This window comes from Lethenteron reissneri, chromosome 36 (assembly GCF_015708825.2).
Source record: "Lethenteron reissneri isolate LAM-NWPU_2019-01 chromosome 36, ASM1570882v1, whole genome shotgun sequence".
NCBI classification, from domain to species: Eukaryota; Metazoa; Chordata; class Hyperoartia; order Petromyzontiformes; family Petromyzontidae; genus Lethenteron; species Lethenteron reissneri.
In genome coordinates, this window is record NC_083814.1 from 6,451,737 (window position 1) to 6,580,712 (window position 128,976).

The following is a 128,976-nucleotide window of genomic DNA, read 5'->3' on the forward strand; positions in this document are numbered from 1 at the left end:
CTCATCGGATTCCTCCAGTACAAGTTCATATTCTGATATTAACTTAGCTTTCAAGATTTGATGAGATTGACGAACATTATGGGTTATTTAGTCATAGCTTGGCCAGTGAAATGTACCGTGTGCATGATTCTGAAGTGTTCATGTCAGTAGAGAAAAAAATAACTTTGTGTAATAACTTAGTTTTAAACCATGACAATTCATGTACTGCATCACTACAGCTCAGTTTAATGAGATACATCTCATTAGTTGACATGTAGGCATAAATTCAGACATACTATCTCTGTTATGTCACATTGTGGAGCAAAGTGAGTCATACGAAGTCAGTCAGTTAATAATTAGGTGATGTCTTTTGTAAAAGGTTAATCATTACTTGCTGTTTAACTAAACGCTCATTCTATACAGTTTAAAAGTCTTTGAAAATCATTGTAAATTACATGCAAAACTATATACACAAACACATCGTGCTCGTTCAAGACACTTAGGTGTTCACATTCTTGGTCAACAATTATTGCGTCCATTGTACAAAGTATCAAACAAGATCAAAAGCATCTTCTTGGTTCTTTCGGTAAAGTCACGTAGAAGGGAAATAATTAAATAATAAATAATAAAACATTATAAAATACAATTCTCACGACGTTTGGGCCACAACGCAAGCAGCCGTCCTCATGTGAAAAAAAGGGCTGTCGGAAAGACAGCGTCCGAATCAAAAAAGATCAACTTCATAAACTATTTTTTTTATTTTACCAGGTAAGGCCCACCGAGCTACGTTGCTGTTTTCAGAAGGGACCTGGCCACAAGTGATTATAGCTCAACAAAGGGGCTTATCACGTAGACATTTATAGCGGCCAGATATATTCTAAACGCGTGTTTCTAAACGAGGACTCGGAGAAAAATCCACGCGACCACAGGAAGAGCACGCAAACTCCAAATATGCAGGCGTCAGGGTCGAGATCGAATCCAGAACCCACGACATCCTGTACACCAGGTGAGGTAGTTAATATCTCCAAACCGTGGCACCCTACACGTAGCATTTAAACACTAAACGTTACGCAGTACCTGAGCCGTACTTGAATAGCACAGTTTTAAAGTTTCAAGTTTCAATTATTTGGTATAGCCCTGTGAGCCATGCGTATCTTGAGTCGGGTTCAACCGCAACAAACTAAATATGAACAGAGAACATCTTAACAAGCAACGACGCGCAACAGAAATTTCCTGGATAAACCAGCAAATCTTCCAGAAAGAAAAAAGTTACGTGATGCAGTGATCAAACTGCCTTGACATGACAATTTCATCTGAATATTGTTGATGATATAGGAGTGCATGTCCTGGTGTTTGAACTTTTAATACGGTACGGTAATTGTAAATTTGCGTAATGTACAATTCTGATAAGCAACGAAGGTATGGATGTCTTTCTTTCAAGCGTCTCATTAAGGCTGTCCACACCAAGGGGTTGATGTCAGGGTCAGAGCACCATTGGACAACCCAGCCTCAGCCGTCTTCGTCTCCCCAGGGCTGATGCTGACCACTCCACATCGGGGCATCATTTTAGGCCGAGTCAACCTATGGGAGGCTCCAAATTTCCAATGTGCCGTGCATAGCCCGTTTGATCTATGCACGTTGACATGTATAACCGCACTTCTACACACGCGTATATAGGCAACGCTGTAGATTTACAGTACTCTATAGCCCTTTTATTATTCCACTGCTGGATGACAGCCCCCCCACCCCGACGCCCAGGGAGTATTTGACCATACTTCACCACGATTGGTTCAGTACAGGTTGGTGACAGCGGGGAGCGTAGACGCAGGAGCGAAGTATATTACAACGATGGGACGTTGCTGACCTACGGGGCCGTCCATAAATGACGTCACGCGATTTTAGACGATTTTTGACCCCATCGTCACACAACGTCACAAAAAGTCAGACCCCCCCCTCAAATATGCCCCCCCCCCCAAAAATAAAACATGCTTTAAATCGCTTTAAACTATTGTCATTGTAGTGCGTATTTAATGTGCCGCAGCACTCTGATGTTGTAAGAGTAAACATTTATTAAAAAGTATATTTAATTAAGTGGAACGTGTTGTCTGTATTTATTTAATGTTGCGCATTTTGATGTGACGTCACATTTCTCAAACCCCTCGTCACACATCGTCACAAATGTCTGACCCCCCCCCCCCCCTAGGTGCGTGACGTCATTTATGGACGGCCCCTTCTCTCTGCTCACGAAAATGGCTTGATATGGCACGGCTTGATATATTAAATGCTTAAATTCAGACTGCTACAGGAAAAAATAAATAAATTATATTTTAAAATAAATTAGCAAAGCACAGAATGGTTCAACCACGACACACATCAGCACATTCTACACTGGACACGGTGATCCAGATGTCTTGTGAGCCCCAATATAATGCTCTAAACCGTAATATTTTATTTAAAACAAAAATTAATGTGCCAAGGAAAAAACATTTTAGGGGTCAATTCATTGGGTGTCACAAGACATCTGGACCAAACCCTGTAGAGTGTATAATACTATTGCATATAGTATATAACATATATGATGTTTACCTGTGCGTGTATACACATCTGTGCTACACATTATACGTGGTAATCTACACGAGCAGCAAATATTACGCCTATGGAATCGCACAATGACAGCTTTAAGGGTTCTAGGCAGACAAAACCACGTGTGTATGTTATTCTGTGCAAGTGTGGGGAGCGGTGGCGCAGTGGTTAGCGAATCGTACCCGGCCACCCGAGTTCGATTCCCGCTCACGACCGAGTTAAGTAGCGAATATCTGAACCGGTTACGGAGACTCACCTTGGGTTGAGTCAGCCTTAACCAAGTCCGTGGTGCTGCTTTGTAAACATCCGTACTGGGTGGGGAGACAAAGGCGGACGGGTTTGGTTTTTCGGGCCATCCGGCCTGCTAAGGTGCTCGCTATCAGCACTTGCCACAACAGTCTGTTAAGGCTAGTTATTAGCTTTCTTTCTACTTGATGAAGACCGCTTGTGTTGCTATCGAAACGTCGTGGGTTTCTTGCTTTTATTATTTTCAATTTATTTGTAATTTTATTTTACTATTTTTTTTATTGTGGGTTTTTTGCTTTTAATCTTTTCAACTTATTATTTGGATAAAAATTGTGTTTTTATTATTATTATATATTTTTTTATTGTATTATTTTTATTGTATATTTTGGTTTTGGTTTTCTATTTACGTGACTTTACCGAGAAAAGCAAGAATATACTATTTATTAGGGTTATTTGTCTTTGCTATACACACGCACACACACATTGTAGATTGTGTATGTATATGCTGGAGTTAATTAGAATTCCTGTATACAACACAAAAGATCATAGTATGCCTGAGTCCAGTAATAATTCGGTCTGTGGGCTACTACAATGAGTTGGTCACGATACAAGTGCAGTGTTAGACAGGCAGTCGGATCTCGGACACAACTCATTGCGTAGCTACTTAAGACACGGCATTGTTAGACACGGTATAGTGTGTGTACGTGTACATTTATAATACGTACAACAGCTACATCGCAGTACATGATTACATAGCTTATAACTGCAAACACAATTACTACCGTGTACACAGCACATCGTACGTACAGGCGTATTGCTTAGCGGATCGCCCTATACGATAACGCGTACATTCATGAACGCTTCCTTACACAATCAACGTATTTAATACCCCTTGTACGTAACGCCACACCACCATCATCATTGTTCTTATTAAACACGAGCTTGTACGATGTAGCCGTCGCTGTTGTTAAAGTTTAAACTCCCCGTACCTGGACGACTCACCTGGGACTCACAAAGAGGCGATGCGCTCCGCTGCCAGGTCACGTGGTGGTGGTGGGGGGGCGGGCGTGAGATCGACGCTCACGTACGTGGGTGGGGACCTGTCACTCACAAAGCCACGCGGCACGCAGCTGCCTAACCAGCTGCCTGACCCCCCTCTCCTCCCATCGTGGGTGCCTTAACCCCCCCTCCCCTAGCCTGGGTGCTTTGCCCCCCACACCCCCCCCCCTTCGCGTGGGTGCCAAAACCCCCCTTCCCCTCCCATCGTGGGTGCCTAAACCCCCCCCTCCCTTCCCATCGTGGGTGCCTAAACCCCCCCCCCCCCATCGTGGGTGCCTAAACCCCCCCCTCCCTTCCCATCGTGGGTGCCTAAACCCCCCCTCCCCTACCATCGTGGGTGCCTAACCCCCCCCTCCCCTACCATCGTGGGTGCCTAAACCCCCCCTCCCCTACCATCGTGGGTGCCTAAACCCCCACTCCCCTACCATCGTGGGTGCCTAAACCCCCCCTCCCTTCCCATCGTGGGTGCCTAAACCCCCCCCCTACCATCGTGGGTGCCTAAACCCCCCCCTCCCTTCCCATCGTGGGTGCCTAAACCCCCCCTCCCCTACCATCGTGGGTGCCTAAACCCCCCCTCCCCTACCATCGTGGGTGCCTAAACCCCCACTCCCCTACCATCGTGGGTGCCTAAACCCCCCCTCCCTTCCCATCGTGGGTGCCTAAACCCCCCCCCCTACCATCGTGGGGCCTAACACCCCCCCTCCCTTCCCATCGTGGGTGCCTAAACCCCCCCCCCCCTACCATCGTGGGTGCCTAAACCCCCCCTCCCCTACCATCGTGGGTGCCTAAACCCCCCCCTCCCTTCCCATCGTGGGTGCCTAAACCCCCCCCCCCCTACCATCGTGGGTGCCTAAACCCCCACTCCCCTACCATATCGTGGGTGCCTAAACCCCCCCCTCCCTTCCCATCGTGGGTGCCTAAACCCCCTTCCCCCTACCATCGTGGGTGCCTAAACCCCCACTCCCCTCCCATCGTGGGTGCCTAAACCCCCCCCTCCCTTCCCATCGTGGGTGCCTAAACCCCCCCCCCCCTCCCATCGTGGGTGCCTAAACCCCCCCCTCCCATCGTGGGTGCCTAAACCCCCCCCCCCTCCCATCGTGGGTGCCTTGACCCCCCCCTTCCCTCCCATCGTGGGTGCCTTGACCCCCCCTTCCCTCCCATCGTGGGTGCCTTGATTCCCATCCCCTCCCATCGTGGGTGCCTTGACCCCCCTCCCCTCCCATCGTGGGTGCCTTGCCACCCACTAGCGTGAGTGCCTTGGCTCGCCCTGGTGGCCAAAGCTACGAGTTGGGGCCCCCTTAACAACCACCACGTGAGATAAGTTTTTAAAAGCAGTGTCAAAGCACAAAACACGTATTGATTTTTTTTTCCGGTAAAGTCACGTAGGTTAAAAAAAGAAACCAAATAAATAAAATTAAATGTATTTAAATTAAATTAAATGTATTTTTTACCTACGTGACTTTACCGAAAAAAACAAAGAGTATGATTCCTTGCAGTCACGAAAGCTTCAAATCTAGAACGTATTGATTTGTATGAAAATGCTTTCATTTAGTAGTGACTGCGTTTTGCGAAGACGGAGCGCCCCCTACAGCGTTAAATGTTCGAGACCGTGAGCGTGATGACGTGATGAGGCAAGAGCAGCGACAAATAAGCCTTGGTGCGACCGTGCGAGACAAATCAAGTATTGGGGTCCCAGCTGACCGACTACTGTACCCCCTAACGTAGTTACGCCACTGCAAGCAGGCGTCGAGCCTGGATAAGTCAACTGAAACTAAACTATTTTTAATTTTATCATGTAATGCCCACTGAGCTATATAGCTTTTTTCAGAAGCGACCTGGCCACAAATGATAGCTCAACCATGTAGCTTATTATGTGGAAATGTATAGCAGCCAAATACTCGACACGCGTGTTTCTAAATGTGGAGAGAAAAACCGGAGGAGCCGGAGAAAATTTCACGCGACCACCGCGGAGAGAACTTCCAAACTTCCAATGTACAGGCGTCGGGATCGAAATCACGACCTCCTGTACACCAGGCGAGGGAGAGAACGTCTCGCCTTAGTGGCACCCTGTTATTATTGTGGATTTTGGCCCAAAACGTCACCCCCCTTTTTCCTGATGACGACCGCTTGCGTAGCGATCAAAACATCGTGGTTTTTGTTTTTATTTATTTTTATTATTTGAAAATTCTATTCACTTTATTTTTTATTCAATCTTAACTTAAAGCTTTCGTGAATGCAGGAAAACATATTATTTGGGTCTTTCGGTAAAGCCACGTAGTCGAAAACAACTGCTACAATGTTAGCAGTTACAATGTTAGCAGTTATTTTCGACTCTCTGAGTGACATGCACTAACACAGCCACTGTTCGCTGTGTTAGTAAATGGCAGTTTGCCATCCTTTTCTACCTCCATGTGGCGATGGCTCTCTCCGAGCTCTTTCCGAGCTTACATTTACAAGCAAATGTCTAACATTGACATGCTAATCTCTCTTACATTGACATGCTAATCTTTCTTACATTGACATGCTAATCTCTCTTACATTGACATGCTAATCTCTCTTACATTGACATGCTAATCTCTCTTACATTGACATTCTAATCTCTCACAATACAATGGCCACCCTCACAGCTTCGTTTGTCAAGATTTATCCGATCTTACATTGACATGCAAGTCTCATCTCTAGCCCTGCCCACTGACCCTTGGGCTACACCCATCTCAAACCTTTATAACACCCTGCCTTAGCAGCGCTCCGCTATATTTTTCATCTGATGACGATTGCTTGTGTTGATTGCTTGTGTTGTGATCGAAACGTCGTGATATTGTTATTATTTTTATTTATTGTTCTATCTACGTGGCTTTACCGAAAAACCCAAAGAATATATATTTTTTCTGTCTAAGTGACTTTACCGAAAGAACCAAAGGAATGTGTCGATCGTTTTGTTTCACCAACTGTGCTTGTGCATCCCTGCCAATGCATTTGACCGACTAGCATGGCTCTGTCTGTAAAAGGACTGCGCGTGAGACGTGCACTTCGTAAAAACTCGCCTTTGCAGTTGCACCGCCTGCGCTCTCGATAAACTCCGCCACTGGCTCGTGTTAGGGTCTGGTGACCCCTTTAAAAAAATACGCAAACAAATTGTAAGAAAAGAAGATAATAATCGAAAAACCTCACTCCTGCATGTTTCACTTCTCGATTTTCAGTTTTTGTTCCATATATATAGGTTTAACGACCGCGTCTTTTTTAAAATCCATGTCAGAGGAGGGCAGCCCACTGACGTAGTAGTTGGTCACGATGTATATCTTAAATCTTGATTTAAAGCTTTCGTGACTGCAGGGATTCATATTCTTGGTTCTTTCGGTAAAGTCACATAGAAGGGAAATAATAAAATAATAAAAATATAAAATTAAAATTCTCACGACGTTTCGACTGCAACACAAGCAATCATCATCAGGCGTGAAATCGATATCTTGTTTAAATTGTTACCGTATTTGCAGACAAAGATTCCCTGTACATCCTTAACAGTCTGTTGGGGCAAGTGCTGTTAAGCGAGCAGCACCGATGAAGGCCGGAACGGGACACGACGGGGCCAGCACCACGCCTGGCCGCCTTTGCCTCCTCCCCAGTGGCGATGTTTACACACCGCGCCAGGCTACATACATACTCGTAGGCTTTTTTCGGTAAAGTCACGTAGGTAAAAAATAAAAATAAAATAGAAGCAATAATAGAAATAAAATAATAAAATAATGTTTTTTCTTTATTAAGAGAAGTAATAATAGAAATAAAATAATATTTTTTTATATTCTTGCCTCTATTAATTTAAATTTTTATTTAATAGAAGTAATAATAGAAATAAAAAAATAATTATTTTTTTTTTACTTGAATTAATTTTATTTGAATTTTTTACCTACGTGACTTTACCGAAAAAAGCCTAAGAGTACGAATCCTTGCAGTCACGAAAGCTTCAAATCTAGAATTAGGCTACATACAAGCTACACTTAGCGCTCCCCACTCCAACGTCTGACATTTAAATGACCGCGTTTCATAGGAGAGCAAGCCCACTGACGTCGTAGTTGGCCACAAATGTTCAGCTTATTTAAACTGTTACCGCATTTGCAGGCCTCACACACGGACACACAATTAAATTATAATAACGAATTCACGATGTAATCTTGTGAATTGTCGTTTCACGAATGCCTTAGTAATTGACATCAGAGGGCATTTCCCTTCTTGAGGACACCAACCCCAATTTATTGGACCGGTGTAACGGCGTCTGGGGGAGGGGGAGATAATGTGATGCTAACTGAACTAAGGTATTCTTTGGGCCTTTCGGTAAAGTCACGTAGATAGGTTCAAAGAAAATAACAAAAAAATAACAAAAAAAACTACGACGTTCCGATCACAACACAAGCGATCGTCATCAGGAGGAAAAATGAGGGGAAAAGCTGCTGAAACAGACTGTTTACATCTTGGTTCTTTCGGTAAAGTCACGTAGAATGGAAATAATAAAACAATAAAAATACAACAATAAAATAATAAAGTAATATAATAAACTAATATAATAATATAATAACATAATAATATAATTTTATTATTTCCATTCTACGTGTCTTTACCGAAAGAACCAAGGAAATGAATCCCTGCAGTCACGAAAGCTTTAAGTCAAGATTGATCGGTAGGTCTCGATTTAAAGCTTTCGTAACTGCAGGGATTTGGTTCTTTCGGTAAAGTCACGTAGAAGGGAAATAATAAAATAATAAAAATAATAAAATAATAAAAATAAAACATAATAAAATACAATTCTCACGACGTTTCGGCCACAACGAGAGGACGGCTGCTTGCGTTGTGGCCGAAACGTCGTGATAATTGTATTTTAATATGTTTTATTTTTATTATTTTATTATTTCCCTTCTACGTGACTTTACCGAAAGAACCAAGAAGATGATCGAAGGTCGTTTTCGCGTTTTCGTGCCAATGACAACCACCGACTTAACCCATCAACCAAGAACCATCAACCTCGACAATGTCACCTCTCCCCGCCGACTCGGTAACAGTGAATTACCTGGACCCTGTACTTCACAAAGACAACGACGACAAACACCCCCGTGTAGCCTTAACAGAACGCCTATGTCAGTGGGTGACCAAGCACCACGCCCGGCCGCCTTTGTCTCCCTAGTGGCGATGTCGAACTACACACCGCACCGGGCACTAAGCGGGTCTCACTACCGCTCCCGCACATCAACTACGTCAGCAGAGGGCATTCGTATTCCTTTTACTGAATAAGCCTTTTATTTGCCAATAGGTATACACTGTGATACAAAAAAAACCCAATGTGGTGATGCCGCTGATGTTGCTGCGTTGGCACCAGCGCATAAATAACAAAGGGCCGTCCATAAATGACGTCACGCGATTTTGGACGATTTTTGACCCCTCCTCGTCACACGGCGTCACAAAAAGTCAGACCCCCCCCCCCCTCAAATGACGTCACAAAGCCCCCCCCCAAACCATATTTCCATTTAAAAAATAAAACATGCTTCAAATCGCTTTAAACTATTGTCATTGTAGCGCGTATTTAATGTGGCGCTGCACTCCGATGTTGTAGGAGTGTTGTTATAACAATTCTATATTTATTTAAAGTTGCGCATTTTGATGTGACGTCACATTTCTCAAACCCCCACCCCCCCTCGTCACACATTGTCATAAACGTCTGACTCCCCCCCCCCCCTAGGTGCGTGACGTCATTTATGGACGGCCCCAAAGCTCACATTCGTCTCCAACACTGTGGGCCTTTGAATGTCAAGCACAATAGAAGACGTCTTGGGCAATTGTGCCTTCTTCATTGCACATAATTAAAACCTCTCCCGTGTGCGACCGTGGTCACCCAGAACATACCGTACAACATACTGTACGACGACGCAACAACTCACATAGGGGCCGTCCATAAATGACGTCACGCACCTGGGGGGGGTCAGACATTTGTGACGATGTGTGACGAGGGGGAGGGGTTGAGAAATGTGACGTCACATCAAATTTAATAGACTTTTAATAAATGTTTTCTCCTACAACATCAGAGTGCAGCGCCACATTAAATACGCACTACAATGACAATAGTTTAAAGCGATTTGAAGCATGTTTTATTTTCAAAATGGAAATATGGTTTTTTGGGGAGGGGGGGCAGAGCTTTGTGACGTCATATTTGAGGGGCGGTCTGACTTTTTGTGACGCCGTGTGACGAGGGGGGGGGGGTCAAAAATCGTCCAAAATCGCGTGACGTCATTTATGGTCGGTCCCATATGACACTCCTAACGCGGGTTCGTCCGGCACGACACACGCGAATGTGAAATCGTCGTTGTCGCACTGCATCTACACCAGCCATGCTAAAGAAGAAGATTGCACATCATTTACAGACCTTTTTTTCTTCTTGGTTTTTTCGGTAAAGTCACGTAGAAGGGAAGTAATAAAGTAATAAAAATAAAACATACCGAAAAAACCAAGAAGATGAATCCCTGCAGTCACGAAACCTTTAAATTGAAATTAGACCTTTTTTTTTTCGTGCGCTGCCGGAAGAATAACTCCGCCTTAAAGTGTAGGACATTGTGTGCGTGTGTGGGGGGGAGTGTTCAGATATCACGCGCCACTGATGTCAGCCGTGACCGAGCATGGAACTCGGGTCAACCGGGATTCACGCTTCGTCATGCAATGAGATAAGAACCATCGTGTCATCCCCCCCCCCCCACCAAACTCTCAAACCGCGAGCGCATTTCTAATGCATTTTGCTCGGTAAACATAAAAAATCACAGCTCCATATGCAAGCCTTGCCATCTGAAACAATACCGTACTGTGTACCTCCAGCTTCCGCAAAAGGAAATTATCAGATAGCAGTCGTCTATCCATTGCTACAACCATCAATCTCAACCATGACATTGTTCAATCGCTCCATCTCATCGGCGTCGTCTCCTTTGGCTGCTATGACGTTGCCAGGATCGTCCATCGACCATCAACATCATATCGAGCCACGTGTCCGAACCAAGCCCAGTCACTTCTCTTGTCAACAGCGCCGCAGTGGCGAGGTGTTAACTACCTCGCCTGGTATACAGGAGGTCGTGGGTTCAATTACGACCCTGACGCCTGTTGTATATTTGGAGTTTGCGTGTCTCTTCCACGTGGTCGCGTGGATTTTTCTCTGGTTTCCCCTCCACATTTAGAATGAACGTGCGTTTTAGAGTAATTGGCCGCTATAAATGTCCACATAAGCCACTTTGTTGAGCCATCATTTTTGGCCTGGTCGCTTCTGAATAAGAGCTATATAGCTTAGTGGACCTTGGCTAAATAAAAACACGTTTATAGCCAAATGGCCTCCATGGCACAACTATTGACTGCGCGGAAATCTCACCATATGGTGATTGTTTACCGATGCCTAAAGGGTTATGGGGCGAGTGAACCACGAGGGGATTAATTGAAAAGTCAGGGCCACATCGTTCAAACAAACAATAATTATGAATGAAGTGCTTTACTTTCGTTAACGACTGTACAAAACCTTACAGCAATATTTGAATTCCGTAATTTTGTTAATTGTTCAAATTCATTGTCGGTTTGTTCACGAAAAATATTGGAGACAATTTTTGTATTGTTGTTAATCTACAAGCCTGGCGAAAACCCCACACAACTCATCATCCCTCACTTGTAGTGACATTCATGTGTGTGTGCGGTGAACCGGATCACTCGTACGGTAAGCAATCAACCCTCTTAGTGGCACCGTGTTTTCATGATCAAAGGTTGTTGGGATAGATCGCGTCAGAGCCGGCCCAGCCACTAAGCGACCCTTGCAATTGCAAAGGGCCCCGTGGCCAGCAGAGGGCCCCCTAGAGTCACTGCTAGCTAGTGGGTGAAAAAAAATCGTACATCAAAGGGGCCTCCAACCAAATTTTGCTTAAGGCCCCCAAAGGTCTAGGGCCGGTTCTGGATCGCGTAAATATAAATGTGTCGTTAACCCACCACCACCCGACATCCAATTAGCAACGTTTGTAACGTGAACAAAACGTGCTAATTAACCATTACTTCAGCACATCGGTGTGACGGCGAGTAATCCCACAACACATTCAAACCCAGTTCCATCGGGCTATTTTGGCCAAAATGAACGACGCATTTATATTTACGCGATCCAACCCAAAAAACCTTTATGATGAATATTGGTCGCGGAAGCATACGTGTTGAATTGACAATGGCGTGCACTGTCATTTCAGGATGTAGAGAACCCAAGTTCTCGGGGGCCGTCCATAAGTGACGTCACGCGATTTTGGACGATTTTTTGACCCCTCCCCCACTCGTCACACGGCGTCACAAAAAGTCAGGCCACCCTCAAATATGATGTCACAAAGCTCTGCCCCCCCCCCCCCAAATAAAACATCCTTCAGATCGCTTTAAACTATTGTCATTGTAATGCGTATTTAATGTGGCGCTGCACTCTGATGTTGTAGGAAAAAACATTTATTAAAAAGTCTATTTAATTAAGTAGAACGTGTTGTCTATATTTATTTAAAGTTGCGCATTTTGATGTGACGTCACATTTCTCAACCCCCCCTCGTCACACATCGTCACAAATGTCTGACCGCCCCCCCCTAGGTGCGTGACGTCATTTATGGACGGCTCCCAGGAGGCAATTGAAGCCTTGAATGTGTAGAGGTGTTACGGAGGGGGTGTTGTAGAGTTGTTACGGATGGCAAACAAACACACTGGGCGTGGCTATGTCTGTACGCGAGGAGGTGCTTACAGCGACGTCCGCACCGTTCAGCCTGGGGGGCTGACACGGAGCTGGGATCCCCCGCGGCCCCACCCCTCAGTGGGGGAGTTGATATATAAGGCGGTGAGCCGGAGGGCTCGGGGCAGTGTGTGTTCAGCTTTAACTAGTGAAAAAAGAAGATCTACTAGATAGGCCCTCGGACTCCCCTGGATCGCTGTCCTCAGGGCCGACCAGGGCGAGCCAGTGGCGTGGCCCCGAGAGCCCAGAGCCGATGCTCTTGTTAGAGCCGGTCTGGGGACTCAGGGTGCTGTAATCCCAGCTTAACCAGGGCGGGCTGGGTTAGCTAGCCTCCCCTAGCCCGGTAGTGGAGGACCTAGGAGTAGGCTAGCTGTGACCTAGAGAGTTGACCTCCCAGTTAGACGGGTGAAGGGGCCGATACCCCTTCCAGTGTTGTACATCCCGGCCTGTTCTGTACTTGGTACTTAATAAATAAGTGTGCCTCCAACTACGTTGTCCAAGTCTCCTTGAACCACACTACAAATGATTGATGTGGCAAGCAGACCAAGGAGGATAAAGCATGAGCTTTTCACCTCGATCACTCATTTCATATCGGGCCACTGAATTCTTATAACGCCCCTTTTGTAAGGCCGTGATTATGTACGTAGAACACCTTACGGAGCCAATAAACACTTTTCCACTTTACATGTTCGAATGTCTGCCTGTTTGTTATTGCCTCGCCGTGTTTAGTAAACTTAGCTCCGACTGCAATTGTTCCTTTTCGTTTATTTACACGTACATGCCTCGAGTCAATCCACTGCTGGATGAGGGCCACCAGAAGCTGTAGGGGTGTCAGGTGTGTGTGTTTTAACCCTGCTTTATCAAGCTGCTGCTCAGTGTGGTTTGAAGGAAGTTAGCACAGCTGTTGACGTATAGTACAGTACAACAATGGACTTTGCCGCACTACGCTCTGCTAACAATGTAGTCCAGGGCAGTGGCCTAACACATTCCTGCAGAGGGAGCTGGTAGGAACGTTGGGTTGCTTGGTCAATGGCCAGGGTCAACGGCGGCGTGGTGTATTCCGCAAATATGCCCGACTGAGGGTGGGCACAAGCCGGCGTGAGTATGTTAAACGTTGAGTTTTATAAGGACACCACGGGGTGACCAGCCCCTCCCCACCCAAACCCTCCCCACCCAGCCCCTCCCCTCTCCACCCAGCCCCCACCCCTCACATTCTTTGATGCACGACTGACGGACACAATAATCCCCTGTGGGCTGGTGTAACAAGGAGGTTCCTACCAGTATAACTCGTGTTATGCATGGTTGTTAGATTGTTGCTGATGAGATTGGGCGCTTTCCACGTGATGTGATCATGAACACCCTTTAATGGATAAATGGTTGCAAAAATTATACTTTTAAGTTGTGTGGTTTTTATAAAATCGTAATACCGAATGACAATGCATGTCTTTGAAAACATTAAATAACTTCACAAAAAAATGGTAAAGCACACGTCCTTTGGGACGTGACCGTCTGTCTGTTCCTCCTTCCAGCCAGCAAAACGTTGTGTAAAGTATGAAAACCACAAATGAACGTGTTCTTAAAACAACTTTTTAAAAAAAACCTCAAAACATAAGGACACTGTTAGAAAACAATAGTAGACTTAACTCATTTCTTTATCGAACTTATACATCTTACAAACCATTAAGGGTACACTTAAACACTACAGCATTTAAAACTCAACATGTTTCGTATATAATTATAAAACGTTGTACACGTGGCACACCACCGTAAGGGCAGTACCGTCAAGTATATAATGAATGGGGAAATATAAAAAGTAACGGGAAGGGATGCTGGGATATAAATTCCCAAGACGGACAAAGAGGGCACAGAGCTCAAGAGGTGCAGCATACAAATGTTGTTTAACCAGGTAAGGCCCGCTGAACTCTATTGCTCTTTTTTCAGAATCGACATGGCCACAAATGATATCTCAATGCAGTGGCTCATCACGTGGAAATGTAAAGCAGCCAAATACTGTAAACGCATGTTTCTAAATGTGGAGGGGAAAAACCAGAGGACCCGGAGAAAAATTCACACGACCACGGGGAAGAGACACAATATACAGCACGCGTAATGCTCGCACCCAAAACTTCCTGTATACCAGGCGAGGTAGTTAACATCTCGCCAACGTGACACCAACGAAAGAGGGATGGCCGGGCAGGAAGAGGGGGAGATAAGGAATGACCGGGCCAGGAAACAGGTGGATGGGAGGGGGATGGGAGGGAGATGAGAGGGGAGAGAGGGAGGAGAGAAAGAAGGAGCGAGGAGGGAGCTGCACGAAGAGGGGGAGAGGGGATGGATTTCGAGTTGGCGGCGGGGGGGGGGGGCACACAGAAGTCACGTGGTTTACAGGAGGCTTGAGCCGATTTATATTTCAGAGATTAATTGAACATTGAGGGGGTTCGTTGTCTGTTCGACACATTTCCGGTCTATGCCACTGTTGAGCTTTTCATTAGACGCGCCTACGCCTGTCACCAATAACGCCAGTTAAGCTGTTCACCATGTTCACACAGTATTCTTCATGCGATATATACAGCATACAACACAATTCCATAATTATATACTGTATACATTTTCTGATTAAATGTGTGCATTACATCATAAAATTATGGTAAAAAACACGATTTAGCTTTTGTTTCTCTATTTTTACTAAAGGGCACTTGGCCAGTAAACATGGAATGTTGGTCCAATGTTTCCAACCACGTGGCCCAACCACCTTTGAGTCTTTACCGAGCCTTTCCCATGCACATTTTATACAAATGCATGAACCATAATCTCTCACCATCAGTAAAGCTCTCGTTCTTGGTCACAGATCCATATTGTACCTGTTTACACGGTTGTATGTTGCATGACACCCCAAAGACAAAGATCCCCCATACAGCCTTAACAGACTGTAGGAACAAGTGCTGTTAAGCGAGCACCAATGAAGGCCGGGTACGGCACACAAAGGGGTGGGTGGCCAGCACCATGCCCGGCTACCTTTGTCTCCCCAGTGGAGATGACTACACACCACACCAGGTACTCATTCGAGGCCAAGTCGACCTAGAGAAGGCCCAGGACCGGTTCAGATAATTGTCACTGGTATTGGTCATGTGCAGGTTTGTAGCGCAGTGTGCTAACTGCTGCGCCACCGCTCTCCATTCATGGCACCCCGCGCACAATGCAACACACATTTCATTGTCGATGTTCTATTTGCTGTTGATTTCATGCTCCCATTGCTTCCTTAAGAGATCTTCAATAACTTTTTGGTCGCATTCTCTGATTTTCTTTCTGTGACACGAGGATCGTGAACATGAACAGTGCCATCGGAAATTTAACAGAAGATGCCAAGTGAACTAAAACGCATGAAGAGGTGCATGCTGGGAATTACACTGTACGTATGCATATTTTAAATAACAATAAAAATAAAAGCATACTCATGCACTTTAAACATTGCTGCTGTTGCAAGACGGAAAGAGGAGCTTGTGAATTAGGGAACATACCATAATTTACAGACATCAAATTTACCTGTTAATCGAGTAAGTTGGCTTGGCCAGGTCATGTCGTTCGAAGGTATGACGGACTGGCGGTCGAGACTAATGACAGAGTGCCAGTCAAACTATGAAACACACTCATGTGGTTGTCCGTTGTGGAGATGGAGTGATGAAATCCACTCGTGTCCAGGCGCTCGATGCATTATTTTCTTCGCAATGCCATGATTGATGGCAATGGGTTAAGGGAGGCCTTCACGGCCTGACGATAATTCATCGATTTAGTGAATGCTGTGGTGATGGTGGTGGCTGGTAGAGTTCTGGGCGGTAGCTATTCCTCTCCCAGTGTTTGTGGGGACATTGTAATTATTGACACCCCCATGAATTTTGTTCGTTGTACCACATGAGGGGTTGCCACAACTCTAGGCCAGAGCCTCTTCAACCACCACTTACAGACCATACGTGTCCCCACTGTTGCTCAAGACGTTGACAGTGGGGGGTGATGGATTCTAGCTGAAAACAACCGTGTCGGTATAGTGGCATCAATACCGTTAGCCACAACGACCTCTTGCCCATGATCTATTCCGAGGAATGCCCCTTGCAAAGACTTCAGAAATTACGGAGATCCAGCTTGCTTCTTTCCAGGTCCTCAACATCAAATAACCCCCCCCCCCCACCCATTCGTCCATTCGTCATTCATGTTGACCCGGCCATCTCCGTGGCGGCCTTCTGCATGCGCTGAGCGACGCACATGAGTCGGTATCTCTCCTTGAGGTTTCTTGCGCGCACGTGGGTGTTTTTGATCTCCTCCACGCATCCGGCCGGAAACCAGCCCTTCTCACCGTCGGACAAGCGCTCGCCCTCCATCCAGTCTGCAGCACGCCAAGCATCGGGCACGCACACCACGCACAGGACAAACGGACGGACAAGGTTCCTCAAGTATTTTTCGGTAAAGTAACGTAGGTAAATGGCCTACCTTGGCTCCTCCCACCGTCAACCAGTATATATACAAAGACTGTTTTCTTGGAATTTCTCTCACTTGATACAGCTATCGTGCTGTGATGGTTCCACTTGAAGACGGAAGCTTGTGTTGCCTCCGTAACGTCGTGATTTTTATTTTACTTTTAGTAAATATTTGTTTTAATTTTTTTATTTTTTACCTACGTGACTTTACCGAAAAAAAAACTAAGAATATGAATCCTTGCAGTCACGAAAGCTTCAAATCTAGAATTAAGGTTCCTCAATTAGGGATGTTGTGTTCCCGATTTGCGGATCTGACAAATTCCAAGAGTAGTTGGGTCGAGATACGAAAAGAAAAAAACTTTGGGTCGACACCAAACTGATGTCACAAGAAGTAACGGCGGCGCGTTAATGACTTCACGTCATTCATGACGTCCTGCCAAAAGTGGTGTCATGTGACGTCGGGTGATATCACTACTCTCAGCACAAAGATATGCTATATTGCAAAATGATGGCAATGATTTTGAAATCCGATAAAGTTTGCATTAAAAATTAGATTTTTTAAAAATCCAAAACCAATTCCCCTATCCACCATGAATATACTGCTCAGGATGGGGCCTATTAGTGAGCACCTATTAAGGGTGGCATGACAACCACGGGGGCAGCGAGTGACCAGCACCATGCCAAACTACCTCCCATCTCCCAGTGCTGATGTTTACACAATGCACCATGTACTCGGTATGAGGCCAAAGTCGACAGAGGGGAGGCCCACGACCGGTTAGCCACTGATGCTCGCCAGGGCCTGGAATAAAACTTAGGCCACCAGGATCGCAATGTGGCGTGCTCACCACTATGCCACCATTTCCCACAATGGCGCACACACGCATCTGCATTACGAAAGACCGTCACATCTTGCATTGATCACACCGGGACAGGTGGGAGTTCAGCTGTGGCTTGGATTATAGCCCTGTATGGGTAGGCCTGGTGATGATAGTGGTTGTATTTTGTTGAGTGAAGGTGGAGTGGATCTGCATTACCGTCAGCCGTCTTTTTGAGGACGTTGATGACATCGGCCTCCTGCAGGCTCAGTTCATCCAACTGGGAAGCCTTGTACTCACAGATGCACTGCACCTGGGGACAGTCTGGAAGACAAACGGTTGCTCAGTCTTACGCACTACGAGTATATAGCTCTGCGGGATGTTTCGGGCCGTAGCGTGTGTTGTCTGCCACGATGTCTAGCATCACCGAAGGTTCCAGTACGTGGAGCAAAACGTCGGACATCGTGCCAAACAACCCTGATACGCATCTCAGAGCTGTAGAGCAAAACCGCGAAAAGATACGGAGGGGATTGTGTTGTATATATGATTTACAAACAAAACGATACAAATCTTACCTCCACATCTTACTTCCAAAATAGCACGGCTTTGAGAACACAATTTACAGTGGATTCACTTTACATCAGACAAATACTTTATGCTACCAAACGTCTCAGTTTGCCTGGGATAGTCCCAATTTCAGAAAGGTTGTCCCAATGTCGACGCTTTGTGACTTTTTTTTTTTTACCAGGTGAGGCCCACTGAGCTCTATAGCTCTTTTTTCAGAAGCGACCTGGTCACAAATGATCAAAACGAAGTGACTTGTCACGTTAAATTTGATATCAGCCAAATACCCTAAACGCATGTTTCTAATTGTGGAGGAGGAAACCGGAGGACCCGGAGAAAAATCCACGCAAACACGGGGAGAACAAGCAAACTCCAAATATACAGGCGTCAGGATCGGGATCGAACCCATGTCCTCCTGTATACCAGGCGAGGTAGTTAACATCTCGCCAATGTGGATTGAATTGGAGGGGCAAATTATTGAGTGGGTGAGGCTATTCCAAAATGGGTGCGGCTGACAGTGGCAGGAGCTTCCATCTCACCACGCACATCCCAGTTGGGCCTCCCAGACATTTGGTAGCCATTAAAAAAAACTAAATTTACGTGGAACACAGGTTTAATGGACTCACTCCAGTCCTCGTAAATCTGCTCGCTGCTGTCGGTTTCCTTCTTGGGTGGGCAGATGGCATCAGCCCAGCGCTCCATGTCACTCCTACAGACGCAGCAGACTTAGTGCACAAAGCTAAGACTCGAAAAACGATCTTGATTTTAAGCTTTTGTGACTGCAGGAATCCATACTCTTTGGTTCTTTCGGTAAAGTTACGTAGTTAGAAATAAAATAAAACAAATTACGTTTCGATGACGACCGCTTGTGTTGCGATCGAAACGTCGTAATTTGTTTGATTCTATTTCTAACTACGTGACGTTACCGAAAGAACCAAAGAGTTCCAATAACAATGCTAGGATGTGTCGAATTATATTTAAGAAGAGAATTGAGAAGAAGGTTTTAAAAGGTGCATAGTGAAAGTTCATACAGCTGGCGTGAAACCATGAACCATAAGCATTATGTCTGACACACTGTGGCATTGCCAGTCAACACTTCGTTCCGGTCTTATTCTTCTTCTTTCGTATGGCTGATGTAGAAACAGAGCAACAACTGAAATTTCACATTCAGGTGGTCAAGCCCAAATAACCACGTTAGGAGCAGCGGGGGCGTGCATCGCTGTGTCATTTCCTTCGTATTTGTGGATCGGGAATTGCGTCGTTATATGTTGTATTCTGGATGACAACGGTCGCACACTGGAGGGTTTTTTTCATATCGTTTTTAATTATTTCCTGTGATGGCAATTGACTTATCAGACAAGCGAGATATTGACAAAACAAGACCTTTGTGCGGTCTCGTTGAAACTGGGTCAGCCAGAGAAATGAGATTTTCCTATCACCCAATTGGAGTGCTCTGGGCTAAGAGCTACGGGACTAGGCCACAGCTTGAAGGACATACCTAGAAGAGGCCCTGACAATATCTCAGCCAAGGCTCCATAGTCAAAGCCTAGATCTACATTAAGACCTCATGGAGAAGCGTCATGGTGACAATAATGCAGGTGCTTCCAGGAGTGCTTATTTACTGCCACTAGCAGGCATAACAACCTGAGGTAATACACAGATAGTACAATATTATGAAGGGGACCATGTAACTGAAAATTGTATTTTCCTAGTGAACAGAGTAAGTAGGCCCATTTTTATTATTTTATTATTTCCCTTCTACGTGACTTTAGCAAAAGAAGCAAGAAGATGAATCCCTGCAGTCACAAAAGCTCTAAATCGAAAAATCACCCTTTTCACACACCACCGCAATCATCTGAGAATAGGTTGAGTAGGACATTTTATCCAGCACTGCATTTGTGCGAGGGATCCACGTGTATTAAGTGGCCCGGCGTGCATGCGTGGACGTGTGAGGGGACTTACGGGGAGGACACCTGGAGAAGCTTCTCCGTGTGTTTGCCCGCATGGTTCTCCAGCAGGACGAGGAAGAAGGAGTTCTTGTTGGCGACCTCCGTGTCCGAGTTGGGTTTCACCTGGAGCATGGCTCGGTGCACGTGATCAACGACGACGAATTTACTGCGGCACACGGATACAGGGGCACGCGGTGGCCGGGTGGTCGTGAGTCACGACAGCGGCGACGAGAGCGGCAACGACCGGGCTTTAAACATTTGTAACGATGTCATAAAAAATATAACAAATGTGTTAAACGTGTGTGAAAATGTCGCGGGAGAGTTCCGTTTTCTTCAAAAAGTCAGATTTCTATTCTAGGAGGCCCTGTTATACCATCGTGTAACTTTACAGTCATTCAATCACGACCATCTATATTTAAATTTCGATTTAAAGATTTCGTGATTCTTTCGGTAAAGTCACGTAGAAGGCAAGTAATAAAATAATAAAAATTAAACATAATAAAATAATTCTCACGACGTTTCGGCCACAACGCAAGCAGCCGTCCTCAGGTGAAGAATGAGGACGGCTGCTTGCGTTGTGGCCGAAACGTCGTGAGAATTATTTTATTATGTTTAATTTTTATTATTTTATTACTTCCCTTCTACGTGACTTTACCGAAAGAACCAAGAAGACGAATCTATATTTACTGTATTAACAGTAATATGCAAAACAGTAATAATATTCCCAAAATGTATTTTCAACCGTATACCCCAACGCAGTTTATCTGGGGAAAATGGATATTTTAAACCAGGGTATCCCATCCCCCCAGAGTCCCAATCGGGGATTCACTCATTTATCCAGAGGACATGATCACAGAAATCCCCAGATAATTTGAAGTATTTTCTAAATAACTCCATTTAACCATGGTCTGGACCCCGGATATTTGGATGGCCACACCTGCTGGATATTTGGAAGAAGAGAGAACCAGGTTTTGCCAGCTCGGAAAAGGCAAATGCCCAAATAATCGAGTCATAAATTAACATAATTTAACTCTATACATATCACTGCTCATCATAAGCAGTGACCTGGCAGTCCTGCAATTTCCGTCTTCATGGCACTGCGGGGAAAAGCGCCTCCCACTAAAGGGAGGGTATTTGGCCTACTCATCCATGCTGGCCAGACACCTCTGAACAGTTTGGGAGCACACAGACACCTTGAACCCCACCGTAAGTGACCTGCCAATCTTCTGCGGTGCACAGGCCACAAGGGGGGGGGGGGGACGTTACGAATCTCGCACCGTTGTTTCTACTGCCGCTCTGAAGAGATCTAATGAAATGGGGGACCGCTGGATTGCAAGTCCGGTGTAATATCATTACACCAGGGCAGTGTGAAAACTAATTTATTTAGAATTGCTTCTTGTCGTCCTTCCCCCGCACCTCTAATTTGCACGGTTGGCAAAGTACGATGCGAAAAAAAGTTCAACGTTCAAAGTGTGTGTGCATGACACAATTATTACACAACAGAGCACAGTATAAACATGATCAACGTACTCCCTCTTCTTTGAGCACAGCAGAAGCATATCGTTGAAGAGAAACATGTGGATGGGAGTCGCCTTGTGTCGCGATATGATCATCGTCCCCCTCTGTGTCAGCTCCATCACCTCACCCTGTTTCACCAGCCAGCGGTTCTTCGATACGAGCCCGATGGTCTGCAGGGGAAAGACACGTGTACCCACCATTTCTTATTAAATCCTTTATATTAAGTTCGCTTGCTTGCTTGCGTGCTTGCTTGCTTGCTTACGACCGTGCAAATCTTTCGGTCGCTTTTTAACCCACTTCCCGTGATCCAATCGAGCTGACATTTTGCACACAGACTCGTTGTGCGAGACAATAAATTTTCGTGAAAATTTTTTTCCAAAATTTTACACTGTTTAGGAAAAACAAATTAAATATTTAATTACCAATTGCTTAATACTGGCAGACAATCATCTGACCCATAGGTGGCAGCCATCTCAAGGCAGAGGACGAGAGGACTCTAGCCGCCACGCATATAAAGGATTTATAGTGAAAAACTTTGTTTTTACGGGTTTACTTGTTTGAGGATACAACAGACGAAGTGAGTTAAATAAAAGCGTGTAAAAAAGGGGCTTCAGCACACTTCAACGGAGGGAATTACAAATGTCTACAATTCACAATATCTGGCCTCGCTTATTGGCACAGAAAGTATAAACACGTGCGACTCGCGTGATACATTTTGTCCACATGTTAAGCTCATGGTGCACACCTTCTGAGGGGTGTCTTTGTTTGCTAATATTGCCACAGCTCAGCGAGGGTCAACGGTTGTCAGTGCTGGAGAGAGGTCAAAATGCCCTCGGGTAAAATTTCTCTCACCTTTACATTCTCAAACACAATCTGTTGACAGATGTTGATCATCTCTTCCACTTGCTGCATTTTACGAACACTTTCATTCGACTCCTTTATCACCTGCGTTCGTGAGAGGCAATTAGAGAAAAAACGCACAGAAACATTACATTAAAAAACACAGGGCTGAGAAATCGCCACTGCCATTGTTGTCGATGCCACCACACCCCGCCACCATCACGTCTTTCCTCCTGCGAAACTTCAGATCCGTTGCAAAGTTAACCCCTTTCGCATGATGACGATGTACATGTACAAAACGGAATCTGAAGAAAAACTCGAATAAAATTACTTTATCGGTACCAAAGCTCCGACAAGACCAAACGGGAGGGGGGCATCTGGCAGTTTGGTACAAGCTATCAGAGTGCGGTTTGTGTTCCTACAGTTCTCTGCAGTGAGTACAATGTCCTTTAAAAACAACGGCGGGCACAAGCCGGCGTGAGTAGGTTAAACGTTGAGTTTTATCAGGGCACCACGGAGTGACCAGCCCCTCCCCACCCAGCCCCTCCCCACCCTCCCCACCCAGCCCCTCCCCACCCAGCCCCTCCCCACCCTCCCCCTCCCTGCACGACAGACGGACACAATAATCCCCTGTGGGCTGGTGTAACCAGGAGGTTCCTACCAGTATAAACAGTGACTCTGTTGATGAGAAGATGATTGTCGAAACCGGTCCAGAGTTTGCTCGTTAAACCAGAAGGCGGCGTGGCTGATGGGAAGTGTTAAAAAAAAGTTTATTTTTAATGTGGATATGGGAAGGCGTTTTAGTCTGCTTAGTTATTTTGAAGAAGAATGATTAGGATGTCACGTGAAGATGTCGCATGACGCATGGATAAGATAAAACCAAGAGCCTCGATTAGAATGAATGCGTCAACGCTGCAGATTAACAGGGTTGTGGTAACTCACGCGGTGCCAACAAGACTGGCGACCCACATTCGCCGCTTGTGGCAGAGGTTCATGGTACAAATCCAGCGGCCACCCTAATTATAACTGCAGTGTGTAATACCCCTAAAATACACAAAGTCTGCTCACAGTGCATGTTATAGATACCCTGACGTCATTCGCAAAAGTGGACCATTGTATGCCGGGCATCAGAGTCCACATTCGGCAAATTCTAAATTTACTCAAACCAAAATTATACGTAGGAATCATTGCCCCCTCTACTGGCAGACAAAATGTCCATTTTGCAGGCCAGGTGCAGAGTCGCCTTGTGCCACACAGAGACAGCTGCCACTGAGGGTGCCCTTTCAAACGTGCGAGATGTAGTGTAGAGCGCTCCGAGACGCGCCGGCGTATATCAAGAACGAATCGCGACGATTACCTTATCAAGCGCGTCAACGGCATTCACAGCAGCAGCCTCCTCTGGGGATCCTGCCTCCCTTCCTTTCAAGATGTTCTATGCAAACACAAGACACCAAGATGACTTCAGTAAATCGTACGGTTGAAAGTAAAACGCTGGTGCCTTCGAGGGTAAGGAGCCCAATATTTGAATTCGTAGACAATGTTACGGATGTTTAATCAGTCCAGAGTCAATAGTGGAAATTCAACATTACTATGGATGGAGAAAGTCCATGTAAAGGAATGGCAACGGTTACATTCCCAGCATGCAGTACTTATATCACCTAGATTTGAAGCTTTCGTGACTGCAAGGATTCATACTGTTAGGTTTTTTCGGTAAAGTCATGTAGGTAAAAATAAATAATATTAATAATAGAAATGATAATAGCAATAAAATAATAAATCACTTATTTTATTTTTATTATTTATATTATTTTTATTATTTATTTTTACCTACGTGAATTTACCGAAAAAACCTAAGAGTATTATATCACCTATTCTATGAGAACGATCATGTTTACAAACAACACGGGATGCTCACATGAGTCGACTTAGTGGAGGCCCACGACCAGCTCTGATATCACTTGCCACTGGAATTGGCCGTCGCCAGAAATCAAACCCAAGTGACTTATTCATAGCGCGGTGCACTAACCACCAAGTGCTCCCGCTCCTCACCAGAACTACCCGGTCTCGGTACCACAGGCGGTGTTGGACATGGCAAGACATTAAATTCCGAACAAACGGAGCCTAAGCGTGCAGCAAGGTTGCGGCGGCGGATTGATGAATACGTTCATAAAGTAAAAATGTCAAAATGTTTCCCCCGTTTCAGCGCATTCGTTTAAAAGAATCAAGCAATGCGAAACATTTAAGTGTGTTCACAGACCTCTTACGTAATTGTGCGGTGTCATCCCACGCACCATTCGGGAGATCCAGAGCGTGGCTGGCTGACTGTGAATTTTACACACATATACACACTACCCACCCCGCTACGGGCACTTGCCTCTGGTTCTTTCCGGAAAGAAAGCAGGTGGGGGTTCAAATTCTCACTCCCACCACGGCGTTCCGTGTCGTTCCGGCCCATTATCCACCCGTGACCCCCGGGGGTCATTATTGACGAGTCCACACCGAAATAAAGTCCACTCACCTCCAGCAGCAGCCTGAGCCGCGTGATTCGTTGCAGGGGCAGGTGCAGGAAGGAGGTGAACGGCAAGCGTCCGCACTGGGGCATCTCCTGCAACCGCTGCACCACTGCACTGAACTGGGAGTTCGACTCCCTGCAGGGGAGGCAGGGAGGGAGGCAGGAGGGAGGGACACGATGTCAAGTGGGCAGCCCTTCTCACCCCCTAAGGAGGAAGAAGTGTGATAAACGTCCAAGCAGGATTTTTTTAAAGAGGTACACAAAACTCACCGTGATTCTCAATTGATATTTCTCAGTATCTTATATATGTGTAGTGTTTTTATTTCACGTGGACAACTTTTTTTCTACTGCATCACTTTTTATTGAACACCCTCGAGTTCGACACCCCCGTGACTCCGTCGTGATTTTCCCGCTTGCTCTGCTCACCTGCTTCGCTCGCTCTGCTCCCACTCTCCTAGCCTCTCCACTGCTAGCCTGTTCTCTCTCTCCCACTCTCCTAGCCTCTCCACTGCTAGCCTGTTCTCTCTCCCACTCTCCTAGGCTCTCCACTGCTAGCCTGTTCTCTCTCCCACTCTCCTAGCCTCTCCACTGCTAGCCTGTCTGCCACGCTCCGCTCGCTTCGCTCTCTCCGCTGCTAGCCTCGTACTATACACTCTGCTAGCTTCTCCACTGCTAGCCTTCCGCTATACACTCTGCTAACTTCTCTACTGCTAGCCTTTCTACCCTCGCCCCTCCGACCTCGACCATGACTCCAGTGGGGTTAAGCCATCACTGCTGGAGAGGGCGAGATGTGGAGAGAGGGGAGACTTGGACGTCTCTCGTCTTTCCTCGTGTCTTCACTCCGACCAACTCCACCCCTCTCTCTCTCTCACGCTCCCGTATATATCCCCCTCCTCATTAACTCCTCATTAATTAAGCTGGCGACCTCCCGTCGCCTCACGCCCCGTGGCTTCTGCCGCTATCGCCTCAATCTCCCGTCAACCTGGCGCCTGTTCCGCGCCTGCATCTGCAGCCAGCCAATCACCGCTATGCATCTTGATTGGCCGCCTGCATCTGCAGCCAGCCAATCACCGCTATGCATCTTGATTGGCCGCCTGCATCTGCAGCCAGCCAATCACCGCTATGCATCTTGATTGGCCGCCTGCATTTGCAGCCAGCCAATCACCGCTATGCATCTTGATTGGCCGCCTGCATCTGCAGCCAGCCAATCACCGCTATGCATATTGATTGGCCGCCTGCATCTGCAGCCAGCCAATCACTGCTATGCATCTTGATTGGCCGCCTGCATCTGCAGCCAGCCAATCACCGCTATGTATCTTGATTGGCCGCCTGCATCTGCAGCCAGCCAATCACCGCTATGCATCTTGATTGGCCGCCTGCATCTGCAGCCAGCCAATCACCGCTATGCATATTGATTGGCCGCCTGCATCTGCAGCCAGCCAATCACCGCTATGCATCTTGATTGGCCGCCTGAATCTGCAGCCAGCCAATCACCGCTATGCATCTTGATTGGCCGCCTGCATCTGCAGCCAGCCAATCACTGCTATGCATCTTGATTGGCCGCCTGCATCTGCAGCCAGCCAATCACCGCTATGCATCTTGATTGGCCGCCTGCATCTGCAGCCAGCCAATCACCGCTATGTATCTTGATTGGCCGCCTGCATCTGCAGCCAGCCAATCACCGCTATGTATCTTGATTGGCCGCCTGCATCTGCAGCCAGCCAATCACCGCTATGCATCTTGATTGGCCGCCTGCATCTGCAGCCAGCCAATCACCGCTATGCATCTTGATTGGCCGCCTGCATCTGCAGCCAGCCAATCACTGCTATGCATCTTGATTGGCCGCCTGCATTTGCAGCCAGCCAATAACCGCTATGCATCTTGATTGGCCGCCTGCATCTGCAGCCAGCCAATCACCGCTATGCATCTTGATTGGCCGCCTGCATCTGCAGCCAGCCAATCACCGCTATGCATCTTGATTGGCCGCCTGCATCTGCAGCCAGCCAATCACCGCTATGCATCTTGATTGGCCGCCTGCATCTGCAGCCAGCCAATCACCGCTATGCATCTTGATTGGCCGCCTGCATCTGCAGCCAGCCAATCACCGCTATGTATCTTGATTGGCCGCCTGCATCTGCAGCCAGCCAATCACCGCTATGCATCTTGATTGGCCGCCTGCATCTGCAGCCAGCCAATCACCGCTATGTATCTTGATTGGCCGCCTGCATCTGCAGCCAGCCAATCACCGCTATGTATCTTGATTGGCCGCCTGCATCTGCAGCCAGCCAATCACCGCTATGCATCTTGATTGGCCGCCTGCATCTGCAGCCAGCCAATCACCGCTATGCATCTTGATTGGTCGCCTGCATCTGCAGCCAGCCAATCACTGCTATGCATCTTGATTGGCCGCCTGCATTTGCAGCCAGCCAATAACCGCTATGCATCTTGATTGGCCGCCTGCATCTGCAGCCAGCCAATCACCGCTATGCATCTTGATTGGCCGCCTGCATCTGCAGCCAGCCAATCACCGCTATGCATCTTGATTGGCCGCCTGCATCTGCAGCCAGCCAATCACCGCTATGCATCTTGATTGGCCGCCTGCATCTGCAGCCAGCCAATCACCGCTATGCATCTTGATTGGCCGCCTGCATCTGCAGCCAGCCAATCACCGCTATGTATCTTGATTGGCCGCCTGCATCTGCAGCCAGCCAATCACCGCTATGCATCTTGATTGGCCGCCTGCATCTGCAGCCAGCCAATCACCGCTATGTATCTTGATTGGCCGCCTGCATTTGCAGCCAGCCAATCACCGCTATGCATCTTGATTGGCCGCCTGCATCTGCAGCCAGCCAATCACCGCTATGCATCTTGATTGGCCGCCTGCATCTGCAGCCAGCCAATAACCGCTATGCATCTTGATTGGCCGCCTGCATCTGCAGCCAGCCAATCACCGCTATGCATCTTGATTGGCCGCCTGCATTTGCAGCCAGCCAATCACCGCTATGCATCTTGATTGGCCGCCTGCATCTGCAGCCAGCCAATCACCGCTATGCATCTTGATTGGCCGCCTGCATCTGCAGCCAGCCAATCACCGCTATGCATCTTTATTGGCCGCCTGCATTTGCAGCCAGCCAATCACTGCTATGCATCTTGAATGGCCGCCTGCATCTGCAGCCAGCCAATCACTGCTATGCATCTTGATTGGCCGCCTGCATTTGCAGCCAGCCAATCACCGCTATGCATCTTGATTGGCCGCCTGCATTTGCAGCCAGCCAATCACTGCTATGCATCTTGATTGGCCGCCTGCATTTGCAGCCAGCCAATCACCGCTATGCATCTTGATTGGCCGCCTGCATCTGCAGCCAGCCAATCACTGCGATGCATCTCCGTTGCTCCCTCTCGCCGCACCAGGTCGTCTCGATGCGACCTCACTGTCCGTAACTCGCACATGCGTGCACACCGCTTGCAAACCCCCGCGCGTTATTCCACTACATATGTGTACGTAGCGCCTTGATTCAAGGCGCTTTACAATAATTGCAAAATTGGACGTAAGATTATTGCGGTTGAAATTAAGAATGGGGTTATCAAAAGTGGTGGTGTAGTTATGGTGGCAAGAGAACAGGCGGGAGTGGTTAAGGAGAGTTTGTGGAAGTGATAGGGGTATGGAGTAGTGGTAGTGTGATAGGGGTAGTGGTAGTGTGATAGGGGTAGTGGTAGTGTGATAGGGGTAGTGGTAGTGTGATAGGGGTAGTGGTAGTGTGATAGGGGTAGTGGTAGTGTGATAGGGGTAGTGGTAGTGTGATAGGCGTAGTGGTAGTGATGGGTTGGGGTAGTGATAGGGGTAGTGATAGGTGTAGGGGTAGTGATAGGTGTAGTATGATAGGGGTAGTGATGGGTTGGGGTAGTGATAGGGGCATTGATAGGTGTAGGGGTAGGCCTGGTCATGGTTGGGAGAGACCACAATAAACCAACGAAATTTAGAAAGAAGATTACATTTGTACACACTTTTATGGAACTTGCCGTGTTGTCTGTTTATATTCTTTGGAATCTTTGATGCTTAATATCTTCGAATCTACAAAGCTTAACGAGCTGAAATTTTCTACAAAGACTCGCCTTGCATGACAATTCAAGATTCCATAAAACAAAACCAGTCCAGGTCCTACCCATTGTGGTCCTATTTGTGTTTTTAACAAAAAATAATAATTATTAATTGTACATTTTACCCTCCCCTTTTTTCTATCACGAATAGTCGCGCCCACCTACGATGGCAAACGTCTCGTCCAATCACAGCGGCTGTTGCCGGCCAGCCTACAACCAATGAAAGGGGAGGGCTTCTATCGCCATCAGTCATGTCACCTGAGCAGCCACTTCATGCAACAAGTGCACAAAAAATATGTAATAAATAAGTATAACCCGTAAAAACAAAGTTTTTCACTCTAAATCCTTTATATGCGTGGCGGCTCGAGTCCTCTCGTCCTCTGGCTTGAGATGGCTGCCACCTATGGGTTAGATGATTGTCTGCAGTATTAAACAATTGGTAATTAAATATTTAATTTGTTTTCCCTAAACAGTGTAAAATTTTGGAAAAAAAATTTCACGAACATTAATTGTCTCGCACAACGAGTCTGTGTGCAAAATGTCAGCTCGATTGGATCACGGGAAGTGGGTTAAAAAACGACCGCAAGATTTGCACGGTCATAAGCAAGCAAGCAAGCACGCAAGCGAACTTAATATAAATGATTTAAAAAAAGCACACTTTTATTGGACTCAAGTAGACGATACATTCATTTCATCCTGGCATTAATCAAATTTGCCGTGCTCAATAAAAGTGGGTGGCTTCATTTAAATGTGTTTTCATTTTCTTCGTGCAAGCCATCCCACTTTGATTGAGCACATCAAACTTGATTAATTCTGGGGTGAAAAGATTTTCTTCTACTTTTGAGTGCAAACAAAAGTGTGTGCATTGAAAAGCTTTTTTTTTTAACCTATTTTTTTAGCTTTTAGATTACATCACACCCTATTAGCCCTCAGGTACAATCCAATCGCTAATGTAGCAATTAGATTGCATTTCATTGCCGAATTTAGTTGGGAGAACCGTTGCTCAACTTACTGGTGAGCGGAATCAATAAGAATTGGTGCATCACACTTGACTATTCATTTGTTTGGCTGTGGTCACGTGGTGGAGGGGTCTTCGTGACACAAGTTTGGGCAGATCATTTTGTGACCCAAACCAAAACTCAACCGTGAATCATCATATCGGCTGGGAAAACATTTGCATTACGTTAACTCATTATGCATTGCCGTAAGACACTTATGGGTAAATGAAGCACAAATAAGCAGAACTCGGTGATGTGTCTTCACACATATATGCAAGTGACACATGTTTAGCCCATCAGCCCATTGCCTTTACAGACTAATACTATTAAGGGCTTAACGAGGGTTCCATATTTTATATTGCGTACTCTTGCCAGTAACATCTGGCAATCCAGCCACATTTGCTTAACAGTTCTGGTTCTGCTGTATGAGACTATGAAGGGTGAAACTGGTCCGGTGTTTGCCTTAAACAAACACTGCTGGATAAAAATGGCATGTAAAAGGAAAATAGGCTGATAGGCTGAAATAAATATTAGTTGTATGTAGAGCTACAGAATGGAGTTCTACTTGTATGTATATGCTCCTTGTAAAAGTGTATACAGGACGTCCATAAAGATACCATTCATTGTTAAACAACTTCATTAGATAGCAGTGAACTGTATGGTGCGAAGCATTGCCAATATATTATTAATATACCCAAGTTATTTAAACCGCAAAGCACGGGTGATTGTCAACAGCGCATGACAGAAGCATGTGAAAAGCAAGACCGAAACTTTGGCAGACACTTCTCCAATCTTTCACTCGATGCGCATTATGCAAACTACGTCTGTTGACACGAGTGAGACATGCCGCTAACTGGGTCACGGCAAATTTGCACATGCGGAAACGCGAGCAGCCATTTTCAACGACATCGAATCCACTCTGAACCAAGACCTAAAACACCCCATGGGGGGGGGGGGGGGGATATTTCCAGAAATGGAGGCTCAAGCCAAATCCCCATAAAATAAAGTCACTGCATTCAATCTTGATAATAGGAGCGCCAGGCACACTGTGAAAGTGACCTTCTGCGGCAGCACTGTGCAACACGACCCCACTCCAACCTCTCTCGGAGTGAAGCTGGACACTTTACGCGAAGCTTCCATGACCATCTGAAAGAGGTAGCCGCCAAGACCAAAAACAAGGGGTCAACCCGGTGCAGAAATTGGCAAGCACAAGCCTGGGAGCATCAGCACCCAGTGCTACGGACATCAACGAAGGTCCTTGTGGACTCTATAGCCGAGTACTCGGCACCAGTCTGGACCAGAAGTAGTCACACTCGACTTGTTGATGTTCAACTGAACATGTCACTGGAACCCTCGAGTCGACCCCAACGCCCCAGCTGCCCGTGCTGCGTCACAAATCTCTCCCCCCAACCCATCCGCGGCAACGCTGAAACCCTCCGGGAAGGAGTTAGAAACGATGAGAACAGTCGCCTTTCCAATAGTAAGGACATCAGTAACATGCCACGTCATTGCATGAAGACACGCAAGCACTTATGGATTCATGCGCTAAACCTCGGAGAATTCAACCCCGATGAAGCTTGGAAAACTAAATGGAGTTCAAAGACCTCACAAGAAAACACCTTGTGAAATACCCAATGCAGAATATCCCTGGGTTTGATCTTCCACAAAGCTCCTGGTCCACCCTAAACCGCATCCAAACAAACTATGGCAGACCAGGATACCTGATGCACAAATTAAATTATTAAAAACTCTCCAGTAGTGTGCGACTGTGGTCATCCAGAACAGACCGTACAACGTATAACGACACAATGCCTGATCCACGAACACGCAGAAGATATTACTCCACCGATTCTGACGTAGTTATCTGGCTTGACCACCTGAATGTGAAATTGTAGTTGTTACTCTGCATCTACATCAACCATATTGAAGACGAAGAAGAAAATAAAAACCAGTTTCCACCTGCACAACCCAATCACGGCTCTCTCACACAAACACAAACGAAAAAAGCACGTGCACATTTTGAATCGTGACAAAAGCCACGCCACCGCTCACGTGCGAGACGACCACTAAACACTAGAGACTTGCGCAATAACATCACACCTTGATTATCGCAAATAGTGGAATTTGGCCAGAGTTGTTTGGGCTGTCACAGGCACCGACTATTTGCGCAAAGTCGCCGACTGCTACCAGCCAGATGGCTCGGTGGCAGAGCGAGCGGCTCGTAATTGGAAGGTTGAGAGTTCAGATCCTGGTTAGGGGGGCGGGGGGGGGGGGGGGTTTGACTCGGCCCATCATCCCTTCCGCGGGTCACTAAAATGGAGGACAACACAGTGGGAAGTCAGCAGCTGTTGTCCTATGGGTGGACTTGCCCCTGCCATAGGAAATGGGGAATTTCCACCACTGTCTCAGGGCCGTGAACGGTGTGCGAGCACTGCCTTGAGGAAATCTTTCTTTAATTACAAATTGTAATCCGCCGTTTACTCAGTTTAACAAGTGAAAGAGACATCCATTCAAACTTTCAGAGTATTGCGCCACTGTGTCAGAGAAGGCCGTCGCAGAACGATTAGTGTGGTTGGCCAAGTACGGTGTGAAAGAAGTTCAACATACATACAATTGAGAGATTCCCTGGACTGGTATCAATACTAGGGGTGCTGCAACTTCTCCCATGCACCTGCTGCAAATGATGTGTGTGGCGTGGCACTCCAGAATTATTAGATTTTACATTTTAATTCTCAGAGCTCGAATTTTTCGAATTTAAGTTTACGATGTTGTTTTGTGCACACTTTGGTGACCAGGCTGAGATCCTTCACTCACCATACTTGAGAAACCGTCTTAAATCATGGGCATCTGTAACCTGGACTTGAACCTCGAATCTCAATGGTTACCAGCTCGATGCTCAGGCTGCTGCGTCACATGGCCAGTTCACTCGCTGCTCGCTGTTGCTTTTAATGTACGGTTAGCGGCTGTTACCTACCGGAGCTCGATGAACTTTTTCTCCTGATAGCGGTTGTTGGTGAGGTATGGGATGTACACTTTGAAGTCGTCCGTGGCGTATTTGTAGACAATGTCACAGATGTCCGAGATGAGGATATCCGAATCAATTCTGTCTCCCAGTTCTGCGATGAAGCTGCAATACAAAACACAGAGGGCACACCGTTACTGCGCGTTCACATGCAGAAGCAAATCACGCTCAGAATCAGAATGTTCATTTACACTAGGAGGAATCCAATGAGCTACAAATCTCTCTTTCACAAATGTCCAGTAGTTCACTACCAGTTCACGGGACATTAGCACAAAAACAAATCTTCTCTACTGCGTGTTGCAATACAATACAAGTTACATTTACATGGCACCTTAGTGCGATCGGATCTGCAGATGCTTCACTTGAAAAAAAGAAAAATGATCTCCATGCACATGAAGACAAACGGGGGTTTTAAGTCTTGGCCCGAACAAGGGCAGCAGAGCCTTAATCGTACAAATTTCAAGAGGAAGGGAATTCCAGACAGCGGGAGCAGAAGCCGACGAGCAGCGATCACCCATGGAGGTTGCAGTGATAGGAGGAACAAGAGGATTAGACTTCCCACGGAGGTTCCAACATCCCGCGGAAGTTGCAACAATAAGCAACTGAATTTTGGAACAGCTTCTTCTTGGTTCTTTCGGTAAAGTCACGTAGAAGGGAAATAATAAAATAATACAAATAAAACATAATAAAATACAATTCTCACGACATTTCGCATACAACGCAAGCAGCCGTCAGACAGACCTGTTCTTCACCTGAGGATGGCTGCTTGCGTTGTGTCCGAAACGTCGTGAGAATTATTTTATTATGTTTTATTTTTATTATTTCATTACTTCCCTTCTACGTGACTTTACCGAAAGAACCAAGAAGATGAATCCCTGCAGTCACGAAAGCTTTAAATCGAAATTTGGGTCGAGCTTCTTTAGCCATTCGACAGCGCCGGCTGTTAGCTGATGAATGCGCCCTGCCTACTACTGATCGATGTTCCTGACGTAGCAGGCAGCGGAGTTGACTGTATGCGCCGTCGGTCGTTTGTTGCGCTTCACAAGTCCGCGGGGTGGAACCGTCGTTCGTCTTCCACCGGTGCAGGAGACGAGCGCATCGGCCGCGTGACGTCCCAATGCGAAGGTTCGCCGCAGTTCCAACAACGCAATCGCGTTACTAACAGTCTCACTACCTGGGGGTTATCTAATACAACCGCTCAAGCAACCGTCTGCAAAATTAGGATTATATAGCAGAAACTGGATACAAGCAGCACAGTTCTGATATATGCAACACATCCCGATATTACACTGGTGAGGGGGAAGGTGCATGTTAACTTCTGATACAGGGACACCGCTTTGTATAAGCACAGCTGGCCTCGCTGCCAAGGGGATGTGCTTATATCCAGCTTCTAGCAGTTGAACTATTGGGTAAGAGAGGCGATGCAGTGGCTAGCATGCTGCGCTATGAAGCTGGCGATCTGAAGGGTGGGGCATGAAGACGCTAGTCACATTTAATATGCTTTTCTGATTGAACACAGCTTAATCGCAGATTAAAAAAGAGAAGATTAGTTATTCAAATCACCTGCATGGGCTGCATTTCCCAGATCGGCAAATTTGGTTTTCTCATTGCCAAATGGGGTCCAGTGCGGTTGATGACAGGAGAACTACATTGTGTTGCGGTCAACGCCGTTGCCAAGGTCACCGCGCCACAATGCGTGGAGAAGGTTAATGGTTCGACCACTGACACTGCCTGCAATAATGCAAAACCCGAGAGACACGATTTGCAGCAAGAGGAATTGGCTATGCACAATGCACAAACAACTCGCTCACACGTTAGCAGAACTCTTTTTTTTCGCTGAACATATATTGTGTAAGGGGTGGAGTGGTGGCACAGTGGTTAGCACACTGCGCTCCGAACCTGGGCGACATCTGTGAAAAAATAACTTCGTAGCTCATCAAATCCTTCCAGTGTAAATATATATTCCGATTCGGACATCGGTTTGAAACCTTGGCAAGTGATATTATCCCACCAGGTGCTGGGCATCCCGCCCCCTCATTTGATGCTATCGCCAAATAAAAAATATATCACGGGAACAGTAACCATGGTAGTAGTAGCGATTGAAGAGTTGTAAAAAAAGTGAGTGCCTGCTGGTGAACGAGTGACTGGAGTGAAGAAGCGAGCTAAATGTTTTACTTAATTGTACGTGTGTGTGTTGAAACTTCTTTCGAAACGTATCTAGCCAACCGTGCTAATCGGAGGTGCTGGGAAGGATAACAAACAAAAACTGTATGGATGTGCCCGTTTCTCTAGACATCATGATGACCAATGCGGTATTTTTGTCAGATGCCCATCCTCACTAATGCCGGTACCTTTCCGTGACTTTCTTGACATCGGCGATGCTGGAGTAGAGCGCTTTCTTCGATTCCATGTTCAGGGTTTGGTTGAGCTCTTCGGATGTCATGAAGACATCCGTGACGATGCTGATGCTCTTCAGGTAAGAGGCTTCTGATGTCAGCACCTCGAACATGGCCTGCACAAAACCGGGAGAGCGAGCGAGATAATATACACCGCCCACTGACCGCATCTCCCTACACAATCCGTACTACACAATCATCACATCCTCACACCACAACTCAGATTACATCTCAACACACTACCCACAATACATCACACCCCACAATCTATATATATATAAAAAGTAAAAAAATGTCTGTTTGTCGGTTTGTCTCAGTGTGTTCGCGCGCTTGAAGGATTTGGGCTCTCCAACGTTGGGGTTTATGTTAAATAAAAATAGCCAGGTACCACGCCGTAAGCCCCGCCGTGAGCAAGCACTATTCCTTTTTCACATCCGTCAACTTTTATTAAGTTAAATTAGCGATTTAGTGCGATTTTTGCGCGCTCTCTTTATTTATGTATTTATGACGCGTGCATGACCATACCAACTCACGCGCCTTTGGTGGGGGTGACGGCCCATGCCAAGTCTCACGCCTTCGGTGGGAGTGAGGGGGACATTTTATTTCACGTTAAAAATGCTTTAAAAATACACTAAATGCTGAGCTTAAATCTTCACTGTGTGATGTCCCCCCCCCCCCACCCCTATGCGTGCAGTTACTAATATATACAGTCACTAGATGCTACCACAATAGGCCGTAGATATTACTGCAGAGCGGCCGGGGAGATCGTGGCTTGGAGGGGGGGTCAGGGGTAGCAGCCCAGCCCCAGCCTGCCAAGGTGCCACCTCGGCCGGCTGGACAATCTAGGCAAGGCCGGAGGCTCTGTACGGGACTAGGCCTCACCACACCACTGTCAGGTGAGTACATTGTAGAGAGTCGATAAATACTGCTATAGAGTCAGCATGTACTACTGTAGTGATACGCAGGTACTACCAGTCAGTACATTCTGCTGTTAGATTTTTAAGAGTAGTTTTGAAATATTTTTTGGGCCCGGGCAACGCCGGGTATATAAGCTAGTCCATAATACAATGACAACGCATAATTCACGTCAGACTTCACACCACAATTCATGATACATGCCATGTCACGATTCGCAACACTGCAGTAGCACATGACACACCACAATTCACATCACAATGCTCAGCATGGTCGCTTCATGCCTGAGACAAATGCACCGTTATCAATGTCGTATTGGTCATGGAGGTTGATTGACCATACTTCACCACACTGGTTCGTGCGGGTTGGTGAAGGTGTTGAGGGAAAGGTGTAAGACCGGTACAGATAACTGTCACTGGTGTTGGCCGGGTTCGTGGTGCAGCGTGCCAACCGCTGTACTTCCACTCCCCACATGTTTAGCACTCACATTCACACAAGCAGTGAGTCACTATCCTGCTCACGGGAAATGTTTGCATTTGGCCACACCCTCAAGGCAAGCACCCACAATGAAATACCAATGCCCTCGGAGCCTACCCAGAGAGCACGTGTACACCAAAGCCTGTGCAAGCCACTCTGGGGTTCTCAACAAGGCCGCGTGTGGCGGGATCAAATTAACTATTTATTTAAACTTTTTGTATTTTACCAGGTAAGGCCCACAGAGCTATATAGCTCTTTGTCAGAAGCGACCTGACCACAAACGATAGCGCAACGAAGTGGCGGCTCATCACGCGGAAATTTATAGCAGCCAAATACTCTAAACGCACGGCGATTCTAAATGTGGAGGGAAAAACCGGAGAACCCGGAGAAAAATCCACGCGACCACGGGGAGAACACGCAAACTTCAAATATACAGCAGCAGGCGTCATGGTCAGCATCGAACCCACAACCCTCCTGCACAGAAGGCGAGGTCGTTAACATTTCACCACCGTGACGCCTACCTCCTGTTGCTTCTTGACGTCGCCGCTCAGCGACGCGAGGACACCGCTGGCGATCACGTGCGGGAGGTGCTGCCACAGCATGCGCTGCTGTTGCTGTTGCTGCTGCAGCTGTAGCAGCGCAACGCTCTCGCGGCGTTCCTCGTCCCTCCCCCGCGACTCCCCTGCCCCGAGCTCCAGCTCGGGGAACTCGTACTCGTCGTCGCTGTCAAACTCGTCCTCGGACTCGCTGATCGTCCCCGACGAGGAGGGCAGCCGCCGCTGGTGGTTGATTTTGCGGTTCAGCGTCATGCGGTGGTAGTCCTGGTACAGCGGTGCTGCATGCCACGATCAGTGCCACCCCGTTAAGCCGGCGCCGTCGCTATACCCCCAACCATTGCTATCGGCATCGTCACCAGACTATCGCTGCGATTACAGTATCACCCATCGCTGTGCAATTTCCATCGTTACACCGTGGCCACCTGTTATAATCGCCATCGTTACACCATCATCATTGTACCATGGCCACCATTATGCCATCGCCATCATTAAACCCCCACCATTTCTATCGGCATCATCACCAGACTATCGCTGCGATTACAGCAGCACCCATCGCTGTGCAATTTCCATCATTACACCGTCGCCACATGTTATAATCGCCATCGTTACACCATCATCATCATCATCATTGTACCATGGCCACCATTATTCCATCGCCATCATTAAACCCCCACCATTGCTATCGGCATCGTCACCGTCCTATCGCTGCGATTACAGCAGCACCCATCGCTGTACAAGCGCCATCATCACGCCGTCACCACATGTAACTCTCTCACCGTCATTGTATAATCGTCATTATACTATCACCATCACTCTACCATGGCCATCATTATACTTACACGACCATTACTGCTATTATACCCATCATCATTGTGCAATCGCGATCATTATACGATCACCATCACTAAACCATCCCCATAATTTTCTCCTATGTGCACCATAAACAGCCTTCATTTTACACTGCTGGATGAGGGACACTCTGTGTCTCCACGTAACTCTGCGTAACTCTGCTTATAACTCTCGGTAACTGCAATTTCCTACGACTGCCACCACTCGGAATGAGAAACTTTATTTAGGCTGGAGGAGAAACCCGATGAGCTATGAAGTTATTTTTTACAGGCGTCCACAGTATGGGTGGGTCAGCAAGTTACAACAGCAAACAATTCACAAAAACAACGATAGGAGAGCAAAATAGAGGTAAATGGTAAGTCACCAAATATGAAGAAAAAAAATACATTTTTTTTATACAAGTCCGAATTTAAATTTCGATTTAAAGCTTTCGTGACTGCAGGGATTTATCTTCTTGGTTCTTTCGGTAAAGTCACGTAGAAGGGAAATAATAAAATAAAAACATAATAAAATAATTCTCACGACGTTTCGGCCACAACGCAAGCAGCCGTCCTCAGGTGAAGAACAGGTCTGTCGGAAAGACAGCGTCTGAAGTCCGAATTATCAAGCTTGGGCAAGGCAAAAAACAGTCCCAGGCCACACCAAGACAACACTACGCAATAGCAGTCCGTCAATAAAATGGCACATTAACGTTGAGTTATTGATACACGGGGTGTAAAGGTCAAAGTTGGAGTCTTGGGCCATGGTTGTCTTTGGAATAGAGCGGCTTGATGGCCTTCCCCAGCTGAAATAGAGTCGAGTCTGGGCACATGCGTCACGATATTGCCTTCCTAAAATTATCCTCCTTATGAGGGTGTTTACACATTTACAACTTGACCTTTGAAGGGTCATTTAAATTAAAAAAGAGGGTTCTGCCTTCCACAGGAAAGGCTGTGTAATAATTAATTTTTGTTACATCCTCTTCACGTAGCTTTGAAAATGGATCACTCTGGGGTTCCATACCGTAGCACACCTGGTGTGCAAATGATTACCCACAATCCTGGCAACTGCCCCACCGACATCTGCCCGTTGTTTTCGTGGTGAGAGCTTTGTTCTACATCACAGATTCCTACGACATCATCCAAAACAGATGTTCAAGTTCCTCTCAATTCAGAATAAGCCATTGTACCCAAGTGGAAAATTGACCGATAACTCTTGAAACTCAGTGGACAAAGTATTGAATCAAGTGCATAAGGAGTGTAACCACGTGTTGAAATAAAGGAACTTTTGTAATAATACCAACCATTAAAGGGTTGCTTGTGGAACTTAAGCATATTCTGCTTTTTTTTATGCTGAATTGTGAGCCAAAAGATTTACTTGGAATGTTTTTTTTATTTTATGTTCTTTTTAAAAACAGCGGCCGAGCACAGCCCCAATGGCCCAAAAACTTCGAGCGGCCAGCAACGAACAGCATTGCTTGAATCAAGGTAATAAGAGGCTGGAGAGGGACTTGCAAAGCCGAGCTGCGTGATGGAAGAAGCAGTGGGGGTAGAGTGTGTTGACCTGCAGTGGTGTGGTGGTTGAAACAGCGTGGATGAAGCCGGTTCGTATCTGTGTGTGCATTATTGGGAACAGCTACTCCGAGTATTCTCCGAGGACATGAGTGGTTCTCACACTCGGCCTTCTAAGCACCTCCGATTTAGCACGGTGAGCTACGTGCGGTGCGAAAGAAGTTCAACATTCATGCACAATTCAAACTTTCGACATAGATTAAGCGTTGCTACTCAATTCAGCCCCGCACCAACGAGAGACGGTGTGGTTTGTTACGTGTTTCAAACGAAGCTATCTGGTGTGTTAATTACACACTGTATGTCGACTAAAAAGTGAGCCAATGATCAGTGTTAAAATGACATACCAATGGTATGTCTGGGGGATTAGTGGTGCAGTCATTAGCACACAGTACTAACCACTGCACCACTGCTCTCATGTAACAACTAGTTGGTGCTCTATTACGGACTTATACAATATACACAGTAGACAGAACACCTACGATAAGGCAATGTAAATTGACAATATACAATTTTATGGGTTTTGATTGTATTAAGTTGATTCCAATGTTTACAAAAGTTATTGTAAATCACGGCCATTTGTAAATTGACTGCTGTATAAAGGCCTGTTCATGCCGTGCTGGTCATGGGGATTGGTGAGTGTCGGTTGGTGAAGATGGTGAGCTCCAGGACTGGCTCAGCTACCACTCGCCACTGACGACAGCCATGCCACGGAACCAAACTCACATTAGCCAGGTTCATAGCACAGTGCGCTCACCACTGCGCCAACCGCTCCCTGCATTCAGAGTATACTCCCCTCGTGCCTAATCAAGACTTGAAGAAGCACTCATCTCACTAACGATGACAGCCGTGATAAAAAACTTCATAGCTCATCGGATTCATCCAGTCTAAATAAGGATTCTGATTCTGAAATGTAACATTTCCATGGTGGGACACAGTCTTTTTCCGTTGAGTAACCGCTGATGACTTCCTCCCACCCAAAAAATGTGCACATCCTATAGAACTTAAAATAAACTCGGATTACTTCTGCAACATCTGGATGGTCGGGCTCCAGCAAGATCACGCACGCACACGCGCGAACACTCATAGGCAAACGTTGAATTCCCCATTCGTCGCTTAGAATAAGCCCAAGACATTCTCTCTGTCCAACAGCTAGAAAGTCGAGCTCCAAGAGCAGGGCGAAATTAAACTGAAATTTCTGCTCTAATAATAATAATTTAATCATTTACATTTCTTTGTAAGGCGCCTTCCACTAACGTCTCAAGGCGCCTTGCAAGAATAAGGAGAGGCCGAGAGAGACGGAGAAGACGTGGTTTTAAGGCGAGACTTGAGAGTATCCACATTGTCGGAGAAACGAATTTCCAATGGTGGTGAATTCCACAACCTTGGCGCAGTCACAGCAAACGCCCGCTCACCCCAGGAACGCAGCTGGAATCGAGGTATGCACAGAAGGGCGAATTCTGCAGATCTTAGTTGACTTGGCTTTGTAATCTCATACCAACCCAACCATCGTCTCATTAGTATTATTATCACTTTTCTTACAAGTGCTACTCTGCCAATGTATCCAGGAAGGCCTCATCAATTCTCAAGAAGAGCCCTGTTAATGTTTTTCCGCAATCAAGAGCGCAATTGAACAATTTTGCGGGGCATTTCTGTTGGCATTTGGATGTTTGGCCAATTCTCGTTAGAATCTATATTTTTGTTTAGCTATGTGAAAACACTGGGGAACCCAGAGGGAACCCTTTGGACAACAGGGGGGAGAACATAAAGACTTCCGCACAGAAAGGCACCCGGGTCAGGAGTCGAACCCATACATCTTCTTGCTGCGGGACGCGTGTTACCACCAACAAAACAAGAGTTGTTTTACGCTCGTGTGGTCTGCAAGCCATTCACCGTGCACCGCACCAGCCGTAAAACCTGGCGCTGTGGGCTTAGAGGATCACCCACCCAGCGGCAACACAATGCTCGACAGTTCTACATTTTGGACATCTCACGATGTGCGGCCAACATCATCACTCTAACAAAATTGGGAAAAGATATTTCTCCAACTATCACACACTCACTCTCTCTGGCATCTCTCTCTCTCTCTGTTATAAACAGAGACCATTTCCCGGAACAGCGTATTATATATAGCTTGCCCTTGTCGGGAATTTTCATTGACAAATGCATGGATTTTTTTTAGCAATCTTGTGCTTTCAAACCACAGCTTCACAAATCACTTATTTTCTACTGAAATACCACCGAACAACCTATGCTTTGTAATGAAGCTAAGTGTAAAAAAAAAATAGACCATAGAGAAAAAAAACCTTCAAGACTGATTAACGTTAAGGCACATCCAGGCTGAATCTACAACCTTAAACAGATTAAGTTTCATATTCTTGGTTCTTTCGGTAAAGTCACGTAGAAGGGAAATAATAAAATAATAAAAATATAACAATAAAATTCTCACGACGTTTCGATTGCAACACAAGCAATCATCATCAGGTGTTGCAATCGAAACGTCGTGAGAATTTTATAATTTATTTTTATTATTTCCCTTCTACGTGACTTTAACGAAAGAACCAAGAATATGAATCCCTGCAGTCACGAAAGCTTTAAATCGAAATTCAGATTAAGTTTGTTGATATGTTACATGGACGGCGGTCCTGTTTAGCCAGTCGCCCAGACTATTTTACAAGGGTCATTTACAAGGGAGACCCGTGGCACGTGAGCACAACAGCAAACAAAAGCAAAACATAAACATCTGGATTGCAGAGGACGGGTACAGGGTCCTTAAGCAATATTGCACAAGTAACAAAGGAGGCATTTGTTGGCCGTAAACGACCATCAAATACAGTCGATGTTTAGTGGCGTGACAGCTGTATTTGGCATCCAGGAAGCTGTGTTTGTAAAGATAACAGGGGTTTGTAACGTGGAGCACTCTTCTAATGCCCACAGAGATGTCACAGCCTTTGAAAAGCACTCCATTCACGCTGAAAGTCAAATGAGAGTTGTAATTGTCATTAATGCAGTTATCAGAGACGCCAGGATGTGCAGCTTAGGGTAAATGGTTACAAGTTATATTGTAACTTGTTTTTTTTGGGGGGGTTGCATCTTTCTTTAAGACGTAACTAAACATTCGCAAAGTACTGGAAATCCAAGTTGACAAAAGTTGACGTTTGTCACTAACCGTACAAATTTACCTGGTACTAGAAGGAAAACAAATATCTGAAATCTTTTAAAGCTTCCGTACGATGTAAACAAATAACTTACATTCGTTTGCGTGGATTGGGGCACGAGAGTGCATGCGAGGCATAGCAATAGGAGACATCATTTAAACTATTTAGAAGAGTGTCAAAGAAGAGAAAATATAGAAGCCCCAGTGGGCACAATCAAATATTGCACTGCGCCATGAACCCAGCAACCTTTGATGGATTCCCGGCCAGTGCTAACATCGGTTGACGAGTCATCTCTTTCTTCATCGTCCCTGGGCCAACCCCACTCCACCACCAAACCAGCACTTACCAATTTGGTGAAGTATGGTCAGTATGGTCAAAAAAAAAGCACTCCATTGGGCCCGTTTTTTCCTAGATTTTTCTGTTTGCGCGTCGTCACTTTAAGATGTTTCTTGTTCATGTTTTTGTTTGTTACGGTTGCACCCGATTCAAGAGCCGAATGGCTCACAGGGCTATACCAAATAAATGAAACTGAAACTGAACTAAACAGTCGACCCCCTCCCCCCGCCACGAGTGAGACAAGAGTGGGGAGGCATTCATCAAGCAGCGACTTGACTAACAGCTGTAATTCATTATGGTTGTTGATTTAAAGTAATGGCATTCCATACAGTTTATGAGCAACAGCTCACAAACTAACCTGTTTGAAGATAATTCTTCTTTCCTCTCGTTGGAGTTGGGCTCCTGGAGAGAAGTGAATGGATGATTTAATCAAGACCACAGCGCAACTTTAAAGTGTCACACAGAGCACAGGGAATTACGTGAATATGCAAGGCCAACACACCTGTTACATGGTCTAAAGTTTTCCTTACCTGGATCTCCTTGGTGAGCCTGGAAATGGGGAAAAAAACAACAACATTGCGTTGAATGGATGTCCAATCCGTAGCACAGTGAGCAGTCATTTCCAATATTATGATCATTATGCTCGGTATTATTTTATTTTTATTTTAAACATCCTATGGGAACGATTAACACAGTCACAATCAGGATTATGCAATTTAACACGTTTCACCAGTCAGGTAAGAGTGACGTTTGGGGTTTCGTGAGGACAGGAGTTAAGAAATGCTAATATAGCGTACCTAAGCTGAACTTAAGATGAAATATATCACGGGGGTTGTGCCGACTAAGTAACAATATGAATAAGCAGACAATCTGCCTCCTCCTTATTAAGGCCGTGTGACCGATGTAAAAAAATAATTAGAGATTTTTCTTTTTTACGTGGAAAGATGGATATGTTAAAATAAAATAGCGATAAAAAATGTACGTGATGGCTCATTCCAATGCGGACAGACCTGGTTTGTATTGCATCTGTGGCAGGGCAGGGCACTCGAGAGTGGAGGACGACTGAGAATGTGAAGGCTCATCTGTCCAATTCTCAGTCGAGTCGCTGGGCATGATGTCGTAATACCACTCTACAAAACGACAGGGCAACGGGCATGTCAAAAGATGTACAAAACACCCAATTAGTAAATACATAAATGAACACCCTACAACCTTTTCGTCAATCCTCCGCTGGATGAAGAGGCCTTCCCCCATGCCTTATCAGTCATAGGGACAGATGCTTGTGCATGTTGATTCAACACGACTGGCGCAAAATAATAAGGAAAAGCAAACAATTAAAAGTTCTAGATTTGATTCTAGATTTGAAGCTTTCGTGACTGCAAGGATTCATACTCTTAGGTTTTTTCGGTAAATTAAAAGTTCTCCAATTTAACGGAGTGTTCGCAATGCGTAGCACAGTTGGAATGGGCCTGGTAACAAATCATTAATTGGGCCCTCCCGCACCATCATAATTTCTTCACCCTCCTCTTCATAGCCTTGCACCTGGGCCCTTGCAGTTGCAGAGCCTGAACACCCGATCGCTCTGCCATCGACCGCGACCTGTTAAAAATGACGCGAGGGCCTACCAGACTGGCTTTTTCGATCCGAAACCTGAAGGCCCGGTAGGGAAAACCTCCTGCTGTCACTCCGTGGGATCTGCAAGGAGGGCTCCTCGCTCTTGGCAGGCGTGGGCACGGGCGGCTTGGTTCCTGCCGACGTGTGGACACCACAGCAGAGTGCGCGACAGACTTCAAATAACTATCGATAACATTGGATTTCAAAATCAAACACATTCTAAAAATAGAGTTGCCAATCTGACACCTGGTCCTTCCCAGTAACATCTCGCCACGGTGACGAGATGTTAATTACCTCGCCTGGTATACAGAGGGTCGTGGGTTCGATCCCGACCCTGACGCCTGTATATTTGGAGACTGCGTGTTCTCCCCTTGGTCGCGTGGATTTTTCTCCGGGTCCTCTGGTTATTCTCTCCACATTTATAAACATGCATTTCGAGTATTTGGATGCTATAAATGTCCATGTGATCAGCCACTTCGTTGAGCTATCATTTGTGATAGCCAGGTCACTTCTGAAAAAGAGCTACATAGCTCAGTGGACCTTACCTGGTAAAATAAAAATAGTTTAATTAAATAGTAAGTTTGGTCCCACCACACACACGTGCTATGGGTAAGGCTACGAGGGCATTGGTATTTCATTGTGGGTGCTTGGCTTGATAGTGTGGCCAAATGCAAACATTTCCCATGAATAGGAAAGTGTCTCGGAGTGTCGCAGCTCGTGTGAATGCGAGTGCTAAAAATGTGGGGAGTGGCAGTGGTGAAATAACAAAAAATCGTTTCAGGAGATCATCCCCTCTTTTTGACGTATCAGTCCTGCGAATCCGAATGTCTTCCTGGGACTTTCACCGTTTCCCGTTCCAAGACGTCTGCAAGTTGCAGTGTGTGGGGTTGTCCCGTTTACCGCTGAATCTCGCAGATTGTTTTGTTCTCTTACACACCCAGTCCAGCGAAAGTCCGCCTTACAGTTTAGCTGGTAGGAGCTGAACGTACTTCCAGTCGACAAAAACACAGGCGTGTCTTCTTGTTTTTTCGGTAAAGTTACGTAGAAGGGAAATAATAAAATAATAAAAATAAAACATCATAAAATAATTCTCACGACGTTTCGGCCACAACGCAAGCATCCATCCTCAGATGAAGAGCAGGTCTGTCGGGAAGAACAGGTCTGTCGGGAAGACCTGTTCTTCACCTGAGGACGGCTGCTTGCGTTGTGGCCGAAACGTCGTGAGAATTATTTTATTATGTTTTATTTTTATTATTTTACTATTTCCCTTCTACGTGACTTTACCGAAAGAACCAAGAAGATGAATCCCTGCAGTCACGAAAGCTTTAAATCGAAATTTCACAGGCGTGTCGTCTAAACGTTTCCCGTTCCACAAATTGCACGTGCACATTTGTGCAAAAGGCGAATCATAATTTCATTTTATATCGCGTCATTCATGCAATTGCATCCCGCGACGCTGCAATGCGCAAATGAAGAAAACTGAAACAATTTAAGAACTCGGATGCAAGCGTTGACACGGAATGTGTTGGACGATGTGAGGGCCCCCACCAGATTGGCCAATTTCCTGTGGGAATTGAAGGCCTGGCAAGGAAAGCCTCCTCGCGTCACCTGGCGGGATTTTCAACGAGGGCTCGTCGCCTCCCTTCGCAGAAATCGGCACGGGCAGCTTTGCTCCTGCTGACGTCAGGGCACACAGATGAGTGAGGCAGACTTGATTTGACTCACGGTAACATTGGCTGTCAAAAATCAACACATCCTGCTCGGAGGGTCGCCATCTGTCCACGATTCCCCAATACATTCCTTCAATCGAGTATAGCCGACTAGCGTAATAAGCGTGAACAAAGATTGGCAAGGGTCAATTAAACGTGTTTTTACTACATTACAGCAGGCTCAGCGATACCAAGGCAACCTTGGGATGGTATAAAAACAAATATCTCCCTTTCTATCCTTGACAGACCGTTGGGGCGAGTGCTGTTAGCGAGCACCTATGAAGGCCAGCATGGTACAGGAGGGTGCGAGTGGCCAACACCACGCCCGACCGCCTTTATCTCCCTGGTGGCGATGTTTACACACCGCGCCAGGTACTCATTTGAGGCAGTCTACTTAGAAGAGGCCCAGGAACAGTTCAGATAATCGTCACTGGTGATGGTCGTGAGCGGGAATTGAAATCGGGTCGCTGGGTTCGTAGCACAGCGCGCTAACCGCTACACTACCGCTCCACACACACAAAAGACAAAGATCCCCCGTATAGCCTTAGCAGACTGAAGGAGCAAGTGCTGTTAGCGAGCACCTATGAAGGCCGGAATGGTCAGCACCACGCCCGACCGCCTTTGTCTCCCCAGTGGCGATATTTATACACTGCACCAGGTACTCATTAGAGGCCGAGTCGACCTAGGGGAGGCCCAGGACCGGTTCAGATAATCGTCACTGGTGGTGTTGGCCGCGAGCGGGAATCGAACCCGGGGCGCTGGGTTCATAGTGCAGCGCGCTAACCGCTACACTATCGCTCCCACTACCGCTCCACACACACAACTGCTCCACACAAAGATAAAGATCTCCCGTATAGCCTTAACAAACTTGTAGGGGCAAGTGCTGTTAGCGAGCACACACACAGTATCACATGCACATTTGCATACACCAACTAATGGTTGCCATGTGTCCTTGTTTTCCCAGGACAGTCCTCTTGTCACCGTAGCTGCTGTAAATCTTCACGGGACATTGCAAGTCACGGTTTTCTTAAGCTGCCAAACATTCACCACTCAAGACAATACATTTACAAGACATTCTTGAAGGCTGACAGGTCTCACTTCAGGGCGAGCTTATAGTTCTACGTGACTTTAGGTCTTGTGATAAACACGTATAAATGTACAATCCCTCCATAAGTTAACAAGGAAACTTATTTACTCTCGAGTATGACGCTAAAGTCAACAAAGTGAGACGAGGCTACGAACAGAACACGCACATGTCATCAGAAGACGGGTACATGCATATATCCAGAGAGGTGATGCTGAATTTGGCAAGTACCCTCTCTAAAACCAATGTTCCGCTGAGACCACCATCCCGACAAAGGAGATGAAAAAAAGAACCGCTTTGCTTTGTGGGGTGACTACGGTAGTGTGCAGGCACTGCTACTGCACAGGGCCTCACAGGAAGGAGCGGCCCAGGTGCCATAGAAATGTGTAATTTCCGCCACTAGCTTACGACTACGGAACAGACCAAGCACCGTTCAATAGCACAGAGAGCGGAGATTATGTAGGAGGACTGCAACACGGCTGCCCTATGCTCAGGGTCACGATGTTTCGTGTGGTGGTAGCGGTTATTGGTCAGTAGGCCAGACAACCCACCTTTTTTGGGTGGCAACGCAGGGCATCGGACAAGTATTCTATGAACCTCCTGCGTAGGAAGCTCTGGTGGGTTGTGCTGATCATCCTCGCTGTAGTCACTGGCAAGCTGAAGCTCTGCAGGGAAATACAAACGCACACACAGAGCTGCGGCGCAATCCACACACGCACAGCTGCGGTGCTAGCTACACACACGCACACACAGCTGTGGTGCTAGCTACACACACACACAGCTGTGGTGCTAGCTACACACACACACAGCTGTGGTGCTAGCTACACACACACACAGCTGTGGTGCTAGCTACACACACACACAGCTGTGGTGCTAGCTACACACACACACAGCTGTGGTGCTAGCTACACACACACACAGCTGTGGTGCTAGCTACACACACACACAGCTGTGGTGCTAGCTACACACATGCAGAGCTGCGGGGCTTAGCTACGCACACGCACAGCTGCGGTGCTAGCAACACACACGCACAGTTGCGGTGCTAGCTACACACACGCAGAGCTGTGGTGCTAGCAACACACACGCACAGTTGCGGTGCTAGCTACACACACGCAGAGCTGTGGTGCTAGCAACACACACGCACAGTTGCGGTGCTAGCTACACACACGCAGAGCTGCGGCGTGTAAATATAAATTAAACCCGCCACCGTCCGACACAGCAAAATTAGTAATGTCGCAATTTTCAGTCCATTCATTGAGTTCAAGCAACCGATCGACTTGGCTCCACTTATCCAACCGACTTGATTGACAGACTGTCCCAGACGTGACAGACTGTCCCAGACGTGACAGACGGTCCCAGACGTGACAGAACGCACCCTCGCTGTCGCGGTCATCGTCGGGCGTGGCGGTTCGAACGTCCTCGTAGTCGTCGCTCTCCTCTTCGTCGGCACCCTCGGACGCCTCCTCCGGCTCTTCGTGCGTCTGCCCCCGTCCCGCCGTCTCGAGATCACGACCCTGGGCCGCGTTGCCGTTGGACGGGACTCTGTCCCTCCCGCCGGCTGGCGGCGGCGGCGGCAGCGGCGGTAGCGGGGAAAGCGCCCGAGGGTGGAGATCGGCGTGGAGGTGCTGGTGAGCTCGCGGCGAGTCGACGGGGGCGTCTGCCACGTCTTGCGCGGCGGGCTCTGTCCGCGTGCTCTGCTCCAGTTCTGACGGGTTGACCTGAGACTTGCGCCGGATCTGGCCTTGTCCTGAGTTTTAAATGGTCCGTACCAAAGACACACCACACACACACACGAACATCGATTTGTTCATGATAAGCCATTATTTTTTTAGGAAAAAAATCTGGCTTAGTCTGAAGATAATTGCACGAGGGAGCTGCAATGAGATGTTATGGAAATTCCATCTTAAAGAAATTTAAATAATTAATGTCCCAAAAAAGTATCATTGAGTTTAGATAATTTACTTATTTTAGGAGGAATCCCCCATTAAGGTATTCGGCCAATTCCTTCTTAACATCATTTTTTTGTTCTAATGTATATTGAGGAAAGCATCAATGAGTGAGGAGGAAAATTAAGAGGAGGAAGAGAATCGGGTCTTACTATTCCTGCGGATTTGACTCATATTGGGTTTAGGTTTGATGCTTGGTTTCCTCCGAGCGGGGATGGGCACCGGTTGTTGCTGCTGCTGCTGCTGTTGTTGCTGTTGTTCATTTCTCCCCGGGAAATTATTCTCGACGCTGTTCATCGCCTCGAAGCGAGCTCTCAGCTTTCTCACAGCCATGTTGTTGGACTCCAGGGTGCTTCCGCTCATCCCGGAGAACTCCTAAAACAACAACAGCAATAAGTGCAAATCACGTACAATTGAAGTAGTCATCAGCAGCAGCAGTATCATCAGTTTGTATTTCAAGACTTGGAAACATATCTTCCGATAACGTCCCTGTGAAGTGGAGCGCCGTGATGTTAACTACCTCGCCTGGTACACAGGAGGTCGTGAGTTTCATCCCGACCCCACCGCCTGCTGTATATTTGAAGTTTGCATGTTCTTCATGTGGTCGCGTGGATTTTTCTCTGGGTCCTCTGATTTTTTTCCCCTCCACATTTAAAAACATGTATTTGATTGCTATAAATTTCCACACGATAAGCCACTTCGTTGATCTATCGTTTGTGGCCAGGTCACTTCTGAAAAAGAGCCACATCTAGCTCACTGGGCCTCAAATGGTAAAATAAGATATGGTTTAGTTTAAAATTGCCTTGGAGAGAGTGTAACTGCATGCCCAACTTCTGATTGATGTTGTACAATTAAGTGCATTAAAAATGTGAGTTTAGTTTGTTGTCCTTCCCCTACACCTCCAATAAGCACGATTGGCTACGTATGGTGAGAAAAAAGTTCACAGTCTGCGGTTCATCACAGTTTGGCCAGTTGTGCAGGAGACTCAATCCAGAAACGTTCTGTAAAGCTTAAAAATCGTACACATAGCACCTTCATATGATAGCCTTCGTCCCGTAAGATCGGCACGACAACCAAATGCAACGATTGTTATTTACATCGCAATTTAAAGGACACTTTGTAGACAGGATACCGTCGACTTAAACGCAGAGAGAAAAAAATCTGACTTGAACATGTTGAGTCGATGATGAAAAACAAGCACCCCGGTATAAATGGACGCATACGGTATTGTGAAGTAAAAAAAAGCGTAAATTACGTACAACTTACAAAGAGTAAAATTGCATGCCTACAGTGTGACAATAAAATGTCATCATTCGCCATGATCAAGCCACTGCTGGATGCAGAGCTCCCCAAAGGCGTCACGTGGAATGACATTTCACTCGGTCTTTATTCATACAGCGCACTTAACACCCGAGGGAAATCTACATCAAATAAACATGCATGCAGTATTAACACCCAACAAATAAAAAAAATATGGATTACAAGCCATTTGGTTTTAAAAAGCAAAATAGCCACGATTAAATGTGTTTTTTTTAATCGGCAGGATAGATAATGATGCAATTGAGTTGGAGAAACTGCCATGCCAGGTCAGTGGTTGCTTACGAAGCTCCCTCAAACACATTTTCCATTCACGATCGCAAACTAAACATTACATTTGTGAAATTTACTCTGACCGTGCTGGCAACGGTGCCAAACAAAATGCATTTCCTCTATGAGAGTTCATTCGTGGGTGTCCAAGCATAACTTGTGTAATATCCCTTCATAAAAAAAAACTTTACTTACCGTGTGTGGCCGTCCAAGTTGAAACATGAAGAGAACTCTGTCTTTTTAACGGAATGGCAGCACAGCACGGCTTAAATACCCCATCACGGGGAGAAGGGGGGGCGGGGGGGGAGGCCCATTTCTTTCCTGACTCGTAAACGCAATTTCAGCGAACCACTGCTTCTCTTTCGTTTGTTGTCCTTCGCCCTCCACTCTGGTTGGTTACGAAAGAAGTTCAACATACACAGACCCCCCCCCCCCACTGCCCCCTGTATCGTCTTAACAAACTGGGGCAAGTGCTGTTAGCGAAGCACCGATTAAGGCCGGCACGGTGGCACACGAGTGGGTGGTGGGTGGCCAGAACCACGCCCGGCCGCCTTTGTCTCCCTCGCGGCGATGTTTACACACCGCGCTGGGTACTCATTTGAGGCTGAGTGGACCTAGAGGAGGCCCAAGACCGGTTCAGATAATCGTCACTGGTGTTGGCCGTGAGCGGGGAGCGAACTCGGGTCGTCGGGTTCGTAGCGCGGCTTGCTAAGCGCTACGCTACCGTTCAACATACATACAATGAGCCTTCAAAACGTGCTCAAACAATTAAACAGAATTGCCTTAGCAATAGAAATACTACACGCAGCAGACTGGCGGACGGGAGAGTATCAGTGTTTCAAACTCAAGTTGCTTCATAGATGTGGCTGCAATAAATGATGACGAATATCTAAACGACGTAAATCGAAGGTATTGAACAGGGCAGTCGTAGTAGGTGGTGGAGGCGGCGAAGGCCGAGAGGCGACGGGTTCGAGAGAGGACGACGCGAGCGTGAGTTTGAGGTTACGCAATTCGCGGTGGGGCGTCATCACTAAAGTGACCACGTGCTTGCTGCCAAACGACGTCACAAGGGGGGAGATGTCAACCATGAGCAGGGAAACAAATCCATTGGTTTTTGAGATGTGGTCAAGGTGCACAGAAAACTGATTGAACTGGTTATGGTTCAATCTTGACTTAAAGCTTTCGTGACTGCAGGAATGGGTGTAGCCCAAAGGTCATAAACGTAGTGGGCGGGGCTAGTGATGTTAATGTGAGAAATTAGCATGTCAATGTAAGATCGGAGAGTGGCCTCCACAACAAGGGCACGGAGGTGGCTATGTTAATATTAACACGCATTTTAAACCTTTAAAACAGTCTGGCCTCAGCAGCTTTCTCCCTCTTTTTTTTCCTCCTGATGATGATCGCTTGTGTTGTGATCGAAACGTCGTAGTTTTTATTTATTTTATTTTCATTAATTTGAACTTATCTACATGACTTTATCGAAAGACCCAAAGATAACCGTGATAGTTCAATGGGCTATGGTTCAATCGGTTCACAATTGTTTTAATGGTTTTCTTCCGATTAACCATTTGCAGGAACCGGTTTTAACCGGTTTAAATTTCCTCTATTTTGCAAAATAAAGACCCCCCCCCAACCCGTGCAGCCGACATTCCAGCGTAGGTTTACACGGGAGGAGGCATTTTCTCTGGCTATTTTTTCCCCATTGCTTAGCAAATATGCCGCGTGTATTGCAACACAGAGCAACGTGCGCTCGAATCGCTTCAAGCACGCGGCGTCTCTCTGTGTGTGCTGCAAGCTTGGAAGAAATGGTGAGACGGAGATACAATGGACAAAGGGCGATGCAAATGCAAGGCGAGATGCACAGAGGGAGATGCAGTGGCAAAAGAGAAACTGGCACGTCTGTTTAAGGATATACGGGGGATCTTTATCTTTGTATGTTTGTGTGTGTGGCGGAGTGTTGGTGTGACCCTCTCACCCCCAGCGCTTGTGCTGCCTGTGTGTACACCCGTGTAGACCCGTGTGGCTCTGTGTAAATGAAACCGTTGCCGAGTGATTGCGGGACAACGGTAAAGGTGCGTCCTGGAGCCCCATGGGAGATCGCAGCTTTTACTGTACAAAGCTGCCATCACAATATTTATTTCGTTAGTTCATTTCTCAATACGCTTGTCCTGGTGAGGGTCGTGATGAGGCCCTCAATATTCATTTATTAATCAGTTTTTATAGGGAGGGGGGAGTCGAGGGTGGGAATTTTTCATTCCAGAACAAAAACATTTGGTTAAATTTTCGCGGTGAAAACCAGTCTTTTGCTCCAGATGTAGGTTCAGTTCAATGACCTGTAGTATCGGGTACAATAATCCAGGATTATGAGAGGTAGGTGTAGCTTGTACTTCAGTGGTAGTGCCTTATGCCGATAATCTCCGCTCCAAGGCAGCTTAGCAGCGTTTCGGAAAACATCAAGAAGCCATGGTCTATCTGCTGCTGGATGAAGGCCTCTACGTCGACTACACCCTACATGGTTCTGCGACGCAACGATCCATCTCACTAAACTAAACTATTTTTATTTTACCAGGTATGGCCCACTCTCCACCCATTGCATCGTATTCTCTCCTTTGCCCGCTACTCTTGTCAACAGTCTTACCCAATGGGCAACTTCCCTTCTCACGATGGTGTCCTACTCAATCGCGCCCACCTTCCCACCCTCCTTGCAGTCAATGTTCACGGTGAACATGCACGACCCCTTTTTGTCAGTCCACTACAGGACGAAGGCAGCCGCCCCCTCGTCGTGCAACTCATGGGGGGGGGGGGGTATTTCACCGTAACTTCCATGAAGTTGGTGAGCAGAAATACGAGATCAGGTTCTCCTTAATAGACGTGTTTGTTTTGGGTTAGATCGCGTGAAAACAAATGTGTCGTTAAACTCCACCACCACCCGACCCAGCTAATAAGTAAGGTTTGGCACGTGAACAAAGTGCCAATTCGTTACTAGTTCAGCACACCCGGTGTGTTGGAGAGTGAACCCACAATATTTACAATTAGATTACGACGTTTCACCAGTAATGACAACCAGCATCATCAGACGACAGCCAGGTCTTTGTGGAAAAGTATCCTCCCCATTGCAGTTAGTCAGTATAACACGGAGGCTTTCACGACCAATATTATCCAGCCACGGCTAATATCAGTGTGGAGTGACATCGAAACTGACCACGAGCCTCCCCACCTCCTCACGATTGTAAAAAGAAGGGGGGAGATGTCAATCATGCGCATGATTGACATAATGAAACTATTTTCATTCTAGATTTGAAGCTTTCGTGACTGCAAGGATTCATACTCTTTGGTTTTTTCGGTAAAGTCACGTAGGCAAAAAATAAATAATATATATAAAAATAGAAATAAAATAATAAATCACGAAGGAAAAATAAATAACAAAAATAAATAATTAAAATTGTTGAAAAATAGTTACAATATTAAAATAATAAATCACAAGGTAGAAAATAAATTATAATAAATAATCATAAAAAAAATAAAAAAATACTAGAAATACAATATTAAATCACTGGACGAAAAATAAATAATATATATTTTTTATTTCTATTTCTTTTATATTTTTTATTATTATTATTTTATTTTATTACCTATTTTTTACCTACGTGACTTTACCGGAAAAAACCTAAGAGTAAAACTATTTTCATTTTACCAGGTAAGGCCCACTGAGCGCTGTATAGTTATTTTTTAGAAGCCACCTGGCCACAGGCGTGGAATGAAACAGTGACTGCACAGCGCACTGTGAGTACGGTTGTAGGTTCCTGCAAACCAAAAATCGCAACCATTGAACTTCCAACTCCAAGTGTGGACAATACCCCATTGTGAGATTTCAGCGTCTAACACTTCACCTGGTCATGACCTTTCCACAATGAAAAACAAAACGTATTGCCATCCTGTATGTTGGAAGAATGAGTTTCACAAGCGCACGCACAAACAAATGTACCAAGGACAAAGACAAGGATCCCCCCCCATATAGCCTTCACAGGCTGTTGGGGCAAGTGCTGGTAGTGAGCACTTATGAAGAGCGGCATAGCACACGAGGGGGTGGGCGGCCAGCACCACGCCCGGCCGCCGTTGTCTCCCCAGTGGCAATGTTCACACACTGCACCAGATACTCATTTGAGGCTAAGTCGACCTAGGGGAGGCCCAGGACCGGTTCAGATAATCGTCACCGGTCTTGGCCACGAGCGCACGTAAACACCCACACACACGTGCACGCACACGCTCCACAGATACACAAACACTTGTGCAGCCCCAGTCAAACACACCCACACAAATATTTCATGGCAGTGCTGCAGCCACCGAAGAATAAACCCCACTTCACTGGGTCGGGGATGCGACAGAAATTCTCAACATTTTTTTAAACATTCCATCGCTAACAGTTGCTGTCGGCACAACACCTGAGAAGCAACTCCTACTGCTGTGCAAGTTCTTGTCCCGTTGTGCCACGCGGCTCTCCAATGTGTTGTCGTTCGGCTTGTGGCGACAGAGCGGCTCCTGAAGAAACTCTCGTCACGTGGACCGAAACGTCGGACACCGCGCCGAACACCGCACGCTACAACCCGACTTCATAAAAACACACCGAGCAACCCTCCCCCTTGCCGCTGGGACGCGAGAGCCAACGGGTCCCTGTGAGTTAGCTATCTTTGGCCAACTCGTTAAACACATTCGGACATTGGTGCAGTCGGTTCTCCTACCACGCGCTTTCATAACGATAGTTGGACATAATGCGATGAATATTGAGTGCACGGAACTATGTCGCGCGTGTAGGAATAAGCGTTTGTACGGCTGCCTCGGTGTAGTAGCACACGAGGCGGGATGCTGCTGGATGCTTCTCGATGCTACCCACACGCCTCAGTCTTTGTTCAGTCTGCATATGCATTGCGGACTGCGCTTTACCCTATATCATATATTACACTGGTCACCACACTTTTTCTGGCATAAGGTATTCCAACGGTTTCAAGGTAATTTTGGGGTGCTGATTCCAAATCTGGCATCAGTTTTTGTCTATCACATCAGGTTTTTGAGATATCAAATATTGCATTTTCAATCAAAACTGCGGAAGAAAAATATTAAATAAATGTGGATATCTACATACAATGATATTATAAACGCACTATCCTAAAAATACAGCACCATATTTTAACACTAAAGCAGTCACTGACTCGCAACAACTTGCAACCATAAGTGACAGAGTTAATTTCGGGTAAAATCAATGAAAATGGGGTATGCCGATAGCATAAAATGAGATGTGATAGAGGAAATCTGAGATCAGATTTGGAATCAGCACCCTGAAATTAGTCTAAAACAGCTGCAAAAGTCCAGGCCAGAAAAAAAATTCTTTTTTTGTTGACCAGTGTTATTTATCGTAACACGATTTTACCACAAGGCGGTGTTCTTCAGGAACGCAACTACCGTGTTATAAGAGACCGGACTGTATTATATTGCGTGAATGGTGTGCTGTGTATTTGTGGGAATACGACATCTCACTGCAACGTATGCATGTAGAACTTCTTTCGCACCGTACGTAGCCAACCGTGCTAAATCGGAGGTGTGCGCCGACAGCGCAATCAAAGGAGGAATTTAATTTCAGCTGGGCAAGGCAGTCAAAAATACCCCAGAATTTTCCCTTATTATTTGCATCACCACGCATAATGTTGGCAAATGCGAGACGGTGGATTTCCCCCCCCCCCCTATTATTTGTATTTCCAAGCGAAAATGAATAAATATCGATGCAAATAATGAGGGGAAAACCCACCATCTTGCCCTCACCTCATGCACTCTGAAAACATTTGGAAGGCAAACTGTCATTTGATCATCATCATGCGTGAATTTGTAGAATGTCAATTTAAAGCTTTCGTGACTGCAGGGATCCATCTTCTTGGTTCTTTCGGTAAAGTCACGTAGAACGTGACTTTACCGAAAGAACCAAGAAGTTGTAGAATGTCATTTATTCAAAGCAATACCTGTCATTTTTTTCAGGAGGGGACCTTCATTGGGGGTGTTGGGCCAATTCCTGTTATGAGCTGTAAACTATAGCTTTTGCGTTACACGAGCAATGTGCTGTCATACGACCAGATCGCCCAGCACGCGTCAGATCTAGTCAGACCTCGGAAGCCAAGCAACTCTGAGCCTAAATATTGATTCTGAGAAGCAACTGGGCCCTCCGGCATGCGCAAACTCAACGGAATCGTCAATAACATCGCCTTAATGATGAAAAAAATACATCAAATCCGATGTTTCAGGCAATGGCCCTTCTTTCAAAGCCATTAATGGTCACCGCGTGCACGGACACGTCATAACCGGGCTGTGTGGCCACGCAGTTGGCAGCAGGGGGAAGTGCAGCAAATCCCATTGTTGTTCTAGATTTGAAGCTTTCGTGACTGCAAGGATTCATATTCTTAGGTTTTTTCGGTAAAGTCAGGTAGGTAAAAAATTGAAATTAATAAAAGTAAAATAAAATACAAATATTTTTATTTTACTTTTATTAATTAAAATGTTTCCCCCATTGTTGTGCTGTACTATGCGCCAACATTTAAGCTTCCCACCTTCGCAATCCGCACCGACCAGCAATGATGAAGTATGGTTAAACAATACCCATGATGCACACGGTGTTGGGTGAGTCCCTCATCCAGCAGTGGATTCAAAAATGTATTCCCGACGCTCGGCCGTCGATATTTCATGCCCAAGCTCACACTCACGTTTTCTGAACGATTTGAATGTTATCTCAATCCATCGTATGTTTTTGAATGCACGAGTTACACTATGCAAAAGGCAAACATTTCGAATTTTTTTTTTAATGTCCAATGGGGGTTGAATGACCGCGGGCGCTGCCAGTACGTCACGCGCTGGACAGTGAACGACTTTCATGAAAGCAAATAAGTAAAATGGTAAAACTATTAATAACGTGCAAATTTTCACGAAAAGTCAAGGCGACAATTTCCAGTCGTGATTCAGAAGGCGCAGAGCCCTGCTCAGGGTTCCTCGTGCGATCGATGAAACGAATGAAGAGCCTGCAACTGTCGCTTCAAAGTGATGGCGGATTTGATGCTCCTTCCTGCTCGTTGCGTACGTGGAAGCAATTCTAAACTAAAACTAAACTTTTTTTATTTTACCAGGTGAGGCTCACCAAGCTATATACAGCTCTTTTTCAGAAGCGACCCAGCCACAAATGATAGCTCAACGAAGTGGCTTTTCACGTGGAAATGTATAGCAGCCAAATAACTCTAAACGCATGTTTCTAAAATGTGGAGGGAAAAACCGGACCACGGGAAAAGAGACACGCAAATTCCAAATATGCAGGCATGAAGGGTCGGGATCGAACCCACGACCACAAAACGAATGGAGCAGCCATAGAGAAAGGGCAATCTGCCAGGACAGTCTTGGGTCCCCGAGGGGCCAGCGAGCGAGTTGAGGGATGAGGTCATTAGTGCCCTGGGGTAGGGGCAGGAGGACCTCGGGCTCTGATTTACAGGAGACGGCCAGGTAAAGTGGAAGGCCATGGTTTGGAGCACGATCACAAAGAACGGCGGATCGTGAAACTGAATCCGTACACCGATAGGGAGCCAGTGTAGTCATTTGTGGTGCGGCGGATTGTTTTGTACAACCTTGGCCAATACCCAAGATGGCGCGTGACAGATTGTTTTGGAGTTCATATTTCACTTTTTTTTGGCCGATCCCGGCACGAGAGTGGAGTTACTACAGTGGTCGAGCCAATGGCTGATAACCCTGCAAGCCGCGGTGTTTGCCATGGCTGGAGTCGGCAATGGACGCAGCATGTGCCAGAAGGCCCTAAAGATTGTTGTTATTACACGGCTTGATTAAGCGGAGTACGTGATCATTCCATTGCTAAAGTGGGATCGACTGTGACACCATCAATTTTGAGGTGGAGGTAACACATAGTAAATTATTATTTGCTCAATATTACAGTTTTTTCGATTAGATTAAAAAGACTATCTTATAAATATATACACGTACTGTATATTTAAATGTATATGATTAATACAAATAAGGCAATGGCTCTTCATGGTTTAATGTGCTATGAAGAATGGCCATTGCCATAAGTGTCATCGACTAAATATATTATTTTAAGGCAGTGTTCTTGACAAGTGTGTTGGATTTTCTGTTGTTAAGTGTGCAACCACTGCAAACACAGCACCACCAGATAATGTTCAATGGCAAAATAGTGAAAGTAATATACAGCAATTTGGTTGCAAACCTATGTTTGTCAAACTGTACGTAGTTTGAGTTGTTGCACATGCACAGCCCTTTATCCATCCACTACCGGATGCGGGAATCCGCATGCCGTGTGGCCATGGTGGCAATTTGACCATACTACTTCCACACACTGCTCAACTTGGGTTGGTGAAGACGGGGAGCACGGACGTGGAAGCATGGAAGTACGATAGAACGACGTGTTTTGCTTCACTGCCAACTGATGAACACCACGAAACGCTGCACAACATGTGCCCATGTAATCCCAATTGTAATCCCAATTCTATTCACAATTATAATCCCAATGACTCAAATGTGAATATACATCACAATCAACGCTCCCCACTGGAGGGGAAGGTGACAGCCTCCACAAGGCCCACGATGGTGAGATGTGTACTCCCTCGCCTGGTATACAGGAGGTCATGGGTACGATCCCGACCCTGACGCCTGCTGTATATTTGGAGTTTGCACGTTCTCCCTGTGTTTGCGTGGATTTTTTTTCGGGTCCTCCAGTTTTTCCCTCCATATTAATAAAAAACATGCGTTTAGAGTATTTGGATGCTGTAAATTTCCACACGATAAGCCACTTCGTTGTGGTTATCATTTGTGGCCAGTTCGCTTCTGAAAAAGTGCTACATTGCTCAGTGGGCCTTACCTGGTAAAATAAAAAGTTGAGTAATTTTTAGTTTCGTTTTAAGTGAGAATTCACGATGAATGACATCGATCAACGATGTCCTGGGTCTCCAAAGCAACAACTCAATTGCCCCCTGCTGGCAGACTTATTCCTCAGGTCACTCTTATAAACGAGCCTCTCCTGAGCTCATGAGTTCTCAGCTGATTAAACAAAGTAAACTTGAACTTTATACAAGCAAACACTACCTAGGCCCAACCCTGCTTTGTTTATGAGATCGGTTGAGAATGGGGCAAATTCCGGGTGATTTGGTTGTCGGCTAACACACGTACACATTCCCGAAGCACTCTACGTGGGGTGTGTATGTATGTCTCAGCAAAGGTTATTATCAACAGACACTGGGTGAGAAGTGTTATAACAGATTAAGAAAATCACATTCTGTTACAATGAATCATCACTTCGACGATTGAAATTTGAAAATATGAGATCATCAACCTAGAGTCAGGGCTTGGTTATGTTTCAACCATAAAAGACACCTGTAAAAAGGTAAGGCAATAATAAAATGCAACTTCTCAAGCAAATAACTCAGCAGGCTGCATTTGAACTTGGCCAGTCAGCACAAATATGACGGTGCTGTAGATGTAAACGGACATGAATGGCTGACTATTAAACATGACTAACAAAGTCCAGATGTAGCGTCAATAAACAACATTCTGCCACATCACAGCAGGTGCAGCTATACCAACACGACCTCGGATTGGTCGACACAAGCTCCCAACTACAACAGCCACCATTTGTCCCAGGGGGGGGGGGGGGGGGGCTCATGTCTGGTTCAGATGTTCGTCACCAATATTAACCGTGAGCGTGAATCGAACGCGTGTCGCTGGATTCGTTTCGTAGCGCAGCACGCTAACCACTACACTACTGCTCCGGATACGTGGACACAGACACACACACGGGCGTTTCTAGTTTATTATATTTGTATGTTAGTAGACCTTCTTTCGCACCATATGTAACCAACCGTGCTAATCGGAGGTAGAAGGATGCCAGATGTGGGGCTATTTTACAAGATAAATCTGTGCTGTGTGAGCACAGACAAACAAACATTCTGTATTACAGAGAACAGGTGCATGGTCCTTAAGGAATATTGCACATCGAACAAAGACGGTCACTGCACCGCACGCTTTCAGATGCACTTCTGCGGCCGTCTGGAATGCTCTTCCTTCCGAAATTAGGAACCCACTTTTGAATAATCTAGATTGAAAACTCTTTTCTTTAGAACTGCTGTGTGTTGAATTTGTTCTCCTTTCCCCTCATCTCCGCTTAATATGGTTGGCTACAACATACAGTACATACATACAACAACTCAGATGTTTATTGATCGCCTTAAGCGATGTTAACACTCGTGCCAAATCACACATGGGAAATAGCGGTGCTAGGCAAACTGGCTAAAACTTTAACGCGGCTTTATCTAGGCAAACATCACCCAAACATGACCGTCTGGAGGATATGTAAAGACAGCACATGGAATCGTTGGACCAATATACCAACCATGGCCTAGCTTTGTATGTATGTTTACTGGGTAGGCACCCCATCTGCACCAACCTGCAAATGACCAATGTGGTAAAGTATGGTCAAACATGACTGATGCAGTCAGTCACGGTGGAATCACTTTTGCAGAATTTATAGGCGATGTTGGAATTCCACAAAAAATTCTGAAAACTACGTAAATCGGGCCCCCCTCATTACAAAAATAATATTTCCCCAATAAGACGAGTTCACCGAAAGGTTGAGATCTTCCATTTCTCTCAGTGATGCTACAAAAATACGTATTTATTCTAGATTTGAAGCTTTCGTGACTGCAAGGATTCATACTCTTAGTTCTTTCGGTAAAGTCACGTCGGTAAAAAATGAAATTAAAATTAATAAAAAAACAAAATCACGTTTCGGAGGCAACACAAGTCTCCGTCATCAGGTGGGACCGTCACAGCCAGATTTGCTGCATCAAGTGAAATTTTATTTATTTTTTCTTATCATTACGAAGCTTTGTTTATCCAACAAAGCCTCACCCCACGTCTCAAGACTTTTTCAGGAGTGTTCTGCCAGGTTTTCACAGCAGAGGGCAATGTTGCTGCCTGTAATCCCAATTTATTAATGTGCAAGCATTTTGTCCTTTGCATGGGGATATTTGGCCAATATCATTTACATAATATGTTTATTTATCTCATGGAGGAAACCCATATAGAAGGGGAAACGTACAAAAAGGTGCCACGTGCTTAAGGAAAAATTATATTTACTTGACACACAATAAACACCCCAGATCGGTATTGAACCTACACGATTGTTGCTGCGAGGCGCGAGTGTTACCACTGTATTCATATTCTTAGGTTTTTTCGGTAAAGTCACGTAGGTAAAAAATTTAAATTAATAAAAGTAAAATAAAAATAAAATTAAAATCACGACGTTTCGGCGGCAACACAAGCTTCCGTCTTCAGGTGGAACCGTCACAGCACGATAGCTGTATCAAGTGAGAGAAATTCCAAGAAAACCGTCCTTGTATATTTTGGTTGAGGGTGGGTCGTGATTTTTATTTTATTTGTATTTTATTAATTAAAATTTTAATTTTTTACCTACATGACTTTACCGGAAAAAACCTAAGAATATGAATCCTTGCAGTCACGAAAGCTTCAAATCTAGAATTAAGTGTTACCACTGTGCCACCCCTGACTGCCCAACGCCGAACAAGATAAACCGCATTCTACATTGTAATGGACAAATGCTTAACCTGTCACAGCAGTAGCCACCATTGTGATGACGGGTAGACTCTTCACAAGATCCCCACAGTTAAACTGTCAATCAAAGAATCTTGGGGTTTTTTTCTTTCATAAATGTAAAACAGTAATTTATTTCAAAGGCAAAAACTTTCAGGCTCGTTTGTCCAGTTTGTGTGAAATTAAATATTTTGCGTTGCCCACAAACTATACGACAGTAATGTCAGTCGGATGATTGCAGAACGCTGTTTCGTAAATGATCTCTACTCGCCAGAAATACAAATCGCCTTATTTTGTCACGATAATTTAGAAACTTGTCCGTACAATGCTAGGAATATATGCAAAAAGGATAGCATTGTTACAGATACCCCGTACTACGTACTCTACTGCATTGTTTGTATTGTGCTAATAGTCCCGACTCCAAGCCAGCCTGGCAGCATTCCATAAAACAGAGCGAAAAAGTCAAGCCCTATTCTAAGGTTTTTTCGGTAAAGTCACGTAGGTAAAAAAATTAAAATTAATGAAAGTAAAATAATTATAAAAATAAAAATCACGACGTTTCGGAGGCAACACAAGCTTCCGTCTTCAGGTGGAACCGTCACAGCCACGACAGCTGTATCAAGTAAATGAGAGATTACAAGAGATACCACTCCGTATATATATAATGGTTGAGGGGGGGGGGGAAGTCAAGCCCTCACTCACGTCAAGTTACATGTATTTGCATTACAACGAGATGCTGTGTGGTTTGTGCTGGGGAAGGGCGGTTGTTGGCAACCATCGGTGGCAAGTGATAGCTGAACCTGTGTTTGCGGCCTCTTATTTTACGAACCTGAACTGACCACCAGTGGCACTGAAGTGTGGTCAGACAAACCCTCATCAACAATATGGCATGGCGAGGCTTTCATCCGGAAGTGGATTAACTAAGGGCTGTAAAAATAATCATGATTTTGATTACAAGTGTATCGCTGCATGGCTGCAAACGAAATAATGCATCTTGACACTTGAAAATCAATGCAAGAAAAACGTTGGCTACCAATCAGATGTGTCGTTCAAGTGTGCAGAGCTTACGGTAACCAATGCAGTACAGTAGATGTGTTGCACAATTATGTGGTCTATTTTTTTTACTATTTCTGAAATCTGGCCCAGATTCAAAATTCACCAATGCGTTTTCTCGCCCCCCCCCCCCCCATGTACTCCACTGAAATGTTGAAGAACCCACCGAGGCAAAAATGTATTAATATATCAACAAAAAATACTGCATTACAGTTAATTGTCATTAAACAATAATAATAAAATTGATTATGATGGCTCAACGAATTGGCGGCTTATAATGTAGAGATTGAGAGCTGCCGCATACTCCAAATGCATGTTGTTGATTCTCCACGTGGAGGGGAAAATGTCGTGAAGATGGCCGGACGTGGTTGGTGACCACCCACCTCCTCGTGTGTGCCGTGGCCGCCTCCCTCCCCACCCAGCCCCTCCCCACCCAGCCCCATCCAGCCCCTCCCCACCCAGCCCCAGAAATCCCACCCCCCACCGAGCCCCACCCTCCCCACCCAGCCCCTCCCCACCCTCCCCTCCCTACCCAGCCCCACCCCTCCCATTGTTGGATGCACGACGGACGGACGGACACAATAATCCCCTGTGGGCTGGTGTAACCAGGAGGTTCCTACCAGTATTACCAGAGCATGTTTGTTTTGCATGTTCACCACACATGTTCTGTGTGTGTGGTTAACGCAGACTTGATTCCTTGCAAAAGGCATCTCATTTGGTGTTTGAACATCTTAACACCTGTTTTATTGCCAGAAAGGGTAAAGCTTATTCTTATTTTTCATAATTTGTAACGTTATTTATTGAAGGACCCACCTGCCTCGTATTCGCATTGCGGCTCTTGAAATCGGCTATTTTTGTTTATCGAATGCGAAAAAAATTCCCTTCTTGTAATTCTGATTGGCGACTCCTGGTCTAGCAACAAGCCGATTAACAAAAGACAGTGTCAACATCAACACAAATATAATCGATAGTAATAATGGCCAAGTGCCACAAGTTATTTTTATGTACATAAACCATCTACGGAATGTGTATTGGAAGAGCAGTTGGGGCAAGCAAGATAATGTGACTAAAACTATTTACAGCGGCAATATCGGAAGATTTTTTCTTGAGAATAGATTGGTGAAATCAAAAAAGGCGTAAGCAAATAAAACATTAGCCGGGGCTCAGATTTGCTGATCATCATACGAGTGGAAATTAACGACAGGAAATCATGCACGTCAACCCATTATCAGCGCCTACTTTATTTCAGACCAATTCAGATCTTATTGGTCACCCCGTGCCCTATGAATCTCAACGTTCAACATACAAAGGCCCATCACAAGGGAGAAACACAAACAAATAGACAATGTTTGTTTTGCCCGTATTGAAACGGCTGTACACCGTATGGACCTGAAAACTCAATTTCTCTGTGCAAGAATACGGGGAAACCCGTACGGGTTGACAGGTATGGGAAATGTACGAGGGGGGGGGGGGGGGGGCACTCATCCAGGGCCTACATCCAGGCTCAAGGCTGCTTGGCTTTACAGGCCCCATGGGATCAGGAACATTCCAGGCGATTTGGTTATCCCACGTGTTTTATATATAAATCAACAAGGCGGCAGTGTTTGACGATAGCAGTGGTGAAGTAATACTACTGGTTTCGATTTAAAGCTTTCGTGACTGCAGGGATTCATCTTCTTGGTTCTTTCGGTAAAGTCACGTGACTTTACCGAAAAGAACCAAGAAGATAATACTGCTGATGTTGGCCAATCCGTTTCAAAAGAGAAGTTCATATATTATCAGAGTTGGTATGCATGTTCAGCACAAGTACTGTGTGTGGTTAACGCAGACTTGGATTCCTCGCAAAAGGCATCCATTTGGTGTTTGGACGTCTTAACACCATCACCTGTTTTATTGCCAGAAACAGTAATCCCTTATTCTTATTTTTCACAAGTAATACTATTGTGATTCAGTACTACATCTGCTTGTTTTAAACCACTGCCAAAGCAGATCGGGTTTCATTTGAACGTTACTGTACGTGCATCGACGAATCAAAAAGACTGCTTAATAAAAACACGTTTGTTTTTTAAAACATTTTGTTCAAGCTATTTTGGTACACATACAATCATTCACAAGGTAGCCGTGCCATAGAGTTGAATACAAATACCGGGTTTGTGACATAACACGCGCTCACATTCTTAATACCACATAGCACACACACACACACGTGAGACTGGTGACGAACACGTCTGGCGAACATCGAAATACTAAACTATCATCCTAGACGGGAAACAAAGTTCAGGACTATGCTCGGGACACGAAACGCAACGGGAAGATTAGTTCCCCTTGTCTGAAACATTGCAAATAGTAATGGCAGACGATAGCATATGGAAGTAAGAAACCCCGGTCTAAACATTCTTACATTACGGATTCTAGATTTGACGTTTTCGTGACTGCAAGGATTCATACTCTTCGGTTTTTTCGGTAAAGTCACGTAGGTAAGAAAATATATAAAATCACGACGTTTCGGGCGCAACACAAGCATCCTTCTTCAGATGGGGACAACTTAGCGAAAGCACACCGCTTAAGTGTATCTATTTAAAACTTTTTACCTACGTGACTTTACCGAAAAAAACAAAGAGTATACCATTACGGATGTTAGCATAACTTAGGCTCTAAGTTCACGAATATGAATCCACTTGGTTCAAAACGTGGGTATTGTTATCATTACCAGTATTCGGCGTGCAGCGAGTAATGGAATCGTTTCGGATGACGGGTCGAGTTTAGTTTGTAATCTCGCATTCGTCTCGAGCGGGGGAATAAAAGGCACCACAAACTGACAAGCGACTTTAAAGGCCCCCTTCGTGTTCATCAAACGGCAACACGAGTGTCGTGTCAACGGATGATTCACAGGACGTTCGGCAGTGATCCACAGTGATGTCCATGCTCAGTCTACCTATACCAGTCCCGTAACGTCGGGCGGGCCGAAGGAGGGAAATGAGACCCTCCGACCCCATGAAACATTCTAAAGAGTCCTCGGGAAAAAAAACAGATGTTTCGGTACACACTGAGTAACAATTGAAGAATGATGTTCGCAGCGTCTCCTCGTTTACACAGGGCACGTGAAAGTGCGTGTACGTGTAGTCAACCGTGTGATACCTGGAGCAGACTGCACGAGACACAAAGGGACAGGTCTCGTACCCCTTTTAAACTCGTTTCTATGAAGCACATTTGCTCACGTCCTGTTCATCACCGTCTCTCTCGTGGCCTCCCCACCGCCACCTTTACCTTCCTCTTGGGAGCTGGGCGAGGACGAGGCAGGCGAGAGATTTCCGCTTCAATCCATGGCGAGTTGTGAGCTCAAGCCCCCTCGTGAAAGTGCGAGGCACCAGGTGCTCTGAGCTCTCACCTCCATCCTCCCTCCTCCACCGGGGGTCTCACATTCCAAAGGTCGCCCCTGCTACGAAACTGGTTCGTCAACTTTCGCAATGAAGTGGCTTATCACAAGACTGCAGTCAGTATGTGTTCTTGTGTGTGTGTGTGTTGATATACACACGCGCACCAGGAGATCACCACACATATATACATACACAGGAGGGCTGTCTGTATGATGGTACAATTTGAACTCAAATAAGCGCCTTGTGCGGTGTTTCAAACATCGCCACTAGGGAGACAAAGGAGGACTGGGCGTGGTACCGGCCACATCACCTGCTTGTGTGCAGTTCTACTTAATTAAATAGACTTTTTAACACGTTCTACTTAATTAAAAATACTTTTTAATAAATGTTTTCTCCTACAACATCAGAGTGCAGCGCCACATTAAATACGCACTACAATGACAATAGTTTCAAGCGCATTTGAAGCATGTTTTATATTTTGGGGGGGGGGGGGGCAGAGCTTTGTGACGTCATATTTGAGGGGGGGTCTGACTTTTTGTGACGCCGTGTGACGAGGGGGGGGAGGGGTCAAAAATCGTCCAAAATCGCGTGACGTCATTTATGGACATTTCCTAAAAAGTCTATTTAATGAAGTAGAACGTGTTGTCGATATTTATTTAAAGTTGCGCATTTTGATGTGACCCCCCACCCCAATAGGTGCGTGACGTCATTTATGGACGACCCCATAGCTCAACGTGAGACGATATATTACGCGTCTAAAAATAAATATATAAAACATAGAAGCAAGCACGCGTAATGACGGCATAGTGATAGATTTTCTAAAGGGCAAGTCTCTCGCAGCAACATTCTAGGTTGACTTGGTCATCGACAAATGTGCTGTGGCTGTTGACGTATTCGATAGCGCCTGCAATCGGATGCATTACTAACAGATGTAGGCGTTTTGCTCTGCCGTCAGCATGTTGTGAATGTCCCAAATGGTTGCACGGTACTGTATTCGCATGGCAATTATACGAAAATAATGCGTTAATGAGCGACTTGTACGTACACGCAAAGCAAGGGTGGCACAGTCTGGTTGTTTTACAATCGGGTTTAATTGTCTTTTTATATTAAACCCGATCATCTGAGATTGGGAGAAATCCTGTTTAATTGGTTCTAATTGCAGAACCGCACTTCGCCAACGTCTCAACGATGGGCTTCGTCCATTCCAAGCTAAGGAACTCACTGGCGCCCACGATTGTGGAGGAGAAGCTCGTGTTCATCAAGACCAACCTGCCCGCCGCATTCTACGACTACCCCGTGCCCGACGGCGCCCCCGAGTACGATAGCAGCACCGACGAGGAAGCAGCCTTGGATCAGAGTTTCGTATTCATTACACCAGGTTTTAATTCCCAGAAATCGGGTTTAATTGTATTAAAGAAAAAACCCGATGCCTGCCGCTGGAAAAATCGGGTTTTTTTCCACCCATGACGCAAAGCCACCGCACGTTCCACTGTTTTCCACCGCGGGCGTTTTGGAATACCCCAAGGGCTTTAAAACCATGGGCAACACAGCCCCCCACGACAGAATGAGAATCCCAATATTTACGTGTTAGGGGCCGTCCATAAATGACGTCATGCGATTTTGAACGATTTTTGACCCCCCCCTCCCTCGTCACACGGCATCACAAAAAGTCAACCCCCCCCCCTCAAATATGATGTCACAAAGCTCTGCCCCCCCAAAACCATATTTCCATTTTGAAAATAAAACATGCTTCAAATCGCTTTCAACTATTGTCATTGTAGTGCGTATTTAATGTGGCGCTGCACCCTGATGCTGTAGGAGAAAACATTTATTTAAAAGTATATTAAATTAAGTAGATCGTGTTGTCTATATTTATTTAAAGTTGCGCATTTTGATGTGACGTCCCATTTCTCAAACCCCCCCTCCTCTCGTCACACATCGTCACAAATGTCTGACCCCCCGCCCAGGTGCGTGACGTCATTTATGGACGGCCCCTTCCCCCCCCTCACACATTTATGTCGAGTTATTGGCGTGGGTCAGAAGGCGACAACAGCAAAACAATTCACGAATTCGATTTTAGTTTTGGGTAACATTTGCCGAGCACAGTCGGCGCAAAAGGCTCAACGCGACAACGTCAATCGACAGCTCGTAACAATGTGCTTGGCTTGCTGTTGTCTAGCGCTGTTTGTTTTCTAGGAGGGTAGGGGCCATCCATTTAGTCGGTACGCAAAACTCTGTCAGAACTTGACCCTCCCCTCCTCCCTGTAGGCACGCGGACTTTTTACACCCCCCCCCTCACCTGTGTACGTACGCTTGACCCCCCCCGCGCCCCCCCCCCGAATCATATAGAACGGCCGATCTTTAATCCACGCAGAAATGATCAAGGATGAATAATATTAACTTATTTAAGCAAACAGTCCACCGCCGGACTGCGTAGACAAATTATTATGGAGGCTTTACCCCCCCCCCCCGCCCCCCCCCGTTTCCTATGCGTACATTGTCAGTAGACTCCCCCATACGCAAGCACACTCATTTGGGTTACTCCCCCCCCATCCCCCCTCCATGCGTACGTACTAAAATAACTCAATGGATGGCCCCGCACGCATTAAATGAAAAGCGCATGCCCAATTAAGCGGAACGCGTCCGATCGTGTCAGCTCACTCACGCAATTGTTAACGTTGTGGGTTTACTCTCCAACACGCCCGTGGGCTGATTGTAGTAACTCAGGGGTCGGGAACCTTTTTGACTGGGAGAGCCATAAAAGCCAAATATTTCTTAATATATTTCATTGAGAGCCATATAGTATGTTTAACGTATAATAAATTAAATATGTCTTACTTTTAATGCGACTTCTGGTGCTGCATGGTTTTGCTGATGGCCTTGTAGTCAGGTTCATACGTGGTGAGGTTGAGCTTCGTGCAGGCGTGACCCGTGAAATTTATCTTCAAAACGAATTTCTGTTTACTTCAAAATGACACAGTATTATTAAGCAACATCACAAGTATTTTAAAATCGGTTCCAAACCGATTTTTTTTTCAACTCAAAATTGTCTGGGAGCCATATGCCGTCACTGGAAGAGCCATATATGGCTCGCGAGCCATAGGTTCCCAACCGCTGTAGTAACTAATTGGCGCGTTCTGTTTACGTACCGAACTTTACTTGCCGTGTCGGGTGGTGGAAGGGTTACGACACATTTATACTGACGCGATCTAACCCAAACACCTTTATTACGAATCAACCAGGTAATGCTACTACTGGACGTCTGTGCAAAAGAGCTTTATAGCTTATCGGCTTTCCTCCAGGAGAGATAAATGTAGCAGCAGCAGCAGAGTTCCAAGTGTCTTATTCTTAGGTTTTTTCGGTAAAGTCACGTAGGTAAAACATCAAAATTAATAAAAATAAAATAAAGATCACGACGTTTCGGAGGCAACACAAGTCTCCGTCATCAGGTGGGACCGTCACAGCCAGATTAGCTGCATCAAGTGAGGCAATGATTCAAGATGTAATCCCTTAAAAGCGAGTTGGTGCACACAATGGATTGCACAGGTGTTATAGGCTGCTGCCGGGCAACATTGGCAGGAGAGGGCAGCGTAGCGACGTCTATTGTTCTTCTTGGTTCTTTCGGTAAAGTCACGTAGAATGGAAATAATAAAATATTACAAATAAAACTGAAAAAAATAATTCTCACGACGTTTCGGCCACAACGCAAGCAGCCGTCCTCAGGTGGAGAACAGGTCTGTCGAGAAGACAGAGTCATTCTACGTGACTTTACCAAAATAACCAAGAAGATGAATGCCTGCAGTCACGAAAGCTTTAAATCGAGATCTAGTATTGTACTATAGTACGACTCTCCCGTGGGACCACATCTATGCTCCCCGCCTTCACCAAGCCACGCCGGACACTATGAAGCATGGTCAGAATCAACCCGATAAGCCGCACGCAGTGAGGAGGGGAGGCGATCATCCAGCAGTGAGTTGTCAAAAGAGCTCTACATGTACACGTGCAGACGCTGTACCTCTGTGGGTGGAGAACCTTTTCTGCCAAGGGCCATTTGGATATTTATAACATCATTCGCGGGCCATACTAAAGAATCAACAACAAAAACTAGCCCGTTATATTTGGTCAAACATTTAATTAACTCACCCATAATGTGATGGCTGGAATTGCTTCTCTTTGGCGAGGCGTGTGATGTTAGCTGGTATTGATGATGTTGCTACTCGCAACTGCTTTTCCACTCATGTATAGTAGTAGCCACAAACTCTACACTACCTCTCAGACCCATTTGGATATGTACATCATCATTCGCGTGCCATACAAAATGATCGACCAAAAAATTAACCCGTTATATTTGGTCCAACATTTAATTAACTCACACCCCTAATGTGATGGCTGGAACTGCTTCTCTTTGGTGAGGCGTGTGATGTTAGCTGGCATTGATGATGTTGCTGCTACTCGCAACTGCTTTTCCAGGTTTTCTCCGAGATTTATTGAATTTCGAGCCCCGCCTGCGGTTGCCTTGGCAGGGCCACAGCGAATTATCTCGCGGGGCCTCACACGGCCCGCGGGCCGGACGTTAGAACGGAGCAGTTACTGCTGATGGCAAACACGAGTTCTCTGTTAATATAATTGTTTTTTTACCCTTTTATCTGGCAACAAAACTGACACCTTTTTTACAAGGAGTCATGTTTGCATTGACCAGAATTTCAAGGACAGTGCATACATTATCAGAATTGTGTTTTTATGTTTGCATTCCGCCTGCAGGTATTGTGGTCAATGCAAACATGACTCCTTGTAAAAAGGTGTCAGTTTTGTTGCCAGATAAAAGGGTAAAAAACAATTATCATATTTTGCTACTGGCAAATGAGGTTCCAATGGAGTTCTCTGTTGTTTTTATATACAGTACACGATCTTGATTTGAAGCTTTCGTGACTGCAGGAATCCATACTCTTTGGTTCTTTCGGTAAAGTCACAAAAACTGCTTCAGCAGTTTTCCTGCTGTGGTTGTCTCACCTGATGACGATTGCTTGTGTTGCGATCGAAACGTCGGGATCTATTATTTTTTCTACCAACGTGACTTTCCACGCTTCCTAACTTTCTAACAACTGAATCATATTGTATTCGCCGCTTACAATTTATATTGCAAAGTGTTCTCTAGAACTCGCTGCGCCTTACAAAATCCCCAATGGGAATTTTGACTTCTGGTGGGGTAAAGTGTGGGTAGCTGTCGTAGATTGCAACATACACAGCAGTCGCAATAACCCACCAACACATAAAGGTTCCAATGGAGCCATTCGCCATGAAGTGGTAGTGACGTCCCCACGGCGCTTGTGCCAGGCTAGGTGCATATTCTTTGGTTCTTTCGGTAACGTTAGCCTATAGAGGCCAACCCCCTTTTTCCCGATGACGACCGCTTGTGTTGCGATCGAAACGCACTGCAATGACGGCCCCTTTAAATTTGTTTCGTTTCCCCGTTGATGACTCTGCTCGTGCCAATCGCGACTCGTACTGCTTCCCTGCGTGACTTTACCGAAAGAACAAAATAAGATGAATTCCTGCAGTCACGAAAGCTTTAAGTCAAGATCGATCAATTCCGGTTCAGTGATTCTGCACTTGCTCTATTACTATAGTACTACAATTTAGGCGATGTGCACTTTGAGGCCACGTGCGGTGCGGAGAGTTCGCTGACAGGAGTTTACGGGACAGACCCAAGTGCCACAATACAGAACACACACGCACACACTACCTTAGGAAAACACGTGCACACAATGGCACACACACAAAAAAGACAAAAGAGCCCCGTGTAGCCTTAACAGACTGTTGGGACAAGTGCTGTTTGCGACACACGAGGGGGTGGGGTGGCTGACAGCACGCCCGGCCGCTTTTGTCTCCCCAGTGGCGATGTTTACACGTCGCACCAGATACTCATTGGAGGCTGGGTCAACCTTGGGAAGGCCAATGACCGGTCCAGATAATTGTTACTGGTGTTGGCCGTGAGCGGGAATCGAACCCAGGTCGCGGGTTTCATAGCGCAGCACGCTAACCACTACACTACAATGTGTTACGCTTCCACGTGCGCGGGTCACGCTCCCCTTAACAAAACAATGCACCATACCCAGTCTCACACGGCATAATTATTTAGTTAACGCATAGGTTTTTGCAGCCAATATTTGAATTAATGTTTTTTTAGATAAGGCCACGTCATTACCTGGCCAAATGTGTCGTTGAGACCCACTACCACCCAACACAGCCAAACAAATTGACTGTGACGTGTACGAGCGTTTCAGCTCATCAATTCGCATTGTTTCGGCTCACTAATCCGTATTATCGCATCCCCTTGGCTTTGGTTGCGAGGTCCGTTCTTCAACTTACAGAGTTCACAATCGAGAGCAACATTTGTCCGTCTCGTGAACTTTGTGCATGCATCATCATCATCACGAGTGCAGTGGTTGAACACAAATGTGGCACAGACGAACCGGTCAGCCTGGTCGACCGGGTCCTCAACATGGGTGGAGGAATCACCGAGTCAAGCTCACGGGTACGGTAAACTGCCATCGTAGAGGCGATAGAAGAGTGAGCACGAGGCGACTGACCGACGGTGAAGGGGCAAGTGACCGGAGAGAATTAGTGCTGGGTAATCAACTGCCCCGACTGCTTTACCCTGAAATTCTGTGGGTTGAGTGAATGAGTGGCTGAGTGACTGGATGAGTGGCTGAGTGACTGGATGAGTGGGCGAGTGATTTAGTGAGTGGCTAAGCGAGCGAGCGACTGAAGCGAATCGGTGCGTGCTCGATCATCAATCACCCCGACTGCTTTACCTTGAATTCTGTGCGGTGCAGTGAAGCAGGTAACTGGGTGCTTCATCACAGAGACGACAACCGTGTTCCAACTTTTGAAAAAAAAATGTAAGAATTGTTCGGAGTAAAAAAATAAATGCCTTGGCATGGATAACAAATTATTCGCTGCCTCATTATTTAAGCCATCGCGTCTGGTCCACTGCTCATCATGTGCACCGGGGGCTGTTCACCCTTTATTTAACCAAGAGGTGAAATAAACCCATCCAAAACAAAACAAAGATCCCCCGTATAGCCTGTGACAGACTGTTGGGGCAAGTGCTGTTAGCGAGCACCTATGAAAGCCGGCACGGTGGCACACGAGGGGGTGGGTGGCCAACACCACGCCCGGCCGCCTTTGTCTCCCCAGTGGCGATGTTTACACATCGCACCAGGTACTCACTTGAGGCCGAGTCGACCTAAGGGAGGCCCAGGACCGGTTCAGACAATCGCATACCTGTCAACCCCTTATCGGTGCCTACCTTATTACGGACCAATTCAGACCGTATTGATCACACCGTGCCCTTATAAATCTCAACGTTCATCCTACAAAGTCCCATCAGAAGGGAGAAGCAGAACTTCTTCATGGACATCCTATACAAAGACATGTTAAGAGGACACCAAGCTATACAAAAAGAAAGATAACCTGTAACAGACTGTTGGGGCAAGTGCTGTTAGCGGTACACGAGGAGGTGGGTGGCCAACACTACGCCCGGCCGCCTTTGTCTCCCCAAGCGGAGATGTTTACGCAACGCACCGAGTTCTCATTTGAGGCCGGGTCGACCCAGGGGCGGCCCAGAACCGGTTCAAGATGATCGTCACCGGTGTTGGCCGCGAGCGGGAATCGAACTCGGGTCGCCGGGTTTCGTAACGCTGTGCGCTAACCACTACACTACCGATCCCCATATACACAACACGCACGGACACGCGCACACACACCCAAAGTGTCATTCATTACTGTATACCGCTGTACGAACTGCAAGACAGCACACGATACATTTCTCTTCACGCTAACCAGGATTTTGGCAGACTGCCCCAAATCATCCTACGCCTGTTTTGAGACCATTTGGTGGCTTCTGAGAACACTGCTGTCAGAAGGGGGTTAACAACCGTGCAATGCCTTACCAGATTCCACTCTGAAGCAGTTGTCAGTGGCTTTAAACCCCCCAAAAAAAAGAACATTAAACGTAGAATCCAGTCTCCTGCTCCCTCCGAGTGTCAGAGTCGCGCGTGGCCACGCTGTGTGTGCGTTACCGGTGTGTGACCGAGCATCATCGCGTGTGGACAAAGGCACGATGCGTAGCACATTACCGAACGCAGGGCAGCAGCAGACACACCCTCTAATTTTCACAGCGCGTCAGATTACCCATTGACACGGTCACGCTGCTGCACGGGGACGCGAGCAGCTGGCAATGAAAATTCACCGCAGCCAAATGTCATTCAATTGACTTTGATTGCCCGGGTCAGGCTCGTGCGCGTGCACGTTTATCGATCGCAGAGGGTTCTCAATCTTTGCTGTCTCTCTCTCTCTCTTTTTTACGATCAGTGGAAACAAGAAGATGCTCGGTGTAGTCGGCACTTTGCTTCGTTCATCATTTCGTATTTTTTTTTTTAAATAACTTTGCTTTATGTAAACCCCCACCTCTCTATCACTCTTTCTTTGTGTTCCTTCTTCTCCCTGTGCACAATCCACGCTTTCGCTCTTTTTTTCTCCTCTCGCCCCCCCCCCCCTTCGCTGGAACAAACTTCCCCCTCCACATGAAGCAGTCAGCTTCGCTCACTGAGTTCCCACTCCGCACTCAAATCTCACTTATCGTTACCACTCGCTCGCCCCACGACCCCTCAGTCTCCCCCTCGTAACCACCACCGCCGTTACTGTTACCTCTTCATACTCCCATTATATGGATGGCTCTCACCCATTCCCCATTCTTTCTAGAGTTGAAGCTTTCGTGACTGCAAGGATTCATACTCTTAGGTTTTTTCGGTAAAGTCGCGTAGGTCAAAAATTAAATTTAAAGTTAATAATATTTCCATTATTACTTTTATTAACTTTTTTATTTTTTACCTACGTGACTTTACCGAAAAAAACCTAAGAGTATACATCCCCCATTCATTCATTCATTCAATCCATTCACCATCATCTACTGCCGTCAATTTCGCTTTCACCGAATTCACGCGTCACAGATTCGCCCCTCCCCCTTCATTGCTTCCTCTCATCTGTTTCATTCACCTCATCTCTACCATTACATTCACATGTACCCTTGTTAGTTCTGTGTAAAGTGCCTTGCTTAAGGCGCCCTATAAACTATTCTAAGATAAGACATTAGAACTGGTCCCTCCTCTTCTACACAAGGGTTGGCTCAAAGATCGACAATGCTTAAAGCCAGCACCCGTTGACAAATGTTAAATTGTCGTCGTTTGCTCTGTAATCGACATCAAGCCATACGAAGGTAGAGATGCCTGGGTTCGAATCCGGGCAACTGCCCCCCTTGGTTTGAGAACTGGGTGTTCTCAAGAGCAGTGAGTGTGTTGTAGTACCCCGGTCACCAATGAATGGACACGAAGAAATCCCAGTATATTAAAATTGGATTCCAGCTGTAATTTTTCATATTTCGGGTTGTTACGTGTTGATATATTTTCCCCACTTCTGTATAGCAGGGCGCGTGGTTAAAGCGCGGCCCTCCTCGTGTGGATATGTCGTGACATTGAAGGAATTTCATAAGCAGTTCTGTGATATATTCTTCTGCGGACCGCTCTCAACATTGGCTCGTCCACTGCGCCGCGTGGACATCCACGTGGGTTCTTTGACTCATGAGGCCGGTGACACAGTCTGTGATGATGATGATGATTATTGTTGTTGTTGTATTGCTGCTCTAAGAGGGATTGTGGTCGTCAGAAGTGAAGCCGCCTCAACCCCGACCCCTCCTGTTCTCACCCACCACTCCCTTGCTCCTGCCTCGGGGCCGTCAATAAATGACGTCACGCGATTTTGGACGATTTTTGACCCCCCCCCTCGTCACACGGCGTCACAAAGTCAGACCCCCCCCCCTCAAATATGACGTCACAAAGCTCTGCCCCCCCCCCCCGAAACCATATTTCCATTCTGAAAATAAAACATGCTTCACCATTGGAACCTTAAAAAAAAGGTGTCAGGTTTGTTGCCAGATAAAAAGGGTAAAAAAAACAATTATCATATTTTTCTACTGGAAAATGAGGTTCCAATGGTGTAAATGCTTATCCCGAGTTCTCATACTCTTATGGTGCATTGTCTCTGAGTTGTGCGCCTTTTGGCGTCATCTGGTCCAACACCATGTGAGACTAGGCTCTAAGGAAAGCTCTCTCGGGTGTGGACCAATCAACTTCAAGGACAGTGCATACATTATCAGAGTTATGTTGTTTTTTGTTTGCATTACGGCTGCAGGTATTGTGGTCTATGTTAACATGACTCCTTGTAAAAAAAAGGTGTCAGTTTTGTTGCCAGATAAAAAGGGTAAACAAAAACCAATTATCCCTTCGCTTGTTTAAACTTCCAACGTAAATTTCACTATGCAAGCTTTGCCGGTCACTCTTGCGAATGCGACGTATCCATTTTCGAATATTTTTGAGTTGTTCACGTGGTCAAACAAAATAAACTCGAAGCTTCCAACGTAATACAACTTCTCCGAATCGCTGCTTTGTCATTTAGTTGAGCGACTACAACTTGAAGACACAAATACGCGGGATTGAACAAAACGTATGGCTTTAATTGTTGTGTTACTCCTCACAATGGCTTTCGCAGCACACTCGCACGCGTCGAAAACAAACTATTGGTCGCTTTCATTTCGCGTCGACGACTGTTGTTGGTTCTGTCGGTGAAATGTATCCTCTTGATGTCACCGAGCGGGTTTGTCCGTTTCTTACGGACGTGGAAGTATATAACAAAAGCACATGTGCAATGATTACAATAGGAAGTGGTCTGTTCGTAACATCGTGTTTTGCATACCACAGTACATACACAATTTGTGAATGCTCGCGGTATCTTGACAGCGTTTTCACGATCATTTCCCAATTATATACTGCATATGTAGTACATGAAAAGATATATATATAACGATTTAAAAACTACGTATTACAAGTAACAAACACGTGAATACGATGGAGTGTTCAATGGTGTAAAGTGTACACGGGGCGAATATATTTGCACGGTATAAAATTTATTCGATCGAGATAAATAGATCGATTACTCAAAAAGACGGGCAATTAGTTTACAAGTCACAGTTGCACAACCGCAACATTTGCCCTCACACGAGGGTCACACTCATTTTCTGCAGAAAACAAAACGAAATAACACTGCACACGAAATCTTCCAGCTCGCACCCGCCTGGAACTTTTAAAAGTGGCGATAGTTTTCATGGGCTTAATAAGGATACACTAACAGACAGTTTAACACGTAGGCTTTCGAGACTAATATTATTCACAATATAAGTTTTTTTGGGTCAGATCGCGTTATTTATAAATGTGTCGTAACCCTCCACCACCCGACACGGCCAAACAGTAAAAAAGTGTGTCACGTATTTCAAAGGACAAAATAATTCACTTGAAGCCCTGGAATGTGGAGGGCCAGATGCAGATTTGTAACATTCACACAAACATCCCGCTGCTATAACAGAAGAGGCACAACAATTGGTAATGCAGTGAACAAGCACATCTTCCGAGACGGCGCAGGAACAACTAATGGCAGCACACCTGCTTGATACGCGTAAGCTTTAGTAAGCAACCCACACCAGGCCCTCCGATTCCGTTCGCGTTGTGTAGATTTTGGTACAAAATCAGGACCAGAATCTTTCTTTACATTGGAGGAATCTGATGAGCTATGCAGCTCTTTTTCATAGACGTCCAGTAAGGTGCAGGTCAGAAAGTTACAACAATCCAAAAACAGATAAGAGTGCAAAGTATGCAAAGCATAGGAAAGTTAAGCGAGTCACTAAATATAAATACATAAAGTATAACGGTACAAAGTGTGTAAGTAAATACATTTCTTGCTGATTTTCAACACCAAATGCAAAACCAACTACAATCACCCAGGAATGTTTCCTTAACGCTCATGACGTCACTCCACATCGACCAGCCCCCCTAATTAATATTCATGAGCAGGTGACGTCCTCCAAATTGACCCTCCTACCATTAATAATCATGAGCATGTAACGTCACTCCACATGGGGGGGGGCGAGGTGCCTCCTCCCCCCTCCTCGGCGTCAACTTATAACCCTCACTACAAAGGCTGAACCCTCACGTCACGCGATCTCCGTAACGCTGTTGAGACATCAAAGTAATAAATAAACCCGTAAAAACAAAGTTTTTCACTATAAATCCTTTATATGCGTGGCGGCGAGAGTCCTCTCGTCCTCTGGCTTGAGATGGCTGCCACCTATGGGTCAGATGATTGTCTGCAGTATTAAACAATTGGTAATTAAATATAATATTTTTGTCCTATAAAGTGTAAAATTTTTGAAAAAAATTTTCACGAACATTAATTGTCACGCACAACGAGTCTGTGTGGAAAATGTCAACTCGATTGGATCGTGGGAAGTGGGTTAAAAAACGACCGAAAGATTTGCACGGTCCTAAGCAAGCAAGCAAGCACGCAAGTGAACTTAATATAAAGGATTTAAAAAGGACGTCATGATGAACAAGGGGATTATAACCTTAAAATGAAACAGGTCTGTATCACCACCCCTTACAGATTGCACACGAATTAATGCAATGACTATCACGTCGTGGTCTGCTTTTCGCCTGCAAGCTTCAGATTGTAGTAGTAGCTACTACACGTGTAGTAGCTACTATTGCTATAGTACTATACTGCCTTCAACTTTTATGAACGACCGGGTGTTTAAGGTGAGCGATTTGTCGTATTATCTGGCTGTATAGCAAATAAAAAAGACACAATAACTTCACTATGCAAGTAAAAAATTTGAGTTTTAATTTTTACGGTTTTTATTTTATTTAGGGCTCTTTTGTAACATATGCTACAGGTTCCGCACTAGCTGAAATCCGGCACTGCCAGCAGCAGATATCATCACGTAGCTATCTCTGAGATCCCTTCCAGTGAAGTGGCAACGCGTTCCCTCCGGCTCTGCCACCGTGAGTAATGATCATCGCGTGGCAGTCACGATGACATTTAGCCGTCTCAGAGATGGAATTTAGCCAAACTAAGTGCGGAGAAGCACATTTGAAGTCATGTTTGTGTGCAGCCATTGGTGACCACGCCGATACCGTGAACTCAAAACCGGGTCTAATCAAACCCAGGATCCGACCAATGGTGATCTACCATTAACAACGTGGTCTACCACCTTTGCGGTAGAAATGCTACATTTCCTAAACCTTTCTCATTACAAAACTGTAGCCCGAGTAGATCATTGGTATAGCAGCAGTGCAGTGCACCATGATACCGTAAGCACACTTGTCCAGCATGGCCGGATTTAGATATCTTTATCTCGGATACACCAGAGCAGAAACTACCTCTCACTGCAACCCTCACCTTCTCTTACACATACGGACACGCAAAGACAACGATACAGCCTTCAACATTTAGCAGCTATTAAGGCTGTCGCAGCTCACAAGGGGGTGTGTGTGGCCGGTACCACATCCGGCCCCCTTTGTCTCCCTAGTGGCGATGTCTACACACCGCACCAGGTACACATTTGAGGCTGAGTCGACCTACGGGAGGCCTAGGACCGGTTCAGATAATCGTTACTGGTGTTGACCGTGAGTTGGAATCGAACCCCACACAGAAAGACACACACATTGACAAAGATCCCCCATGTAGCCAACCAGACTCTTGGAGAAAGTACCGTAAGTGAGCACCTATTAAATAGATATATCTATAGACACAAAAGTCCCAGAGCCTTACTGCTGGGATGCACTCGTATGCAAATAACAAATTACCACAGGTATTTACGATCAAAATGACACTGACAGCAATGGCTAGGTATAACTTATAAAACGAGACCAAGTTCGACTTGTAACGAATGCATACAGAAATGGAACGCTGGAAGCTGAATTTAAAACAACTGCAAAATGAGTAATTCCAAGACGATAACACGAATAATCCGTCCTATTTTTCATAATACAAAATGTAACGTACTTTATTCCAGAGGCCCCTCTGGACATTTGGGTCGTGGACAAATGCCCCATTTAATAATAATAATTGAAACTTGATTTGAAGCTTTCGTGACTGCAGGAATTACTCTTTGGTTCTTTCGGTAAAGTCACGTAGAAAGAAAATAAATTCAATAATAGAATACGACGTTTCGCTTGCAACACAAGCAGTCGTCAATCAGGTAGAACTAAATTTGAGAGAGAGACAAAACACAGACACGGAGACACACAGACAAACACACAAGCAGAGAGAGACAACACAGAGACACACAGAAACACACACAGAAACACACAGACAGACACGCACAGAGACACACAAGTAGAGAGAGAGACAACACAGAGACACACAGAGAGAGACACACAACATAGACACATGGAGACACACAGACAGACACACAAGCAGAGAGAGACAACACATAGACACACAGAGAGAGACACACAATATAGACACACGGAGACACACAGACAGACACACAAGTAGAGAGAGACAACATATAGACACACAGAGAGAGACGCACAACATAGACACACAGACAGACACACAAGCAGAGAGAGACAACACAGAGACACAGAGAGAGACACACCTTTACATCATCTGCACCTAGTTTACACAACAAAGGCTCATTCCTAACAGCGTGCTTCAGCCGCACCGAACCTCACAAAAATAATATTCAGGGCCTACCTTGGCTCCTCCCACCCTCAACCAGTATATATATACAAGGACTGTTTTCTTGGAATTTCTCTCACTTGATACAGCTATCGTGCTGTGACGGTTCCACCTGAAGACGGAAGCTTGTGTTGCCTCTGAAACGTCGTAATTTTTATTTTACTTTTATTCATTTTAATTAAACAAAAATTTACCTACGTGACTTTACCGAATAAACCCTAAGAATATGAATCCTTGCAGTCACGAAAGCTTCAAATCTAGAATTAAACGTCCACTGTTGTTGAGAGGTTGGTGCATATTTCACGGCGAATACACCGTCAGTATTAACCAGGGCTGCCAACCGCCTTCAAACCGTTAAGCTCTGCAGCAAGCGTCGATCGCTCGCGTTGGACCACACCATTTGCACCCCGATATACCCAGCCCTGTTCTAAATGTTACGTCAATATTTATTTCATACTTTTTTTTTACTAATTTTCTTCAAACTAAAATATTTTTTGTTCAAAACAAAATCCAGACTATATTACACATTGTACAATCACTATCTTGCTTAGTCGGTCAAAACTTTGATTTATTATCCCACTGAGAGAATAAAAACTATATTTTACCGTTTCAGCTATCTCTAGATTACCTACACTATCAAAGGTTGTATATACACAAAGAGGAATATAGCTTATACGATCTAACTAGTGATTGGAGAAAGTTCATTTTCGTACGTCTCGTACGGTCCTTCTCACAGTCGGCGTTAGCATCCACGGCATTAGCACAGAGCCAGACCGTTCTTCAGAGAGCGCTGCATCGTGTTCCGTGAAAAAAAAAAGTTCAAATAATTTCCTCGTTCATCTCTGTGCTAATCGCCGTCCGACACAGCTCCTGGGCCATACGTGGAATTTCCACATACACCTTGGCATAAAAAATACAGTGTATATCACAGCACAAGCACTTGACGTGTGTCAAGAATTGTCTATGTTTACGTTTGGAGGTATTCATGTTTACCCTTACAGGTATTAATTTTACGTTCACGAGTATTAATATTAATGTGATGGCGCTTTGGGTGGCAGATTTGTGCCAGAATGGCGCCGCGTGTTTAACGAACATTTTTAAATTGTTTAATAAATTGTTTAATAAATTGTTACAAAAATACATTGTTTAAAAAACTACGCTGTTTAATGAAAAATAATTGACTTGACTTGACCACTCCTCAATATCATGTTTCGATTTTTCTTTTTTAAATGATTATTCCGAATCCTATTCAGAAAAGCAACAATTTCTCGTTTCGGGTTTAGTCATTCGCCCCCCTTACCCCCCAGGTGTGGCTGTGATCGGTGACTCGGCCGGTGCCAGGCTCCCCGCTCGCTGCCAGGCGCCGGCTAGCTGGACGAACATCAGTCGGACTGCGACATGGAGCCCTGCATCTTGGACCTGATGAGCGACAGCTTTTTCTCGCGGAGTTTCCGTGCCTCGACGTGGTGACTGGCGATCTCCTCCACGTGGCTCGCCGGGAACCAGCCACGAGCGCCGAACGGTAAGCGCTCGCCCTCCATCCAGCCTGGAGCACAGGGCAGCAACGAGGCACCACGGTCGTTACAGCCTCTCCGAGATGAAATCACCAAGAACGGGGGGGGGGGGGGGGGGGGGGGGCATGTGGCCCACGTGCAAACACGACATGGGGAGACCGACGGGCTTGTTTGGAGCAGTGGCCTCGTGTGGTCGACGTGCATAACACTGGTCAACACACTTATTCTGGCGTGAGGTATTCCAACGGGTTTAAGGTAATTTTGGGGTGCTGATTCCAAATCTGGCATCAGTTTTTGTCTATCACATCAGGTTTTTGAGATATCAAATATTGCATTTTCAATCAAAACTGCAGAAGAAAAATATTAAATAAATGTGGATATCTACATAAAATGATATTATAAACACACTATCCTAAAAATACAGCACCATATTTTAACACTAAAGCAGTCACTGACTCGCAACAACTTGCAATCATAAGTGACAGAGTTAATTTCGGGTAAAATCAATGAAAATGGGGTATGCCGATAGCATAAAAATGAGATGTGATAGAGCAAATCTGAGATCAGATTTGGAATCAGCACCCTGAAATTAGTCTAGAACAGCTGCAAAAGTCCAGGAGCACAAACCGTCACGACGCAAACTCCGATCATCCTCGCAGCGGCTTTTGGCGAACCGGTCACGGCGTCACGCACTTTCAGATGCGCTTCTGTGGCCGTCTGGAACGCTCTTCCTTCTGATATTAAGAAGCCTCTGGAGCTATACACTTTTAAATCTACATTGAAAACTCGTTTCCTTGATAACTGCTTTTTATTTTTAGTTTGTTGTGCTTCCCCTGCACCTTCTATTAGCACGGTTGGCTACGTACTGTGTGAAAGAAGTTCAACATACGTACATACAGGGTGCCAGAGATTATCCAATGGCAGCGGTTGTTATTTCACTCCATCATCATCTCCATCACGTACAGTAAACAGGCCTTGCCGCTGTGTCCTCTAACTCTGCCACGGTTACACGCCCGCCACCTTGCGGCGGAAGGACGGACACTAAAGATTCGCCACGTTTCCTCAGGAGGCTCGAGACAAGTAACGGTGGCAAATTGTGTGGAGCACAGTCGTTATTATAGCAGCTGGCCATCCTGAGCGTGGTGTGTGCGTGTGCACAAGTGGGAAGTGGTGGCGCAGTGATTACGAACTCGGCGGCCCGAGTTTGATTCCCGCTCATGGCAAAAACAAACTAAACACCAAAAAATAATATTCTTAGTTCTTTCGGTAAAGTCACGTAGAAGGGAAATAGCAAAATAATATAAATATTAAACAAAAAAAATTCTCACGACGTTTCGACTGCAACACAAGCAATCATCATCAGGCGTGAAATGTGGATTTCACACCTGATGATGATTGATTGTGTTGCAGTCAAAACGTCGTGAGAATTTTTATCGCTTTATATTTGTATTATTTTATTAATTCCCTTCTACGTGACTTTACCGAAACAACCAAGAATATGAATACCTGCAGTCACGAAAGCTTTAAATCAAAATAAAACAAAAAAAATTGTTCTAAAGAAATTAGTTTTAAATCTATATTTAAAAGTGCGTAGCTCCAGTGGCTTCCTAATATCGGAAAGGAGGAACGTTCCAGACGGCCGCAGAAGCGCATCTGAAAGCGCCGCGCAATGCGGTGGCCACCACCGTCTGACGAGTGAACGCGAGCAGGTGACGCTACTCTAGACCAGGGGTCAGCAACCTCCGGAGAGCCTCATGCGGCTCTACGAATGACTACTTCGTGACCGTTATGTATTCAGGCCCAACGTCTCGTATTCACGTGCAACTGCGGCTCGTTGAATATCGAGTCGTTTTTTGTTTGTTATTACCGAATACGGACCAAAACAAAAACCGTCTCTTTCTTCTTCTTGGTTTTTTCGGTAAAGTCACGTAGGTAGAAAAAGAATACAATAAAATAAAACCAAAAATAATATATCACGACGTTTCGATCGCAACACAAGCGGTCGTCCTCAGGCAGAAAAAATTATCCAGCAGATTAGTTTTTCGATTGAAACGTCGTGATATATTATTGTTTAAATTTCGATTTAAAGCTTTCGTGACTGCAGAGATTCATCTTCTTGGTTCTTTCGGTAAAGTCACGTAGAAGGGAAATAATAAAAGAATAAAAATAAAACATAATAAAATACAATTGTCACGACGTTTCGGCCACCACGCAAGCAGCCGTCCAAAGGTGAAGAACAGGGCTATGACTTTACCGAAAGAACCAACAATATTAATCCCTGCAGTCACGAAAGCTTTAAATCGAAATTTAAACAATAATATATCACGACGTTTCAATCGAAAAACTAATCTGCTGGATTATTTTTTCTGCCTGAGGACAACCGCTTATGATGCGGTCGAAACGGTCGTGATATATTATTTTTGCTTTTATTTTATTGTATTATTTTTCTACCTACGTGACTTTACCGAAAGAACCAAGAAGACGAATTCCTGCAGTCACGAAAGCTTTAAATCGAAATTCGTCTCTTTCTCGTTACTTTGCCCGCCGACCGCTGCTCTACACCGAGAGGACGGTCGTCCGCTAGCGCCCGTACCGTCGGGTGTCTTGCGAAAGACGCAGAGGACGTCCTCTTCGCGCAGGTTCAGCTCGTCCATCTCGAGGGCCACATACTCCCGCACGCACTGCACCTGCGGGCAGTCTGTAGCGGCGGCACGCACGGGGGGAGGGGGGGGGCGTACGATTCATCAAACCACCACCGCCCGATACTATTTTGGATTATCGAACGTCCAAATCAAAGACTTTTGATATGTAGTATATTAAGATTGTACTAATCCACTACCTCCCCCCCGCCCGCCACCCATCATTCGCAGTTCAAGTTCATTTTCAAGTTCATTTATTAGGTGTAGGGAGTACTCTGTGACCTGAAATTCTTCATCGGAGATGACCAAATCCCAACAGTGTCTGAGCAGCCGGTAAAAAGCCTTGGAAGGTGGTATGATGCAAGCCTGAAGGACAAAGACCAGGTGCAACAGCTGCGCAAAGACATCAGTAGTAGCCTACAGTCCATCGACAACACCCAGCTACCTGGAAAGTTAAAGGCCTGGTGTCTGCAGTTTGGTCTCCTACCCCGGGTGTTGTGGCCCCTAGCAGTGTATGAGGTTCCAATCTCAACAGTGGAGAAGATGGAAAGAGGAGCCACGAGCTACTTAAAGAAGTGGCTCGGAGTTCCACGATGCCTTACCACCATAGGCCTCTATGGAGATGGTGTCCTCAAGCTGCCCCTCACCAGTCTAACCGAGGAATTCAAGTGTGCAAAAACCAGGCTCCAGATGACACTGAATGAATCTCGAGACCCAGTGGTGAGCAACAACGCGCCGACCTTGGCAACTGGGCGCAAATGGAGGCCAGGAAAAGCAGTCCAGGAGGCAACAGCAGCCCTCAGACATGCTGACATTGTGGGTCATGTTCAGCAAGGGAGAGGAGGCCTTGGGCTAACTAGCCATGCTGCTTGGAGTAAGGCCACTGCACCAGAGCGGCGGAAGATGGTAGTGCAGGAAGTACGCCATCAGGAGGAGGCTGCAAGGTGGGCCAAGGCAGTCTCTCTTGCCAAACAAGGACAGTGGACTCGATGGGACAGTGTGGAGAAGAGGAAGATCAGCTGGAAGGATCTGTGGGCCATGGAAGCGAGGCGGTTGAGCTTTTCCATCAGAGCAACATATGACATCCTTCCAACACCAGTTAATCTTCACCAATGGTATGGTGAAGATCCGGACTGTGCCCTCTGTTCCATGCCAGCCAACCTCAGGCACATTCTTACAGGGTGTAAAACAAGCCTCACCCAAGGACGCTACACTTGGCGTCACAACCAAGTCCTTAAAAACCTTGCGTCCGCCCTGGAGGACAAGCGAGCTGCCACCAACTCCCTACCACCCCCAGCAGCATCACACCCCTTACGGACGACCTTTGTCCGCGAAGGGGCTAAACCACAGAAGAGCGGCTCTACACCAATAGAGCGAGACCAGCTGCGCTTGGCCCGCGACTGGAAAATGCTAGCTGACATTGGCCGGCAACTTGTGTTTCCTCCGGAGATCGCAACCACCACCCTAAGACCTGACATGGTGCTCTGGTCCCGTTCGCTCAAGAAGGTCTTCATCATTGAGCTCACAGTACCCTGGGAGGACTCAGTAGATGAGGCTTATGAGCGAAAACATCTGCGCTATGCCGATCTAGCTGCCGAAGCACGGCATCATGGCTGGAACACAGAAGTCCGACCAGTGGAGGTGGGCTGCAGAGGTTTTGTGGCAACATCTACAACCAGACTGCTTAGAGACCTGGGAATTAAGGGCCAGAGCCAGCGTTCGGCAATCAAAGCTGTATCGGAGGCGGCAGAAGGCAGCAGTCAGTGGCTCTGGATGAAGAGGAAAGACCCCAGCTGGGCCCCAAAGTGAGAGGGCCAGGAGGTATGCAGTCAACAATGCTTGACTCAGGGAGGAGGACGCCCCTGCCATGCATAGTCCCATGGGATGTTGGCTACCAACAACAAGGCAACTCCTATGACTAATTGGGAATGGGACGCAAGCGTAGGATTGATCACCCTGTCGCTGGCCGCCTTTGGGGAGGGTGTATAGTATGAAAGGCCGAAACACCCTAGGACCCAAAGGTTCACTACTGACGATGCGCTCCCCAAATTTCACCAGGCTCACTGTTCATGAACTCTTGGAAGTGCTTGCACAAAGGATAATAACATCTCATCCTGTGTTCTTTGGAATCATTAGGTGTAGCCCTGTGAGCCATTCGGCCCTTGAATCGGGTGCAACCGCAACAAACAAAAAACAAAAACATGACAAAGAAAACATCTTAAAGTGACTATGTGCAAACAGAAAATGCAAGTTTTTTTTTTTCAAAAAAAGTTGGTTCCTATGGATGACCGGTGCTCGTCATGGGAACGTGGAAGGCATCGCAGTGAACAAAGCATCAAATGATTTTGACGCATCAAATGATTTTGAGATTAAAGCCCCCGATACATGCATTGAATCGCAAGGCTAAGAGGAATGTGTGTTCTGACTATTGGCATGTGCTCTATGTAACAGATTAACATCACCCCTGCAGCCACGAGGGCAGTGTTCTTCACTAATTTTCGGAGGGGGGCCACTTTCACCGATAAGACGTCACCAGTGTGAGGACTGCCACCCCATTTGTAACCATCAGCGGTTCGACGGCACGATAATGATGATGATGATGTTTTCACTTTTGTGTATTGTCGGAGGGCCGCAATAAAGGCCACCAGGAGCTGCCAGTGGCCCGCGGGCCTTGCGATGTAGAACACTGCACTAGAGGCACTACCATTCGGCACAAAGTAAATAAATAAATATTTAGATGCGCGTGCTCAGTGGGCGGTCAAATGTTACGTCGTCGTGATAAACGGAGGCGACAGACATACTAATGGTGTACTTGGCGAATATATACACAGTACATAAGTCCGACAGTTGTTACCATTACGACCATCGCTACAATGCAGTGTTAGAAATACGTAACTTGGAACATTACCCACTGCACAGCCCTGCACAGGCGATGAGAGGTGAGAGGCGAATTTCAACTCTGGAGTGGAGACCAGAGGTCGCAAACGGGTTTTGATTCCTTACCCGTACCTGTACCAGGCTGCACCAGGGTCGCAAACGGGTACCCGTACCCTACCCGATACCCGTACCCTACCCGATACCCGGCTACCCGTACCCCGGCCGGGTACGGGTAGGGTACGGGTATCGGGTACCCGATTGCGACCTCTGGGATGAAGCCATGTTGCAGGCGCGGGTGGGTTGATTCTAGGAACTTGAATTGTGAAAGAGACAAGACGTTGGGAAATGAGTGACAAACAGTTACTCACCAGTGACTCACGGCCTACCTGTACCCGTACCCGGCCGCACCAAGGTCGCAAACGGGTACCTGTACCCGGCCGGGTACGGGTAGCCGGGTATCGGGTAGGGTACGGGTATCGGGTACCCGATTGCGACCTTTGGTGGAGACCCAGGACAGAAGGGAAGGGAAGAGAGAGACAGCGGAAGAAGAGATGGCAGCAGCAGCAGCAGGGAGACAACCTTCCGGAGGTCACTTCTGAACAGGAGCAGCCAGGGAAAGGAAGGAATGGAAGTAATTGTGGGAGTTTCTTTTCCCAGCAATGGGAAGTTACGGGCAGAACAACAACAATGACAACATTACATACCCCAGGGCTGATATATTTTTTCATTTTCATTTGCTCCATTGGAAGGAATGGCCTCCACCCAACGCAGCTTTTCAGTGCTGTGTTCGAAAATGGACAGAAACAATTGATGACGAATACATCGTTATTTTTCACGTGGTTGCTTGCGTCACTGTGAACATTTGTACGGAAGAAAATTTTATTTTGTTAGCTTTTTTTTACGTTGCAAAATTAAGCGACCTCCCGCCGCTCAAATCCACCAGCGCATTGCCAATTCTCGCGTTTTTTATACCGCGAGACTATTAGCGATTTTCAAGTTTCACGAAGGCCCTATGTGTCACAGACGATTACAATCGGCAGCAGTTTCACAGGAGGGAACGATGTTGTTATGTTGCTTTACCCAATTAAGTAATTTTGGAGAAATTAGAGGGCCCCTCGAGAGGGTTTTCAACCTACAAGGTGCTAAGTGGGTTAGCCCCATAATTTTTACAGGAGCTGATTCATTTTTTTATCCTTTATATTAAGTTCACTTGTGCGCTTGCTTGCTTGCTTACAACCGTGCAAATCTTTCGGTCGTTTTTTAACCCACTTCCCGTGATCCAATCGAGCTGACATTTTCCACACAGACTCGTTGTGCGTGACAATTAATGTTCGTGAAAATTTTTTTCCAAAATTTTACACTTTTTAGGACAAAAATATTATATTTAATTACCAATTGCTTAATGGTGCCATGCAATCATCTGACCCATAGGTGGCAGCCATCTCAAGCCAGAGGACGAGAGGACTCTAGCCACCACGCATATAAAGGATTTATAGTGAAAAACTTTGTTTGTACGGGTTATACTTGTTATATATCAACGAGGTCCCTGAGATCTTCGAATCGAGCGTTGAGACATTACTCATCTCCTGCAGATAGCAGCGCTGAGCTCGTGATGAAAACTCCTCGTTCCTATGATGGGGGTGAGTCTAGCCATTAAATGACCACTGTTGACCTCCCCGCAATATGGTACTAGTAGTAGGTTGATAATTGGTTTTTTACCCTTCTAATCTGGCAACAAAACTGACACCTTTTTACAAGGAGTCATGTTTGCATAGACCACAATACCTGCAGTCATAATGCAAACAAAAGACATAACTCTGATAATGTGCACTGTCCTTGAAGTTGATTGGTCCACACCCGAGACAGCTTTCCTTAGAGCCTAGTCTCACATGGGTTGGACCAGATGACACCAAAAGGCGCACTGGTGAGACTAGGCTCTAAGGAAAGCTGTCTCGGGTGTGGACCAATCAACTTCAAGGACAGTGCACATTATCAGAGTTATGTTTTTTGTTTGCATTATGACTGCAGGTATTGTGGTCTATGCAAACATGACTCCTTGTAAAAAGGTGTCAGTTTTGTTGCCAGATAGAAGGGTAAAAAACCAATTATCATATTTTTACTGGCAAATGAGGTTCCCATAGTAGTAGGTTTTTACCCTTTTAAACTGGTACAAAACTGACACCTTTATACAAGGCATCATGTTTGCAATAACCACAACACAAGTAGTCAATTATCAGAGTTGCTTCTTTTTGATTTGCTTTTTTGACTACTTGTGTTGTGGTTATTGCAAACATGATGCCTTGTATAAAGGTGTCAGTTTTGTACCAGTTTAAAAGGGTAAAAACCTACTACTATATTTTGCCACTGGTAAAAGAGGTATCATAGTGTAAATATGGTACTAATTGTATCGACCCTGGAGGGATAATTGGCTGAATCAACCCAGGCCAACCGGGAGTAGATGTCGCGACATTGTGTTTGCTAGCCGCTCGCTCTGCTGCTGAGTCGCCCGGCCGTCTGCGATACAATCGTCGGGGCAAGATGCGCTTCTGCGGCCGTCTGGAACGCTCTTCTTTCCGATATTAGGAAGCCACTGGAGCTATGTACTTTTAAATCATCGAGATTTAAAGCTCATTTCTTTAGAACTGCTTTTTTGTGTTTAGTTTGTTGTCCTTCCCCCGCACACCTCCTATTCGCGCGGTTAGCTACATACGGTGCAAAGAAAGTTCAACAAACATGCCATCGGGTAGTCGTTTCGTGCCAGGCATTGGTAAAACGGTACTATCGAGCGGACGATCATCTGTCAGTCTAAAGTCGCGTCACCTACTCGCGTGCACTCGTCAGACGGTCAAAGGCGGTCACCGCATCGCACGTCGCTTTCAGAAGCGCTTCTGCGACCGTCTGGAACGTTCTCCCTTCCGATATTAGAGCTGTGCACTTGTAAGTCATCTAGATTGAAAACCCATTTCTTTAGAACAGTTGTTTTGTGTTCCGTTTGCTGTCCTTGCCCCTGCACACCTCCGATTAGCGTGGTTGGCTACGTACGGTGCGAAATAATTTCAACACAGTCATAATAGAAAACGTGAATCCGGGATATAAAGGGGTGCTGTGTGGGGCTGCCGCCTTACGTGTTCGAGGCGGAGAGCAGCCACTCGGCGTGCTTGCCCTGGTGATTCTCCATCAGCGTGAGTAGGAAGGCGTCGTTATTCCCCTCCACCTCGGCGGCCATCACGAACGCTCGGTCCGCGTAGTCCAGCACCAGCAGACGGCCGCTGCAGCCAGAAATGGGAGAGGGGGGGGAGGCACAATGCACAGACGGCAGGGCCAGATGCACAATTCTCTTTCGCACGGCTTCAGCTTTTGTTTCGTCAATCTCTCTTCCTTTCTGATCCCTATGTCGGAGCAGGCGACGCACGCTGACGTCACGATATGTTCATGCGTAGCCTCAGCGGACGGTGGGTGAACACACGCACGGCGAGCGTGCACAACGTTGGCCCAACATTCAGAGGTGTCCGTTTCATATTCGACGAGACGCGGAGGGTTTCTCTTGCTTAAGCTCCAAGCGCCGCGTCCTGGGTTAGGCCTCGTGTAGGGGGGTTTATTGCCTCAAGCTTTCACCACGCACTGCTGCGGGCATCTTTACTTTGACTCATGGAGATGCACGCAGTAGTGCGTGGCGAAAGCTTCTTCTGTATGTATGTTGAACTTCTTTCGCAGCGGACGTAGCCAACCGTGCTCATCGGAGATGCCCGCAGGAGCATGTGGCAAAAACCTTCTGCTGACAATGCCCGCAGCAGTGCATGGAAAAAAGCTTATTCTACTCAAGATACCCGCAGTAGTGCACGGGGATGGCTTGAGAGAACAAACCGCTCAATGCGAGGCCCAAACGCAGAAGATCAACGTTGTGACTACGGGCGGCTGCTAAGCAAACGCTGTCGAAAAACGTTCAGTTCAGTCGCTGGAACTAAATGTTGCTCGATTTTTTTCAGTGACGCGCAGACTCCCTCCCGTATTGGTCACTTGTGTATTCACGTGTTTCCCACAAATCTTTCTTATGACTTTCAAAAATTGTTCGTAAAATGCCCCTGCTTTTTGTTCTATGCAACCCCTGTCAGCCCTTCATGGTGATGTAGCTTTGACCGGGTCGCCAGTCAAAAAACAGCTTCTTAACTCAGTGCCTGAAATAAACCGACCAACGAACTGAGCGCAGAATGGCTTTGCGAAGAAATGACCCACGAGGTCATCGCTTTGCGTGAAACAAAAGAATCAAACGGGCGAACCACTGAGAGCAGCAGATGAAGCGATCCCGGCGGCTCACCCCTTCTGCTTGGCGGCGATGATGAGGAAGTCGTTGAAGAGCAGGAGCATCACGTAGGTCTTGCCATGCGTGAATCTCGCCACGGCCATGGGGATGAGCGTCTTGGCCTTGTCCTGGACAAGCAGCTTTCCACTCTTCAGCAGCGAGCGCGACTGCGATACAATGGCCAGGCTCTGGCACATGGGGGCACGGTGGAGGGGGGACAGAAGTGGTTTTGTTTTAACAACCGTGGCCTCCTTATAGTGGTCCCGGTCAAAGCTTTGACCAGGTTCCACCTGCGTTGGCAGTGGTGCATATCCACAAGTAATGAATACTGCACTCAACACATTTGTGAAGAACACTGCTCTAAAGGTAAAACAAATACTGTGTGCAGAGTAATAGGCCATGATCGAGGCAAACGCTCTAATTTGAAACACCGTTGTTCAAAACGTCGGCTGTGATATGTGTTGTCTCTTTTAGGGCAGTATTGTTGATGAGTGTGCTCAGTGTTCATTTGACCCAACACCGAAGACCCCTGGGTTTGATTTCCACGAAGCTCATGGTCCATCCTAAACCACATCCACTGCACAAACCATGGCAGATTCGGATACCTAACGATGCACGAATGGAAAATAAAAAACTCACCAGACACGTACAACTGTAGTCATCCAGAACAGACCGTAAAATGCATTTCAACGCAATGCCCGATCCACAAATACGAAAGAGACATCACAGCGACACACTCCTCTACTCCTGGCGCGGTTATCTGGCTTGACCACCCGCATGTGCAATTGTAGTTGTTGCTCTGCTTCTACATCATCAGCCATACGACAAGAAGAAGAGAAGCGACCGCGGCTTGGTTTCTCATTTAACCACAGCGGTTCCAAGGCCCCGTATCCGTAGACACAGTGCACGTGTGTGGGCTCTTGGCTCGGGTGAGCCGGCTCAAAGCCACCATGCTCAATTTGAGCCGGCTCCAACTCTGGAGCACGGGCCCGGCCGTGCTCAGGGTTCCTGTGAAGCTGCGCCAGAGTCGAGCCAGCTCGCTCGTGAATCTTTGAAAACAAGGGAGAGGCTCATTCCAGGGTCTGGAATGCTGTTGCCAATAAACTGCAGCTTGAATCACTACCTATGAGATCTTCACTCAAAACTGCTCTAGAGGATTAAATTTCGATTTAAAGCTTTCGTGACTGCAGGGATTCATCTTCTTGGTTCTTTCGGTAAAGTCATGTAAAATGGAAATAATAAAATAAAAATAAAACATAATAAAATAATTCTCACGACGTTTCGGCCACAACGCAAACCTGAGGACGGCTGCTTGTGTTGTGGCCGAAACGTCGTGAGAATTATTTTATTATGTTTTATTTTTATTATTTTATTATTTCCATTCTACGTGACTTTACCGAAAGAACCAAGAAGATGCTCTAGAGGAGTTGTACACCCCTAGCTGCCACTGCAATCTGGTAGCCTAAAATAAAATGTTTCGCTCCGGATGATCGCTGCAAAGTATGATCTGTGTTTTGATTTAGCGTGCTGATCTTAAAGGTGCATTGAGAAATGTTGATACTCCGACTGATGCTCCTGCTGTTGTGGAGTGACTCATGCAGCCAGCTATGGCTGCAGAGTTGTGGTACATGTTGTTTACGTCGTTTATTGTGAAAATTCGGTCACAGTTCCGATGACCACTGTTTCATTGCTTTTATGGCTTTATTTTGGTGATCTTCGAAAAGTTTTTTGGTTTGGCCACGTTTGTTTTTTTGTAGTACAGAGTTAGACTGATGGTCTTAATTTAAGTTGTCTTGTGGTTGTTGTTGTTTGACTTGCATCCCACTGGGATTTGTGCACACAGCGTTGGTGTACGGTGCTTTTCCTTCAATATTTTGCTGTCTTTTCTTGGATTTTCTGTTTGCACTTAGTCACTTTAAGATTTTTCTTGTTCATGTTTTTGTTCTCTGTTTGTTGCGGTTGCACCCGATTCAAGAGCCGAATGGCTCACAGGGCTACACCTAATAATTGAACTTGAACTTGAAACTTGAAAGCTAGGCCGTGTTGGACACTGAGCCATAGCTGAGTCGCGACTGAGAATACGGCCCCAGGAATGGCCGTGCTTCTTATTTGAGATGACAAGAATTGGGAGGTTGAGATCGTGACAATGTGTGGGGTTGCCGTGAGGTAGCCCAGGAGGTGGCCATGTAGCGATGGGCTTCAATCTGCAGGGCTATTGCGTTGGGTCTATATGCGGGTTGGGTCTCTCTGTTACCAACTCTGTGAGTGTTATTCTCTCGTATGTGAGTTGGGTATAATAGTGGCCAAAGTTTAACACGTAGGCTTTCGCGACCAATATTATTCATAATCAACGTTTTTGGGTTTAGATGGCGTTATTTATAAATGTGTCGTAACCCTCCACCACCCGACACGGCCAATCAGTAAAAAAGTGTCACGTTGACAAAAGACAAATAGTTCACTGCTTTAGCCCACCGGTGTGTTGAATTCGCCAGAATTGCCCGAAGATGAATTGCCCGATGATGCGATTACCAGCGAAACGTCGTACTCAAATTGTAAATGTTGTGGTTTCACGCTTCAACACACCGGTGGGCTGAAGCAGTGAACTATTTGTCTTTTGTCAACGTGACACTTTTTTACTGATTGGCCGTGTCGGGTGGTGGAGGGTTACGACACATTTATAAATAACGCGATCTAAACCCAAAAATGTTGATTATGAACTACCAAAGTGTTTTGAGTTATCAAACTGGCGCCCCTAGGGCAAACCCCGCAATCGGCGCCTCCACCCTCCAAACCCCAGAGGGCAATTCTCGGCTGACATTTTTGATAAACTGAGAAACATTTTTCCCCTATTTTCCGTTAAATGCTTTTTTCAGCGTATTTGTTTAAAACAGAGGCATAATAATTCGGTGTGTCTGTGTATCCCTCTGTTCAACCAATACATCCTCAGAGATGTTGAGACATGTATTATAAATCATATTCCCTCTATACGTGCACAGGAATTAAAATAATGACATCTTCGTTATTTTATTTGTATTTTTCCTCGAATCTGGTGCCTTACTTGGCGCCTGTAGCAACCGCCTAGTTCGCCTGTATGGACGGGCCCTCTCTGGATGTTAACGTTAGGTCTGGACAAGTGCAATCGTCTGAAGTAGTTGTTGCTATTTGTTTAAATATTGCCCTTCAGAAGTTGATCTCACCCAATAAAAAAAGTGATCAGAATTGCGTTGTTAAATGCAATTTTTAACACAGAGTAAAATCCATTTTAACAAGAGTTACCTTCATAAATGTTATTTTGGGGTAGATCGCGTAAATATAAATTTTAACACAATTCTTGAAATCCGCCTGATGAAAGTGGTTGTAATGACCAGCGCAACATCGTACTCAAATTGTAAATGTTGTGGGTTTACGTTACAACGCACCGGTGTGTTGAAGCAGTAACTAATTGACACGTTCTGTTTACGTGACAAACCTTACTAATTGGCTGTGTCGGGTGATTGCGGGGTTTAACGACACATTTATATCTACGCGATCTAACCCAAATTAACCTTTATTATGAATAACATTAGTCGCAAAAGCCTAGTGTGTTAAAAAGAGTTACCTTCATGCCCTTTTCAAAGTAAATGTTGTTCGCGATGTTCATGACTTGCTCAGCTTGTGTCCGCTCACCAACTCCCTTGTCACACTGCTGCACAAGCTTTGCAAAGAGTTGAGAGTAAAAGTTAAACTCTGCAGCCTTGAGCATGAACCCACTCGAAGGGTGGCACGCAACGTGGGCTAATGCAATCAAATGTAACTGCAGACCGACAAGACTGTTGGATAACACTGGTCAACAAAAAAAAAAAATTCTGGCCTGGACTTTTGCAGCTGTTTTTGACTAATTTCAGGGTGCTGATTCCAAATCTGATCTCAGATTTGCTCTATCACATCTCATTTTTATGCTATCGGCATACCCCATTTTGATTGATTTTACCCGAAATTAACTCTGTCACTTATGATTGCAAGTTGTTGCGAGTCAGTGACTGCTTTAGTGTTAAAATATGGTGCTGTATTTTTAGGATAGTGTGTTTATAATTTCATTTTATGTAGATATCCACATTTATTTAATATTTTTCTTCAGCAGTTTTTATTGAAATGCAATATTTCATATTTCAAAAACCTGATGTGATAGACAAAAACTGATGCCAGATTTGGAACCAGCACCCCAAAATTACCTTAAAACCGTTGGAATACCTTATGCCAAAAAAAGTGTGTTGACCAGTGTTATTCATCGCGCGACTTGGCCATTGACAAAACAAACCGGCAGACGCTCAACGGAGTGGCGATGAATAGTAAGGGCGAAAATTTATTTAGAAAATGTTAATTGAAATAAATGGCTGGATTGCGAGATCAGACGTACCTCTTCCAGTTTAGACCGAGCCAACTCGACCACGTGTCCTGATTCTATGCTTTCTCCTGCCTTCGAAATGACATTCTGCGTGGGGAAAATATACAAAACATGTATTACAGTTATCTTCTTATACGTAGGTAATTACCACCAATATTATGATTCCTAATTAGTTTTTTTTTGGGTTTGATCGTGTAGGTATAACCCTCCAAGCAATTTTGTTTTCAAAAATATATTTTAAAAAATGTACACAGATTACAGGCGACATCGATACAGATTACAGGTAAGACTAATAACCCTTATTTTTAACTGTGCATTATTCCCAACACTGACGTTAATTTACGTGACGGTGCAAGGGTAATTATCATCAACATTTAACGAGACAGACAATTTACTGTTTTATTTGCAGAGAGGTTGAAAGCCCCCAATCTGTCAAAATTTAAATCTGACCTGAAGACTCCCCAACACATTCGTACACAGGGCACAGCGTTTGATTTGCCTTTGGCTTCGTATTCATACACAAACCTGAAACCTTATGGCAAAGCATCTATCCAGTAGATAATACCATTAGTAATGATAATAGGGGTTTACCCCTTTTTTTCTGGCAACAAAACAGGTGTTAAGATGTTAAAACACCAAACTGAAACATTTTACAGGGAATCATGTCTGCATTAACAACAATACTTGTGGTCAGAATGCAAACAAAAAACACTCTCTGATAATAAATGCATTGTCCTTGAAACTGATTGGTCCACATCAGAGACAGCTTTCTTTTGAGCCTCGTCTCAAACGGTGTTAGACCAGAGGCCACCAAAAGGTTTCGTTTTATAAAGTGCTGTCGTTTATACACACTGCATCTCACAATCGCTGAGGAACCACGGACAAAGCTGGAAGGCAGCCACCACGGTGCTGAGCCGGCACGAACTCTTGCCCAAGCTCTGCAGTCCTCTACGTATTCAGCCAATGAGTGTTTACACATTTGTGGAGGAAACCGGGGCATCCGGAGAAAACCACGCACGAAGGCCGGTACCACATGTTAGGGGTCGTGTGCCCATCACCACACGCAGCCGCCTTTGTCTCCCCAGTGCTGATGTTCAGGTTCAGATGTTCGTCCATAATGTTGGCTGACAGCGAGAATTTAACTCGGGTAGTTGGGTACGTACCACAGTGCAATAACCACCACACTACCACTCCCCATTCAAGCTTTCACAAAGACAAAGACAAAGATCCCCCCTATAGCCTTAATAACAGACTTGTGGCAAGTGCTATTAGCGAAGCTGGCAGGGCACACAAGCGGGTGGGTTGCTAGCGCCACACCCAGCCTCCTTTGTCTTCCGAGTGCTGATATTTTCACACCGCACTAGGTACTAATTTTAGGCTGGGCTAACCTAAGGGAGATCCAGTACCGGTTCAGATATTCGTCACCAATGTTGGCTGTGAGCGGAAATCGACCCGCAGCACCATCGCTCCCCACACCATAGCAGTCGCCACACTCACTTGACACACTCAAAACAGGGAAAGTGATTCATCTTCTTGGTTCTTTCGGTAAAGTCACGTAGAAGGGAAGTAATAAAATAATAAAAATAAAACATAATAAAATAAAATAATTCTCACGACGTTTCGGCCACAACGCAAGCACACCTCCCCCCCTCCAAACCAGCTTAAATATACGCTCCAAGCTTGGTGGTGTTTCATTCTTCGCCTGAGGATGGCTGCTTGCGTTGTGGCCGAAACGTCGTGAGAATTATTTTATTTTATTATGTTTTATTTGTATTATTTTATTACTTCTCTTCTACGTGACTTTACCGAAAGAACCAAGAAGATGAATCCCTGCAGTCACGAAAGCTTTAAATCGAAAGGGAGAGTGATTGTTGGGCGTAAACTCGGCGCCGTGCACATTTTAGCCATGACCTCCCTCCGTCCGTCTTGACCCCGCAGCGCAGACCCACCGTGACGAGCAGCTGGTAGCGGGTGATGCGCTGGTAGGGCACGCTCAGGAAGGAGAGGAAAGGCAGCTTCTCACACACCGGCGCCTCCTCCAGCAGCTTGATCTTGCTCGCGAACAAGCCCTTGTCCTTGCCCTCACTGCCATAGGGAGCACAGAGATCGGGTTTAATAAGGGAGGTTGGTCTTCTTGGTTCTTTCGGTAAAGTCACGTAGAATGGAAATAATAAAATAATGAAAATAAAACATAATAAAATAATTCTCACGACGTTTCGGCCACAACGCAAGCAGCCGTCCTCAGGTGAAGAACAGGTCTGTCGAGAAGATATTAAGACTCTGCCTTCTCGACAGACCTGTTCTTCACCTGAGGACGGCTGCTTGCAGTTGTGGCCGAAACGTCGTCAGAATTATTTTATTATGTTTTATTTACATTATTTTATTATTTCCATTCTACGTGACTTTACCGAAAGAACCAAGAAGATGAATCCCTGCAGTCACGAAAGCTTTAAATCGAAGGGAGGTAGGTGTTTGTTGTACGATCGCACCAGGCGTCGATGGACGCGACGGGGGAAGGCTCGGAGCACGCGGGGACATCCGATGCGTGAGCTGATACCGATACAAACTCCTCTATGTATAGCCATCGTCAATCTGCTGCTGCCGGAGTAAGGCCCCCCAAACACGCCTGCCACCTTCGCATGATCCTGCGATGCAATAAACACATTCCTGCAGAGGGAGCTGGTAGGAACATTGGGTTGCTCGGTCAATGGCCAGGGTCAACGGCGGCGTGGTGTATTCCGCAAATATGCCCGACTGTGAGGGCGGGCACAAGCCGGCGTGAGTAGGTTAAACATTGAGTTATATAAGGGCACCACGGGGTGACCAGCCCCTCCCCACCCAGCCCCACCCCTCCCACCCCCCACCTAGCCACACCCTCCCCACCCAGCCCCTCCCCACCCTCCCCTCCCTACCCAGCCCCTCCCCACCCTCCCCACCCAGCCCCTCCCCACCCTCCCCTCCCCAACCAGCCCCTCCCTGCACGACGGACGGACGGACACAATAATCCCCTGTGGGCTGGTGTAACCAGGAGGTTCCTACCAGTATAATCCTGGGATGCAATAATACTCCACCCAGCACCTGCACGTGAACCGATTCCTCTAAGCTCCGTATCCTCAGTGGACGTCCGCTGGGATGCGACTTAGGTCACCGTGCCCATTCCGCGCGTTCATTGCAACACTTAGAATCCGACTGGAATCGGTTTCCGGGATCATTCTTGACTATCGAAGCCGGTAATTGTTAAAAAAAAATTATAAAAACCTACTTAAATTTCTTGAAGGTCGTGATCTGGCAGGGGATGTTGATGACGTAGGAGACCAGCGGCTTGAAGTGGTTTAGGGAGTACTCGTAGAGGATGTCGCACACGTCGGAGATGAGCGGAGACATCTCCACTCGCTCCATCAGCCTGCCCAGCAGACTTGCAAAATGACAAGGTGCGTCCCCACCATCGTTAATGATTCGAAAAAACAAGCAAAAATAATAGAAATAAAAAAAAACTTTTTAAAAATCACGCTTTTTTTTGCAGAACCTACCTGGCCAGAAACGACAGCTCAATGAAGTAGCACATTGCGTAGAGATTCATAGCAGCCATCCAGCAGTAGATCGATAATCACATGGTAAACATGAATGTACTGTTGTAATGGAAGAACTCCACGACTCCAGGAAGTGGCTCCGAGGCTTGCCATAACGTAAGAGACCGTGGAAAATTAGACCCAAGCCGAAACATAACATATTAAAAAGAATGTTTAAAAAAATTATATTTTTTTATGATGGAATATAGTATTGTCATCAGTATGACATAAGTATACCAAGTTTGCAGTCGATACCACATTGGGAAGTGGGTTAAAATTGAGTTACAATATTTGAGGATACAACAACGAAAACAACAGAGTGAGTTAATAGAAATCAATCGATGCTGGTTGCAATTACCAGCGAAACGTCGTACTCAAAAATTGAAAATGTTGTGGTTTCACGCTTCAACACACCGGTGGGCTAAAGTAGTGAACTATTTGTCATTTGTCAATGTGACACTTTTTTGCTGATTGGCCGTGTCGGGTGGTGGAGGGTTACGACACATTTATAAATAACGCGATCTAACCCAAAACCGTTGATTATGAATAATATTGGTCGCGAAAGCCTGCTACGTGTTAAATAAATTCATATCGCACCATGAAATGAGGTGCATGCCTTATGGGACCTCCTTTGCCAGTACCAAAATATACTAATAGGGGTTTTCCCCCTTTTTTCTGGCAACAAAACTGACACCTTTTGCAAGGAATCATGCTTACATTAACCACAATACTTGCAGTCAAATGCAAACAAAAAACAATACTCTGATAATGTATGCATTGTCTTTGAAACTGATTGGTCCACACCAGAGACAGCTTTCTTTAGAGCCTAGTCTCATATGGTGTTCGACCAGATGACGCCTTTTGGCGTCATCTCAGTTTCAATGACAATGCATAAATGATCAGAGTATTGTTTTTGTTTGCATTTGACTGCAAGTATTGTGGTTAATGTAAGCATGATTCCTTGCAAAAGGTGTCAGTTTTGTTGCCAGAAAAAAGGGGGAAACCCCTATTAGTATATTGAGGTGCATGCCGTTCGGTTGCGGCTCGTCCAGGTGTGCTGATGAGCCCTATTTAAGATGAAACCGGTCCACAGTTTTGCCTATCACTGCGTCACAGTTCGTATGATCACGGTTTCATTGCTTTCATAGCTTTATTTTGGTGATTTCGAAAAGTGTATTGGTTTAGCCATGTTTGTTTGTTGTAATACAGAGTTATACTGATGGCCTTAATCTAAGTTGTCTTGTGGTTGTTGTTGGTTGTTTGACTTGCATCCCACTGGGATTTGTGCACACAGCGTTGGTGTACGGTGTTTTTTCTGCAATATGTTGCTGTCTTTTCTTGGATTTTCTGTTTGCACTCATTCACATATTCAATTTAAGATGTTTTTGTTTCTGTTTTTTTTTGTTTGTTGCGGTTGCACCCGATTCAAGAGCCGAATGGCTCACAGGGCTCTATACCTAATAAATGAACTTGAACTGTCTGCTGCCAGTCAGTCACGTTGTGCTCGATTTAATGTTGCCGGCGATCGAACGGCCGTGGGGAAAATGCCGTCGTGGAACCGGCTCTGAAATAAATTATTTCGTGACGCTTTCCGTTGGCACGGCGTAGGAAAAACCAAACCAAACATATTTCTTAAATTGGCGACGTTTCATGGGGCAATGCCTCTTTCCCCACGACACACAGATGTTTGGGGAGCGGTGGCATAATGGTTAGCGCTACGAACCCGGCGACCCGGGTCCGATTCCCGCCCACGGCCAGCGCCAGTGACGATTATCTGAACCGGTCATGGGCCTCCCCTAGGTCGACTCAGCCTCAAAAGAGTACCTGGTGCGGTGTGTAAACATCGCCACTAGGGAGACAAAGGCGGCCGGGCGTGGTGCTGGCCACCCACTCCCTCGTGTGCCATGCCGGCTTTCATAGGTGCTCGCTAACAGCACTTGCCCCTACAGTCTGTCAAGGCTATAGGGGGATCTTTGTCTTTGTTATGGGAAAGGGCGAAAGCCATTGTCCAAAGCATAGACTCCACAAGACAGCCCCAATGTGTTTTTTCAATTGGGGCTGTGTAGTAGCCAACCATAGCACGGTGCTAATATTGTTGACGAATGCGCAGTCTTTTTTTTTTAAGTATCTCAAATAAATAAATGTATCCACCCAAGGAAAGCCTCTGGGAGTCTCAACTCTTTTTTTAGGAGGGTCCCTGCCAAGTTTTCGCAGTAGGGGGCGACGTTGCTGCTTCGTGCAAATCCCATTTGAGTGGTTTCCAGGCTGTTGTAGTAGAACGTAAGTAACACATTAAATAAGAAAAGTATACGTCCCTCCACGTAAGAAAGTAATCGTTTATTTTTAACACGTGCCATCAGAAGCCATCGGACATTCTGGGCGAGCATCGGCTTAGCAACATTGGTTAAATACAGAGTTCCCTGTATTGGGGTAGTGATAGTGGTTGGGGTAGTGATAGGGATTTGGGTGGTTATAGGGATTGGGGTGGTTATAGGAGTAGTGATAGGGGTTGGGGTAGTGATAGGGGTTGGGGTAGTGATAGGGGCTGGGGTAGTGACAGGGGTTGGGGTAGTGATAGGGGTTGGGGTAGTGATAGGGGTTGGGGTAGTGATAGGGGTTGGGGTAGTGATAGGGGCTGGGGTAGTGACAGGGGTTGGGGTAGTGATAGGGGTTAGGGTAGTGATAGGGGCTGGGGAAGTGATGGGGGTTTGTTTTGCTGCCTTAAAAATATCGGATTTATATAAGTATTGTTTTACATTTAGTGACTTGCCTTCGATTTTCTCTATTTTGCTCTCCTATAATTTCCCATCTTGCTTTGCTGTTGTAACTTTCTGACCCGCCCATACTCTCTTTAGATTATGATTCCGTGTTGAGGGAGGAACGGAAGTAGGTGAGTGAAGTTCCAAGTTCCAAGTTCATTTATTAGGTATAGCCCTGTGAGCCATTCGGCTCTTGAATCGGGTGCAACCGCAACAAACAAAAAAAACATGAACAAAAAACATCTTAAAGTGACTATGTGACTAAGTGCAAACAGAAAATCCAAGAAAAGACAGCAAAATATTGCAGAAGATGACTCTCTCACGACCATCACTCACGACTGCCCGATACAACACGCGCGCTCCGGTGGAATGATGCAGCACAACTGGCGTGACATGGGGAGAGAAACCCAACGACGACGAAAATACATACGTCGCATTCCTTGGGGGGGGGGGGGGTGTTAGTTCGTTGAGTACCTTTCGCTGATATTTTTGACTTGCACGATGTTGGAAAAGAGGTCGTTCTTGTCCCTGGGGCTGAGGATTCTGTTGAGCGAGTCCGACTTCATGAAGTGGTTGATGAAGACGTTCAAACTTTTCAGGTAGGACGACTCGGACGTGACGATCTCGAACATAGCCTGGGGAACACCGTCGCCACCACGACACAAAGCCACAGGCAAACTTCTCGTGAAACAAACTTTCATAGAAAAGTTGGCGACCTCAAGTTTGACTTCTGGTGAGGGGGGCATGGCTATAATCAGGGGCTCTGGTTCGAGGCCTAGGGTAGCCCCCTCCCCCATCCTGGTTTTCTTGTTACATAATACACATATAACCTAATGCAAATGTTTTCCTTTGAGTTCATGGGGCGAATGAGAGAGCGAGCGAGGGAGGGAAAGCATCAACAACGCACACCCACCCAGTGTGCGTTGCCGGAGAGAATTATGGAGAAAAGCACAAATGAGCAGAACTCTGTTCCGTGTTTCTGCAAATGAAGGAAAAATTTTAGTCCATCAGCCTATTTTATTGGCTTTTAAGATCAATATTATCAAGCAGCATCCGTTCTTGCCAATAGCAGCTGGTAATTCAGCAGCATTTGTATAACAAGCCAGAATTTCGAAGCTGCCCAGACTTTGCTTGCTTTCAAAAAAGTCTGCTTGATGTTGGTCTGGAAAGCCTGATAATAATGACAATTTGTATTATTACAATTCTAAAGCATCTTTCACAAAGGATGTGACGACAGTGCTGTAGAAGACAGCAGACACTCAGCGCTCAACAAAACTCATGGCTACAAAACATTTTTGTTAACAAATAACGCGGTGACACAGAGCAGAGTTATACTTTAAGATACACTCGCCCAATGGATCATAATATAATATTTAACATAAACAAAACCTTAACCCTATCGCTAATCATTCACTTATAACCCCAACAATAATACGACCACTCTGACCTGCAGAACGCAACCCCTTTAAGGCTTGTAATTTCACTCGTGTAATCACTTTGTAACGGAGTTGGCCGGACATCTCATTTATCGGGTCACGCAGCTTGAGCAATTACTGGCGCTGATTCCGGCTGCCCTATCCGCTTTGTTTACCCCTTCCTGTGCCTCTCAATCGAACGAAGAAAAAATTAACCCGTAAAAAAAAGTTTTTCACTCTAAATACTTTATATGCGTGGTGGCTAGAGTCCTCTCGTCCTCTGGCTTGAGATGGCTGCCACCTATGGGTCAGATGATTGTGTGCCAGCATTAAGCAATTGGTAATTAAATATTTTAAAAAATGTCCCTAAACAGTGTAAAATTTAGGAAAAAATTTTCACGAAAATTAATTGTCACGCACAACGAGTCTGTGTGAAAAATGTCAGCTCGATTGGATCATGGGAAGTGGGTTAAAAAACGACCGAAAGATTTGCACGGTCGTAAGCAAGCAAGCAAACACGCAAGCAAGCAAGCAAGCGAACTTAATATAAAAGATTTAAAAAACACCGTGCCGTGTAACACACTTTGCGCATTTTTCAACGTGACAGCAAAGAAAAAAGCTAAGCAGCGTCACGTGATTCGTCACCTCTTGGTGCTGTATCTGACGCTTGGTTAGGGAGCTCATGAGGCCACTCTCGATCACTTGATACTGCTGGCTCCACAGGGAGACCATCTGCTTCACTTTCGCCAGCCCCTGTGCGGGTGCTATGCCGTACAAGCTATCGTAATCGTCGGGCGAGAGCGTGGATTCGCTGTTGTCGCTGTCCTGTCGAAGTTTGTTCAGCGCCCGCATGTGTGAGATCTCCTGGTAGACGTGGTACATGGGTTCTGAAATCACACGGAGCGTACCGATTAGCACGGTTGGCTACGTATAGTGCCAATGCAGTAGTTCAATATACACACATACGGTTGAACACGTGGTAGGCTTTCGTGACCAATATCATCCATACGAGAGGTTTTTTGGGTTAAATCGCGTAAATATATCAATGTGTGGTTAAAACCTAACACCCGACAGTCAACCACTAAGGGTTGTCACGTAAACAGAACGTGCCAATTCGTCACTAGGACAGCACAGATCTGGCTGTCGCCTGATGAAGCTAGTTGTAATTACTGGCGAAACGTCGTACTCAGATTGTAAATTCTGTGGCTTCGTTCTCCAACACCCGGGTGTGCTGTTCTAGTGACGAATTGGCACGTTCTGTTTACGTGACAACCCTTACGAGTTGGCTGTGTGGTGGTAGTGGCGGGTTTTAATGACACATCTATATATTTACGCGATCTAACCCAAAAAACCTCTTTTATCGATACATACATACATCGGTCCTAAAGTGTGACCCTCCTGGTAGGTGTGATACATGGGTTCTCAAACCACACGGATCATACCGCATCAGTCCTATCACGTGTCCCTGTTGGTAGGTGTGACAACTCGAATACATCGATTCTAGATTTGAAGCTTTCGTGACTGCAAGGATTCATATTCTTAGGTTTTTTTCGGTAAAGTCACGTAGGTAAAAATCAAAATTAATAAAAGTAAAATAAAAATCACGACGTTTTGGAGGCAACACAAGCTGCCGTCTTCAGGTGGAACCGTCACAGCACGATTGCTTGATACAGCAATCGTGCTGTGACGGTTCCATCAAATACATCGATTTGCCACGTGAACAAACGCGGCCATTTTTATATTTTCATCAATCCAAACCCCCCCCCCCCCCCCCCCATTTATGTATCAAAGCGTCGGTGGCGAAAGCCGCTGTGTTACGAGGACACTGTTAATGTCGTGGTTATGCCCACCACTATTGGTGTATATCGGTTGCAAATTTCTCGGCGGGGGCAGCGGTGGAGGCGGAGGTTTTTCGGTCGACGGTCGTTTAGGCGGAAGAGGGGTTCTCTTTTGCTGACTCTGTCCGGGCTTGAGTGCTCTCATCGGATCTGGAGGCTTTGCGGCGTTGAGTTCCTTGCCGGCGTCTGACGGAGACAGGTTCACACGGGCGTCTCACAGGTCGCACAAGGCAAACAGCAGCTTCAGGGGCGGAGCACGGCATGAGCAGACGAGGCAAAAGCTTAGGGCCCCAAGTGGGTAAAGGGGCCTTAAACACGGCTCCATGACACCAGTCATCGTGCCCGTGCTTACCGGATGGGGTGTCTGTTGGTACCGGTGTTTGGGCACCATTGGTCGGATTGGGATCATCCAAATGCTTGTCCATCGTCGGTTGCCTTCTCAGTGGTATTGGGGGAGCACCGTCATTGCCTCGATCAGGTTTTTCCTGTCCGGATGTCGGTATAACGTCTGCCGTTTTTTGTTCTTTTAACTCAAGCCGAGTCAATTCCAGGTGGACATCTGCCGTTGGTTCCTGAGCTCCTGGTGAACAGGGCGGAAGAAAACGATGACAAATTATTAAATAACGCACGTAATTTAAGACTCTTCCTCCGATGCGCAAAAACCAGTGCAACCGGCTTAACTCGGAAAATATAATTCGGTGAAATATGTGAAATATGTGTAATGTGTATTTCAACGGAGAGGAAAACGCAACCCAGTAATTTTAGCAAACCAAAAACTCAGTTCACATTATCACGTTGGGGTAATAATCAAAGAGTTGTATTTCCGAGTCAAGCCAATCGTGCGTCAATATTCTCTGTCGGCAGCCCGTAATCCGGTCGTGGAAGCTCCACATTCCCATGGTGGGGCCAAGTCTTTCCGTAAGATGCCCACTTCATCTCCTTACTGCACGGACTTGAATTCTAGACCTTCTCGTAGTGAAACTGCTGCCGTCTGCCACAAGAGCCACTCTTGCCAGAAGTTGCCAACGACTCGGTTTGTTTATATTCTTAGGTTTTTTTCGGTAAAGTCACGTAGGTAAAAAGTTAAAATTAATAAAAATAAAATAAAAATCACGACGTTTCGGAGGCAATACAAGCTTCCGTCTTCAGGTGGAACCGTCACAGCACGATAGCTGTATCAAGTGAGAGAAAGTGTTGCCTCCGAAACGTCGTGATTTTAATTTTATTTTTATTAATTTTAACTTTTTACCTACGTGACTTACCGAAAAAACCTAAGAATATGAATCCTTGCAGTCACGAAAGCTTCAAGTCTAGACTCGGTTTGTGTTTAATTGGAATTTTTCACAACTCACCAGCAGCAGCGGTCTTGCTGGGCTGCACTTTCCTGGGCGAGTTAACTGACCTTTCTGACCCCCCCCCTCAGGCTTAGCTTTGAGGGCCTCGTCTGGGACTGTGAGAATAACTTAATTTCTGGGCAGGGCCCACCATCGGACCAACATCGCCACTGGGTAGCATCGAGAAGTTTTCTTGTGGATAAGTAAACGCAACAAAGACAAAGATCCCCCGTATAGCCTTAACAGACTGTAGGGGCAAGTGCTGTTAGTGAGTAGCACCTATGAAGGCCGGCATGGCACACGAGGTGGTGGGAGGCCAACACCACGCCCGGCCGCATTTATCTCCCTAGTGGCGATGTTTATACATCACACCAGGTACTCATTTGAGGCCGAGTCGAGCCAGGGGAGGCCCAGGACCGGTTCAGATAATCGTCACTGATGTTGGTGGCCGTGAGCGGGAATCAAGATCGGGTCGCCGGGTTCGTAGCGCAGCGCTAACCGCTACGCCGCCGCTCCCAACACAACGTCACCCACGACACAGCAACGCTGCACGATCGTCCCGATACGATGTGTAAACCAGTGGACCAGTGGCGCACCACGGGATCGGGAGCAGAGTCAGTTGCGCCAAAGGGCAGACAGGGAGGCAAGATGACCGTGAGAGGGAAGGGATGCTGGGTCGGAATGTCCCCAAAACGGACAAAGAGGGGGGCACACGGCTCAAGATGAGGGCAGCGAGAAGAAGGAGCGCCGGGCAGGAAGGGGAGCAGGGGGAGAAGGAATGACCGGGGCCGTGACGCCAGGGATGAGAGGGGAGGCAAGAGAGGAAGAGAGAATGAATGAGCAGAAGTGATATTCTTAGGTTTTTTCGGTAAAGTCACATAGGTAAAAAAATTAAAATTTAAATTAATAAAAAAAATGATACAGCTATCGTGCTGTGACGGTTCCACCTGAAGACGGAAGCTTGTGTTGCCTCCGAAACGTCGTGATTTTTATTTTATTAATTTTAATTTTCATTTTTTACCTACGTGACTTTACTGAAAAAACCTAAGAATATGAATCCTTGCAGTCACGAAAGCTTCAAATCTAGAGCAGAAGTGAGTTACGCGCAGCGGCGTCTGTGTTCACAGGTGATGGGGGAGAGCGAATCAGTGGGGGCGGCCACACACCAGTCACGTGGTGGTTTACGGGAGGCGAGAGCTGATTTAGATAGAGAGATATTCCGCGCTATCTATATCCAAACACATCCATTATGAGATGAGTCGGACTAGTGACTTCAGACAATGATTTACGAGTTAAACTTGAAAGTGAAACTTTCTTTTTCGTAATTCTCTTAGCCGGTGACACGGCCGAGCGGTAACGCATTTTGCCGCTCGTTTCAGAGGTTCGCAGTTCAGGGCCAGGGGCCGCCCTTGTTAATATTCTGGGCGTATTCGTCAAAAGTGCGTGCCGTCTGCTTCCCAGGGGGCATTGCAGATCCCGCGACGTGATTCGACAGAAAGAGTAGGCCCCGTGTGCCAGCGTTGGCGTCATGGTGCAAGCTCGAAACGTTGCTCACAAATGACTTAATTGGGAAAATCGAACGGCAACGTTGCCCCCAAACTGGAAGGTTACTGCTCATTTGCTGGCCGGTGCTGCACAGGGACGGCTGCCTCCTTGGCTAAACTACATAAGGGCGCTGCAATGAATGAGATGAGACAGATGTAAGGCGCTTTGAGCTGCCTAGGTATTTAAGCAAGCTTCCTGTGCAATGCAAATCCGTATGTTGCATTACTCTTGCGCTGAAGCAGTTACGGCCAAAATGTGTCGCTCGTACAACAGGGTCCCAAGACGTTTGGTGGTGGAGCAGTCGATTTTCGGACTCGCGTGTAATCACAAGAGCAAACCGAAACGTTATTCCACGACTCCAGTCATCGTGCCCTTGCTTACCGGATGAGGTGTCTGTTGGTACCAGGTGTCGGCGTCAGGATGGGATGATCCTTCTGCTTGGTGGACGGCATTCTCGCTGGTATTGGGGGAGCCACGTGATCGTCTTGATTAGGTGTCTCCTGTCCGGATGTCGGTTTCAAATCCTGCCATTTTTTGTCCGCTTAACTCGAGTTCCAACGGAGTAGATTTCCGGTGGACGCCCGCCGTTGGCTCCTGAGCTGCTGGAGAAAAGGGCAGAAGAAAGCGAAGACAAATTATTAAATAGTGCACAGTAATTTAGACTCTTTCTTCGATGTGCAAAACACCCGTGCAAACAGCTGAACAAGGAAAATAGAATTCGGTGAAAATGTGCATTGCAACGGAGAAGAGAAAACATCGTTTGCCACTATAGCAAACCAAAAACTTAGTTCACATCAAAACTTTGAAGTCTTAATCAGAGGTTTTTTTTCTTCCGAGTCAAGCGAGCGATTGTGCGTCGATCTTCTCTGTCGGCAGCCCTCGCTTCGGTCGTGGAAGCTCCACATTCCCACGGCGAGGGCCAGTCTTTCCGTCGGAAGCTTCACTTAATCTCCTTACTGCGCGGATTTGAACTCGAGAAATTCTCGCATTGGAAGTGGTGCCGTCTGCCACGAGGCTCACCCTTGGCCAGAAGTCGTCAACGACTTAATTCGTGCTCAGCCGGAATATTTCACAACTCACCAGGAGCGGCGGTCTTGTTGGCCAGCTTGGTCCTCGGCAAAGGAACTGGCTTGAAAGGTGTTTCTGGTTTCTCAGTCAGTTCGCCTTTCTGCCCCTGCTCGTGCTCAGCTTTGAGGGCCTCGTCTGAGATTGGGGGACTGCTCAGGAGAGACTTCCCCTGACAGTCCCCTAGTTTTGAAACGGACGCGGACGTCTTTGAAGAAGAAGAGCTGCATAACGGCGAATTCCGTTTTCCTTCGACGCTATCAGTTTCCTTCTTCCCGTATCCCTCGGTCGTCTTTGAATGTTCGTTGGAGACGTTAGCATTCGGAGGCATTAACGCTTTTTTTCGGAGTTTTTGTGGTGCTCCCATCGTCCACATATTTGGAAGAAATGTGTTTAGTGTCTGCCGAGATATCGGTGTCTTTAGCTTTGTTCGTGAGTGGCTTTGGCAGCACTGGGGGTCCAGGCTTCCCGCTGTTGCCTGGTATCAAGGTCACTGGTTTTGGTTTGGTCACTGGTTTTGGTTTGGCCACTGTAACAGGAGGTGTTTCGTACATAGCAGTCAATCGCTGAACAGGCTTTACATTCTCGTAAACGTCACCGCGGTCTGCCGGAGTCGATGGCATGTTTGTTTCTGCTATGTACTGATCTAAAGCAGAAAACATTTTGTGGGGGGGAAAATCAATCAATCCAACGGTTCATTTTTTTAAGTCACAAAATTCAATCTAAATCCAGCACTTTGAAGGCGATGCCTCCAGTTAGTGAACACGTTTTATCCTGCGATACTGCGTTGCCAATGACACGCAAGCACGAAAAACGAGAACTCAACACATTTTTCACAAAGAACACTGCCCTAAAAAAAAGTTGGGGGCGGGGGGAAAGGCATATTTTTAGCCCAATCACATTCTTCATAGCAGCTTCTATCTGCAGAAATCTCGCTGCTATGAAAATGTCGCCGACGATATACATACAGGGCGGTCCACATGTCTTGTGACCCGACGTTTAATTGACCAACGACCTTTTGTATTACTTCGCATATTAATGTCTGTTTTCAATAATAATAATAAACCCCACTGTAATATTAGAAAGTTTGAGAGAGGTCACAACACATTTGGACCACCATGTATAGTCCAGGTTCTTGCGCGACTTACGAATATTCGGCTCGTGACATTTCACGCGAACGCAATTGACAAATGATGGGACGCCCTGTAAATGTATCCTTTCTGGACAGTATCATTGCCAAACTGGTTTTGTTTTTAGTGTCTATCGCCGGGGCCACGCTTTTCAGTGTTTGTGAAACTCGCAAAGCCACCGAGCTGCACGGTGACCGACAGAGGGTGGTTACGTGCAGGGATGGCTGCGTCGAACCGCGTTCGAATGATTTCACTGGCGAGCCCCCCCCCCCCAACCGTATGTGGTGGTGTGTTTTTCGGCGTACTCCGCTCTCCTCCCAAATGCAACCAAATTTTCTTCTTCAGAAATGTACCAGTCGGTTCAACGCAAGAGCCCTCCAACAAGGAAGCCTTGAGACTCGTTGACGCCTCCCCGTATAGAGGGCATCGTAAAAGCTGCACGTTACGTGTGATGCACTATTGGTGGATTCGAGTATCTACGTTTGACCATCATCAATCACGGTCAATCCACTGCTGCATGAAAGCCTCCCAAGCTATCGCCGTCTCACACGGCCCTGCGATACAACAATCCACCTAGCGCCTGCACATTACTGACTTCATCGCTGCTGCATCTTCGTAGTGTGGCCGTCCTTCCGCCGCGGGTTCCGTCCTTTGACTGCCACTCTGTCATGAGTCTCGACCGCCGCGCCCAAGCCCAATTAATTTTCCGAACGGTCAATGTGGCAACGATCCGATACATGATCAGTGGCGGCGCTAGGCACAACAATAATAACAACTCAGTTTTATAAAGTGCCCTTTAAATATTTATTCTCAACAGCGCTGTGCATCAGCGGGAAAGAACAAAATAGCAAACCAAGCACAGACTTAGGGCCCCGAGGCAGCTCAAATGGCCTTGGATTCATGAAAATAATAATGGCGCATCAAATATCAGCTCGAATTTAAATAAAGATAACAAGCCGATGACTATGAAACTCAAATGAATCTCTCTCATTTCTACCCTCGTGTTCATTTTTCTTCTCTCGTCTTGCTACATCTCCTTTTTCGGCCACATTTCTAATATCCCACTCCTTCTTCTCTACAGCTCTTCTAATATCTCCCTGGGATGGTTTAAGGCTCCCAAACGGCCCCACGCACCACGGTGGCCGAGACAATGGAATCGTAACAAACATCGACCTTAAAGGCGATAAACAAATAAAACACTCAAATCTGTACGCACAATAATTAGCTGTTCACACACGAGGTCGTCATAATTGTGGCCATTCAAGCCCAACTATGGACCACAGAGTACATCACTGAAGTCTGCGCCCCTTCAACGGACTCTCTCTCTCTCAACCGAAGCCTCGCAGACCTCCACAATGGAATTTAGCTCCTGAACATTTCGCCAAATGGTGAATAGAAAAGGGCCATCGTCCAGCAATCCATTGCTGGATGATGGCGCTCCCCACAACATTGTTGGTTCATGGGGTTTCTTCGAAACATACTTCACCACGCTGGTCAGTGCGGGTTGGGGTGGAGGGGAATACAAAAATTAGTTCAGATATCACCGACCAATGACATTAGCCGTGGTCAGGCATCCATCTCAAGGTGCACCATGTTTCGGAACCAGCGCGTTAACCACGACACGACGGCACTTACAAGCAATGATTGACAGCGATAATTCCCATTTCATTGCTGACAAACGTCAAATCACGGACGCACTTCAGACACACAACTGAGCGCGAACGCAGCGATTACCTGCAATCGGCTTGGTCTTCTGAAGTGCTTATACCCGATCTTCAGAGTGTTGCACGAGGCGTCAGTAATGCTTAACAACTGCAGATACGCCACCGTCTTGCAGATGGAACCCCAGAATGTTTGAGACGCGCATCCGCATACCAGTCGCGAGCTCTCTACCAAACTTCTCGGACTGGCATGCGGAAAGGTTGCGCGTCGCGTCCTTCACATTCCTCTGAAAGCCTGACCACAATTTGTGCACAATGTTGCACAAGAGGTAAAAGGTGAACGTCAAAGGACAAGGAGCCCAGCAATTTAGCTATCGCGACACCGGTATTTGGCCTACTCTTCCACGATGTCTCGGAAGAGGTGGGTGCAGTCACGGTTTAGACGCCGGCACGCAACGAGCTGCTAATTTCAAATGACGTCAGGGGATCTTTTTTATTAGTTTTATTCTTAATTCTGACAAGAGCCTAGTAAAGAGCGTGAGCAAATCAATAACAAGGGAAGGACCCTGAGAATGTTCGAGGGGCTGAAGCCCAAAAGGCACATCATGGGCTGGGGGGGGGGAGAGAGGGCGAGAAACGGGATCGCTACTCCACCAGCGTAGGGGCTGCGAGCGGGACGCGTCAGGGGATCTTTAACGGCCGCTGCGAAGGGGACGGCGCCAACTTTGTGGCTAAAACACGCCGCGTTAATAACCAGGGCGGCCTGCCGGAGTTCGAACCGGTGAACCTCGACCACTGGGCCATGTCGCTGGCCGACGAAGGATCGTGATCGATGTGGGGAGGCGTTCGTCCAGCGGTGGATTGGCCGCGGCTGGTGATGATGATGCCGATTTCAACAAGGCCAGCTGCATTCTGTACAAACTGCGGTGGGTATCCACTCACTCGTGAACACGGCCAGAAAAGCAAAATGTTATCGTTCTCAAATCAAGCTTGCGTCACTCAAGGATGTGTTGTCACTTAACAACAACAAAATATCTTGAAATGCAAAATACGTTGGAAGTTTTCATTATATATCATTGGGCTAAATTAATTTATGCATTAGAGTTACATTTTCTTCAAATGTGCTGGTGTCTCTTATCACCAACGATGGTGGCAATTGGCGAGGCAATATCTTTAGACATCGAATTTAGGATATGGTTCTGCACGTTTAACATAACCGGCCACCTGAAACGTGTGGAGAGACGCACGCTTGGCATTACATTCAGAGACGGGCAGAGTGGGCACGTGGATGAGAGATCATGCACACATTACACACATTACACACATTAGACACATTACACACATTAGACACATTAGACGCATTACACACATTACACACATTAGACACATTAGATACATTACACACATTAGACACATTACACACATTAGACACATTAGACGCATTACACACATTAGACACATTAGACACATTAGATACATTACACACATTAGACACATTACACACATTAGACACATTACACACATTACACACATTAGACACATTACACACATTAGACACATTACACGCATTAGACACATTAGACGCATTACACACATTACACACATTAGACACATTAGACGCATTACACACATTAGACACATTACACACATTAGACACATTAGACGCATTACACACATTACACACATTAGACACATTAGATACATTACACACATTAGACACATTACACACATTAGACACATTACACACATTACACACATTAGACACATTACACACATTACACACATTAGACACATTAGACGCATTACACACATTAGACACATTACACACATTACACACATTAGACACATTACACACATTACACACATTAGACACACTACACACATTACACACATTAGACACATTACACACATTACACACATTAGACACATTAGACACACTACACACATTAGACACATTACACGCATTAGACACATTAGACACATTACACACATTACACACATTACACACATTAGACACATTAGACACATTACATACATTACACACATTACACACATTACACGCATTAGACACATTACACACATTACACACATTAGACACATTACACGCATTAGACACATTAGACACATTACACACATTACACACATTACACACATTAGACACATTAGACACATTACATACATTACACGCATTAGACACATTACACACATTAGACACATTAGACACATTAGACACATTACACGCATTAGACACATTAGACACATTACACACATTACACACATTAGACACATTACACACATTACATACATTACACACATTAGACACATTACACACATTAGACACATTAGACACACTACACACATTAGACACATTAGACACATTACACACATTACACACATTAGACACATTAGACACATTACACACATTAGACACATTAGACACATTACATACATTACACACATTAGACACACTACACACATTAGACACATTAGACACATTACACACATTACACACATTAGACACATTACACACATTACACACATTAGACACATTACACACATTACACACATTAGACACATTAGACACATTACATACATTACACACATTAGACACATTACACACATTAGACACATTAGACACACTACACACATTAGACACATTAGACACATTACACACATTACATACATTACACACATTACACACATTACACACATTAGACACATTAGACACATTACACACATTACACACATTAGACACATTAGACACACTACACACATTACACGCATTAGACACATTAGACACATTAGACACATTACACACATTAGACCCACTACACACATTAGACGCATTACACACATTAGACACACTACACACATTACACACATTAGACACATTACACACATTATACACATTAGACACATTACACACATTACACACATTAGACACACTACACACATTAGACACATTATACACATTACACACATGAGACACGCCAATTCGAGAAAAGTTTCACGGATTTGGGCTAGCCATCACAACAAAGACGGTCACCGCATCGCGCGCTTTCAGATGCGCTTCTGCGGCCGTCTGGAACGCTCTTCCTTCCGATATGAGGAAGCCATTGGAGCTATGCACTTTTAAGTCATCTAGATTGAGAACTCATTTCTTTAGAACTGCTTTTTTGTGTTTAGTCTGTTGTCCTCCCCTCGCACCTCTGATTAGCAAGGTTGGCTACGTACGGTGCGAAAGAAGTTCAACATACACCTGCTCGCAACCTCCTAGTCCCGATTACGTCTGCAACGCCTTCCCATCGCGGTCTATTCCAAACGTCCCAAGTCGTTTGCACTCTACTCTCATGGAACTCCGAACATCCTCCACATTTATGCTCTTTAAACATTGGCTCTCGCAATTACTCCTGCCTCCCTTCACTTTTCTTTTAATCACAATAGTTGACCCTTCTCTTGTCACGTTTGTAGCTTGTCAAAAACTATCATTTGCTCACGAGTTAAATGACACAGCGCCCTGATTTGGCAATACAGAGGTAATTAAGTTTAACATGTAGGCTTTCGGAACCAATATTATAACTCTGGCTGTCGCCTGATGATGCTGATTGTAATTAGGGACGAAGCATCGTACTCGAATTATAGATGTTGTGGGTTTACTCTCAAACACTCAACCGGCGTGCAGAACTTACCAATTGGCTGTGTCGGGTGGTGGCGGGTTTAACGACACATTTATAGCTACGCGATCGAACCCAAACACCTCTATTCTGAAAGGTAATTAAATACAACTTACCGTTTGTGTCTGCAGAGTGACAGGTTCGAGTCTACGAAAATGTTTGCAAAACCCCGAACACAGCCACCGTCACCATTGCCTTCTTGTTCTCTGCCCGTTCGGCTGCCTCATCCGCAGAGCCCGTGTGCTTTCTCGGTAAACAGCGCGTTTGACTGGATGCTTTGGTTCATGTCTACGCTGTTGAGAATGTTATATTGGTCTCAACGTTCAAACTCCCTCCCCCATTCACGTGACTCTTCCTTCCACAGGTAGGCATCGGCCACATTCATCACTTCAAGTGGGGCGCGTCTGCTACGACTGATGATGACGATGCAAATAGAAGATAAGGAAGACGCGCAGGCCTGCCGTTTTTTGCTCACATTAATCAGAAGCTTGATTTAGACTGGAGGAGGAATCCGATGAGCTATGAAGCTCTTTTCCGCAGATGTCCAGTAAGGGCGCATCAGCGAGTGCCAACAGCAAACGATACACAAAAAAACAACAACGATAAGAGTGCTAAATAGAGTAGATGGTAGGCATTTATAAATCCGAAATAAAATAGAATAATTCCATAAATATAAGTAATACATTTATCCCGCAATACATTTATTATATTTACCCAGCTTGGGCAAGGTAGTAAAAACAACAATAACAAAAACAGACACCAAGATGATGCTACACAGTCGTAGACCATAAATAAAATGGCACATTAACATTGAACTGAAATAAGTATAACCCGTAAAAACAAAGTTTTTCACTATAAATTCTTTATATGCGTGGCAGCGAACTTAATATAAAGGATTTAAAAATATATTCGCCTGTGGAGGACGCGGGGATCGATCCCACGACCTTTGGCATGGGAAGCGAGGGCGCTACCAACTGCGCTACTCCGCCACGGCCTGTGGAGGGGTTACGCTCTGGGCTCTTACACTGTGACGTTCAACCAAAGCCAAGAATGAGTTCTAATTGAATATATGTAAAATAAAAAAAATTTTGCCTAAAAAGTGTAAAATTTTGGGAATTTTTTTTTCACGAACATTAATTGTCTGGCACAACGAGTCTGTGTGGAAAATGTCAGCTCGATTGGATCACGGGAAGTGGGTTAAAAAACGACCGAAAGATTTGCACGGTCGTAAGCAAGCAAGCACGCACGCAAGCACGCAAGCATGCGAACTTAATATAAAGGATTTAATAAAAAATATAAGAATAGGTTTTACCCCTTCCGACAATAAAACAGGAGGTGTTAAGATGTTAAAACACCAAAAAGAAACCTTTCGCAAGGCTGTTCAAATCTAACATCGAACTATCGATACAGAGAGAGGGGGGGGGGGGGGCATAAGGATCAAAGTTACAAATCGCATTTCCAAATGTGACTGCTGTTTGTCCAGCACTAATCTCCTGCTTCGGGATATATTTTCCAAGCAAGGGTTGACCCATTTTAATAGTTGGCGGAAGGGCCCAGCCCCCCCAACGAGACCCAAATGCTCTCTCGAGGTCAATTTGGTCTTACCTGTCCACGCCGGCTGAAGACATCTCGGTTGAGGTTGGAGTGCCCCCCACCACGGCAACTTTGAGCCACAACACGGGGCCTGCCGACCACCTGATGAGGTGCCTGATGCACGCCGGTTATACCGCTGGGTTTGACAGAAGCGGGCGGGGGGAGGGGGGCAGTTAATAAAGCTGCCCCATCGCTGTCACTTTACCTCCCTCCCAAACCCCCCGGGGACACTGGGTATCGAAATATGATCTCTGGATTTGCAAGTCCACGTGTTGTTCATCTGGATATTTAAAACGCAAGAGTGTGTCTTCTTATTCTTAGGTTTTTTCGGTAATGTCACGTAGGTAAAAAATTTAAATTAATAAAAGTAAAAAAAATATTTTATTTTATTTTTAATTAACTTCTCTTTTATTTTACTTTTATTAATTTTAATTTTTTACCTACGTGACTTTACCGAAAAAACCTAAGAATATGAATCCTTGCAGTCACGAAAGCTTCAAATCTAGAAGTGTGTCTGCTTCTTCTTCCTCTTAATACGACTGCAAGGTAGGATCGTTGGTTCTCCTGTCAGCGAGCCTTCGACACTTCACGTGGCCTCAAAGTGCACCTGGCCTGGCACATGCGCCGTGGGGACGTCACCGTCACTTAGCGGCGAATGTCAGTTATTGTTGTAAATAGGATGGGAGTGGTGGGTTATTGGTTAGCGCGCTGCGCTACCGACCCGGTGACCCGAGTTCGATTCCCGCTCACGGTCAACACCGGTGACGATTGTCTAAACCGGCCCTGGGCCTCCCCTAGGTTGACTCAGCCTCAAACGAGTATCTGGTTCGACGTCTAAACATCGCCACCAGAGAGACAAAGGCGGCCGGGCGTGGTGTTGGCCACCCACCACCTCGTGTGCCATGCCGGCCTTCGTAGGTGCTCGCTAACCGCACTTGCCCCAACAGTCTGTTACAGGCTACACGGGAGATCTTAAAAAAAAAGTAGGGGGCCCAGGCGGTGCATTTGCCAGTCATCTCAATCAGTCAACCCATGGTACCTGGGTCTGTTGCGTGACCTCCTACCAGCGAGCGTTTGACACTGCACGTGGGCTTAGAGTGCACCTAGCCTGGCACAAGTGCCGTGGTGAGGTCACCGCGACTTCGTGGCGAATGACCGGTTGTTGTTGTTGTTGTTTTAAATCTAGTTATAACAAGAACATTCTGCCAATCGCAATGGTACTTTTTCTATTCGTGTCTCATGATTTATTCTGAGAAACATGAATGGACAGCTCCTTCGTTAACTATTCACGCTGCTGCACGCTGGATATGTTTTAAATGAGTATATGTTTACAGTATATACTCATGTAGGTACGAGTGTAATGAAGCAGGCAATTGTTGGTTAAATCTATTTACGTGCCCTTTTTGTCAATCCACTGCTGGGCAAATACCTCGCCGTGCCGTGTCTCTTATTTCTGTTGTCTGATCATATTTGACCACGGAATATCGTTGTGGGTGACGCAGTGGCGAGAGATGGGTTGGGGTGTGAGGTGGGACCAGTTCAGCTATCGCTCGGCACAAGTGTTTTACAGATTTGCCTCGAGCAAAGAGGTCTGTTCATATTTTGGCGGAAATGGGAAAACCCCACGGTTAAAGCCACACCTTGAACATGCAAACAAAACAACCCAAATGCTCCAGTGGCAGACGGATCCAGGCAAATGATAAACACGCAAAACCCCACTGTGGAACATACCGACACAGGAATTCACCGTCAAGCATGTACTGCATTGTCATGGACTGATCTTAAGCAGGACACGTTTTGTTAGCGTTTAAACATAATCAATAGGACGTTTTGTTTTATTTTAAAAAGTCCATCGCATAGAGGTAGTCGTTTTTCTACTAAAACGCAGCGAGTAATGTTTCTAAATGTAACCACACGCTCGAAGGTAATACCTATGCTGTACTTAGTGAACACATTTTAAAAATTTAGTGATACTGCATTGGCAGTGGTGCATAACCACAAATAATGAATACTCTAAATTTCGATTTAAAGCTTTCGTGACTGCAGGGATTCACCTTCTTGGTTCTTTTGGTAAAGTCACGTAGAATGGAAATAATAAAATAATAAAAATAAAACAATAAAATAATTCTCACGACGTTTCGGCCACAACGCAAGCAGCCGTCCTCAGGTGAAGAGTCATTCAGACTCAGTCTTCTCGACAGACCTGTTCTTCACCTGAGGACGGCTGATTGCGTTGTGGCCGAAACGTCGTGAGAATTATTTTATTATGTTTTATTTTTATTATTTTATTATTTCCATTCTACGTGACTTTACTGAAAGAACCAAGAAAATGAATACTCTACTCAAATCATTTGTGAATAACACTGCTCTAAATGTAAACAAATAATGTGTGTAGAGTAATAGGCAATGATCAAACATAGCAATAGGTTTTTACCCTTTTATCTGATACAAAAACTGACACCTTTATACAAGGGATCATGTTTGCAATAACCACAACACAAGCAGTCAAAATGCAAACAAAAAGAAAACTCTGATAATGATAAAGCTGTCTCGGGTGTGGACCAATCAACTTCAAGGACAGTGCATATCATTATCAGAGTTGTTTCTTTTTGTTTGCATTTTGACGGCTTATTTTGTGGTTATTGCAAACATGATCCCTTGTATAAATGTGTCAGTTTTGTACCAGATAAAAGGGTTAAAACCTATTACTATATTTTGCTACTGGTAAAGGAGGTCTCATAGGCATTGATCAAGTCAAACTCTCTCATTTGAGACACCGTTGTCCAAAACGTCAGCTGTGATATGTGTTGTCTCTTTTAGGGCAGTATTGTTGATGAGTGTGCTCAGTGTTCATTTGACCCAACGCAGAAGATCCACTGCGTTTGATCTTCCACGAAGCTCATGGTCCATCCTAAACCACATCCACTGCACAAACCATGGCAGATTCGGATACCTGACGATGCACAAATCGAAAATAAAAAACTCTCCGGTAGCGTGCGACTGTGGTCAACCAGAACGGACCGTACAACGTATAACGACGCAATGCCCGATCCACAATTACGCAGGAGACATCATCACAGCGACACACTCCGCAACTCGTGATGCGGTTATCTGGCTTCGCTACCTGAATGTGAATTTGTAGGTTGCTGCTCTGCATCTACAGCAGCCGTACGGAAGAAGAAGAAGTGTTAATTTCATTAGAACAACATTTAAGGTCATCCCTCAAATGTAGCAATAAAGCGTGCGCACGATGCCTGAGTATGATCGGTTTTTAACTTGTGTTGGAGGGGCAGACAACGTGGACTGTATTATTCAAGTTATGGGGAACACGATTTGACACGGTTCGGATCACTGACTGGGTTGTTTAAACAACACGTGGGGTTGCATCAGTAAGTTTGATAAACACATAACATACAAAAACACACACAACCAGCTGCCTATGCTATACTTGTACTCTTGCCAGCACAAGGATGTAAAATGTGTCAAAGGTGTAGCCCTGAAATGTCTTGCTCACACCACTTCTGGTCGTGGAAGAGGTAGACGTATCCACACTTTACCCCACCACCCGCTGGTTGGATTATGCAAATGTTAAATGACACTCAATAAGCCACTGGACTGCAAAAAGGTAGCACTGAATGTAATAGACCAGTTCAGTTTCCTTGCATTGAACCAAAGTTGTTGAAAAATGTTTATAATTTGTGGAAGGACAGATATCAGAAGGATATATATTGTCTGCTCAATTATGTTGTGCATAGTGTATCACTGATGTCTTCTGGACTGTCTTTCCTGTAATGGTGTACAATTGTATGCCGTTCAAATTACTCGTTATCGATAACTATGTTGTTGGGGGCGCCCCCCAACAACATAGTATGTGGTTGTGCGGGGGCGCCAGCGTCCCCGAACAACCACAGCCTGCGGCACCCCCCAACAACCACTGCCTGCGGCGTCCCCCAACAACCACAGCCTGCAGCGTCCCCCAACAACACAGCCTGCAGCGTCCCCCAACAACACAGCCTGCAGCGTCCCCCAACAACCACTGCCTGTGGCACCCCCCAACAACCACAGCCTGCGGCGTCCCCCAACAACCACAGCCTGCAGCGTCCCCCAACAACACAGCCTGCAGCGTCCCCCAACAACACAGCCTGCAGCGTCCCCCAACAACCACTGCCTGTGGCACCCCCCAACAACCACAGCCTGCGGCGTCCCCAACAACCACAGCCTGCGGCACCCCCAACAACCACAGCCTGCGGCACCCCCCAACAACCACAGCGTGCGGCACCCCCAACAACCACAGCCTGCGGCACCCCCCAACAACCACAGCCTGCGGCACCCCCAACAACCACAGCGTGCGGCACCCCCAACAACCACAGCCTGCGGCACCCCCCAACAACCACAGCCTGCGGCACCCCCCAACAACCACAGCCTGCGGCACCCCCAACAACCACAGCCTGCGGCACCCCCCAACAACCACAGCCTGCGGCACCCCCCAACAACCACAGCCTGCGGCGCCCCCCAACAACCACAGCCTGCGGCACCCCCCAACAACCACAGCCTGTGGTACCCCCCAACAACCACAGCCTGCGGCACCCCCCAACAACCACAGCCTGCGGCACCCCCAACAACCACAGCCTGCAGCACCCCCCAACAACCACAGCCTGCGGCGTCCCCCAACAACCACAGCCTGCGACGTCCCCCAACAACCACAGCCTGCAGCGTCCCCCAACAACCACAGCCTGCAGCACCCCCCAACAACCACAGCCTGCAGCGTCCCACAACAACCACATCCTGCAGCGTCCCCCAACAACCACAGCCTGCGGCGTCCCCCAACAATCACAGCCTGCAGCGTACCCCAACAACACAGCCTGCAGCGTCCCCCAACAACCACTGCCTGTGGCACCCCCCAACAACCACAGCCTGCAGCGTCCCCAACAACCACAGCCTGCGGCACCCCCAACAACCACAGCCTGCGGCACCCCCCAACAACCACAGCCTGCGGCACCCCCCAACAACTACAGCCTGCGGCGTCCCCAACAACCACAGCCTGCGGCACCCCCAACAACCACAGCCTGTGGCACCGCCCAACAACCACAGCCTGCGGCGTCCCCAACAACCACAGCCTGCGGCACCCCCAACAACCACAGCCTGCGGCACCCCCCAACAACCACAGCCTGCGGCACCCCCCAACAACCACAGCCTGCGGCGCCCCTCAACAACCACAGCCTGCGGCACCCCCAACAACCACAGCCTGTGGTACCCCCCAACAACCACAGCCTGCGGCACCCCCCAACAACCACAGCCTGCGGCACCCCCAACAACCACAGCCTGTGGCACCCCCCAACAACCACAGCCTGCGGCGTCCCCCAACAACCACAGCCTGCAGCGTCCCCCAACAACCACAGCCTGTGGCACCCCCCAACAACCACAGCCTGCAGCACCCAACAACCACAGCCTGCAGCACCCCCCAACAACCACAGCCTGCAGCGTCCCCCAACAACCACAGCGTGCAGCACCCCCCAACAACCACAGCCTGCGGCACCCCCCAACAACCACAGCCTGCGGCACCCCCCAACAACCACAGCCTGCAGCGTCCCCCAACAACCACAGCCTGCAGCGTCCCCCAACAACCACAGCCTGCGGCATCCCCCAACAACCACAGCCTGCAGCACCCCCCAACAACCCCAACCTGCAGCGCCTCCCAACAACCACAGCCTGCAGCGTCCCCCAACAACCACAACCTGCAGCGTCCCCCAACAACCACAGCCTGCAGCACCCCCAACAACCACAGCCTGCAGCACCCCCCAACAACCACAGCCTGCAGCGTCCCCCAACAACCACAGCCTGCAGCACCCCCCAACAACCACAGCCTGCGGCACCCCCCAACAACCACAGCCTGTGGCACCCCCCAACAACCACAGCCTGCGGCATCCCCCAACAACCACAGCCTGCAGCACCCCCCAACAACCACAGCCTGCAGCACCCCCCAACAACCACAGCCTGCGGCGGCCCCCAACAACCACAGCCTGCAGCACCCCCCAACAACCACAGCGTGCGGCACCCCCCAACAACCACAGCCTGCAGCACCCCCCAACAACCACAGCCTGCGGCGGCCCCCAACAGACTGGTCAAGTAAATCCTTACGATCCACTCGCACAGCGTGGTGGGCCTTCATCCAGCAGTGGATTTAAGCACCAAAAAAACTCGAGTACTAATGTAATGGACAGAGCTTTAGCGACTGCAGTGCATACTGACTGTGGTGGTAGCTGCTATGATAACAGCAGTGCATACTGACTGTGGTGGTAGCTGGTATGATTACAGCAGTGCATACTGCTGTGGTGGTAGCTGGTATGATTACAGCAGTGCATTCAGTGGTGGTAGCTGCTTTAGCTACTGCAGTGCATACTGACTTTGGTACCTGCTTAAACTACAGCAGTGCATAGTGACTGTGGTGGTCCCTGCTATGATTACAGCAGTGCAAAGTGTGGTGGAAGCTGCTTTACCTACAGCAGTGCATGCATACTGTGGTGTAAGCTGCTATGATTAGAGTAGGGCAAGCGACAGTGGTGGTACCTGCTATGATGACAGCAGTGCATAGTGACTGTGGTGGTACCTGCTAGCACTTCAGTAGTACATGCTGACTGTATAGCAGTATATATGGAATGTATAGCACAAAGTAGTAAGCAGACAGAGTGCCGTGGTGAGGCCTAGTCCCGTGCAGAGCCCCCGGACTCGCCTAGATTTCCCAGCCCGCCGAGGTGGCACCTTGGCAGGCTGGGGGCTGGGCCGGTTCCCCCCTGGCAACGCGACAATAATGTGATGTAAGCGCTATAATTATATGTAGGGGCTCTATAGTAGTTTCAGGACGCATTGGGGTATATTTGGGGTGTGATGGGGAGAAGAGGACACGGCACAGTGAATAATGTACGTGTTTGGTGTGTTTTAGCTGCATGTGTAAGGCGAAATAAAATTAGTGGAGATCGCGTGTGCGTTGCTAGGGGCAACCCATGTGGGCAGTGCAAAGCGTATATTGAGATAAATGCTCATGAGACAAATTAGTGGGACTTACGTCATATCTAAAAGCATATCATACAAAAGTGTGCGACTTACCTTGGACGATGGAGCGTGTGGATTGCTGGGGGTAACCTCCTCGCAAGTGCAGCTGGCTGCGTTGTGACCCAGCACGTGGCGAAGGGAAATAAATAAATAATAGGCAAACTAACTTTTAAGTTGTGTATCTCCCAAAAAACGATAAATAAAGTAAATTAAAGTGACGGACGTGAAAAGGGAATAGCCTATTCCCACCGCGGGGCTTAGGGCGTGCTGACTGGCAATTTTTTTTGGACGTCAAGGGCACCGTTCGAGAGGCAAATCCCTCGCAAGAGCACGCAGAGACTTTTATCGATCAGAGAAAGAGAAGAGACTGTAGGGGCAAGTGCTGTTAGCGAGCACCTATAAAGGCCGGCATGGCACAGGAGGGGGTGGGTGGCCAACACCACGCCCGGCCGCCTTTGTCTCCCCAGTGGCGATGTTCACACACCACACCAATTACTCGTTTGAGGCTGAGTCGACCTAGGGGAGGCCCAGGACCGGTTCAAATAATCGTCAGCGGTGGTGGCCGTGAGCGGGAATCGAACTCAGGTGGCCGGGTTCGTAGCGCAGCGCAGCGTTACCTGCTACACTACAATGCGTTACGCTTCCACGTGCGCGGGTCACGTGACAGATGTGACGTCACAGTTCACTCGCCGTGCAATAAATAAATAAATTATTGAGCTCCCCCCCCCCCCCCCAAAAAAAAAAACCCACAAAAGTGTATTTTTATGTTTGCATGGTGTACAGTCTGGAAAGTACCCACATGGCAAATTTCCAGTTTGTTGCATGTCGTGAAGTACGCTAAACATTTTGAAAAGACATACATATTCACAACTTTTCCTTTTATATAAATGGAGATAATAGCATTTGTTTGGGGTTAGATTGCGTAAATATAAATGTGTCGTTAAACCGGCGACCACCCGACTAAGCCAAGTAGCAAGATTTGTCACATAAAACAAAATATGCAAATTCGTTACTAGTTCAGCACACCGGTGTGTTGAGAGTAACCCCAGAACATTTATATTCACGCGATCTAACCCAAAAAAACCTCTATTATGGCTAAGATTGGTCGCGAAAGCCTACGTGTGAAACATTACTCTTGTTGTCAAACCCTACCTCCTGCAACATTTATTTGCGACCATTTGAACTTTGAAGTGGGGCTAATTTTTGTTTCAGCTGAATACTCTCCCTTGACTTTGAAATATGTTTGCCAATGCGAGTACTTCCCCCCGAATGTTTATCTATTTTCGACCAACAAACATTAATTTAGGTTTTTTGACATCAGTACGGTTAGGATTTCCAGGATAATTAAAAATGATAGAGTTGCCTATACTTGACCATATACATTTTAAAGCCGCGTGTAAAGCATGCGCCGTTCCAGCGAGACTAGTGAACCCCCCCTTACACCCATAATTAATTGACCCCTAATATTTTTGTTCCTTAGCATATTCATTTATGTTTTAAATAAAACTTACTTTAACAATATTACGTTTTTGAAAAATGTATGTTTTTAGGGTGGGTGGGGGGGGGCTAATTGTGGGAATGTCAGAGCACAGAAGTAAGAAGATCAGATGATGGCAAGGTGGAACCTAATGTCACTATCAGCAGCAGCCATGGTCAATTCACTGCTAGATGGACTCACCAAGCAAATGCCACCTCTCACCATCCCACAATGTTGATAATTCAACCAGCACCTGCTGCACGCACCCCAACTGATTTAAACACTCCACCTCGAGGAATCGTTCCATTCCCAATAACCATTGGGATACAAAAAGAAGACGCATGAATACAGTATATAATATCGCAGGAATTGCAGGAGATGGTGGCGGTTTGGGGAGTACTTCATACAGCAGTCGATTGAGCATGGCTGATGATAATGATGATGATGAAGTACAGCACTCCAGGTTTACTCCGCCCGAGCCGAGAGGCGAGTCAAAAACCACCTGGGGGAGGGGGTGTTATTTCGAATGTGCAATGCGTTTAAGCGCTCAGTCACGCCACTATTAATGTGGAAATAACCTTTATTATAAATATACCAAGATGGTAAGCACTCTGACAATGTGCGCAATTGCCCGAGGGTATAATGTTGGTTTCTTGCGCGATTCCTGCGTGCCCAAAGACAAAGATCCCCGTATAGCCCGAGCAGAATTTTGGGGCAAGTGCTCAGTCCCCTTTCATCAACAACAACCACCGCCATTCGCCACTGAGTGGTGGCGACGTCACCACGGGGCTTGTGCCAGGCTAGGTGCACGTTAAGGCCACCACGTGAAGTGTCGAGCGCCCGCTGGC

At 46.2% G+C, this 128,976-nt stretch overlaps 1 protein-coding gene and 1 pseudogene across 8 annotated transcripts; both read right to left on the minus strand.

Annotated features, from left to right (window-relative positions):
- Positions 1–14,256: 14,256 nt before the first annotated feature.
- Positions 14,257–83,733, minus strand: LOC133351057 (ephexin-1-like). Of its 8 annotated transcripts, none has more exons than XM_061565962.1 (20): positions 83,605–83,733; positions 50,148–50,370; positions 49,425–49,796; positions 48,601–48,714; positions 46,805–46,933; positions 45,268–45,390; positions 44,653–44,772; positions 44,173–44,191; positions 44,001–44,044; positions 37,717–38,030; positions 35,759–35,919; positions 33,360–33,512; positions 25,296–25,425; positions 24,135–24,209; positions 22,790–22,882; positions 21,950–22,107; positions 20,433–20,585; positions 19,097–19,179; positions 18,126–18,230; positions 14,257–17,000 (listed from the first exon to the last, which is right to left on the minus strand). In XM_061565962.1, exons 2-20 carry the CDS (start codon positions 50,356–50,358, stop codon positions 16,825–16,827), a joined length of 2,733 nt encoding a protein of 910 aa, XP_061421946.1. In that variant the 5' UTR covers positions 50,359–50,370; positions 83,605–83,733; the 3' UTR covers positions 14,257–16,824. The 8 variants fall into 8 exon arrangements, with proteins under 8 accessions (XP_061421946.1, XP_061421940.1, XP_061421945.1 ...); XM_061565956.1 differs by lacking the exon at positions 83,605–83,733 and adding an exon at positions 75,626–75,718; XM_061565961.1 differs by lacking the exon at positions 83,605–83,733 and adding an exon at positions 67,561–67,742.
- LOC133351263 (ephexin-1-like) lies at positions 78,223–112,205 on the minus strand (annotated as a pseudogene).
- Positions 112,206–128,976: the final 16,771 nt, after the last annotated feature.

Coding starts and splice junctions, on each gene's coding strand:
- LOC133351057 (XM_061565954.1), bottom strand. CDS start 67,503: ATGTGCTTCATAGAAACGAGTTTAAAAGGGGTACGAGACCTGTCCCTT. Junction 48,715..49,424: donor CGATGACCGCGACAGCGAGG/GTGCGTTCTGTC, acceptor ATTTCCCTGCAG/AGCTTCAGCTTGCCAGTGAC. Junction 17,001..18,125: donor CCTCAAAAAGACGGCTGACG/GTAATGCAGATC, acceptor GGCGTGCTGCAG/ACTGGATGGAGGGCGAGCGC.